Source organism: Dryobates pubescens, chromosome 4 (genome assembly GCF_014839835.1).
Source record: "Dryobates pubescens isolate bDryPub1 chromosome 4, bDryPub1.pri, whole genome shotgun sequence".
Taxonomy (NCBI): domain Eukaryota; kingdom Metazoa; phylum Chordata; class Aves; order Piciformes; family Picidae; genus Dryobates; species Dryobates pubescens.
In genome coordinates this window covers 16,938,640-17,045,565 of record NC_071615.1, presented here as the reverse complement: position 1 = coordinate 17,045,565, position 106,926 = coordinate 16,938,640, and the positions used below count along the sequence as shown (strand labels likewise).

Genomic DNA, 106,926 nt, shown 5'->3' with positions numbered 1-106,926 from the left:
ATGGAAGAGGCTTGGCTGTCTCTGGGGTTTGGTTGATGGCCCCTGGGACCTGTAAGCCACCAGGGACCTCCCTCCCCCCAAGCAGGGTGTAAGGCTGTGGCAGCTGCCACCCCTCCCAGCTGCCCCCTGGGGACCATGGGGGAGCTGGCTGCTGGGCCACCATGGGGACAGAGAGAGGTGCCACCATGGGAGATGAGGTGCCACCATGGGAGATGAGGTGCCACCCACATGGGAGTGTTCTGGGGAGGTGCAGGCACCCACCCCCCACCCCAGCCCCGTGGCCAAGGGATCGCTGTGGCTTCTGCTCCAGGCCTCTGTGGCATGGCCCCAGCCTGCCTGGCAGGAAGCAGAGGCGCTCCTGAGGGCCTGGCAGAGCTGCATCCTTGGCACTGTGCTGGCCATGGGCTCCCGGAGCAGGGTGGTGATGTGGTGGCTCCCCGGTGCCAGCGAGCCAGAAGCTCTCTGACGTCCTCCTGGCTTTGGGCTCCCAGGGAGCTGCTCTGCTGCTCCCTGCTCTGCTCTGCCCTGTAGCACAGAGGGTTCAACCCAGGCGGCCGGGGCAGGCTCTCCCTCCAGGCCCGCAGCTATCACGGGCAGAGCCCTGCTCCAGCTGGCAGTGGCACTGGTGGCTGTCCCCAGGGACCCCGGGGTGCGGGGTGGGGATCTCAGGCGGCCCCGCTGCCGCTCGTCGCCACGCTGGGCTCGGGGCTGGGGCTGCAGCGAAGCGGCAGAGTCCCTGCGGGCTGGACAGCTCCGTGCGCCCGCAGCGGCGGCCCCGGGGGACCGCAGCCCCCGGAGCCGGCCCGGCTCAGGCACCCACAGCCCCGCTGGCAGCCACAAACACCACGGCGTGCCGGGGAGCGAGCCAGGACAGCACAACTAAGGAGGCAGGCGGCAAAGTGTGTCCCCGGGGCGGCTGCTGCCCTGCCCCTCGCTGCCAGGCCGGGCAGCCGGCCTGCCCTGCACCCCCAGCAGCAGGCAGCGGCTGTGCCAGCTGAGGACCTCTGCAGCGAGCTCAGAATGCCAAAACAGCGACCAACAAAGCACAACCCAAACCCAAACCCTGGCCGAGGCCAGGCCTCTGTCCCTGCCAGCCCTGCCCCAGGGAGTTGTGTGTCAGGGACACTTTGGCAAAGCAGGTACTGGGCAGGGCAGATTCCTTCTCCATCCCTTAGCCTGCAGTTTGGAGACCACCCCCCCAGCTTCTCTTCAGAGCCCCCCTGAGGCGGCAAGCTCCTGCTCCCAGCCCAGCAGGGGCCGGAGGAGCCGCCGGGACAGCTCCCAGCCCAGCAGGGGCCGGAGGAGCCGCCGGGACAGCTCCCAGCCCAGCAGGGGCCGGAGGAGCCGCCGGGACAGCTCCCCGCCGCAGGGGCAGCCTCCTCCCGCCGCCGGCTGCTGCCTTTCTCTCTCCAGGTTCCCTTCCAGCCCTGGCAGCCAGGAGGGCTTCGAAACAAGAGTCAGGCAGCAGAGCCTGGCTGCTGGTCGCCAGAGGGACCCCCTGGGGGGGCCTTGCTGCAGCCCCTGGAGTGCCGAGATGCTTCCTTGTGCCTTCATCAAGAGCAAAGACGTTTCCAGGCCCTCTTCATCCTCTCAGACACCAAACCCGCACGGGTGGGCGGCTCCGGGCCGCCCCTGCCCCCTACTTGACCTCCAGGATGGAGGGGTTGGTCTCCATGATGGCCACGATGATCCTGTCGATGTAGTCCTGCAGGCGGTAGTTGATCTCCTCCTGCTTCTGGATGGCTTCCATCAGCTGCACCACAGAGCACACAGGCACTGAGACACCCCTGCCCAGGGACACCGGGGGGACTGCCTCCCCCCCGGGCTGCCTCCCACCCTGACTGCCACCCACCCGGGCTGCCTCCCACCCGGGCTGCCTCCCACCCTGACTGCCACCCACCCGGGCTGCCTCCCCCCCGGGCTGCCTCCCACCCGGGCTGCCTCCCCCCCGGGCTGCCTCCCCCCCGGGCTGCCACCCACCCGGGCTGCCTCCCACCCGGGCAGCCTCCCACCCGGGCTGCCTCCCCCCCGGGCTGCCTCCCACCCGGGCTGCCTCCCCCCCGGGCTGCCTCCCCCCCGGGCTGCCACCCACCCGGGCTGCCTCCCACCCGGGCAGCCTCCCACCCGGGCTGCCTCCCACCCTGACTGCCACCCACCCGGGCAGCCTCCCACCCGGGCTGCCTCCCACCCTGGCTGCCTCCCCCCCGGGCTGCCTCCCCCCCGGGCTGCCTCCCACCCTGACTGCCTCCCCCCCGGGCTGCCTCCCATCCGGGCTGCCTTCCACCCGGGCTGCCTCCCACCCTGACTGCCACCCACCCGGGCAGCCTCCCACCCGGGCTGCCTCCCACCCTGACTGCCTCCCACCCTGACTGCCACCCACCCGGGCTGCCTCCCACCCGGGCTGACTGCCACCCACCCGGGCTGACTGCCACCCACCCGGGCTGCCTCCCCCCCCGGGCTGCCTCCCCTGCTTCACAGCATCATTTTGGTTGGAAAAGACCTTTCAGAGCATGGAGTCCACTCCAACCAGGCTGCTGCTCAGGGATGGCTGGGGGCAGCTCAGGGATGGCTGGGGGCAGCTCAGGGAAGGCTGGGGGCAGCTCAGGGATGGCTGGGGGCAGCTCAGGGAAGGCTGGGGGCAGCTCAGGGATGGCTGGGGGCAGCTCAGGGAAGGCTGGGGGCAGCTCAGGGAAGGCTGGGGGCAGCTCAGGGAAGGCTGGGGGCAGCTCAGGGATGGCTGGGGGCAGCTCAGGGATGTTTCAGAGTTGGCCAGAGGAGGGTGGAGCAGTTTGGAATCATTTGGGGTGTTTCAGGGAGCTCAGGGTGTGTTAGAGGCGCTTCCCAGCACGGCCCTCAGCACATCTCTGTGTCTTTTAAACCCCTCCAGGGCTGGGAATCCAAGCACCTCCCTGGGCAGCCTGGGCCAGGCTTTCAGAACCCTTTCAGTGAAGGAGTTTCTTCTCATGCCCAACCTGAACCTCCCCTGGGGCAACCTGAGGCCATTTCACTCTGGCCTGGGATGATCCTGGCCAAGGGAAATGGCCAGAGCTGCTGGCTCTGCTCCTTCCTGCCCTCCCCCAAGTCCTCAAGCAGATGGGACCCTGGAGAAGGCAAGGAGCAGCACACCTCCCCTTGGTGTTTCCCCACTCCTTGGCCTCTGAAAGGTTTAGTCCTGATGCTTAGGTGGAGCCAGGGAGCAGGGAGATGCCAACATCTCCAGGGGTGATGTCCTCCCAGCAACCTGGGGTTTGAAGTCAGCTCCAGACAGAAGACAGACCACCCCCCCATGCTGGCTGTGGGGAGAGAGCTGCACCACAGCCAGGGCCAGGGGAGCTCTTCCCAGGCCCTCACCTGGGGGAGAAGGGAGAGGAGGAAAGGGGGAGAGAAGGAGAGGAGAGAGGGGAGGGGAGGAGAGGGGAAGAGGTTTGGAGAGGTTAAGGAGAGGAGAGGTTCAGAGAGGAGAGGGTCAGAGAGGAGAGGAGAGGTTCAGAGAGGAGAGGGTCAGAGAGGAGAGGAGAGGTTCAGAGAGGAGAGGAGAGGGTCAGAGAGGAGAGGAGAGGGTCAGAGAGGAGAGGAGAGGTTCGGAGAGGAGAGGGTCAGAGAGGAGAGGAGAGGTTCGGAGAGGAGAGGGTCAGAGAGGAGAGGAGAGGTTCAGAGAGGAGAGGGTCAGAGAGGTTCAGAGAGGTTCAGAGAGGAGAGGAGAGGGTCAGAGAGGAGAGGAGAGGTTCGGAGAGGAGAGGTTCAGAGAGGAGAGGTTCGGAGAGGAGAGGTTCGGAGAGGAGAGGTTCGGAGAGGTTCGGAGAGGAGAGGTTCGGAGAGGAGAGGTTCGGAGAGGTTCGGAGAGGAGAGGTTCGGAGAGGAGAGGTTCAGAGAGGTTCAGAGAGGAGAGGTTCAGAGAGGAGAGGTTCGGAGAGGAGAGGTTCAGAGAGGAGAGGTTCAGAGAGGAGAGGTTCGGAGAGGAGAGGTTCGGAGAGGAGAGGTTCGGAGAGGAGAGGTTCGGAGAGGAGAGGAGAGGTTCAGAGAGGAGAGGAGAGGTTCAGAGAGGAGAGGTTCAGAGAGGAGAGGTTCAGAGAGGAGAGGTTCGGAGAGGAGAGGTTCAGAGAGGAGAGGTTCGGAGAGGAGAGGTTCGGAGAGGAGAGGTTCGGAGAGGTTCGGAGAGGAGAGGTTCGGAGAGGAGAGGTTCGGAGAGGAGAGGTTCAGAGGAGAGGAGAGGTTTGGAGAGGAGAGGAGAGGAGAGGTTTGGAGAGGAGAGGAGAGGAGAGGTTCGGAGAGGAGAGGTTCGGAGAGGAGAGGTTCAGAGAGGAGAGGTTCGGAGAGGAGAGGTTCGGAGAGGAGAGGTTCGGAGAGGAGAGGAGAGGTTTGGAGAGGAGAGGAGAGGAGAGGTTCGGAGAGGAGAGGTTCGGAGAGGTTCGGAGAGGAGAGGTTCAGAGAGGAGAGGTTCGGAGAGGAGAGGTTCGGAGAGGAGAGGTTCGGAGAGGAGAGGTTCGGAGAGGAGAGGTTCGGAGAGGAGAGGTTCAGAGGAGAGGAGAGGTTCAGAGAGGAGAGGTTCGGAGAGGAGAGGTTCGGAGAGGAGAGGTTCGGAGAGGAGAGGTTCAGAGGAGAGGAGAGGTTTGGAGAGGTTCGGAGAGGAGAGGTTCGGAGAGGAGAGGTTCAGAGAGGAGAGGTTCAGAGAGGAGAGGTTCAGAGAGGTTCAGAGGAGAGGAGAGGTTCAGAGAGGAGAGGTTCGGAGAGGTTCGGAGAGGAGAGGAAAGGAGAGGTTCAGAGAGGTTCGGTTCGGAGAGGCACCCTGGGCAGAGGTGCTCTGAGGTGAGGAGCTGCCATGGCACTCACCTCGTCTCTGGAGACTGAGCTGATCTCTGCTGCCAGGGACTCGGAGAAGGAGGCTGAGAAGAGGTTCTTGGCTCCCTGGATGCTGAGGTTGATGATCTGCCCATTCAGTTCATCGTTCTGCTCCTTCAGGGTCCTGTTGTCCTGTTGGCAACAGACAGGCTGAAGCAGGTGGTGCCCCAGAGCAGAGCCACGGGGGCGGCGCAGGGCACTCTGCCTCCCCCAGCAGCTCACAGTGCTGGGAGCTGCACGGGGGCTCCTGAGCCTGGAGACAGGTGGGATGTGAGTCTGTGAAGGGGTGTGCTGGGGAGACCCAGGGACACACAGAGAGGGGCTCTGGGGTGCTCCTGCTGCCCTGCAGGAGGAGCCAAGCTCTCCTGTCCCAGCAGAGGTGTAAGCACCGGGCCGCTGGCTCAGCCCCCTGGCACGGGGCCCCCAGGGAGCGCTGCTGGCTGGCAGATGGAGCAGGCAGACCACCTCCCTCCCTGCCCAGCCCTTCCTACCTGCTTGAGCTGCTTGATCTCCTGCTCCAGCTCCGTCTCCCGCGTCCTGCTGTGGTACTCCTGCAGCCCCAGGCTGCTGCTCCTGCCCCGGCGCTGCTCAGCCTCCAGCTTGAAGAGCTGCAGGTGCTCCAGCTGCTTCCTCAGGTCCTCGATGAGCTGCAGCAGGAGGCAGGAGCACAGCTGGGTGCCACACGCCCTGGCAGCCCCAGCTGCTGTGACAGATGGGGGACAAGCCCTGCTGCAGCCTCCAGCCAAGGGGAGAGGGGCAGCTGCTCACACTCAGGAGAGCAGCCCTGGAGGCCAAGGTCTTTTGCCCCAGCTGAGGCCACAGCAGGAGTCCTGGGGCCACTTCTGGGCCCCTCACTGCAAGAAGGACACTGAGAAGCTGTGCCAGGGCCAGAGAAGGGCAACAAAGCTGGGGAAGGGTCTGGAGAACAGGGCTGGGGAGAATCCCACCCCAGCCTTGACTTGGCTCTGGGGCTGCTGCAGCATCAGCCCCCCCAGCAAGGTGAGTAACTCCCTCCTGCCTCAGTGCTGGGAGTGCCTGGATCAGCCCAGTGCTCCCAGCACCCAGTGACAGCCATGCCCACCTTGAGGCTCCTTCCCCACCACAGCACTGAGCCTGGCTCAAGCTTCCAGCTGGGATCTCCAGTCACTGATGCCTGGTGGGGGCTAGGAGGGGGCTGGGGGCTGTGTTTCTGCCCCCAGGCACACAGGAGCTGGCAGCTCCCACCCAAACAACCTCTGCTCCCTCTCCTCCTGCCTGCTGGTCCCATGTGCCATTGTCACCAGGCTTCTGCCACCTTTCCTCTGCTGCAGAGGTAGAAGCAGCCCTGTGGGCAGGCCCGGGTTTGCAGCTGCAGAAGAGCTCAGGTGAGTTTTCATGCAGGTGTTACACAGTGAAGCTTCTGTGCAGCCCTCACACAATCACAGGCTGGCAGGGCTTGGAAGGGACCCCTGGAGACCATCCAGCCCAACCCCCTGCCAGAGCAGGGCCACCCAGAGCAGGTCACTCAGGAACCATCCAGGGGGGGCTGGAAGCTCTCCAGAGACTCCAGCACCTCCCTGGGCAGCCTGCTCCAGGCCTCCAGCACCCTTCAGTTACAGCAGTTCCTCCCCATGCTCAGATGGACCTTCTGCTGTGCCAGTTTGTGCCCAGTGCCCCTTGTCCTGTCTCTGGGCACTGCTGACAGTAGCCTGGTGCCACCCTCCTGACAGCCACCCTTGAAGCATTGATCAGATCCCCTCAGGCTGCTCTTCTGCAGACCAAGCAGCCCCAGGGCTCTCAGCCCTTCCCCATCACAGAGGTGCTCAGTCCCTAAGCCCTGTGCCAGGCAGGCCCAGGTGCTGCAGCTCCAGCTGCACCTGGAGAGCACTGAAGGCAGCAGCCCCACACAGCCCCAGCCTGGGCAGCAGGCCTCTGCTCACCTCCTGGGTCGACTCCTTCTCCTTCTGGAACTGGTGCCTCTCCTGGCTCAGCTTGTCCCCCATCCTCCTCCTCTTCTCCTGCTCCTCCCTCAGCTGCACACTGAGCTCCTCCATCTCATCCAGCAGCTTCTGCTTCTCCTGCAGGGAGAGGACACAGGAGGCTCACAGGGGCTGCCAGGGCCCCTCCTGCTCATGTGCTGGCACAGCAGTGTGGAAGGCTCCTGGGGGTGGGGAGGAAGGCTCCTGGGGGTGGGGAGGAAGGCTCATCTTCAAGAGGAAGGGTCCTCTCAAGGAGGAAGACTCCTGTCAGTGTGGGGAGGAAGGCTCCTCTGGAGGAGGGAGGCCCCTCTGGCATGGCCCTGGCTGCATGGAGCCTGCAGGGCTGTGGCAGGGGTGAGAGGAGCCCCAGACCAAAGCAGTGCTGCCAGCAGGGAGGGGCCAGGAGGGGACTCAGCTGCCTCCCCCTCTCTGGGCAGGTGGTGCTGGCATGGGGCATGGCTGGGAGGCACAGGGCCAGCAGTGGGGCTGCAGGCCAAGGACAGGCACTGGAGCAGAAGGCTGCCCAGGACCGAGTGCTGCAGCAGCCAGGAGTCCAAGGTCTTTGGCCCCTGCTGAGGCCACAGCTGGAGTCCTGGGCCCACTTCTGGGCCCCTCACTGCAAGAAGGACACTGAGAGGCTGTGCCAGGGCCAGCTGGGGAAGGGTCTGGAGAACAGGGCTGGGGAGAATCCCACCCCAGCCTTGACTCCTGAGCAAGGGGAGAGGGCAGAGCATCTGGGAGCCCCCACGGTGCTTTGAAGACTCAGCTCAGATCCCAGCAAGGCCTTATCTGCCCAGGCAGGACTTGCAGATGAAGCAGGGCTGCTCCTCTTCCTCCCCTGCAGTGCTGTCCCTGCAGGGATGGGGACAAGCTTCCACAAGAGGGCAGAGTGCCCTCCTGAGCCAGCACAGGGCTGGCACTGCTGCTGCTGGGGCTTCCTGCAGCCTGCACTGTCACAGCCTGATGTGGGATGGGTGAGAATCATGGACTGGGCTGGAAGGCACCTTCCAAGCTCACCCAGAGCAAGCCCTGCAGCCAGCAGGGACAGCTGCAGCCACAGCAGGCTGCTCCCAGCCCCAACCAACCTGCCCTGCACTGCTGCCAGCCATGGGGCAGCTCCCAGCTCTCTGGGCAGCCTGGCACAGGCTCTCCCCACCCTCAGCACCAAACCTTTCTCCCTTCTCTCCACTCTCAGTCTCCCTCTTGCAGTTCCAACCATCCCCCCTTGGCCTGTCCCAACAGGCCCTGCTCAGCAGTCTGTCCCCAGCTCTCTTCTGTCCCCTTGAAGGCCACCAGGAGGTCTCCCTGGAGCCTTCTCCTCTCCAGGCTGCACAACTCCAACCCTCCCAGCCTGGTCCCACAGCAATGACCATTTCTGTGGCTTCCTCTGGAGCTGAGTTTCTTAATCTCAGCTTCCAGAGACTGGGAACCTGCCTGACCAGGGGTATGTGCCAGCTGTGGTGCCAGGTGAGGTGTGCAGGGCCTGGCAGGCAGTGCTTTGAGCCCTGAGGAGCTGAACTGCAGGCAGGGGAGCAGGGGGCAGGGGGCAGCAGGCAGGGGGGCAGGGGGGCAGGGGAGCAGGGGGCAGGGGGGCAGAGGAGCAGGGGGGCAGAGGAGCAGGGGGGCAGAGGAGCAGGGGGCGGGGGGCAGGGGGGCAGGGGAGCAGGGGAGCAAGGGGGCAGGGGAGCAAGGGGAGCAGGGGAGCAAGGGGAGCAGGGGAGCAAGGGGGCAGGGGGCAGGGGAGCAGGGGGACAGGGGGAGGGGCAGCAGGGGCAGGGGCAGCAGGGGCAGCAGGGGGCAGGGAGCAGGGGGCAGGGAGCAGGGGCAGCAGGGGGCAGGGGCAGCAGGGGGCAGGGGGCAGGGGCAGCAGGGGGCAGGGGCAGCAGGGGGCAGGGGCAGCAGGGGCAGCAGGGGGCAGGGGGCAGGGGCAGCAGGGGGCAGGGGCAGGGGCAGCAGGGGCAGGGGCAGCAGGGGGCAGGGAGCAGGGGGCAGGGGCAGCAGGGGGCAGGGAGCAGGGGGCAGGGGCAGCAGGGGGCAGGGGCAGCAGGGGCAGCAGGGGGCAGGGGGCAGGGGCAGCAGGGGCAGCAGGGGCAGCAGGGGCAGCAGGGGCAGGGGCAGCAGGGGCAGGGGCAGCAGGGGCAGCAGGGGCAGCAGGGGCAGCAGGGGGCAGGGAGCAGGGGCAGCAGGGGGCAGGGGCAGCAGGGGCAGGGGCAGCAGGGGGCAGGGGCAGCAGGGCCTGGCAGTGCTCACCTCCTCCAGCCGCTCGATGCTGGCCCTCAGGCAGGGCACGCAGGACCTCAGCTCCCCGTTCTCATCATCCAGCTGCTGCAGCCTGCAGGCACACACAGCCCATCAGCAGCTCTCCCAGCTCAGCACCCTGGGCTGCAGCACCACCAGCAGGGCCCAGCCAGCAGCTGCTGCAGGCAAGCCAGCAGGGACTGAACCTTCACCTCCGGTGTGCTGCAAGGGCTGAGCCAAGCAGAACCCAGGCCGCAGAGGCAGCACCCAAACCATGGCAGGCAGGAGAAACCTCTCCCACATCTCCCTCTGGAAGCCAACAGGAAGCTCCCTGCCTGGGCCACTGCCTGGGCCTCTGCCTTTGGACAGCTCTTCCTTCCAGGCCTCTTTCATGAATCACAGAATGGGCTGGGAAGGACCTTAAAGGTCATCCACGGGCAGCTGGAGCACATCTGAACAGCAACCGCACTCCCATGGGCCAGGTGTGGGCACCAGGGGTGCCAAGCCAGCTGCCCACTGACAGGTGGGGCAGGGCATGGGCAGCAGGGGAAGGCAGAGTCTGAGCCTGGCATCCCTCAGGGGGCTGGCCTGGGAGTGAAGGCTGGAGCTGCAGCCAGGCTCAGGGTTGCTCATCACCTTGGTCACCTTCAGCCACGTTCAGCCTCCACACCTTGTGTGCCCCAAGGCTGGAGCTGCACAGCAGCAGCCTGTGCTGGGGCCCAGCTGCTGTGGGTGGCTCCAGCAGCCCTGCTGCCAGCCAGCCCTGCCCCAGCCCCACCTGGCCTGCAGGTTCTCTATCTCAATGCTCTTCTCCCTTTCCATTTTGCTCAGCAGCTCCCTCTGCTTCTTGATCTCCTCCAGGAGCGTTTGGTCAGCCCTCAGCTCCTGCTCCTTCAGCTGTTCCTCGAGAGCATTTGCCCTGGGGAGAGGAAAGAGAGAGGATTAACCCATCCTGATGGCTCACCCTGCACGATGCCCCCCCGGCAGGGATCAGACTCCTCCCAGCTCCCCTCCCACCACCGGAGAGCTGGGAGAAGACTGCACCAGAGCAAGCTTTGAGGGGAAGCTCCTCCAGCAGCAGCAGCACAGGGGCTCACTCCAGCCCCGTGGGAGAGGGACACGGCCCAGGGAACCCCCAGGACACTACTGGGGCCCAACAGGCAGCCAAAGAAAGTGCCCAGGTGGCAGCTAGTGAGCAAGCTGGGCTGGAGGGAGGTGTCCCTGCCCAGGGCAGGGGGTTGGAACTGGCTGATCTTGAAGGTCCCTTCCAGCCCAGCCCATTCTGTGGCTCTAGGGCATTGTCCCTGTACAGTTCTAAGGCTCCAAGCAACATCAAACTCCTTCAGGGGGAGACCAACAAGGGACTGAGGTAAAGGCACAGCAATCATTTTGTAAACCACAGCCTGTGGGGCACAGAGTGCCAGCATGTGGGGAAGGGAGCTCTGGAGCTCCCCCAGCCCAAGCCCTGCCCCAGCAGGGCACCCACAGCACCCTGCCCAGCACAGTGCCCAGGGGGGGTTGGAAGCTCTCCACACCAGGACACTCCACAACCTCTCTGGGCAGCCTGCTCCAGGCCTCCAGCAGCCTCACCCCAAACAACTTTCTCCTCCTGCTCAGCTCCAACCTCCTGCCTGACACTTGCTGCCCCTTGCCCCTTGTGCTGGCCCTGGGCAGCACTCAGCAGAGCCTGGCCCCAGCCTCTTGCCCCCCACAGCTCCTTTAGCTCTTGCTGAGCATTGCTCAGCTGCCCTCTGGGGCTGCTCTTCTGCAGGCTCTCAGCCCCAGGGCTCTCAGCCTTTGCTGCTCCCAGAGCTGCTCCAGGCCCCTCAGCAGCTCTGCAGCCTGCCCTGGACTCTCTCCAGCAGTTCCCTGACTCTCCTGACCTGGGGAGCCCAGAGCTGGACCCTGGACTCCACATATCAGAGCCTCCCCCAGAACAAGCTCCTTCATCAGCATCTCACAGAATCTTCTAGGTTGGAGAAGACTTCTGAGAGCATTGAATCCAATGATAACCCCCAGGGCTGTGCTTTCACTGCTAGTGGCCATGGCAGGGAAATTCTCCTTCAGCCTCTTCTAGCATTTTGGGTTCTTTTCTCTGCCCTTACCCAGACCTGCTGCCCAGGGGCAGGAAGCTCACAGCCCCAACCTCTCAATCTCACATCCCCTGGATAAAATCATCACAGAGTCACAGGATGGCTCAGGCTGGAAGGGACCTCAGAGCTCATCTACCCTAACCCCCTGCCATGCCCAGGGGCAGCTCTCAGCTAGACTCAGCTGCTCAGGGCCTCATCCAGCCTGGCCTTCAGCACCCCCAGGCAGGAGGCAGCCACAGCCTCCCTGGGCAGCCTGGGCCAGAGGCTCCCCAGCCTCACACTCAACAACTTCTTCCTCAGCTCCACTCTAACCCTGCTCTGCCTCAGCTCCAAACCCTTCCCCCTTGGCCTGGCTCAGACCCCCTCAGCCAAAGTTCCTCTGCAGCCTTCCTGCAGGATCCCTTCAGGTGCTGGCAGCAGCTCTGAGGAGCCCCTGGAGCCTTCTCCTCTGCAGGCTGCACAGCCCCAGCTCCCTCAGCCTGTGCTCCCAGCAGAGCTGCTCCAGCCCTGGCAGCATCTCTGTGGCCTCCTCTGGCCTCTCTGCAGCAGCTCTGTGTCCTTCTGCTGCTGGGGCCAGCAGAGCTGGAGGCAGGGTTGGAGGTGAGGTCTGAGCAGAGCAGAGCCCAGGGGCAGAATCCCCTCTCTCTGGCAGAGGCAGGTGAGGGAGGCTCTTGCCAGCTGAAGCTATTCTTCACCCAGCAAGGAGAAGACTCAGGGCTTTACCTGCTTAGGAGCTGAGTGATGCCTCTGTGCCAAGCTGCTCAAGTGAAACCATTTCCCTGGCTGCAGAGGTCAGCAGGGCTGTGTTGGAAGGGCTCTGTCCCCTGCCCTGCCTGTTACCTAACAGCCTTACAGCCCTAAAGATAAACTCTGCTGCCTTTATCTGCAGGGCAAGCACTCTGCTGGCAGATTAGTGGAGACACTGATCACATCAAACAGGAGCCAAAGGGCTGCCACAGGACCAGGGCTGGTCACAGGGAGGGTGGAGGTGGGCAGCAGGGACCCTGCTGCAGCTTCCAGCTACAGCTGACAGGGAAAGGAGAGCCAGAGAGAGCCCAGGCAGAGCGAGCACCAAGGGCACAGAATCATGAGATCACAGGGTGTCAGGAGCTGGAAGGGACCTCCAGAGACCATGCAGCCCAGGATGTGGAGGGGAGAGGGCAAGCAGGGAGGTGCAGCTCTTGCCGCAGCACTGGGCCCCACCTGTGCACCAGCTGCAGGTTCTCCTGGCGCAGGCGGCTGTGCTGCTCGCCGTTGGCAGCTGTGTCCTTCTCCAGCTCTGTCACTCTCTGCTCCAGGAACACCACCTGGGGATGCCACAGGGCACATCAGCACCACCCCCCCTGCCAGCACCCAGCCCAGCCACACAGCCGCAGCTCACCCCCCAGCACCGCTGCTCGGCCGCCGCCACCCAAGCGGCACTCAGCACCGCTGCCAGGTGGCTTTGAACCCCTCCAGGGCTGGGGACTCCACCAAATGTCCTTTTGCTCCTTGGTTCCCAGGTTTTCATGTGCCCCAGGTACCTACAGGGGCCCAGCTCCCTCCTTTCTTCGTGCCCTTCATGATGCTATTGCAGAATGGAATCACTGAGCAGGCTGGGTAGGAAGGGACCTTCCAAGCTCACCCAGAGCAAGCCCTGCAGCCAGCAGGGACAGCTGCAGCCACAGCAGGCTGCTCCCAGCCCCAACCAACCTGCCCTGCACTGCTGCCAGCCATGGGGCAGCTCCCAGCTCTCTGGGCAGCCTGGCACAGGCTCTCCCCACCCTCAGCACCAAACCTTTCTCCCTTCTCTCCACTCTCAGTCTCCCTCTTGCAGTTCCAACCATCCCCCCTTGGCCTGCCCCAACAGGCCCTGCTCAGCAGTCTGTCCCCAGCTCTCTCCTGGCCTCTTGAAGCCCTGCAAGGCCACCAGGAGGTCTCCCTGGAGCCTGCCCTGGTGTGCCCCGTGGGAGCTGTGCAGGACCCCAGGCTGAGGCTGTCAGGCAGCCCGGCACAGCCTGGCACAGTGCAGCCCGGCGCAGCCCGGCACAGCGCAGCCCGGCACAGCCTGGCACAGCCTGGCACAGTGCAGCCCAGCACAGCCTGGCACAGTGCAGCCTGGCACAGCCCGGCACAGCCTGGCACAGTGCAGCCCGGCACAGCCTGGCACAGTGCAGCCCGGCGCAGCCTGGCACAGCCTGGCACAGTGCAGCCCGGCACAGCCTGGCGCAGCCCAGCCCGGCATAGCCCGGCGCAGCCCGGCGCAGCCTGGCACACCGCAGCCCGGCACAGCCTGGCACAGTGCAGCCCGGCACAGCCCGGCGCAGCCTGGCACACCGCAGCCCGGCACAGCCTGGCACAGTGCAGCCCGGCACAGCCCGGCGCAGCCTGGCACACCGCAGCCCGGCACAGCCTGGCACAGTGCAGCCCGGCACAGCCCAGCCCGGCATAGCCCGGCGCAGCCCGGCGCAGCCCGGCACAGCCTGGTACACCGCAGCCCGGCACAGCCTGGCACAGTGCAGCCCGGCACAGCCCGGCACAGCCCGGCGCAGCCCGGCGCAGCCCGGCCCGGCACAGCCCGGCACAGCCCGGCACAGCCTGGCACAGCCTGGCACAGCCCGGCGCGGCCCGGCGCGGCCCGGCGCCGCTCTCACCTTGTCGGTGATGTCCTCCTCGGCGCAGTCCAGGGCCCCGCGGTAGGCGTCCTCCATGGCGGCCAGCGCGCTGGTCTGGTGCAGCTGCCTGTAGCAGAGACAGCCCACCCCCAGCCACAGCAGCCCCAGGGTCAGCGACACGGCCATGGCGCACTGGGACTCGGGCGCACAGCAGCTCTGCCCGGCTCCGCCGCCCGCCCTCCCCTCCTCGGCCGCCAGCTCCTTCTGCAGGGGGCTGAGGAGCACTGCCCACTGCCGGGCTGCCAGGTTTGCGGCCGAGGCCAGCGCGGGCAGGGGCCCCGGCGCAGCAGCGCTCATCGCCGCCGAGCTCTGCTCCTCACCGGCAGGCTCCCCAGCGCGCAGCGCCGAGCCCAGGCGCCCGGCACGGACACTGCGCTCCTGCTCTTTGGAAGGGGCAGAGATAAGAGCCTGCTCTTCTCACTTTCCATCTTTAGGAGCCTCCCAAGGCCAGGCGTTATCCAGCCAGGGACAGAGTACTCTGCTCGAGCTGCTGATAAGGTCCCTAAGAAGCGGGAGGCAGCCGGAGGAAGGGTTGGGAGGGGAGAACGGCTCCTGGGGCTGTTGTGAAACAGCTCAGGACACCTCCCTGCGCTGCTGGGGCAGCCAAGGCCGAGCTAATCATCAGCCAGGCCTCAGCACGGCGGTGCGCACAGCCTGCTGCTGAGCCAAAGGACCTGCACGGGGCCTGAGCTGTGCTCCAGCCCCCTGCCATGGGCAGGGACACCTCCCACCAGCACAGGTTGCCCAAGGCCTCATCCAGCCTGGCCCTGAACACCTCCAGGGAAGTGGCATCCACAGCCTCCCTTAGCTCCATCATGCTGCACCCCGGGAAACCACCACTGCCACGTGGAGGGCTGGTGATCAGCTGTGTGCCACGCACTGCCAGAAGGACACTGAGGAGCTGGAGCAGGGCCAGGGAAGGGCAATAAAACTGGGGAAGGGTCTGGAGAAGAGGGCTGGGGAGGAGCAGCTGAGGGAGCTGGGGGGGTTGAGGCTGGAGAAGAGGAGGCTGAGGGAGACCTCCTTGCTCTCTGCAGCTCCCTGAGAGGAGGCTGCAGCCAGCTGGGGCTTGGGCTCTGCTCCCTAGGAACAAGGGACAGGACAAGAGGCAATGGCCTCAAGCTGCCCCAGGGCAGGTTTAGGTTGGCCATGAGGAACAATTTCTTCCCCTTGAGGGTTGTCCAGGCCTGGCCCAGGCTGCCCAGGGAGGTGGCTGAATCCACATCCCAGGAGGGGTTTCAGAGAGGCAGAGCTGATTGGTTAGCCCCAGCCCTGGGGCAGGGTGGTTGGAATCAGTGCCCTCAGAGGGCTTCAAGAACCCAACCAATTCTATGACTCTATTGCAGATGCTGCCTGCAGACAAACCACTCTGCCCTGGCACCTAACCCAGACAAGGAGCAGCCTCAGCTACCTCTGCAGCCACTGCTGCTCCCAGCAGGGGATGAGCAGGAAGTCCACAGCTCTCCTTGAACCTCTCCTGGTGTTCTCCTGGAATCTGTGACATGGGCTCTCAGATCCTCCCTGACTCACAATATGCTCTTGCAAGTATTCATGAAGCACCACTGGCTCCACCAAAGGCACCACAGCCTGCTTTCCAGCCTCACCTTCAGCCTGTGCTTAGATGCTCAAGCCCTGGGCACACCTAGATATCATCCAGAGGGATCTTGACAGGCCTGAGAAGTGAGCCAGGGCCAGCTGCAGGAGGTGCAGCAAGACCCAGGGCAAGGTCCTGCAGCTGGACCAGGCCAACCCCAGGCACAAGTCCAGGCTGGGTGCAGAGTGGGTTGAGAGCAGCCCTGAAGAAAGAGCCTTGGGGGTGCTGGGTGCTGAGCAGCTCCCCAGGAGCCAGCAGTGCCTCCTGCAGCCCTCAGGCAGCTGTGTGCTGGCTGCAGCCACAGCAGGGTGGGCAGAGGGCAGCAGAGGGGATCCTGCCCCTGGGCTCTGCTCTGCTCAGACCTCACCTCCAACCCTGCCTCCAGCTCTGCTGTCCCCAGCAGCAGAAGGACACAGAGCTGCTGCAGAGAGGCCAGAGGAGGCCACAGAGATGCTGCCAGGGCTGGAGCAGCTCTGCTGGGAGCACAGGCTGAGGGAGCTGGGGCTGTGCAGCCTGCAGAGGAGAAGGCTCCAGGGGCTCCTCAGAGCTGCTGCCAGCACCTGAAGGGATCCTGCAGGAAGGCTGCAGAGGAACTTTTGCTGAGGGGGTCTGAGCCAGGCCAAGGGGGAAGGGTTTGGAGCTGAGGCAGAGCAGGGTTAGAGTGGAGCTGAGGAAGAAGTTGTTGAGTGTGAGGCTGGGGAGCCTCTGGCCCAGGCTGCCCAGGGAGGCTGTGGCTGCCTCCTGCCTGGGGGTGCTGAAGGCCAGGCTGGATGAGGCCTTGAGCAGCTGAGTCCAGCTGAGAGCTGCCCCTGGGCATGGCAGGGGGTTAGGGTAGATGAACTCTGAGGTCCCTTCCATGCTGGGGTTCTATAACTGGCTCCACACCCTGGGGTTCCCATCCTCACCCCTCAGCCTACACTGAGCTGCCCAGGCCTTGGGCACATTTGTCACTGAAATGCTGCCAAGCACATCAGGGCCTCAGCAGCTGAGGTTCTGGGCAGGAGCAGAACCTGCAGAACCAAGAAAGAAACCCGAGGGAAGAGCCCTCAGCACCCTCAGCTCCACTGGCTGAAGGCAAAGGTTTGGGTGACCACAGCCTGAGGCACACAGGGCTTCCCCCAGGCTGTGCTGAGGGTCCTGCTCAGCTCTCAGCAGACCCTGTTCTCTCTCTCTTGTTATCACAGACTCAACTGGATTGCTCCCAAATGAACCAGTGTTTGCCTAACCCCACGAGGCCTGCTCTGCCAAAAGCATCTCCTCAAAGCCAGGGGCCAGAAGGATCAATCCCCCACGGGACAGGGCAGCTCCAGCCCCACACGGACTCAGAGTCTCTCTAAACTGGCTTTGACAGACTCAGGACCAAAGGCAGTGGTGAAACAGGAAGCTGGGGCCAGGCTGCTCCCTCCAACCTCCTTTCCTGTTGGTGTTTGGGACACAGCTCTGGAAGGCAGAAGGCTGGAAGCAGGAAATGTACTATCAAGGAGCTGCTTCCTCGCCAGGAGGGGACATGGTGCCAGGGCAGATCTGCTGAGCACAGGGAAAGATCTGAGAGCAGAGCCAGGAGCTGCTGGGGTCACTGCAGGCAGCAGCAGCAAGTGCCAGGGCACAGGGCTGCCAGCAACACCCAGAGCCAGCTGCCTGCTGCCCTGCTCAGCTACCAGCAGGGAGCAAACCAACCACTGAGAGGGCAACAGGGGCAGCAGGGTGGAGGTCAGGCTGGGTATGGAGTCAGGGAATTGCTTAGGTTGGAAAAGGCCTTTGAGCTCATGGAGTCCAAGCCTTACCCCAGCACTGCCAGGGCAGCACTGAGCCCTGGCCCTCAGCACCACAGCCACACAGCTCTGAAACCCCTCCAGGCATGGGGACCGCACCACTGCCCTGGGCCAGGCCTGGACAACCCTGAAGGGGAAGGAATTGTTCCTCATGGCCAACCCAAACCTGCCCTGGGGTAGCTTGAGGCCATTGCCTCTTGTCCTGTCCCTTGTTCCTTGGGAGCAGAGCCCAAGCCCCAGCTGGCTGCAGCCTCCTCTCAGGGAGCTGCAGAGAGCAAGGAGGTCTCCCTCAGCCTCCTCTTCTCCAGGCTCAACCCCCCCAGCTCCCTCAGCTGCTCCTCCCCAGCCCTCTTCCCCAGACCCTTCCCCAGCTCTCTTGCCCTTCTCTGGCCCTGCTCCAGCTCCCCAAGGTCCTTCTGGCAGTGAGGAGCCCAGAGCTGAACCCAGCACTCAAGCTGTGGCCTCCCCAGTGCCCAGCCCAGGGGCACCATCCCTGCCCTGCTCCTGCTGCCACCCCAGTGCTGCTCCAGGCCAGGCTGCTGCTGCCCTTCTTGCCCCCCTGGGCACCCCCTGGCTCATATCCTTACAAGCCTGGTGGCAGGAGGGCATGGAATGGAATAATGAGCACCAGGGCTGTGGGAAGGGGCTGGACCCTCCACCCCAACAGCTCAGACCAAACTCTGCAGCTCTCCCTGTGCAGCCCCCAGGGGAGGGTGCCTGGAACCCCAGGACCATCCCATGGGACAGAAGCAGCACAGCGCCCCCCGGAGGGGCTTAGCTGCAGCCAGCCCTCAGGAGCTCCCCACAGCTGTGATGGAGCAGGGAGAGCTGCAAGGCCAGGGGCTGAGGGTGGCACTGAGCAATGCCAAACACAACCCAGAGAGATGCCTGAGGTTGCTGGGGTGCTGCAGAAGTCCCTCTGAGTGGCTGTGCTGTCATCTAAAACCCTCCACAGGGACAGCAGGGAGGGGACAGCCTGGCCAAGCAGGACAGAGGGACATGGCCTCCTGGAGACTCCTGCCCCACTCCACATGCCCTCTGCTGGGGCACTGGCAGGAAGGAGGGCAGAAGCAGCCCTGGTCTTACCCTGGCAGCAGTCAGGGTGAGAGCCTGTGAGAACATCCCCACCTCAGAGGAGCAGCCCCTGCAGCCCTGCTCTTCCCAGCACCTCCAGAAGGACAACCCTGGACTTCTTCTGCCAGCCCTCCTCCCCTGGGCACAGCAGCTGGCACAGGCACCCCCCTGCCCAAGCAGCCCCAGAGCATGAGCTTACCTTGCTACCTTCTTGCTGGACAGCCTCTTGTTTGGACTGCAAAAAATGAAGGAAAAACAGGAAAGAGTTAGGAGAGCTGAGAGTGGGGAGAGGGAGAGAGGAAACTGGGAGCAGCCCGGGGCACGTCCTCTGCCATGGCAGCGCCCCTGGCATGCAGAGCCCAGGGCAAAGGCAGGGGTGAGGAAGCCCCTGCTGCCCTGAGCCTCCAGGAACCCCTCCTGCCCTGAGCCTCCAGGAATCCTCTTCCAGCCCTGCCCCAGCAGGAACCCCTCCTGCCCTGCCCCACAGGGTGAGAATGAAGCCAGGGGAGGAAGCCCACAGCTCACCACCTCTGCTGTCTGCTCCCTGGCCTGAAAGCTGAGCCCCAAGGAGAAGTGCTAATAATAACCTCATGGGCCACAGCCTGGCACTGCTGAGCTACAGCTCCTGCACCCCACAGCACCCAGGCCTCCCCCCCTGCCCTGCCAGCCCCACAGCACCCCTGCCCAGGGGCTGGGGCACTGGGAGCTCCTCCAGCCCTCTTTGTGCTTCTCACGAGGGTTGTTTGGCTCCGGATGGGCAGAGAGCTGCTGCTGACTTGTGGCCTGGAGACCGGAGGGGCTGCTGCTGGTGTCCTGCCTGGCTGTGAGGCAGGGGAGGGCTGGGAGCCCTGCACAGCCAACACCAAGCTCAGCCCTGGCTCTGAGCCAGCTGCCACCATGCCACAGCGGTCAGGGCTGAGCTCCTGCTCAGCCTGAGCCATGGCACAACTGCCAAGGGCTGAGCTACCCTGGCACTGCCCCTCCTGGGTGAGGGGTGCAGGCTCTACCTGCAGGGATGGCTTCTGGGCTGCCCCTGCCAGCCCTGTGGGTGGTGACTGTGGCAGTGCAGCCAGCAGGGCTGGGGCCTCACTCCTCACTTCCCACCCAAGGAGATGCCACCAGGGGACTCCTCTCTGACACTCGACCACCACCGGAGGGTGGAAGCAAACCCAGCTCCAGCCCAAGCTGAGGGGCAGCAGCTGCATTCCCCAGGGCTTAGCTCAGCCTGAAGAGAAAGCCAACAAACAAAGGCCCCAGGAGCCCACTCCTGCCTCAGGCTCCAAGAGCAGTTCTTAGAAGGAGGAATCAAAAATAGCTGAGCAGCGTTTCCCTTCCCAAAGAACAATGCCCAGCCAGGGGCTCCTCTGTCCAAAGGGCAGCCTGACCCCCAGCCTCCTGCTGAGGAGCCCAGGGGCTGCTGCTGGCCATGCTTCAAGGCCACTCAGCACCACCCCAGGGCAGCAGGTCAGGGCTCATGCTCCCAGCAGCACTCAGCATGTCCTCAGCAGCTGAGGAGGACAAATATTGTTCCTGGGCACACAGCCTGCTGCAGGGCCTCAGGAGGGGCTGGGCCCCCCCACTGCTGCTTCAAGGGCACCAAAACAGAGCCTGCTGGCCCCAAACAGGCTCATCCCAAGCTCCTGGTGGATTTCTTCCTGCTCTCCTGTGCTGTGGGCTCCAGCAGCAGTGCCCTGGTGCCAGGATTAGGCTCCTCCTGTTCCTCCAAGCACAAAGCACCAGACCTACACCCACAGCCCTTAAGAGCCAGGCTGTGGTGGCCTGGGCTTCACCCCAGCTGCTGGCACCTTCTGCAGTGGTGTCTTCAGCCTTCCCCTCCCAGGCACAGGCTCAGGCTGCTTGGCCCAGATTGGGTCCAGCTGCTGCTGCTCTCTTCAGCTGCACTCCAGGTCTCAGCCCCTGCACCGAGGGCCTCACACTGCTGGTGGTGCTGGGAGCACACAGGCCCTGCCAGGTCCCCCCTGCTGCCTGGCACACCTCACACTGCCACTGCACACAGGGGCTGGGGGGATGGCCCTTCCAGCAGGACCCCTGGCACAGATTCCCAGCAGGTTTGTGCATGGGAAGCCCCAGACAGCAGTGGAGGAACCTGAAGAACTGCCCCTGAGCCCAAGCAGTCCCTGTTCAACCACAGCCCATGGACCTCCCAGCAGGGAAGCCTCCTCTGGCAATCCCACCCACCCCAGGGGGCTCTGAGATGTTGGCTCAGCTCTGCAGGTAGCACTGGTGGAGGAAGCCTCAAAGGCAGAGGGGCTGCTGCTGTGTGCAGAGCTGTCCAGAGTGCTCCTCACTGACTGCACAGCCTGAGAGCCACCCCTCACACCTAGCCCTGACCCCCAGAGCACCACTGACCACCAAGGCCTCCCACAGCCATTGAGCCAGGGAGGAGAGAGGGAGGGGAGGGCTTGGCCTAGTTAAAAGCTCAAGGGCAGGTTCCTCTCTGCTTTGCAGTTCTCTTCCCACCAGCCCAGCAGAGCTCCCAGGGCACACTGCCCTGGAGAGGCCATGAGCTGGGCTTGAAGAAGCACAGCAGGCAGAAGAACAATCACCAGAGGCACCAGCCCTGAGGCCAGGGGGCTGGGAAGAGGGCTGGGACAAGCAAGGGGCTGCTAGGAGTCCCTCCCCACTGCCAAAGCCACAAGGCCAGCTGCTGGCTGGAGGGTCTCAGCTGCTGCCTTTGGATCTCAGGAGATCCAAAGCTCCTGCAGCTCCTATGCCAAGGCCCTGGCACCCATCACATCTCCCCAGCTGGTGGTGGCACCTGGCTGGGCAGGCAGCTGGGGAAGCTGGGTGGAAGCAGATTTTGTTGCTGCAAAGCAAGAGAGTTGAGAAGAGAGGTGGCAGGGCACAGAGAGGAGCAAGCTGCTGTGTCCAGGGCACTGCTGCAGCAGGACAGGCTGGGGCTGCCCTGCCAGGCTGGCCCAGCAGGGAGGAGTGCTCCTGGCCAGAGGAGCTGGCAGCCTGCTCCTTGGGGACAGAGGTGCTGTACACAGTCAGCTGAAGGCTCCCAGGACAAGGAGTGTGGAGGAGCACTCAGCAGGACATGCAAAGAGGCTGCCCAGAGCAGCAGGGAAGGCTCTCACTGTCTGCCAGGCTTCATGGAAACCTCCAGAACATCAGCACAGCCTTCAGCACCTGGAGTGGCTCAGCTGGCTGCTGGGATGCAGCAAAGAACCCCAGCATGGGTTGGGTTGGAAAGGACCTTCAACACCATCTAGCTCCAGCCCCCTGCCCTGGGCAGGGACCCCTCCCACCAGCACAGGCTGCTCAGGGCCTCATCCAGCCTGGTCCTCAACACCTCCAGGCAGGAGGCAGCCACAGCCTCCCTGGGCAGCCTGTGCCAGAGTCTCCCCAGCCTCACTGCAAACAATTCCTTCCTCCTCTCCACTCTCAGTCTCCTCTCTCCCAGCTCAAAGCCATTGGCCCTGGGCCTGGCACTCCCAGCCCTTGTCCCAAGTCCCTCCCCAGCTCTCCTGGAGCCCCTTCAGGTACTGGGAGGCTGCTCTGAGGCCTGCCTGGAGCCTCTTCTTCTCCAGCAGCCCCAACTCTCCCAGCCTGTGCCCACAGTGGAGGCTCTGCAGCCCTCTGGGAAGACCCCAACCAAAGCAAAGGTGAGGCAGCCAAGGGGAGCCTTGCCCTGCAGAGCACGGCTCCAGCAGCGAAGCAGGCAGGGCAGGAGCCCCCCTGGCAGGGCAGGAGCCCCCCTGGCAGGGCAGGAGCCCCTCTCATCATTACCTATTCATCTCAAGGTCAGAGAGGCGAGCAGAGAGGTCCTCCAGGCGGTTGATCTGTTTGTGGCACTGGCTACAGTAAAACTCAACAGCTTCGTCTGCCAGCACGCTGCGCAGCCTGGCAGCCAGAGGGTTGCAGCTGGAGAGATCAGAAGGGTCAGTTGGAGAGGACAGAACAAGACAGGGCTGCTGCTCAGCTGTGGCTTCCACATGGGATCATAGCATCCTGCAACTGGCTGGAAAAGCCCTCTGAGATCACCCAGCCCAAGCGGCGGCCCAGCACCTGCATGGTGCTGAACCCCTGGGGGAGGGCAGCTTTTGGGGGGCAGCCATGGGGGTGGACTGGGTGAGCTCCCCCCCCTTGATTGCAGAAGCCCAATCACAGCCAGTGTGGAGCTGCTGTAAATCAGCACCACTCATCCCCCTCTGCCCACAGACCTTGGCCAACCCCACCTGAGCCAGGCCCTGCCAGGGGGCAGTGCCTCCTGCTTTGCCCAGGGCTGGGAACACCTCAGAAGCTTCCTTCCCATGGCAGCAGCCAGCAGTGAAGTGCTCACAGAAATCACAGAGTGCTCTGGGCTGGGAGGGAGCTCCAGAGCTCACCCAGCCCAACCCCCTGCACTCAGCAGGGACAGCCTCCACCAGCTCAGGCTGCCCAGAGCCCTCTCCAGCCTCACCTGGAACCTCTCCAGGCATGGAGCCTCAGCCCCCTCCCTGGGCAGCCTGCTGCAGTGCTCCAGCAGCCTCCTGCTGCACAACTTGCTCCTCACATCCAATCTGCTCTGCTCTCATCTCAAACCATTGCCTCTGGTCCTCTCCCTGCAGGCCTTTGGGAACAGTCCCTCTGCAGCCTGCTTGGAGCCCTTCAGGTACTGGAGGCTGCTCTGAGGTCTCTCTGGAGCCTTCTCTTCTCCAGGCTGCACAGCCCCAGCTCCCTCACCTGTCCTCCTTTCCAGACAAGCAGACCTCACACCCAGAAACTTCACCTGAGTTGTGACACAGGATAAAATACTCCTGCCAAGAGATGCTGATGGGACCCAGGGTGTTGGTGGGACCCAAGGTGTTGGTGGGACCCAGGGTGTTGATGGGACCCAAGGTGTTGATGGGACCCAAGGTGTTGATGGGACTCAAGGTGTTGGTGGGACCCAGGGTGTTGGTGGGACCCAGGGTGTTGGTGGGACCCAAGGTGTTGGTGGGACCCAGGGTGTTGGTGGGACCCAGGGTGTTGGTGGGACCCAGGGTGTTGGTGGGGCCTAAGCTCATCTATATCTCCATGGCCTATGTTTCCATGCCTGCAGAAGACCCCCAAGAGCCTGGGGCAGCCTTCTGGGATGGTTTAAGCCACAGACCTCAACAAGAGCTATGGCACAGCTCACATCTGACTAAGAAGAATCTTTGCTTTCCTTTTTACCCCAGCTGTAGCTCCTGGCTGGAAGGCAGAGCCCCAACTGTCACACCCTCCCCAAACCTGCATGGCTACCAAGTTCATTTTGCACCACCACTGGCACAGATGCATGCAATGGGTTGGGTGGGAGGGGACCCCAAAGCTCAGCCAGTTCCAAGCCCCTGCCATGGGCAGGGACACCTCCCACCAGCACAGCTTGCTCAAGGCCTCATCCAGCCTGGCCTGGCCATCCACAACCTCTCTGAGCAACCTGTCTGAGAGGCCCTGGGAATGGTCCTGGTGTGCCTCAGTGCAGACCCTGGGCTGGGCACCCTGAGCCTGCTCCTTGCCTGGGTCCCAGTGAGATGCTTTAGGAAGAGAGCAGCTGTGGTGCTGTGAGGCACAGGGTCAGATCTTCACTGCAGAGAGCTCTGAAGCTGAGCTCACAAAGGTGCTTGGGATTCCTCCTCTGCCTCCTACCAAGCAGAGCACAGAGAGGTGGAAGCAGCAGCTCTGTCTCCAGGGAACCTCCCCTGGCAAGGGGCCATGGGGGTCTCCAGGACACTCAGCAGCCTGGGGAGCTCCTGAGGCCTATCCACACTTCATTGTTGGCTGCTGCCATGGAAAGCAAACTTCTGAGGCACTCACCCACGCCCAGCAAAGCAGGGAGCCTGCCCCCTGGCCACCTGACAGGGCCTGGGCAGGATGGAGTTTGGCCAAGGGGGGCTGACCAGCAGGGCCTGGGTTCCTTTAGGGTCCTGCAGAAGAGCCACACACCTGGAAGCCACAGCCTGCAGTGCAAGAAAGGTTCAGAGTGAGAAACCAGAGCAGGTCAGGAGAGACAGGTCAGCTGTGAGCAAGGACAGGCAAGCTGAACCCCAGCTGGCAGCTGGCAGGGCCACCCAGCCCCATGGCACAGGCACACAGGTGAGGCCTGGCCCGGGAGGTGCTGCCTCAGAGGTGCCTTTGCTGAACCCCTCAGTGATGGTCTTGGGGGCAGAGGGGTGCCAGCAGCCCATCACCCCCAGGGCCAGCAGCCCATCACCCTTGGAGGCTGTGCTGTCTGTGCAGCATTTCCCAGCCCCCTCAGGACAGGCAGCTGGCAATGCCCAGAACTGTTCAATTCTTCCCATTCCTGGAAAAGGAAAACCTAACTGGAGCTCATCCTCCCTGCCCTCTGGGGCAGGCTTGGACCCAGGCTCATCATCCTTCAGCAGCAGCCAGGCTCTGAGCAGGGGGAGAGGAGCTCTGTGGCAGCTGCAGAAGTGCTGTGGCCCCTGCTGGGCTCTGTGCCTGGCTGAGCAGGAGCCCTGTCTGGAGGGTCCCACAGGCAGAACCACCTCACCCTGCTCCTGGGCTCCCCTGGGTGAGCTACCCAGAACCCAAGGCAGCAGGAAGGCAAATGGCAGCTGAAGCATGCAGAAGCCAGGGCCAGGCTGTGTGGAAGATAGGTGGCCCCTGGCTGTGTTGGTTGGTTGCCCACTGAGTGGGTGAGAGCCCAACCACACTGCAGCCTGGGGCACCCCCACCTACCCCCGTGGCAAGCTGCCATCCCCTGCAGCCTTCCTGCCTGCTCACTCCAGCTCAGGACAGCACAGCCCTGCAGCCATCCACTGCTGCCTCTGTGCTGCTCTGAGCCAGAGCACAGCTGATCTGCTCAGTGCTGTCCCTGCCCACCTCAGCCCCTGCTCACTGAGGCTCCTGCAGCTCAGGGCAGCTTGGCACAGCCAGGGGCTGCTGCCAGCAGGGAGGAGCCGATGGGCAGAGCTCCTGCCAAGGGCTGGGGGGCAGAAGGGCTCTGCCTGAGACTTGCTCCTGGCACACCAAGGGCACTGCCACAGCTTGTGCCACACCTTGGGGGGCAGGAGGTGGCAGCTGTGGGGAGGAGCAGGCAGCACAGGGGACCCTCAGCTGCCCACCAAGGGACTGCAGCCTGTGGAGGGCATCTTCAGGAGAGAGCTGAGGGATCCCCAGGGCCAAGCCTCTTCTTCAGTGATCAGTGTCCCAGGAGGGCTCTGAATCTTCTGCCCAACCCATGAGCTCCTGAGTCTGGTTCCCCTCTGGTGCTGGATCCATTCTGGGACTTGCCCAGTGCCTGCCCCCAGCATCAGTGGTGCCAGTGGTGCCATCAGGGCTTGGGTTCTGTACTGGTTTGTGTCTCTGTCTCTATCCCATGGCATTGTTCTTCTTCCCATCCCAGCTGCTCCAGTTTCTTTCCCACCCCCCCAGTCTCATTCCCTTTCTCTTCCCTTTGGGAAGGCAGAGGGCTTCATGGAGAGCCTCTGGCAGCCCCTTGGTGCCCAGCCCAGCCCCAAGCCATGGCAGCTCACTGCCACAGCAGCTGGCAGCAGAGGCAGGGGGTGTGAGGAGCTCTTCTTTCATCTCCCACCGAGTGCTGCAGGAAGGCTTCTCCTGCCAGGTGGCTGTGCAGGGAGGGGATGGAAAGCCAGGAGAAGGGGCCACAAGCACCCCTGGTGGCCTTGCACTGCTGGGCTGAAGGTTGGGCTGTGTGGGGCTTGCACCAGTCCTCTGGTGAAGGTCTGGAGCTGTGAGGAAATCCTCCTTCCAGACACAGCCACGGTCCTTGCTCAGGGGCCTTGGTCTGCAGCCAGCCCCAGCAGTGAGTGTCCAGCACAGACCACCAGGAGCTGCATGGCCAAGTGCTCAGCAAGCTGCTCCTGGCAGAGGGAAGCTGCTGCAGGACAGCAGCTCCTGGGAGAGATGCAGACAGAGCAGTGCTGGGGACAGGGTGCCCTGAGAGAGCAGGAGCTGGAGATGGGGAGAGCAGAGGAGCGAGGAGCTGCAGCCTGGGGGCAGAGGAGATGCTGAGCTGAGCACAGAGCCCCATCAGCTGAAGACTCTCCTTGCCAGGTGCCTGCTGGGCCAGCTTGGAGGCCACCCCTCAGAGAGCAGCTCCACAGGAACACCAAGGCTGGCTCTTCATCGTAGGGCACCTCCCTCACTGCAGCACCAGGGCCCCCAGCAGCACTGGGCACCCCTGGGCAGTGCCAGCAGGCATGGATGAGCACCATGGCCCTCACTGCAGGGAACCAGCACAGTGCCCATCACACCCAGCTGCCAGCAGTGAGCCCACAGTGCCCATCACACCCAGCTGTGAGCACTGAGCCCACAGTGCCCATCACACCCAGCTGCCAGCAGTGAGCCCACAGTGCCCATCACACCCAGCTGCCAGCAGTGAGCCCACAGTGCCCATCACACCCAGCTGTCAGCACTGGGCACCCCTGGGCAGTGCCAGCAGGCATGGATGAGCACCATGGCCCTCACTGCAGGGAACCAGCACAGTGCCCATCACACCCAGCTGTCAGCACTGGGCCCCCAGTGCCCATCACACCCAGCTGTCAGCACTGAGCCCACAGTGCCCATCACACCCAGCTGTCAGCAGTGAGCCCACAGTGCCCATCACACCCAGCTGTCAGCACTGAGCACCCAGTGCCCATCACACCCAGCTGTGAGCAGTGAGCCCACAGTGCCCATCACACCCAGCTGTCAGCACTGGGCCCCCAGTGCCCATCACACCCAGCTGCCAGCAGTGAGCCCACAGTGCCCATCACACCCAGCTGTCAGCACTGAACCCACAGTGCCCATCACACCCAGCTGTCAGCACTGAGCACCCAGTGCCCATCACACCCAGCTGTGAGCACTGGGCCCCCAGTGCCCATCACACCCAGCTGTCAGCACTGGGCCCCCAGTGCCCATCACACCCAGCTGTCAGTACTGGGCCCCCAGTGCCCATCACACCCAGCTGTCAGCATTGAGCCCCCAGTGCCCATCACACCCAGCTTTGGGTCACTGCTCTCCTGAAGCCACAGCTTGGTGATGCTGAGTGGCAGCACCAAGCCCAGAGTGATGCCTGAGCTGCCCCAAGCCCACGTGTGGAGGTCTGAGAGCAGCTCTTCCCCATCAGCCCTGAGCAGCCAGAACTGCCCAACTCCAGGCAGGGCTTTGGGAAGCTGGTGGGAAACCCACAGCCAGCAGAAGGAAGTGGTGCCAAGGTGGCACTGCTCAGGAATCTGAGCTGTGGGATCACCCCATGGGGAGAAGGCAGCTCTTGGCTTCTCCACCACGAGTGGCTGGCAGGGACACTCTGCCTGGCATGAAGCTGCACTGCTTGGTGCAGGACCTTGTCCCTGCCACTGTCCTGTCCTTCAGAGAGCTCTGTGTGCTGCAGCAGAGGGGCATCACTCCAGCCTGGCCTTCTCTTCCTTAGGCAGCTGGTGGTGGCTGGCTTTGGGCTGTCACAGCAGCTCCTTCCTCCACCCAGCCTCTGCCTGCTCTCAGGCCCCAGTGCAAGGAGGGCAGCAAATGCCACAACCTGCTCCTTGCTCCACAGGTCCCTGGGGCTTCACAGGAGCCGTGGCAGCCACCCAGGAGCCGTGGCAGCCACGCAGGAGCCGTGGCAGCCACCCAGGAGCCGTGGCAGCCACCCAGGCGTCCCAGCAAAGCCAGAGATACAGCAGGAGAGGGACCAGACTCAGGCAAGCAGTCACCAGCTGCAGAGGGGAAAGCTGGACAAGGGCTTCCCCAGCAGAGGGGAGCAGGGCTGGGATGCACCTCCCCAGAGAGGCCAGGCTCTGGGGCCCTGGCGGGGAGGACGGGCACCGCGCCGGGGAAGGAAGGAGCGAGGGAGGCAGCTCCCCGTCCGCCCCCGAGCTGCTCACCCCACTGCACCCAAGGGAAACAGCCTGCAGGGAGGCCACTCAGCAGCTCAGAGGCCGTGTGGGCATTACCTGGGCGAGAGGAAGGAGCTGCCAAAGCTGCTTTCCCCGTTGCACAGCCCCTCTGGGAAGAGCTCTGCCTCGTGGCCTTCGCCATAGTCCTCGAAGTGCTCCTCGCCGCGCAGCGCCGTCACCAGCGGGCCCAGCGCCGAGCCCAGCGCCAGCTCCTGCCCGTGGGACCTGGGGGGACACAGGGGGAGGGCTCAGAGGGACACCACTGCAGCAAACCAGGCCATGGGGACATCACAGGAGCACAGCATTGTCCTGCTTGGAAGAGAACTCAAAGCTCATCCAGTCCGACACCAACCCAACCCCACCGTGGACACCGAACCCTGGCCCCAGCTGCCATGGCCACAGGGCTCTGGGACACCTCCAGGCATGGGGACTCCACCACCTCCATGGGCAGCCTGTGCCAGGCCCTGACCACTCCTGCAGCAAAGACATTTTGCCTCCTCTCCAACCTAACCCTCCCCTGGCACAGTTTCAGGCCATTGCCTCTCCTTCTGTCCCCTGAGCCTAGGGAGCAGAGCCCAAGCCCCAGCTGGCTGCAGCCTCCTCTCAGGGAGCTGCAGAGAGCAAGGAGGTCTCCCTCAGCCTCCTCTTCTCCAGCCTCAACCCCCCCAGCTCCCTCAGCTGCTCCTCCCCAGCCCTCTTCCCCAGCCCCTTCCCCAGCTTTATGGTGACACCAGAGGGGGTTCAGTGGCCATGATGGGGTTAGGCTGATGGTTGGACTCAAAGATCTTGGAGGTCTTTCCCAACCAAAACTCTTCTATGACTCTAACTGCACCCAGCACATCCACTTCCCAAGTCATGTCTCCCACCTGTGCAGAGCAGTTCTGCCTCCCAGCACAGCCCACCCTGTGCCCTGAGTGCTGAAGGTGCAGCCCAGGCTCCTCTCTCACTTTGCAGCAGGTTTTCTTCAGGACACCTCAAGGCTTTGCCACATGAGCTCCCCTGGGCAGCTGCAACAGCCTGGGGAGGAGAAGGCTCCAGGCAGACCTTAGGGGCAGCCTCCCAGTACCTGAAGGGCTCCAGGAGAGCTGGGGAGGGACTCTGGACAAGGGCTGGGAGTGCCAGGCCCAGGGACAATGGCTTTGAGCTGGGAGAGAGGAGACTGAGAGTGGAGAGGAGGAAGAAATCCTTTGCAGTGAGGCTGGGGAGACTCTGGCACAGGCTGCCCAGGGAGGCTGTGGCTGCCTCCTGCCTGGAGGTGCTGAAGGCCAGGCTGGATGAGGCCTTGAGCAGCCTGTGCTGGTGGGAGGGGTCCCTGCCCATGGCAGGGGCCTGGAGCTGGATGGTCTTGGAGGTCCCTTCCAACCTAAGCCAGCCTGGGGCTCTCTGCAAGGGCTATGCAAGGAGCAGGCTGTGGCAGCAGCCCCCACGTCTGTGAGCCACAGCTAAGTGCCTGGGGGTGGGGGGTGGGGGGGACTGGCACCATTCTTGCCTCCAAAAGTCAGTGTTAACCCCCTCCCCCCCAGCCCTGCTGCCTGAGGCTGGGGCCCATCCTGCTGCTGAGGCTTGACTGCTCTAAGGCAGGCAGCAAAAGAGCTTGCAGAGAAGCCTTTTGTGCCCCAAACCTGAAGGATCTGCCCTGCTGCTGCCCCTCCACAAGGCCTGTCAGCCCTGCCAGCCAAGCCAGCAGCCCAGCCAGCCCCACTGCAGCCTGGGGGCACCTGCAGGTCCTGCAGGAGGAGCAGGAGCCAGCAGCCTCCCACCCAGCCTGCCGGCAGTGAGTCACAGCCCCCAGCAGCAGGAAGCTCTCCAGGAATAGCAGGCAGGGGGTGGGATTGGCAACTCACAGCCAAACACCAACCCCCCCCCAGCTCTCTAAATCTGGGGCTGTGCTTTGACAAGCACCATCCAGAAGCAGATCTGGTGAGGCACCTGGAAGCCCCCAGCCAGGGATGCTTCAGGCAATCAATGCTGAGAGTACTTCATAGAAGCACAGCAGGGGGGGGTTGGAAGGGACCTCCAGAGGTCATCCAGCCAGGGCAGGGCACAGAGGAATGCATCCAGGTGGCTCTGGGAGCTCTCCAGAGAAGGAGACTCCACAACCTCTCTGGGCAGCCTGCTCCTGGCCTCCAGCAGCCTCACAGTGAAAAGGTTTTCCTCATGTGGAGGTGGAACCTCCTGGGCCCCAGCTTGTGGCCACTGCCCCTCACTGGGCACCAGCAAACAGAGCCTGGACCCTTCACCTTGCCCCCCACCCCTCAGATGTTTATAGATACTGATCAGATCCCCTCTCAGCCTTCCTTTCTCCACACAAAACAGCCCCAGGGCTGGTGGGGCTCTTGTGGTTTCAGGATCCAGGATCACAGCTCACAGGGTGTCAGGGGTTGGAAGGGACCCAAAGAGACCATCGAGTCCAGCCCCTGCCAGAGCAGGAGCACAGAACCCAGCTCAGGTCACACAGAGCACATCCAGACAGGGCTGGGAAGGCCCCAGAGAAGGAGACTCTAAAACCCTTCTGGGCAGCCTGCTCCAGGGCTCTGGGAGCCTCACACTGCAGAAGTTCCTCCTCCTGTTGAGGTGGAACCTCCTGGGCTGCAGCCTCCATCCATTGCTCCTTGGCCTATCCCAGGCTGCAACTGAGCAGAGCCTGGCCCTGTCCCCTGCCTCCTGACCCCCAGCCCTCAGCTATTGATAGACATTGATCAGATCCCTCTTAGTCTTCTCCTCTCCAGACTGAACAGCCCCAGGGCCCTCAGCCTCTCCTCCCCAGGCAGTGCTGCAGTCCTCTAATCATCCTCATAGCCCTCCCTTGGACTCTTTCCAGCAGATCCCTGTCCCTCCTGAACTGGGGAGCCCAGCACTGAGCACAGTACTCAAGATGAGGTCTCAGCAGGGCAGAGGAGAGGGGGAGGAGAACCTCCCTGGCTGTGCTGGACACCCTGCTCTGAATGCAGCCCAGGGCCCCCTTGGCCTTCTTGGCCCCCAGGGCACATTGCTGCCCCATGCAGAACTTCTTGTCCACCAGCACTCCCAGAACCCCTCTGGTCCTTACTGCACACAGGCTCAAGAACCACTGAGCCCCAACCACTGAGCCCCAACCACTGAACCCCAACCACTGAACCCCAACCACTGAGCCACTGAGCCCCAACCACTCAGCCCCAACCACTGAGCCCCAACCACTGAGCCCCAACCACTGAACCCCAACCACTGAGCCACTGAGCCCCAACCACTGAGCCCCAACCACTGAACCCCAACCACTGAGCCCCAACCACTGAGCCCCAACCACTGAACCCCAACCACTGAGCCCCAACTTCTGAACCCCAACCACTGAGCCCCAACCACTCAGCCCCAACCACTGAGCCCCAACCACTGAACCCCAACCACTGAGCCCCAACCACTGAGCCCCAACTTCTGAACCCCAACCACTCAGCCCCAACCACTCAGCCCCAACCACTGAACCCCAACCACTGAACCCCAACCACTGACCTCCAATTTCTGAACCCCAACCACTGAGCCCCAACCACTCAGCCCCAACCACTGAGCCCCAACCACTGAGCCCCAACCACTGAACCCCAACCACTGAGCCACTGAGCCCCAACCACTGAGCCCCAACCACTGAACCCCAACCACTGAGCCCCAACCACTGAGCCCCAACCACTGAACCCCAACCACTGAGCCCCAACTTCTGAACCCCAACCACTGAGCCCCAACCACTCAGCCCCAACCACTGAGCCCCAACCACTGAACCCCAACCACTGAGCCCCAACCACTGAGCCCCAACTTCTGAACCCCAACCACTCAGCCCCAACCACTCAGCCCCAACCACTGAACCCCAACCACTGAACCCCAACCACTGACCTCCAATTTCTGAACCCCAACCACTGAGCCCCAACCACTCAGCCCCAACCACTGAGCCCCAACCACTGAACCCCAACCACTGAGCCCCAACCACTGAGCCCCAACTTCTGAACCCCAACCACTGAGCCCCAACCACTGAGCTCCAACCACTGAGCCCCAACCACTGACCTCCAGCCACCTACTGCATGCTGATCCTGGAGAGCTCCTGAGGAGCAGGCTTGGTGCTGTGAGGCAGCCTCCAGCCACACTGCTTGGCTGCCACCACTGTCCCCTGCCAGGGCTCTGAGTCCTGCTGGGCTCCGGTAGCTCCCAGCCCGGACACCGACAGCTTGGCAGGAGAGTTCCAGATGCTTCCAGCCCAAGCTTTCCAAACCTCTAAGCCCAATGAACTATTTTTCCCCCTTGCTTCTTTTCCTTTTACAGCTTGGGCAGGCAATGTGAGGAGCTTGCATCCCACACTTCCCAGACCTTGGAGGCCAATCAACCTCTTCCCTTCTGCTCTTTCCTTTTGTTTTCCTTTCCTGCAGCTTGGGAAGGCAATTCCAGAGGCTTCCATCCCAACCTTTTGAAACCTTTGGGCCAAAGGAAGACTTTTCCTTGATATTTTGCAGCCTGGGAAGGGAATCCCAGATGTTTCCATCCCAAAGCCTCCCAATCCTGAGGCCAGGTCAGCCCTGTCCCTGCCCTGCTGCCCTGCCGGGCCGGGCTCCGTGCAAGCGGCAGCGCAGCCGGCAGGCTCCGCAGCCCAAAGGCCCCCAGAGCACCTGCCCAACCCCCCCTGGCAGCAGCAGGCATGCCAGGAGCCCCCTCCCCAAGCAGAGCTGATACCTACAGGCAGGTGAGTGGGAGGCAGGGCACGGTGGGCAGCAGGTGGGCAGGCAGGCAGGCGGCCATGGCCCCAGGCAGGCGCCTGGGCAGCGGCCCCGCGGCTCAGCGCCGATTAGCTCCGGAGCCCAGGGTCACTGGGCACAGGCTGCCTGGGCCAGCACAGCACAGCCACCTAAGCTCATTTCTCCCCTAATCCACAGCACCCTTTCAGCCCCAGAGCTGAGCAGCCAGCAGTGTGCCTACAGGCACAGAACCAGGGAGCGGTTGGGGGTGGCAAAGCCCTCCCAGAGCACCCAGTCCGACCCAACCCCACCATGGGCACCAACCCCTGGCCCCAGCTGCCATGGCCACACTGTCTGGAACCCCTCCAGGCATGGGGACTGCACCACCTCCCTGGGCTGTCTCTTCCAATCCCTGACCACTGGCAGCAAAGACATTTTTCCTTATGTCCAACCCAAACCTGCCCTGGGGCAGCTTGAGGCCATTGCCTCTTGTCCTGTCCCTTGTTCCTTGGGAGAGAGCCCAAGCCCCAGCTGGCTGCAGCCTCCTCTCAGGGAGCTGCAGAGAGCAAGGAGGTCTCCCTCAGCCTCCTCTTCTCCAGGCTCAGCACCCCCAGCTCCCTCACTGCTCCTCATAAGCACTGCTGATCACTCACTGCATCTCTGATGTCCCAGGTGTGCCTCTGGGCTGGAGCTGACCCCTGGTGCTTTCCAGAGGCACAGGGCTGTGAGTGCTCACCTGAGCACCAGGCCTGGGGGTGCTCATGGCCCAGGGCAGTGTGTGTGACATGGAACAATGATGGCTGCAGAGGCTTTACAGCAGATTGGTGCTCATGGCTCACACACTCACAGAATGGGTTGGGAGACACCTTCAAGATCCCCCAGGGCACAGGGGCTCAGGGCCTCATCCAGCCTGGTCCTCAACACCTCCAGGCAGGAGGCAGCCACAGCCTCCCTGGGCAGCCTGTGCCAGAGTCTCCCCAGCCTCACTGCAAGGAATTTCTTCCTCCTCTCCACTCTCAGTCTCCTCTCTCCCAGCTCAAAGCCATTGGCCCTGGGCCTGGCACTCCCAGCCCTTGTCCCAGGTCCCTCCCCAGCTCTCCTGGAGCCCTTCAGGTACTGGGAGGCTGCTCTGAGGTCTGCCTGCAGCCTTCTCTTCTGCAGGCTGCACAGCCCCAGCTCTCCCAGCCTGTCCATCTTGGTGGCCCTCCTCTGCTCCTCTCTCACAGAGCCATGTCCTTCCCCTGCTGGGTCACTGTTACAGGAGCTGTTCTCCCCTCTCTTGCCTCCCAACATCCCAGCTTCACCTTGAGGACACAAAAGCACACAGCTCAGGAAGCGAGGTGCAGGAGCAGTTTTGCCAGCAGCAGTTCAGAGATGGGGACAAAGAGCTTAGCTCACACTTGAGTGCTCCAGGCAGCGTTTTCAAACCAGTTCTCACAGGAGGTGGTTGCACATCAAAGGCTGCAGCCTTGTTTAGCCAAAACAAGCTCAGGGGGAGCTCCCCTCCCCGGTGGCAAATTGCCTGGTGTGTGTGCTGGCTGAGACACTGGGAGCAGCCCTGGGCGTGAGGCTCGTCCCAGAGCTGAGCTGGGAGGGGAGGGATGCTGATGAGGGTACAGAAGTTCTCCCAAGGCAAGGAAAGATTAACTCAAAGAGATTGCCAGGCCCAGCTCCAGGGGCAGCCCACGTGTGGTGCAGGCTAATTATCATCATTACAAAGAAGCTATTTTGGTCCTGCGTGGAGCTACCACCACACACAACAAAGCAACCAGTCCCAGCAAGACACTCAGCCCACTGCAGCTGGGCTGCTCAGCCTCTGGCTCCCTCACTCCCAGGTTGCTCCCAGTTTGCCCTGCAAATTGGGTTATGCTCCTGAATTCTGAGGGTAGGCTCTGCAGGGGCCCCTGGCCAGGCTGCAGCCTTGGCTGAGGCCAAGGGGATGAGGATCAACCAGGCCAAGGGCTGGGTCCTGCCCTTGGGGCACAACCACCCCAGGAAGGCTCCAGGGTGGGGGCAGAGGGGCTGCAAAGTGCCCAGCAGAGAAGGCCCTGGGGGTGCTGGGTGCCAGCAGCTGGAGAGGAGCCAGGGGGTGCCCAGGGGGGCAAGAAGGGCAGCAGCAGCCTGGGCTGCAGCAGCACTGGGGTGGCAGCAGGAGCAGGGCAGGGATGGTGCCCCTGGGCTGGGCACTGGGGAGGCCACAGCTTGAGTGCTGGGTTCAGCTCTGGGCTCCTCACTGCCAGAAGGACCTTGAGGAGCTGGAGCAGGGCCAGAGAAGGGCAGCAGAGCTGGGGAAGGGTCTGGGGAAGAGGGCTGGGGAGGAGCAGCTGAGGGAGCTGGGGGGGTTGAGGCTGGAGAAGAGGAGGCTGAGGGAGACCTCCTTGCTCTCTGCAGCTCCCTGAGAGGAGGCTGCAGCCAGCTGGGGCTTGGGCTCTGCTCCCTAGGCTCAGGGGATAGGAGGAGAGGCAATGGCCTGAAACTGTGCCAGGGGAGGGTTAGGTTGGAGAGGAGGCAAAATGTCTTTGGTGGCAGAGTGGTCAGGGCCTGGCAGAGGCTGCCCAGGGGAGGTTTGGGTTGGACATGAGAAGAAGCTTCTTCCCTGGAGGGGTTCTCAAGCCCTGGCCCAGGCTGCCAGGGAGCTGGCTGCATCCTCACCCCTGCAGGTGCTTCAGAGGGGCAGAGCCGTGGTGCTGAGGGCCATGGCTCAGCCCCAGCCTGGGCAGAGCTGCAGCAGGGCTGGGCTGGAGGGTGCTGAGGGCTGTGCCAGGCAGGGCAGCTGGGAGCCCATCCCCACTCACCCCTGCTCGGGCTCCTCGCCGGGGTCGGTGAGCTCGGAGGGCACGGCCGAGTCGATGGCGCTGTCGGTCTCCACCTCGTCCTGCAGCTCCTGCTGCACCAGGGTGCTGCTGTCCTCGTCTGTGAAGGTCTCACACTCGCTGTAGGTGCTCTCCGAGCCCATGTAGGCACTGTCTGTCACCTCATTGGCCTGGGGACACAGGGAGCACAGCAGGTCAGCCCCAGGGCTCAGGGTCGGCTCCAGGGCTCAGGGAGAGCTCCGGGGCTCAGGGTTGGCTCCAGGGCTCAGGGTTGGCTCCGGGGCTCAGGGTTGGCTCCATGGCTCAGGGAGAGCTCCAGGGCTCAGGGTTGGCTCCGGGGCTCAGGGTCGGCTCCAGGGCTCAGGGTCGGCTCCGGGGCTCAGGGAGAGCTCCAGGGCTCAGGGAGAGCTCCAGGGCTCAGGGTTGGCTCCGGGGCTCAGGGTTGGCTCCACGGCTCAGGGAGAGCTCCTGGGCTCAGGGTTGGCTCCAGGACTCAGGGTCAGCTCCAGGGCTCAGGGTCAGCTCCAGGGCTCAGGGAGAGCTCCAGGGCTCAGGGTCGGCTCCAGGGCTCAGGGTCGGCTCCAGGGCTCAGGGTCAGCTCCAGGGCTCAGGGTTGGCTCCAGGGCTCAGGGAGAGCTCCAGGGCTCAGGGAGAGCTCCAGGGCTCAGGGTCAGCTCCAGGGCTCAGGGTTGGCTCCGGGGCTCAGGGAGAGTTCCAGGGCTCAGGGTTGGCTCCAGGGCTTACCTCCCAGCAGCAGCAAATGCTTTGGGGCAGCTATTGATGCCTGTGGGCAGAAATCCAACTCCTCAGAGCAGGGAGAGCTGCACCACACAGCTGGGTGCTGCTTTGACCACAGGCCCAAGGCCTCACCACTACAAGAGGGACAGAGAACTACTGCATAGAGTTCAGTGGACAGCTGTGAGGGTGGTGAGGGGCCTGGAGCAGCTCTGGGAGCAGCAAAGGCTGAGAGCCCTGGGGCTGAGAGCCTGCAGAAGAGCAGCCCCAGAGGGCAGCTGAGCAATGCTCAGCAAGAGCTAAAGGAGCTGTGGGGGGCAAGAGGCTGGGGCCAGGCTCTGCTGAGTGCTGCCCAGGGCCAGCACAAGGGGCAAGGGGCAGCAAGTGTCAGGCAGGAGGTTGGAGCTGAGCAGGAGGAGAAAGTTGTTTGGGGTGAGGCTGCTGGAGGCCTGGAGCAGGCTGCCCAGAGAGGTTGTGGAGTGTCCTGGTGTGGAGAGCTTCCAACCCCATGTGGCCACGTTCCTGTGTGACCTGCCCTAAGGGGTCCTGCTTTGCTGGGGGGCTGGACTCAATGACCTGTGGAGGCCCTTCCAACCCCTAATATTCTGTGATTCTATGACCACAGAATGATAGAAATGAAACAGTTGGAAGAGACATCCAAGCTCACCCAGTCCAACACCAGCCCAGCCCCACCATGGCCACCAAACCCTGGCCCCAGGTGCCATGGCCACAGGGTTCTGCAACCCCTCCAGGCATGGGGACTCCACCACCTCCCTGGGCAGCCTCTGCCAGGCCCTGACCACTCCTGCAGCAAAGACATTTTGCCTCCTCTCCAACCTGAACCTCCCCTGGGGCAGCTTGAGGCCATTGCCTCTTGTCCTGTCCCTTGTTCCCTGGGAGCAGAGCCCAAGCCCCAGCTGGCTGCAGCCTCCTCTCAGGGAGCTGCAGAGAGCAAGGAGGTCTCCCTCAGCCTCCTCTTCTCCAGGCTCCCCACCCCCAGCTCCCTCACTGCTCCTGCCCAGCCCTCTTCTCCAGACCCTTCCCCAGCTCTGTGGCCCTTCCCTGGCCCTGCTCCAGCCTCTCAATGCTCTTCTCAGAGTCAGCACTTCTGTATAATTTCTCAGCCCCTCATTTTGTTTCACCCATGGCTGCCTCCACACACCTGAGACCAGAGGAGATTGCAAGACTCTGGGCAGAAGCTCTGAAAGCCTTGGAGGGAGGGATGGAGAAGTGGTTTCTAAGCTACCTCAGTGCTGGGGAGCAGAGCAAGCAGTCAGCAGCTTGGCTTTGCTCCCAGCCAGGAGCTCTCATCAATTGCCCCCAGCACAGGAAGGACATGGAACTGTTGGAGAGGGTCTAGAGATCAGAGGGCTGCAGAACCTCCCCTGTGGGGACAGGCTGGGAGAGCTGGGGCTGCACAAAAGAATGCTCCAGGGAGACCTCAGAGCAGCCTCCCAGTGCCTGAAGGGCTCCAGGAGAGCTGGGGAGGGACTTGGGACCAGGGCTGGGAGTGCCAGGCCCAGGGACAATGGCTTTGAGCTGGGAGATTGAGACTGGGGAGGAAGGTCCCTTCCAACCTAAACCACTCTGTGAATCTATGAATAAAGCCCTGGCCCAGGGCAGTGGTGCAGTCCCCATCCCTGGAGGGGTTCCAGAGCTGTGTGGCTATGGTGCTGAGGGCCAGGGCTCAGTGGTGCTGAGGGCCAGGGCTCAGTGGTGCTGAGGGCCAGGGCTCAGTGGTGCTGAGGACCAGGGCTCAGGGGTGCTGAGGGCCAGGGCTCAGGGGTGCCCTGGCAGTGCTGGGGTAAGGCTTGGACTCTGCCATCTTAAAGGTCCTTTCCATCCCAAACCATTCCATGATGCCAAGGAGCACACAGTGAACACAACTGCTGCCAAGAGCCCAAAGAGATAACCCCAAAGCACTCCAGGCATCATGATGAAGCCCCTGCTGTGGCTGCCTTTGCTGAGGGGAGCACTGCCAGGAGCAGCACAGCTCAGGGCACCAGTGGGATGAGGCAGCTGAGTGCTGGGCTGCAGCCAGAGCAGGGTGGGCAGAGGGCAGCAGAGGGGATTCTGCCCCTGGGCTCTGCTCTGCTCAGACCTCACCTCCAACCCTGCCTCCAGCTCTGCTGGCCCCAGCAGCAGAAGGACACAGAGCTGCTGCAGAGAGGCCAGAGGAGGCCCCAGAGATGCTGCCAGGGCTGGAGCAGCTCTGCTGGGAGCACAGGCTGAGGGAGCTGGGGCTGTGCAGCCTGCAGAGGAGAAGGCTCCAGGGGCTCCTCAGAGCTGCTGCCAGCACCTGAAGGGATCCTGCAGGAAGGCTGCAGAGGAACTTTTGCTGAGGGGGTCTGAGCCAGGCCAAGGGGGAAGGGTTTGGAGCTGAGGCAGAGCAGGGTTAGAGTGGAGCTGAGGAAGAAGTTGTGGAGTGTGAGGCTGGGGAGCCTCTGGCCCAGGCTGCCCAGGGAGGCTGTGGCTGCCTCCTGCCTGGGGGTGCTGAAGGCCAGGCCGGATGAGGCCCTGAGCAGCTGAGTCCAGCTGAGAGCTGCCCCTGGGCATGGCAGGGGTTTAGGGTAGATGAGCTCTGAGGTCCCTTCCAAGCTGAGCCACTCCAGGATTTATCCATCTAATGCTTACCAAGCAGTTTATGGAGGGGCATGACCTGGTGTGGAGAGGTTGGCTGAGCCTTCCCCAGGCAGCTGCTGTGCTGAGGCTCTAGCCAAGGGACCAGGCTTCAGCTGCTGACCCTCCAGCCAGCTTTGCCCACGGGCTTGTCTCACATGCACAGCCCAAAGCCATCCAGCCATGGCAGCAGGCAGCCCTGCTCATAGTCTTGGACCTACTGACCCTGTCCATGCACCTCCAGAGGTAGGGGTGGCTGTCACAGGGTGGGTTGGGCTGGCTTTGAACCCTCTGCCTTTGGCTGTGGCTCTGAGCCTGTGCCTGCAGCCAGCAAACATGGAATCAGCCCCCAGGGGCAGTGGTGGATGGCACTTTGAAGCCTCAGCTTGGCAGGCTGCTGGGCCAGCTCATTTCAACTCCATCACCTAGAAAGCTTGCACCAGATGAGCCCTGGGGTCCCCTCCAAGCTGTGATCAGCCCTTCAGAGCCTGAAGCAGGCAGCAGAGGAGCCCAGGAGCCACCCTCCTGCAGGCACAGCAGGCATGGGCTGGGATTTGCTTCTGGTCTGGAGCACAGATGGCAAAACTTTCCTGGTGTCCAGCGAAGGAAACCAGTTCCTCTCCTGCCAAAGCAGCCTGGGCTGAGAGCTGCCCCAGCAGAGCCCAATGAACTTCAGCCCCTCTGGTCAGTGAGTGCAGAGGCAGCTGAAGCTGCAAACAAAGGCCTCCTCCTGAGCAGCAGCCTGGAGACCTTTGCTTTGCATTTCAGCACAGGTTAAGCAACCAAAGCCCGAGGGAAGGTGCAAGGAGGACGGAGGCACAAGAAGGGGACTGCAGGGAGGGAGCAAGGCCAAGCTCCTGTGCAAAGGAGCAGCCACAAACCCTCTCTGCTGGCCTCAGGAGCAGGTGGTTTGTGCTCTGACCCTCTCCCCCCCTCTGCCTCCTCTCCCCAGGTTTGCTGCTCTGTGCCACTTCTTCCAGGTGGAAGCCCTCCAGGAACACTTCAGGCCACTGGGGGGCTTGGGCACAGCTGCCCCAGAGGCCTTGCCAGGAACACAGAGCCACAGAGTGGCAGTGGTTGGAAGGGACCTCTAGAGCCCATCCAGCCCAATGCCCCTGCCAGAGCAGGGCAGCCAGGGCAGGGCACACAGCAACCATCCAGGGGGGGTTGGAATGGCTCAGATGGAGACTCCAGCACCGCTCTGGGCAGCCTGCTCCAGGCCTCCAGCACCCTTCAGTTCCTCCCCATGCTCAGATGGACCTTCTGCTGTGCCAGTTTGTGCCCAGTGCCCCTTGTCCTGTCTCTGGGCACCGCTGACAGCAGCCTGGTGCCACCCTCCTGCCACCCACCCTTGAAGCATTGATCAGCTCTGATCAGCTCTGATCAGCTCCTCTCAGGCTGCTCTTCTCCAGGCTCAGCAGCCCCAGGGCTCTCAGCCTCTCCTCACAGGAGAGGAAGGTTCAGAGTGGGGTTGGTGGCAGCAGCAGCCAAACAAAACAGCCCCTGAGATGCTTCAGGCAAACTTCAGACCTTAAAAGGGGGACACAGACAGAGCCTGAACTGAACCCAGGTCATGGCTTGACTGAAGACTCCAAGCCCCCACAAAGCCTCTCCCCCAGGACCAGGCCTGCTGGCCCTCCTGGGCAGGATGTTGCCCACCTCAGCCTGCCCTGAGGTGCCCAGGGATTTGGAGCCCACCCCATGCCCTTCTTCCTCCACAAGGAGATGAGTGGATGAAAGCAACAGAGAGGTGACACAAAGTGCCCTGATGGAGCAGGGGTGGTGGTGGAGCACTTCTGGGAGACTTCAGCAGCAGCTCCTCTGCCCTGGGATTGCTCCACACTGCAGCAGGGACCAAGGGAGTGAATGTCCTCAGTGCTGTAAAGCCCAAACTGATCCACAGGCTCACAGCTGCTCAGCATGCTCTGGGCTGGAAGGGACCTTCAAGCTCCTCCAGCTCCAGCCCCTGCCATGGGCAGGGACCCCTCCCACCAGCACAGGCTGCTCAAGGCCTCATCGAGCCTGGTTCTCAGCACCTCCAGGCAGGAGGCAGCCACAGCCTCCCTGGGCAGCCTGTGCCAGAGTCTCCCCAGCCTCACTGCAAGGAATTTCTTCCTCCTCTCCACTCTCAGTCTCCTCTCTCCCAGCTCAAAGCCATTGGCCCTGGGCCTGGCACTCCCAGCCCTTGTCCCAAGTCCCTCCCCAGCTCTCCTGGAGCCCTTCAGGTCCTGGGAGGCTGCTCTGAGGTCTGCCTGCAGCCTTCTCTTCTGCAGGCTGCACAGCCCCAGCTCTGCCAGCCTGCCCCCACAGGAGAGGATCTCCAGATCACCTTGGTGGCCTCCTCTGGCCCCTCTCCAGCAGCTCCAGGTCCTTCCTGTGCTGGGGGCCCCAGAGCTGGAGGCAGTGCTGCAGGTGGGGTCTCAGCAGAGCAGAGCAGAGGGGCAGAATCCCCTCCCTGTGCTGCTGCTCACAACCCACTTGAGTATGAGCAGAGGGCAGAAGACTGCTGAGGTCCAGGCAGGGACAAGCTAAACTTTGACCTGTGATGGTCAGAAGCTTCTCAGCCCAAGCTCTGGTGAGCTGTTGCCTTGGAGAGAAGAGCAAAGTCTGGCTCCAGAGAAGGGGTTTATTTTGTACAGGGCTGGTCCCCAGCTCATGCCCAGAGCTGTCCCAGCTTCCTGCAGCTCTGCTGTCCTTGGCCCCAAATGCTTGGAAGCTCAGGAAGGGAAGTGGGAGGGGAGGGAAAAGGAAGAGCAGCTCTGCTTTCCCAGCAAGCAGGACAGCCCTGGGGGTGCACACAGCACAGGCAGGGGACAGGAGCTGGGGACAGCAGCCCTGCCCCAGGGACAGCCTGGCAGCACTGCCCTGCCCATGCCCTGCACAGGCAGGGGACAGGAGCTGGGGACAGCAGCCCTGCCCCAGGGACAGCCTGGCAGCACTGCCCTGCCCATGCCCTGCACAGGCAGGGGACAGGAGCTGGGGACAGCAGCCCTGCCCCAGGGACAGCCTGGCAGCACTGCCCTGCCCATGCCCTGCACAGGCAGGGGACAGGAGCTGGGGACAGCAGCCCTGCCCCAGGGACAGCCTGGCAGTGCTGCCCTGGCCATGCCCAGGGAGCTGCACAGGCTCCATGCAGAGCAGAAGGGATGAGGAGCAGCCCCCCCAACCTGCTGGGGCAGCATCCCCCTCCCTGGGGCTGTTCAAGGCCAGGCTGGATGAGGCCCTGAGCAGCCTGGGCTGGGGGGAGGGGTCCCTGCCCACGGCAGGGGGGTGGCACTGGGGGATCTTGAAGCTCCCTTCCAACCCAAACCACTGCAGGATTCCCTGATCCTGGCTCAGAGAGGCAGCCCAGCCAGAGGCACCGGCCCAGCACAGCTCTGGTGCCATCAGGTGCTGGGGACACCTGCCTGAGAGGCTCTGTGCTCTAAAGTGGCTTTAGCCCCCTTGGAAGCCCAGGAGAAGGCAGCTGGGTTGTGTTCCTGGTGCCACCTGAGTCTGCTCTAACACACCCACCCCCAAAGCTCTGCAACCAGAGGGAGCTCTGGAGCTCCCCCAGCCCAAGCCCTGCCCCAGCAGGGCACCCACAGCACCCTGCCCAGCAGCACAGTGCCCAGGGGGGTTGGAAGCTCTCCACACCAGGACACTCCACAACCTCTCTGGGCAGCCTGCTCCAGGCCTCCAGCAGCCTCACCCCAAACAACTTTCTCCTCCTGCTCAGCTCCAACCTCCTGCCTGACACTTGCTGCCCCTTGCCCCTTGTGCTGGCCCTGGGCAGCACTCAGCAGAGCCTGGCCCCAGCCCCTTGCCCCCCACAGCTCCTTTAGCTCTTGCTGAGCATTGCTCAGCTCCCTTGGGGCTGCTCTTCTGCAGGCTCAGCAGTGCCCCATGGCAGCTCAGCCACTGGGTGCCAGCAGCAATCCCCCCCTGGGGCTCATCACCAGCACAAGGCTCTGGCTTCTCAGCTGCTGTATTTGCCTCATGCCTCTGTCAGTGCTCTGTTCACCTCTCAGAGAAGCCAGGAGCCTGTGCTGGGCCTCAGCTGAAGGCAACTTTGACAACACAGTTCCCAAAGCTGGGCTTAGAGGCCTTGATCTAGAATCACAGGATGGTTTGGGTGGGAAGAGGCCATTGAGTCCAACCTTCAGCCTGAGGCCACCATGGCCATGAGACCATGTCCCAGAGTGCTAACATCCCTCCCATCTGGGTAGGAGAAATGTGCTGCAGACATCCACTCCCCCCAGGAAAAGCAAACCAACAGCCAGCTCTCTGGACACCAGAGCTGGCAGACTGTCCTCACCACCCCAAAAGCTGGCAGCCACCACTCCTTCCAGTGCAGCTCCCTCAGGAAGAGCCAGGCAGGGAGGATGATGAAGTTCCCATGGGCTACAGGGGGGGAAGGTTGTTCCTAAGTGAGCTGCACAACATCAACCCAGCAGGGAAACAGCAAGTGGCTGTTTGGGTGGATCCCACCCTGCCCCTTCCCAGCACCTCCAGACCTGAGAGCCCCCCTGGGAGCATGGATCTGCCACCCTCCACAAGCCCAACCACAGCATGGCTCAGAGCTCAGCCCCTGCCATGCCCAGGGGCAGCTCTCAGCTGGACTCAGCTGCCCAGGGCCTCATCCAGCCTGGCCTTCAGCACCCCCAGGCAGGAGGCAGCCACAGCCTCCCTGGGCAGCCTGGGCCAGAGGCTCCCCAGCCTCACACTCAACAACTTCTTCCTCAGCTCCACTCTAACCCTGCTCTGCCTCAGCTCCAAACCCTTCCCCCTTGGCCTGGCTCAGACCCCCTCAGCAAAAGTTCCTCTGCAGCCTTCCTGCAGGATCCCTTCAGGTGCTGGCAGCAGCTCTGAGGAGCCCCTGGAGCCTTCTCCTCTGCAGGCTGCACAGCCCCAGCTCCCTCAGCCTGTGCTCCCAGCAGAGCTGCTCCAGCCCTGTTTCCCCCTGCTGTGCCCTCAGACCCACCTGTGGGCACACTGCCCCTAGCTGGGCACTGCAGCTCCAGGAGCAGCTCCTGCAGGCAGCAGGGAAGCAAAGTCCAGGGCAGGCTCCCAACACAGCTCCTTTTGTCCCGTGATAAGGAGAGGGGAGAGCCAGGCTGGCAGCATGGCCCTCCCTGCCAGGCCACTGCCTGCAGAGCTCCACCCAGTGCCAGCCCTGCTCCTTGGAGCTGTTGTGGCTGGGCAAGACCTTGAAGATCATCAGGTTCAGCCCTTCTGCAGCTCTGCAAGGCTGGGGCTGAGCCCTGGCCCTCAGCACCACAGCTCTGCCTCTGGGAGACACCTCCAGGGCTGGGCGCTCAGCCACCCCCCTGGCAGCCTGGGCCAGGCACTGAGAACCCTTCCAGGGAAGAAGTTTCTTCTCCTGTCCAACCTGAGCCTCCCTGGGTGCAAGCTGTGCAGATGTCTCCAGGGCTTACCTCACCCTCCTGGTAGCTCTGGTGAATATTCAAGCACCACCTGACAAGCCTCTTCCTTATGGGCACAGAGAGGAAGCTGAATTCCCCTCGCCTCACCCCCCAGGGATCACCCCCAGGGGCCACAGCCAGCAGTGGGTGGCTCAGGCAGCAGCCTGGGGAGGGCAGGGTGCTGGCTGAGCAGCCCCAGCTCCTGCCTGCCAGCACAGGACCCTGTCCCAGCCAGCACCAGGGACTGGCCCTTCCCCGCGGCAGCCCTCGCAGGGCTCAGACCCGCAGCTCTGCAGGGCTGTGGCTGCTTTCCTGTTGCTCCTGCAGGAACCCCCCACCCTGTGAGGCTCCCTCCTTCCCTTACCTTCACAGTCCCATCTTCTGCAGCTTCTCCTTGCTCCCTCTGCCCTGGGCCACATCCCTGCTGCAGCAGAGTGCTCTGAGCAGGAACTGCGGCGGCAGCGCTGCCTGCAGGCCTCCTGCAGCCTGATAAGCAGCTGCCCTTCCGTGCTGAGCCCAGCAGAAGCAGGCTCTGCTCACCAGTTATGCTTTAACCTCTCCTCCTGGCTCTGCCCTGAGCCAGCACAGCAGGTCACAGCTCTTGGGCTCCCCCAGCTCCTCTGCTTGCCCTCCCTCTGGGGATGGCTAGCACCGCTGTGAGGAGGCTAAAAGCAAAGCCCCTAAAGCCAGGGAGGAAACCCTGAGCACTGCCAGCTGTGCCCCCCAGAGCCTTCCTGAGAGGCCTCAGCTGCAGCCCTGCCTGGCTGCTGGCAGCCCCCTGCTGAGCCTTGCCCCCACGTTGCCTGGGCCCACACTGTGCTTGCAGCTCCAGATAAGGCTTCAAGGTCTTTGCTTTCCAAACCCCTTCCAAGCCCTCCCTGTGCAAGGCAAAGGCTCCAGGAGGCTTTTTCCTGACTGGAAAATGAATGTCTTACTGCAACCCTGAGCTGCAGTGCTGCCTTTGCACTTTGCACCATGGCTTCTCCCATCCCTGGGGAGCTGAAGCCTTCCAGGGCCCAGCAGCCCAGGGCATGAGGGCTGAGATGGGAGCTCAGTGCTGAGCTGCAGGAGAGCCTGCAGAACCCAGGCACCCCAGGCTCTGATGAATTGTCACACTGGTGGCACTCAGCCTGAGGCTCTCTCTCCATCATGTGCTGAACCTCTGTGAGATCCTGGCAGGCTGGGAATGCTTTGGAATCGTCTCCAAGACAACCCAGGGGATTCTGCCTCAGCAGTTAGACACCAGCTGAGCTGCAGGAGATTACCCTGGGCTCAGTGTGAGAACCCAGAGACTGCACTGGGCTGGGAGGGAGCCTCCAAGGGCCTCCTGTCCCAGCCCCCCTGCAGGCAGCAGGGACAGCTCCAGCCACAGCAGGCTGCCCAGGGACACAGCCAGGCTGAGCTTCAATGGCTCCAGGGATGAGGCCTCAAGCACCTCCCTGGGGAGCCTGTGCCAGAGTCTCCCCAGCCTCCCCCTGCAGAACTCCCTCCTGGTGTCCAACCTAACTCTGCCCTGCTCCAGCTCCAAGCCATTGCCTCTGGTCCTATCCCCACAGCCCCTTCTGAGCAGTCCCTCCCAGCCTGCCTGCAGCTGCCCTGCAGATACTGAACTGCAGCTCTGAGGTCTCCCTGCAGCCTTCTCTCCTCCAGGCTGCACAGCCCCAGCTCTCCCAGCCTGGCCCCACAGGGGAGGTTCTGCAGCCTCTGCTCATCTCTGTGGCCTCCTCTGGCCCCTCTCCAGCAGCTCCAGGTCTCTCTTGTGCTGGGGGTCCCATACCTGGCCCCAGCCCTGCAGGTGAGGTCTCCCCAGAGCAGAGCAGAGGGCAGGATCCTCTCTCCAGCTCTGGCCACCCTGCTGTGGCTGCAGCCCAGGCTGCCCTTGGCCTCCTGTGCTGCCAGTGCCCATTGCTGGCTCCTGCCCAGCTCCTCCCCCCCAGCACCCCCAAGGCCTTCCCTGCAGGGCTGCTCTCAGTCTCATCCCCCCCAGCCTGGGTTGATGTCAAGGACTGCAGGACCTTGCAGTTGGCCTTGCTGAACCTCCTGAGGCTCTCCTCAGCCACCCCTGCAGCCTGTCCAGGTCCCTCTGGCTGCCTTCCCCTCCTTCAGCCTTACCAACCCCACTCAGCCTGCTGTGCCCTGCAGACTGGAGGGAGGCACTGATGAAGCTCTTGGACACCACTGCTCCCAGGACAGACTCTCTCCTTCCATTTCATTTGCATCTTGCTCAAAAGGAGCTCCTGGGGTCCATCTCCTTTTCCAGCTGGCTGCCCTTGCTGCCCAGGCAGCAGCAGCAGCAGCAGTCCTTGATGCCAGCAGGGCACACACAGAGGTGTTGGTACTGCTGCCCAGCAGCCCTGGCAGAGCTCTTCTCTGCTCAATGAGCCCTCTGACCACAGCCCTGCTCTGGGGCTCAGGGGACTGTCCCTGGGCACAGGGCTGAGGAGGAGGCTGCTTGCCTGCACCAGCAGCTCCCAGCAGCTCTCCCAGCCTCCAGAGCACTCAGTCCAGCCATGCCAGAGCACCTTCAGAATGAATCCCACACTGCCTTACCTTGGAAGGGACCTTTGAGACCATCCAGCTCCAGCCCCTGCCAGGGGCAGGGACCCCTCCCACCAGCACAGGCTGCTCAGGGCCTCATCCAGCCTGGCCCTCAACACCTCCAGGCAGGAGGCAGCCACAGCCTCCCTGGGCAGCCTGTGCCAGAGTCTCCCCAGCCTCACTGCAGAGAATTTCTTCCTCCTCTCCACTCTCAGTCTGCCCTCTCCCAGCTCAAAGCCATTGCCTCTCATCCTGGCACTGCTCTCACTTCTGTTTGTGACCTTCTACCAGATAAAGAATATGCAACCCCCCCTCCCTGCCTGTCCCTCCCATGCAGCCATCTCTGCCCTGGTAACCTCCTTCACAAAGCAAACCCAACCTAGGCACAGCATCCTGGAAAGGCTCTCTGAGCTCAACCAGCAACCCAGCACCACCATGGCCACCAAACCCTGGCCCCAGCTGCCATGGCCACAGGGTTCTGGAACCCCTCCAGGCAGGGGGACTCCACCACCTCCCTGGGCAGCCTCTGCCAGGCCCTGACCACTCTGGCACCAAAGACATTTTCACCTCCAACCTGAGCCTCCCCTGGCACAACCTGAGGACATGTCAAGGCCATGTTCAACTTGGCCTTGCACAGCTTCTGCAGGAGGAACCCAGCTCTTAGGGCTGTGCTCATCTGGGCAGGGGAGCAGGGGACTGCCCAGGGGGAGAGTGCAGGTCTGTTGGCTTGATGGGAGCCACAGGAGGCTGGGTCAAGAGAGAACCCCTCCCTGGCTGGGAACTGGGCTGATGCCCAGGCCAGCTCCCAAGCAGCAGAGTGAGAGCTTCAAGCCAGCTGGAGTGGCTAACTCACTGAACAGCAGAAGAGCAGCTCCCAGCAGCCAGCAAACCCAACAGAGCAGCTGGAGCCTGTCTGCAAGAGGCCACCAGGCCAAAGTCCCATCCTGCAGGCTGCAGAGAGCAGAGAGCCTGCCTGCAGCTCAGGAGGCTGAGAGCCTTGGCAGTGACACCCTGTGAGATGCAAAGACCCAGGCTGCCCAGGCACAGCAGGCAGAAACCTGAGGGCCAAAGCCTGGAGAAGGAGAGGCAGAAGGAAGTTATTCAGTTTCCAGCTGGGATGAGGGAGCCAGCCCCAGCCCTTTGCTCTTCCAGCCTGGAAAGCATGAGGCAGGAGCAGGGAGAACCCACCAAACACAGCCCAAAAGCCCAGCAGCAGGGCCAGCAGCCTCCTGCCCAGCTGAGAGCAGGCACAGGGCATCACTGCAACACAGAACCACAGAGCCAGCAGGTGAGGCTGGAAGAGACCTTGGGGATCACCAAGTGCAAGCACACAGCCCAGCACTGCTGCTGAGCCACTGCCACCAAACACCTCCCTCAGCACCACAGCCAGCTGGCTTTGAACCCCTCCAGGGCTGGGGACTCCACCACCTCCCTGGGCAGCCTGGGCCAGGGCCTGAGATCCCTTGCTGGGAAGAGATTGTTCCTCCTGTCCAACCTGAACCTGCCCTGGCACAGCTTGAGGCCCTGTGCTGAGGAACAGTCACAGAATGCACTGGGTTGGAAGGCACCCTCCAAGGGCACCTTGCCCAGCCCCCTGCAGTCAGCAGGGACCCCTGCAGCCAGAGCAGGCTGCCCAGGGACACAGCCCACAGGAGGGAACTGAAGGCTCCAAAGGACAAACCCCATGGCAGCTTCCCTGCTCCAGCCCAAGAACTGGCACAGAAAGCCACATTTCCCACCTCTGCTCTGCCCTTTTCTGGCCAAACAGCCCCAAATGCCACTGCCCAAGCACTCCCCAGTGCCTCCTGGCTGCTGCCCCCCAAAGCCAGACTCAGAAGCTCCAGCAGGATGCCAAGCACAAGGGCAGCAGGCAGCACTCCTGCACCCCTAACGCTTCGCCCCCCCGGGCGCCCCTCTCTCGCCCAGGGCTCTGCCAGTGCCCAAGCTAAGCCAGCACCAGCTGTGGGCTGGCACTTCGAGACCAGTTTTAACTGGAGCAGTCCAAATGCTCACTGCAAATCCTCTGAGCCTCTCACCCACAGACCAAAGGATTTGCTTTTGGCACCCACGGGGAGCTGGGGTGGAAAGGACCTCCAGAATCAGCCAGCTCCAAGCCCCTGCCGGGGACCCCTCCCACCAGCACAGCCTGCTCAAGGCCTCATCCAGCCTGCAACACCCCCAGGGAGGAGGCAGCCCTGAAGCAGCCCTGGCACAGCAAATGCCCCCACCCCCAGCACCCCCCCCCAGGGGGGGCCTGGTGCCCATCCTCACCTCAAATGTGACGAAGTCATCAAAGTCATCAGGGCAGGCCGGGGGCTCCTCCTCGGGGGTGTAGCCCATATCATACAGCTGGCTGTCAGGGTCTGCAGAGGGGAAGGCAGGCAGGAGAGCATCAGCACAAGGCACAGCCTAAGCCAGGGACAGCTCTGGGAGACACAGCACAAGGACAACCACCTCCTGTGGCACAGCCCTCAGCTGTCAGCAGGGCTCTCTGCTCCTCTGCTCCCAGGCATCCCAGCAGCTCCTCAGCTGAAGGCTCCCCGGCGGGGCTGGCGCCTGCAGCTCCCCCTACCCCACCATGGCCTCCCTTCCTCTCCCTGCCTTTTTCCCTCTCCCTGTTTCCTGCAGCCTCCCCTGCTTCTCCCAGCAGGCTCTGATCCTGCTGTGGGCAGGGAAAGCAGCTCGGTGTGTGACAGCCAAGTGCCATGGGAACCGCAGCGCCGGCAGCCTGCACCCAGCCTCTCCTCCTCTCCTGCTCCTCCCGGGGCCAGCCCCAGCAGCAGCCATCCTCACAGGAGCTTTGCAGGGGTACTGGCCTGGAAAATCCCACCAGTGCCTGCCCCCAGCCCCAGAATGCCTGAGCAGAGCAGAGGGCATCTCCCCCAGCAGCGAGGGAGCCAGCATCAGCTCCCCCTGCTCCCTCCAGCCAGACCCAGCCCCCAGCCTGGAAGCACCAAACCAGGAGCAGCTGCTGCAGTCCTCAGCAGGCTCCCAAGGCTTGGAGCTGGCAATGCTGCAGCACTGGGCTCAGCTGAGGGTGAGCAGGTGGGGCAGGCAGGAGTCAGGGACTGCCCTCTGTGTCCCTCAGCATGCTGGGGGCCCCCCCGAGGGCTGGCAGAGCAGGCAGGCTCCAGGCCATGCAAGGGGCATGCAAGTGGTGTGACCCCTGCTGCAGCCACCCAGGATGGGATGGGACACAGCTCCCTGAGGGGCATGGATCATGGAGTCACAGGCAGAGAGCTGCAGACTGGGCTGGGTTGGAAAGGACCTTCAAGACCACCCAGCTCCAGCCCCCTGCCATGGGCAGGGACCCCTCCCACAGCACAGGCGGCTCAGGGCCTCATCCAGCCTGGCCCTCAGCACCTCCAGGCAGGAGGCAGCCACAGCCTCCCTGGGCAGCCTGTGCCAGGCCCTCCCCAGCCTCACTGCAGAGAATTTCTTCCTCCTCTCCACTCTCAGTCTCCTCTCTCCCAGCTTCAGCTCTGGGATGATTCAGACTGGAAGACATTTCACATCATCCAGTCCAGGCCTTACCCCAGCACTGCCAGGGCCCCACTGAGCCACAGCCCTCAGCACCACAGCCACACACCTCTGAACCCCATTGTCCTGGGCAGCCTGTTCCAGGGCTTGACAACTCTTCTGGGGGAGGAATTATTCCTCATTCCTCATATCAACCTTAGCCATATCCCCTGAGGCAGCTTGAGGCCATTGCCTCTTGTCCTTGGGAGCAGAGCCCAAGCCCCAGCTGGCTGCAGCCTCCTCTCAGGGAGCTGCAGAGAGCAAGGAGGTCTCCCTCAGCCTCCTCTTCTCCAGGCTCAACCCCCCCAGCTCCCTCAGCTGCTCCTCCCCAGCCCTCTTCCCCAGACCCTTCCCCAGCTCTCTTGCCCTTCTCTGGCCCTGCTCCAGCTCCTCAAGGTCCTTCTGGCAGTGAGGAGCCCAGAGCTGAACCCAGCACTCAAGCTGTGGCCTCCCCAGTGCCCAGCCCAGGGGCACCATCCCTGCCCTGCTCCTGCTGCCACCCCAGTGCTGCTCCAGGCCAGGCTGCTGCTGCCCTTCTTGCCCACCTGCATGGTCCCTGCTTGGTCCCAGACAGGGCTCCCCCTCTGAGTCCACCTGCAGCTGCCAGCAAAGGTCAGCTTTGATCACGGGATCCCACCCCCAGCAGGCACCCAAGGGATTAAGGCACAGCACAAAGTCAGGCTGGCAGCAAGCCCCCTCCTGCTCCACCACCTCCCCAGTGCCTTCCAGCTGCCCACCAAATGCAGGCACTGCCACCACCCCAGGAGATGCTGGAGCCACCAAGCCAGGGGTACCAGTGGGCCGTGGAGGGGGGAGAAGGAATGTGGCAGGGAGGCAGGAGCCCTCCCCTGGGCTGGGGCTCCCAGGGCTTAGATGGGAAACCAGAACCAGGAGGAGCCAAAACTGCTCTTGCAGGCAGCAGCAGGCAGGCTGATGGCTTCAGGGGATGAAGGCTGCTCCTCTTCACCGTTTATGACTTCAGTCTCCCCACTGCACTCCCTGCTCCTGCCACTGTGCTGCTGTGAGCTGTGCCTCCAGCTGCTGGGGCTGCTGCCTGTGAGCCAGAGCAAGGCAGTGAGGTGCAGGTGGTGCAGCCACAGTGCTGCTGCCTGAGGATGTTCCTCAAGCAAGGCAGCCTCTGGCCAGCTCTGACTGAGCAGCTGAGCACTGAAGGGTCCATGGGAGGCATTCTCCCTCTCCTCCAACCTTACCCTGACCCACCCTGCACAGCCCCACCTGTGGCCTGAGCCTCCCTCAGCTTCTCAGCAGGTGACAGCAGGCTGAGCACTGCAGGTGGCACCACAAGGGCAGGGTCCTTCCAGAGGGACCTGGGCAAGCTGGAGAGGGGGCACCATGAGAGCCTCATGAGGATCAACAAGGCCAAGGGCAAGGCCCTGCAGCTGGGTCAGCACAGCCCCCAGTACCAAGCCAGGCTGGGGGTGAAGGGCTGGGAGCAGCCCTGTGGGGAAGGCCTTGGGGGTGCTGGGGGTGCAGAGCTGGGCAGGAGCTGGCACTGAGTGCTGCCAGCCCAGCCCCATCCTGGCCTGGGCTGAGCCCCAGCAGGGTGGGCAGCAGGGGCAGGGAGGGGATTCTGCCCCTCTGCTGTGCCTGCTGAGACCTCCCCTGCAGGGCTGGGGCAGCTCTGGAGCCCTCAGCACAGCCAGGGAGCTGCTGGAGCAGGGCCAGAGGAGGCCACAGCAGTGCTGGGAGGCTGGAAGCCCTCTGCTGGGAGGCCAGGCTGGGAGGGTTGGGGCTGTGCAGCCTGCAGAGGAGAAGGCTCCAGGGAGACCTCCTGGTGGCCTTGCAGCGCTTCAAGGGGACAGAAGAGAGCTGGGGACAGACTGCTGAGCAGGGCCTGTTGGGGCAGGCCAAGGGGGGATGGTTGGAACTGCAAGAGGGAGACTGAGAGTGGAGAGAAGGGAGAAAGGTTTGGTGCTGAGGGTGGGGAGAGCCTGTGCCAGGCTGCCCAGAGAGCTGGGAGCTGCCCCATGGCTGGCAGCAGTGCAGGGCAGGTTGGTTGGGGCTGGGAGCAGCCTGCTGTGGCTGCAGCTGTCCCTGCTGGCTGCAGGCTTGCACTGGGTGAGCTTGGAAGGTCCCTTCCAGCCCAAAGCAGTCTGAGAGTCTATGAGAAGAGGAAGGACCAAGGGGATGTGGACAGTGACAGTGGCTGCAAAGCCATGGGGCACCTGCAAGCAAATCTTACCAGGAGGAGCCTCTGCCCTCTTCTGGGCAAGCCAAGCAGTGCTCCTGGGAGGCAGCCCAGGTCCCAGCCCTGAGGGGACAGCCAGCCCCAGCCCCTGCCAGCTGCAGGCTGCAGCAGCAGCCCAGGGCCAGCTGCAGAGAAGTGTCGATGCTGTGCATGGCAGCAAGCAGGGACCCAGCTCAGCTCACTGGCACACTGCTGCTGTGCCCAGGCAGGGCTCTGCCCTGTGGCATCTGCCACCCAGGAGGAGCCCTGCTGCCAGCTCTGCTCTCCACGTGCCCCAGCAGAGCTCCCAGCTGGGAGCCCAGAGCCTGCAGCAGCAGGACTCCAACCACACAGCTGGGTCCTGGGCCCCTGCCAGGGCTTCCAGCTGCCTGATCCAAAGCCTCTGCCCAGCATGGCCAGCTAGCCCAGCTGGCCTCACTGGTGTCCACCCTGCCAGGCCATCTCCAGCGCTGCTGGGGGCACCCCAGAGGAGTGCAGAGCATCCCAAAGGCAGCAGAGCCAGGCACAGGCTGCTCCTTCCAGCCTGTTCCCATCTCAGGTCTTCTCCTCCCCCTTCAAGCAGACTCACCCAGGCTCCTGCTTCCTACAGACACCCATAGGGATGTTCACTGCTCTGCTGGAGCTCCTCTCCTGTGAGAGAGTTGGGGTTGTGCAGGCTGGAGAGGAGAAGGCTACCAGGAGACCTCATTGTGGCCTTCCAGGATCTGCAGAGGGCTCCAGGAAAGCTGGGGAGGGACTTTGGAGGGTGTCAGGGAGGGATAGGACTGGGGGGGATGGAGCAAAACCAGGAGTGGGGAGGTTGAGATTGGCTGTGAGGAAGAAGTTGTTGCCCAGGAGGGTGGTGAGAGCCTGGCACAGGCTGCCCAGGGAGGTGGTGGAAGCCTCCTGCCTGGAGGTGTTTGCAGCCAGGCTGGAGGTGGCTGTGAGCAACCTGCTGCAGTGTGAGGTGTCCCTGGCCATGGCAGGGGGTTGGGGCTGGCTGAGCCTTGAGGTCCCCTCCAGCCCTGACAGTGCTGTGATTCCCTCCAAAGGCACTTGCAGAGGGAGGGTTTAGAGCCAAGTGAAGGCTTCCAGCTCCCTCCAGAAGCAGATTACAAGGCGTGGGCAGACCACACACAAACAGCTCCCTGACACCAGCTGCCTCCTGCCAGCTCCTGCCCAAACCCAGCCCTGCAGCCTCCCCAGCCCCTGGGCTGTTTCTTGGGGCAGGGGTGAGCATCAGACTGGCTGCTCCACCTGCCTGCAGAGGGTTTCACCCACAGCATCACACACAGAGCCCTAGGGGTTGGAGGGACCTCCAGAGATCCAACCCTGCCAGGGCAGGGCACCCAGGGCAGGGCACCCAGCACACATCCAAGAGGGGCTGGAAGCTCTCCACACCAGGAGACTCCACAGCCTCTCTGGGCAGCCTGCTCCAGGACTCAGCACCCTCACAGGGACAAAGTTTTCCCTCCTGTTCCCCTGGCAGCTCCTCTGCTCCAGCTTGCCCCCACTGCCCCCTGTGCTGTGCTTGGCCAGCCCTGAGCAGAGCCTGGCTCCAGCCCTGCACATCTTTAGCCCCAGCAAGGAGGGCAGCCCTCAGGCTGCTCTGCTCCCAGCCCCAGCTGCCTCAGCCTGGCCTCACAGGAGATGTTCCACTGCCCTTTTTGGGGCTGCACTGTAACAAGCAAGGAGAAGCCCATCTGAAAGGTCAGCTGCACCTCTGCTGGTGGAGTGGCCATCAGAAGCCACGGGCAGGGGCCAGCCCTCCATGCTCCCACCTCCTCATGCCCCACATTAGAGAGCAGAGGCAAACAGCACTACCAGCACAGGTTGACTCCTCTGCTCCACTGGCTGCCTCCCCCTCCAAAGCAGCCATATGGTGCTCTGTGTATGGGGAGAGTTGCCATGGAGAGCTTGCCTGCAAGCCTCCCAGCACCACAGGCTGCAGCAAGCTTCCAGAGGAGCCAAAAAAAGCCCCACGAGACTTGCAGAGCCCAGCTGGAGCTCCCCATGTGAGCAGCACCAAGCCCCAGGCTCAGGGGTGGGAGAGGGCAGGCTCTGCTGGCCCTCACCCCACCCCCTCCCCGTGATGGTTGTGGCCACAAGGCTGCTCAAGCACCCATGGGCAGCACAGATGCCGAAGTCCTCTCTCCCCTGTGGGCTCCCCAGCACAGGAAGGACCTGGAGCTGCTGGAGAGGGGCCAGAGGAGGCCACAGAGATGAACAGAGGCTGCAGAACCTCCCCTGTGGGGCCAGGCTGGGAGAGCTGGGGCTGTGCAGCCTGGAGAAGAGAAGGCTCCAGGCAGACCTCAGAGCAGCCTCCCAGGACCTGAAGGGCTCCAGGAGAGCTGGGGAGGGACTTGGGACAAGGGCTGGGAGTGCCAGGCCCAGGGCCAATGGCTTTGAGCTGGGAGAGAGGAGACTGAGAGTGGAGAGGAGGAAGGAATTCTTTGCAGTGAGGCTGGGGAGACTCTGGCACAGGCTGCCCAGGGAGGCTGTGGCTGCCTCCTGCCTGGGGGTGCTCAGGGCCAGGCTGGATGAGGCCCTGAGCAGCCTGTGCTGGTGAGAGGGGTCCCTGCCCAGGGCAGGGGGTGGCACTGGGTGGTCTGTGAGGTACCTCCCAACTCAAACCAGGTCACCTCCTTGCAAGCTCATGGCACTGACCTCACCACTCCCCTGGCAGATGGAGCTTCACCAACACAGCAGCTTTGACTTGAGTCCAGCTCTGACCAGTCAGCCACAGCCCTTAACCTCTCTCTCTTCTGTTTCCCAGCCCCTGCTTTGTTTCCTGCTGGTTATCCTTCTGCACAAAATCCTGCAGCTCCCTCTAGCCCTCAGATGTCCTCATTCTTCCCAGGGCTTTGAAGAGTCCTTGACCAAACACTGCTATGGAAAGCTTCTGGAAGGATCCCCTCTGCCCCAGCACATCTGCATGAACTCCCACTGCTGCACTGCTACCAGATCCCAGCAGCCTGGGGCTGGAAGGGAGCTCTGGAGCTCCCCCAGCCCAAGCCCTGCCCCAACAGGCACCCACAGCACCCTGCCCAGCAGCACAGTGCCCAGGGGGGGTTGGAAGCTCTCCACACCAGGACACTCCACAACCTCTCTGGGCAGCCTGCTCCAGGCCTCCAGCAGCCTCACCCCAAACAACTTTCTCCTCCTGCTCAGCTCCAACCTCCTGCCTGACACTTGCTGCCCCTTGCCCCTTGTGCTGGCCCTGGGCAGCACTCAGCAGAGCCTGGCCCCAGCCTCTTGCCCCCCACAGCTCCTTTAGCTCTTGTTGAGCATTGCTCAGCTGCCCTCTGGGGCTGCTCTTCTGCAGGCTCTCAGCCCCAGGGCTCTCAGCCTTTGCTCCAGGCCCCTCAGCAGCCTCCCCTGGACTCTTTCCAGCAGGTCTCTGTCTCTCTGGAACTGAGGATCCCAGCACTGGATCCAGGGCTCCAGCTGTGGCCTCCACAGGACAGCATAGAGGAGGAGCAGAAGTCCCAGGGGGCAGGAAGCTCCCAAAAGAGCTTCGAGAAGCTGCCTCCAGGAGAGAGGGTCTCAGAGCCAAGGCACCTTGAGCAGAGAGCTGTGGGGACACAGTGACACCCAGGTCACACACAGCCACTTCTGTTGCCTTCCCAGAGGAGTGACCTGGAAAAGCTGAGTCCCTCCCAGGGACTTCAGACATCTGCCTGCACCCCCACGAGCCCAGGCAGGCTCCTGGGGCAGGGAGCAGAGCAGGCTGGGGCAGGGCAGGGCCACCCTGTCAGCTGTGTGCATGGCACAGAGCAGCCCCAGAATGGCCAAGATGAAGCTCTGACTGGCTGGGGAGAGGACAGCCTGGGGAAACCAAACTCCCTCACTGGGCAGCTGCTGGAAAGCAAGGAGCCAGGCAGGGGATCCAAAGTGCCAGGAGTTTAGAAAGGCAGAGTCATGGTCACAGAATCATTTGGGCTGCCAAAGCCCTTCCAGCTCCTCCACTCCAACCATCCTCTGCCCCTGCCCAGGCTGGGGCTGAGCCATGGCCCTCAGCACCACAGGCTGCCTCAGGGAAACACCTCCAGGGCTGGAGCCTCAGCCCCCTCCCTGGGCAGCCTGCTGCAGTGCTCCAGCAGCCTCCTGCTGCACAACTTGCTCCTCACATCCCATCTCCATCTGCTCTGCTCTCATCTCAAACCATTGCCCCTGGGGCTGTCCCTGCAGGCCTTTAGGAACAGTCCCTCCCCAGCTCTCCTGGAGCCCTTCAGGTACTGGGAGGCTGCTCTGAGGTCTCCCTGCAGCCTTCTCTTCTGCAGGCTGCACAGCCCCAGCTCTCCCAGCCTGGCCCCACGGAGGAGGTTCTGCAGCCTCTGCTCATCTTGGTGGCCTCCTCTGGCCCCTCTCCAGCAGCTCCAGGTCTCTCCTGTGCTGGGGGCACAGCACTGGCTGCCCAGCTGCAGTGAGGTCTCAGCAAGCTACCTGCTTCCATCTTCCTCAGCTTGGGAGGCCAACCCTGCCTGCTCTGTGGTGAGGATGGAGAAGACATTCCCCAGCTTCCTGAGCTGAGCTGAGCACTAACAATCCTCAGTGCACAGCTAACCTCCAAAGCTGGAGAAAGGAGCAGGCAGGACCCCAGGCAGGGCCAGCACCCATCTGCAGCCTGCCCCCAGGCACAGCCCAGCCCCCAGCCCAGGCAGCACTGCCAGCTGCAGGTGTGGCACCAAGCAGCACACAGCAGGAACTGAGGCAGCAGATGGACAGTGATGGTTGTGACCACAATGCTGCCCAAGCACCCATGGGGAGCACAGATGTCAAAGTCCTCTCTCCCCTATGGGCTCCCCAGCACAGGAAGGACCTGGAGCTGCTGGAGAGGGGCCAGAGGAGGCCACAGAGATGAGCAGAGGCTGCAGAACCTCCCCTGTGGGGCCAGGCTGGGAGAGCTGGGGCTGTGCAGCCTGCAGAAGAGAAGGCTCCAGGCAGACCTCAGAGCAGCCTCCCAGGACCTGAAGGGCTCCAGGAGAGCTGGGGAGGGACTTGGGACAAGGGCTGGGAGTGCCAGGCCCAGGGCCAATGGCTTTGAGCTGGGAGAGAGGAGACTGAGAGTGGAGAGGAGGAAGGAATTGTTTGCTGTGGTGGTGGGAGGGGTCCCTGCAGGGACTTGCCGGGCTGCAGACGCGCTGCAGGGATGCGCCGGGCTGCAGACGGGCTGCAGGGACGTGCCGGGCTGCAGGGACGCGCCGGGCTGCAGGGACGCGCCGGGCTGCAGACGGGCTGCAGGGACGCGCCGGGCTGCAGGGACGCGCTGCAGGGACGCGCCAGGCTGCAGACGGGCTGCAGGGACGCGCCGGGCTGCAGGGACGCTGCAGGGACGCGCCGGGCTGCAGGGACGCTGCAGGGACGCGCCGGGCTGCAGGGACGCTGCAGGGACGCGCCGGGATGCAGACGGGCTGCAGGGACGTGCCGGGCTGCAGGGACGCGCCGGGCTGCAGGGACGCGCCGGGCAGCAGACGCGCTGCAGGGACGCGCCGGGCTGCAGACGCGCTGCAGGGACGCGCCGGGCTGCAGGGACGCGCTGCAGGGACGCGCCGGGCTGCAGGGACGCGCTGCAGGGACGCTGCAGGGACGCGCCGGGATGCAGACGGGCTGCAGGGACGTGCCGGGCTGCAGGGACGTGCCGGGCTGCAGGGACGCGCCGGGCTGCAGGGACGCGCCGGGCTGCAGACGCGCTGCAGGGACGCGCCGGGCTGCAGGGACGCTGCAGGGACGCGCCGGGCTGCAGACGGGCTGCAGGGACGCGCCGGGCTGCAGGGACGCGCCGGGCTGCAGACGGGCTGCAGGGACGCGCCGGGCTGCAGACGGGCTGCAGGGACGCGCCGGGCTGCAGGGACGCGCCGGGCTGCAGGGACGCGCCGGGCTGCAGACGGGCTGCAGGGATGCGCCGGGCTGCAGACAGGCTGCAGGGACGCGCCGGGCTGCAGGGACGTGCCGGGCTGCAGACGCACTGCAGGGACGCGCCAGGCTGCAGACGGGCTGCAGGAACGCGCCGGGCTGCAGACGCGCTGCAGGGACGCTGCAGGGACGCGCCGGGCTGCAGATGGGCTGCAGGGACGCGCCGGGCTGCAGGGACGCGCCGGGCTGCAGGGACGCGCCGGGCTGCAGGGACGCGCCGGGCTGCAGACGGGCTGCAGGGACGCGCCGGGCTGCAGACGGGCTGCAGGGACGCGACGGGCTGCAGACGGGCTGCAGGGACGCGCCGGGCTGCAGGGACGCGCCGGGCTGCAGGGACGCGCCGGGCTGCATTTATTCATCATCTCAGGCTCTCTTTCAAACCGAACCAGTGTGAACACTTGCCCTCTGCTCTCAAAGCACGCCACCCGTCCTGCACCCTGAACGCTGCATTTGGTACCACACATTCCAACCCACTGCTGCATTTCTAACAGACCCGCTCCAGAATGCAAGCATTAAACAGCAGAGCCTGAAGGTGGTGCTGCACAGCAGGGCCTGAAACTGGTACTCCACAGCAGGGCCTAAAGCTGCAGCTCCTCAGCAGCACACAGCTGCAGCTCCTCAGCAACAGTCAGAGGTTCTGCTCTCACCTTCCATCTCTCCTCTGCTCATGGAGTCAGCAAAGCTGCCCAGGAGCATCCTGAGCCTGCAGCCCCCAGCCCCCATGTGCTCAGAGCTGGGCACACAGCTGGGTATGACCAACAAGGTGGCATTTGGAGAGGTCCTGTGGCTGTGCCCTTGGCTCAGGAGGTGTGACAGAGGCTGTGTCTGATGGGCACCTGAGCAGCAGCCCCTTTGGGGCAGGGCTTGCAGCTGTGCAGCACTCTGGGCCCCTGGGGCAGGATTGAGCTTTCCTCTGCAGGCTGTGGGATGGAGGATGAGAGCAAAGCCCCAGTGCCACCTGCCCAGTGCCACCTGCCCAGAGCAGCCTGCTGTGGAAGGGCAGCAGGGGAACACAGGAGGTCCCCAGCAGGAAGGCACAGAGTGGGGAAGGTCTGAGCTGCCGTGGGCCCCCTGTTACAGATGCCTCTGCAGCAGAGGGCTGGAGGGGAGCTCAGCCCCCACCACAGCAGCTCTCCTCCATCCCAGCCCAGTGCATGCAGCCCTCACTGCCCATCCCCTGCGGGCAGGGAGGCTTCCACACGCTCAGCAGACAACCCCCCCAGAGTCACAGACTGCCCCGGGCTGGAAGGGACCCCCTGAGGGCATCTTGCCCAAGCCCCCTGCAGGCAGCAGGGACTCCCGGGCTGCAGGGCCAGGGGCTCCAGGGGCAGGCCCAGCGCTTCCCGAGCCTCTCAGCAGCAGCCAGGCAAGAGACAAAGCAAGCCCAGCGCCTCCCCGGGAGGCTCAGCTGCCCCTGTGCCCGGCAGAAGGGGCCAGGGCCGAGGAGCAGGTGGGCTCCGCACCGAAGCAGCAGAGCCATGGTGCTGCCGGCTCCCCCCTGCACCCCCAGGGCCAAGGAGCTGCCAGCAGCAGCACTCCAAAGGACAAGTGGGGGAGGGAGTCTCTTTTTTTTTCCTCTTTTTTCAGGTCTATCTAAATTTGAAATGGAGATTTAAGTCCTCCCTGGTTCCAGGGGCTGGAGGAACACTCATCCTCCTAAATCCCTTATCCCCACGAGCAGCACACACGGAGCTGTGCCAGGGCTGAGCAAGGAGCAATGCAGAAGACATAATCAGAGCAATTCTGCTGCTATTCCTGCTGGTGACTCAACCTCGAGTCCCCATCCAGGGCAGCCCCCATCCCCCGTGGCAGCTGTCCAGAGGCAGCTGTCCTACCTTCAGCCATCAAAGGAGCTGAGGGGCTGGAGCCAGGGCCAGGAGGAGGCAGGAGCAGCAGGGAAGCCCTCACTGCAGCGATGCTGCACGGAGAAAGAGCTCAGCAGAGCTGGGGAGAACGTAGGAAGTGCTCCCAGCAGTGCCAGATAGTCCTGAGCCGAGCAAACGTGCCCAGGGAGCTGCTCCTTCCATCTGCTGAGCTCCAGCAGGGGCCTGCCTCGTGAAAAGCAAATGCCCTGAGTACGAGGCTGGCTCTGGGTCACCCCTGACAAGCTGTGCTTAGATGTCACCAGCAGCCTGCTGCAAACAGCCCCAGGGTCCCACAGCAGGTAGGGAGACAGTGAAGGTGCACACACACAGCTCCCAAACTCACACAGTCCCCAGCCAGGGCCCAGGCTTTGGGCTTCTGGAAAGATCCCTGCAAGGGAAGCTTTCCTTCAGCACAGCTAAAGCCTTCTGCAATGCAGAGCCCATGCTCTGCAGACCCCCAGCCAGACCCACCCCTGGTTTATGTTCCCAGGCAGAGCCAGCCCCCAGCACAGCCTGGGCTCTCCAACAGGGCCAGCAGGGATCTGTGCCACCAGGGCACGGCCAGCCTGGTGACAGAGACGAGCTGGGAGCCAGCAGCAGCTCCCCACAGGCTCAGCCAGGCACTGAGCAGCTGATGGCTCCTGAGCTATGATCTCAGAGCTGTCACCTCAGCACTAGCAGAGCCAGAGGCAGCACAGCCCTGGAGCAGGGGAAGGCTGAGCCGGGCTGGGAGCACAGCCTGCATGTGCTGAGCACCAGGACAGCAGCATGGACCTGAGCTCACTGCCCTGCCCTGGGCTGCAGCAAGCAGTGTGGCCAGCAGGGCAAGGCAGCTTCCCCTCCCCCTCTACTCTGCCCTGCCTTAAGAAGGCCACAGCTGGAGTCCTGGGTCCAGCTCTGGGCTCCCCAGTTCAGGAGGGACAGAGAACTGCTGGAGAGAGTCCAGGGCAGGCTGCAGAGCTGAGGGTCCTGGAGCAGCTCTGGGAGCAGCAAAGGCTGAGAGCCCTGGGGCTGAGAGCCTGCAGAAGAGCAGCCCCAGAGGGCAGCTGAGCAATGCTCAGCAGGAGCTAAAGGAGCTGTGGGGGGCAAGAGGCTGGGGCCAGGCTCTGCTGAGTGCTGCCCAGGGCCAGCACAAGGGGCAAGGGGCAGCAAGTGTCAGGCAGGAGGTTGGAGCTGAGCAGGAGGAGAAAGTTGTTTGGGGTGAGGCTGCTGGAGGCCTGGAGCAGGCTGCCCAGAGAGGTTGTGGAGTGTCCTGGTGTGGAGAGCTTCCAACCCCCCCTGGGCACTGTGCTGCTGGGCAGGGTGCTGGGGGTGCCCTGCTGGGGCAGGGCTTGGGTGGGTGATGCCCAGAGGTCCCTGGCACTGTGTGGCTGTGAGCTGGTAGGATGCACTGCTCCCAGCCCCCATACCAGGGCAGCCCTGCCCCCAGCCAGTCCTTGCTGTGCTGCTCCACACCCTGCACCCACCCCAGCTCCACACTTCTGCCCTCAGCCTGTCCTCTGGGAGCCCCTCAGACACCTTTGGGAGGCTGACTGTGCTCCTCCTGCTCCAGGCCTCTTCCCAGCCCCACAGGGGCATCTCCACTCAGCTTGGCCTTTGGGCAGGGTGCCTGGCTCCTGAGCTGCCCACCCTCCAACACTGGCACTGCCAGGGGCTCCCCCAGCCCTGCCCCCCACACACTGCAGCCAGCTGCTGCTGCCCCTGCAGGCAGGAACTCTTCCAGCCTCAGGTCTGGGGGCTGGCCCTGCAGCTGGGTTTCCCTGCTCCCAGATGCAAGGACCTCTGAGCTGAGGCATCTGAACAAAGCTTTGACTCTTCCCACCCTCGGGCCCTGCCCTGAGCTCCTGACCACATCCCAGTGCGGGCACTGTCTGTCCCAGCACACAGGGGCCCTTTGTTCAGGGATCAGAAGCTCAGGCAGAAGGGATGGATGAGGCCAGGAGCTCCAGGAATGCAGCTTCCCCTGCCTGGCACGGCCCTGCCTGGCCAGCAGCACTCCCTCTGGCAGCAGGGGGGACCTGCAGAGGGCCATTCCCAGGGGGTTGCCCTTTGGAAGGCAGCTGTGCCAGATGTTGCAGCCCAGAGCATGGCTGGGTCACGACTGGGGGGAGCCTGAGGGCAGGCAGGGGGCTGCAAGGCAGGAGAGCAAACCTGCCCTGCTGAATGCAGAGAGGCTGCTGGGGAGCAAGCAGGGGCTGAGGCTCCAAGGGCTTTAAGCCTGCAAAGGACATCCCAGGGGTGGGCACAGCCCTGGCCAGCAGCCAGCTCGGGGCAGCACTGCCCACACTTTGTGTTTGCCACCCAAAGCCCTCCAGCAGCTCCTGCAGCACCCACAGCAGGCATGGTGCAGGCCCCTGGGGTCAGGCTGAAGGCCATGGAGATGAGCAGAGGCTGCAGAGCCTCCCCTGTGGGGCCAGGCTGGGAGAGCTGGGGCTGTGCAGCCTGCAGAAGAGAAGGCTCCAGGCAGACCTCAGAGCAGCCTCCCAGGACCTGAAGGGCTCCAGGAGAGCTGGGGAGGGACTTGGGACAAGGGCTGGGAGTGCCAGGCCCAGGGCCAATGGCTTTGAGCTGGGAGAGAGGAGACTGAGAGTGGAGAGGAGGAAGAAATTCCTTGCAGTGAGGCTGGGGAGACTCTGGCACAGGCTGCCCAGGGAGGCTGTGGCTGCCTCCTGCCTGGAGGTGCTCAGGACCAGGCTGGATGAGGCCTTGAGCAGCCTGTGCTGGTGGGAGGTGTCCCTGCCCATGGCAGGGGCTGGCACTGGGGGATCTCTGAGGTCCCTTCCAACCTAAGCCATTCTCTCACTCTGTGCCTCTCACCAGCCCCTGTCCCTCAGTCAGGTCCTCACCAAACAGAGACTCCTGCTCCTGCCCTGAGCTCCCCAAGTGCTTGAGCAGAACCCCTCCAACCATGCTGCTCACAGGACCTGCAGGTTGCAGGCATGCAGCAGTCACTGGCTGTCCCCAGTTCTCTGCCCCTTGCCCCTTGCCCTGTCCCTGGGCACCACTGACAGGAGCCTGGCCCCAGCTCCTGCCCCCCACCCCTCAGACATTGCTCAGATCCCCTCTCAGCCTTCTCCTCCAACAGCCCCAAGGCTCTCAGCCTTTCCCCACAGCAGAGATGTTGCAGTCCCTTCATCCCAAGGCCAAGGGGCAGAAAGTGTCAGGCAGGAGGTTGGAGCTGAGCAGGAGGAGAAAGTTGTTTGGGGTGAGGCTGCTGGAGGCCTGGAGCAGGCTGCCCAGAGAGGCTGTGGAGTGTCCTGGTGTGGAGAGCTTCCAACCCCCCCTGGGCACTGTGCTGCTGGGCAGGGTGCTGGGGGTGCCCTGCTGGAGCTCCAGAGCTCCCTTCCAGCCCCTGCCAGGCTGCTGGGCTCTGGGATTTACAGAGATACTGCTTAGCTGCCTTCACAAGAGAGAATCTTCCACCAGGCCTCCCCTCAGTGGCTGCAGGGAGCTGCAGAGTCGCAGGGAATGCAGCAGAACTCTTCTAAGAATAGGCCCCAGCTAATTAAGCAAACCTCATTAAGAGGGACAGGCAGCAGCAAGCACAGCCTCTCCCTTCCTCACACAGGGCTGAGCCATGCAGCCTGGCACAGCAGCTGCCACCCCTGAGAACTGCTGAGCCCTGAGACTCCCAGAAGCTCTCTCTGTGCCCTGCCCTGGCTCTGTCCAGGGCAGCACAGGAGAGCTCTGCCTCTCCTGACCACCCTGCCAAACACCAACCAACCTCCTCCCAGCTCCAGAAAGGAGGCCTTGGCTGGAGCTGCTGTTTCCATCCAGGTAACACCACACCACTGAATTATTGAGGAGAAACACAAGCCAGAGCTCTCCTCCACCAGCCAGGGATTAGTAATCAATAGTCTGCTGCACCTCCTCCTGCTCCAGGAGAGCTGGGAGTCAGCAACAGCCACCAAGGCTGGGAGTGCCACCAACCACCACAGTCCTCAGCAGCAAGAAGCTGCTGTGGGGAGTGGGGAGCACCAGGAGGGACAACTGGCAGCAAGGCAGGAGCCACTTGGAGGCTTTTCCACTCATGAGCCAACAGACTTGGTGTAGGAGTCACCAGCTCCTGCCCTTGGGGCACAACCACCCCAGGAAGGCTCCAGGATGGGGGCAGAGGGGCTGCAAAGTGCCCAGCAGAGAAGGCCCTGGGGGTGCTGGGTGCCAGCAGCTGGAGAGGAGCCAGGGGGTGCCCAGGGGGGCAAGAAGGGCAGCAGCAGCCTGGCCTGGAGCAGCACTGGGGTGGCAGCAGGAGCAGGGCAGGGATGGTGCCCCTGGGCTGGGCACTGGGGAGGCCACAGCTTGAGTGCTGGGTTCAGCTCTGGGCTCTCACTGCCAGAAGGACCTTGGGGAGCTGGAGCAGGGCCAGAGAAGGGCAAGAAAGCTGGGGAAGGGTCTGGGGAAGAGGGCTGGGGAGGAGCAGCTGAGGGAGCTGGGGGGGTTGAGGCTGGAAGAGGGCTGGGGAGGAGCAGCTGAGGGAGCTGGGGGGGTTGAGGCTGGAGCAGAGGAGGCTGAGGGAGACCTCCTTGCTCTCTGCAGCTCCCTGAGAGGAGGCTGCAGCCAGCTGGGGCTTGGGCTCTGCTCCCAAGGAGCAAGGGACAGGACAAGAGGCAATGGCCTCAAGCTGCCCCAGGGCAGGTTTGGGTTGGCCATGAGGAACAATTTCTTCCCTTGAGGCTTGTCCAGGCCTGGCCCAGGCTGCCCAGGGCAGTGGTGCAGTCCCCATGCCTGGAGGGGTTCAGAGCTATGTGGCTGTGGTGCTGAGGGCCAGGGCTCAGGGGTGCTGAGGGCCAGGGCTCAGGGGTCTGGGAGGTCTCTTCCAGCCTAAAGCATTGCCAGACTCCAGAAGCAGCCAGGGGAGGGCTGCAGGCTCCCTGCTGCAAACTGCTCACTAGCCTGGGGGTGAGCACTGCTGGCTGCACACTCAGCACTGCCAAGACTCTCAGAGCCTGCCCTAGAGTGACCCTCTCAGGTTAAAGATGAATCCTGACCTGACCAAGCAGCAGCTTTTCCTCAGCCAGGGCATCCAAAGCCAGCCAGAAGCAGAGCTCACCCTGCAGCCAGCTGCTGCTCTGGCTGTGCTCACAAGACCCTGGAGAGCAGCAGGGTGTGCAGACTCTGGCACAGGCTGCCCAGGCCTGGGGCTGGATGATCCTGAAGGTCCCTTCCATCCCAAACCATTCTGTGCATCAGAGATGGGGATGGCCACAGGGCTGTTCCAAGGGCTGCAGCCAGCAGGGAGCTCCAGGCTCTTGCTGAATGTGCTGCTTGAGAGCAACCATTTGAGTGAGGTGATCCAAAGAGCTGGAGGCACAGAACTGGAGTGAGGGCCCCAGGAAAGCTCTGAGGCTGGAAGCCCTCTGCTGGGAGGCCAGGCTGGGAGGGTTGGGGTTGTGCAGCCTGGAGAGGAGAAGGCTCCAGGGAGACCTCCTGGTGGCCTTGCAGCGCTTCAAGGGGACAGAAGAGAGCTGGGGACAGACTGCTGAGCAGGGCCTGTTGGGGCAGGCCAAGGGGGGATGGTTGGAACTGCAAGAGGGAGACTGAGAGTGGAGAGAAGGGAGAAAGGTTTGGTGCTGAGGGTGGGGAGAGCCTGTGCCAGGCTGCCCAGAGAGCTGGGAGCTGCCCCATGGCTGGCAGCAGTGCAGGGCAGGTTGGTTGGGGCTGGGAGCAGCCTGCTGTGGCTGCAGCTGTCCCTGCTGGCTGCAGGGCTTGCTCTGGGTGAGCTTGGAAGGTGCCTTCCAGCCCAAAGCAGTCCATGAGCCTGTGACAAATGCCCAGCATTCAGAAGATCTCTCCACTCAGACAGACAGACAGACAGACAGACAGACAGCTCCAGCAGGGTGTCAGGCAAGAGTCACTGCTCTGCCAGCACAGCAGAGCTCCACAGAGCAGGGGTGAGAGCAGAGCAGACCAGAAGGGGCTGTCCCTCAGGGGCTTCTGCACTTCCAGCACACATGCTGGGCCACCTCTGGGCCCTGGAAAGGTTGGAGCAGATGATCCTTGGGGCTCCAGCCTGGCATTCTGGGATATGCTCAGGATGGAGAGCACACAACCACCTCCACAGCTGCTGTCCCACCCTGCTGAGCTCCACACTTCCACCAGCTGCCCCTCCTGCCCAGCAGAGCCTTCCAGCCCCCCCCAGCCAGCCTGCTCTCACCTAGCAGCTTCCACTGCACAGCAGCAAACTCACCTCCATTCCTGATAGCTCTGATCCCTCGATGGAAATCTTCAAAGCTGATGACTCCAAGCCCACTGGGATCCAGGTACTTTGTTAGGTCCTTCACCTGCAACCACCAGAGAGCCACATTACTGCCAGAGACCTGCCAGCAGAGAAACACCTGGGGGTGCCCAGCCAGAACCCCTGGGCTGCAGACAGTCAGTCTGCTTACACCAAGCTGGGTGGCAGTGATGGGTGCCAGAGTTGATCAGCTGCAGGGCAGGAGGCTGTGCAGAGGGCCCTGGCCAGGCTGCAGCCATGGCTGAGGCCAAGGGGATGAGGTTCAACCAGGCCAAGGGCTGGGTCCTGCCCTTGGGGCACAACCACCCCAGGAAGGCTCCAGGCTGGGGGCAGAGTGGCTGCAAAGTGCCCAGCAGAGAAGGCCCTGGGGGTGCTGGGTGCCAGCAGCTGGAGAGGAGCCAGGGGGTGCCCAGGGGGGCAAGAAGGGCAGCAGCAGCCTGGGCTGGAGCAGCACTGGGGTGGCAGCAGGAGTAGAGAGTTGATGGTCCTATTGCACTGGGCAGGCTGCAGCTTCAGTACTGGGTTCAGCTTTGGGCCTCTCAATCCAAGGAGGACATTGAGGAGCTGGAGCAGGGCAAGAGAGCTGGGGAAGGGTCTGGAGAAGAGCAGCTGAGGGAGCTGGGGGGGTTGAGGCTGGAGCAGAGGAGGCTGAGGGAGACCTCCTTGCTCTCTGCAGCTCCCTGAGAGGAGGCTGCAGCCAGCTGGGGCTTAGGCTCTGCTCCCTAGGCTCAGGGCATAGAAGGAGAGGAGCTGACCTGAAACAGTGCCAGGGGACAGGAGAAGAAACTTCTTCCCTGGAAAGGTTCTCAGTGCCTGGCCCAGGCTGCCCAGGGGGGTGGCTGCATCCCCAGCCCTGGAGGTGTCTCCCAGGGGCAGAGCTGTGGTGCTGAGGGCCATGGCTCAGCCCCAGCCTGGGCAGAGCTAGAGAAGGGTTGGGCTGGAGGAGCTGGAAGGGCTTTGGCAGCCAAAACAATCTGTGAGAGGAGGGAAATTTTCTTTGGTGGCAGAGTGGTCAGGGCCTGGCAGAGGCTGCCCAGGCTGCCCAGGCTGGTGGAGTCCCCATGCCTGGAGGTCCCAGAACCCTGTGGCCATGGCAGCTGGGGCCATGGACTGTGCCCGTGGTGGGGTTGGGTTGGTGTTGGGCTGGATGCTCTGGGAGGGCTTTGCCAAACCAAACCATTCCATGAAGCTGACACCAAACTGTGGCTGTGCTGCAGGGAGGGAACAAAAGCAACCAGAGGGGCAGGGAGGGCTGTGCTGGAACTCAGACCACTGCTCCCCTGGGAAGCTGAGGTCAGGGCAGCACTGCCTGCAGCTCCCTCTCTGGCAGGGTTTGTGGTCCTGCCTTAGTTGGGAGGACTCAGGAAGAGGCTGCCCAGTAGGAGGGCCCAATTAAGAGGGTTCAGAGCTAATGAGCTTCTCCAGCCCAGCAATTGAGGCCAACTAACTGAAACATTTTCACCACGAGATGATGCCCAGGGGAGGGATCACATCAGCCTGCTAGGAGCAGCCTGTGGGGCCTGAGCTGGCACAGGTGGGGAGTAAGGGGCACTTGGCAGACCTGGCCAGGCTGGTCTGGGCTCTCCAAGCACAACAGGCAAAACAGTCAGGGTGCACACCAGTCAGGGTGCACACCAGTCTGAGGCTTTCCAGTACCTGAAGGTGCTCCAGAAAGCTGGGGACAAGGGCTGGGAGTGCCAGGCCCAGGGCCAAAGGCTTGGAGCTGGGAGAGAGGAGACTGAGAGTGGAGAGGAGGAAGAAATTGTTTGCAGTGAGGCTGGGGAGACTCTGGCACAGGCTGCCCAGGGAGGCTGTGGTTGCCTCCTGCCTGGGGCTGCTCAGAACCAGGCTGGATGAGGCCTTGGGCAGCCTGTGCTGTGGGAGGGGTCCCTGCCCATGGCAGGAGGGTGGCACTGGGTGATGTTGAAGCTCCCTTCCAACCCAACCCATCCCAGGAATCCAGTCACTCCTCATGGCCCACAAAGAGCCTTCAAAGAGGGTTGGTTTGTTCCTTACAGGCTGCCAGAAGCCTGCCCCTCAGGAACCCCCTGTGCAGCAGGGATGCTTCTCCAGCTGAGCTGATCCGAGCGTCCTCTGCTGCAAGGCAGACAGCCCCTGGCTGATATGAGACATGAGAGCTACAGCATGGGAGGCCTTGGAAGGGACCTCCTGAGACCACCCAGCCCAACTCCCCTGCCAGAGCAGGGCACCCAGGAACACAGCCAGGGGGGCTGGAAGCTCTGCAGAGCAGGAGACTCCACAGGCTCTGTGGGCAGCCTGCTCCAGGGCTCAGCAGCCTCCCAGAGCAAACGTTCTGTCCCATGGGGAGACACTGAGGCAGCTGGGTCTGCTTTAGGGCCACGAGACACAGACCCAGGAGGCAGCAGGGTGGCAGAAGCAGAAGAAGGAATTGCAGAAAGGAGATTGAGAGGAGGTATCAGGCTGAAATTCTTCACTGTGAGGATGGGGAGAGCCTGTGCCAGGCTGCCCAGGGAGCTGGGAGCTGCCCCATGGCTGGCAGCAGTGCAGGGCAGGTTGGTTGGGGCTGGGGGCAGCCTGCTGTGGCTGCAGCTGTCCCTGCTGGCTGCAGGGCTTGCACTGGATGAGCTGAAAGGTCCCTTCCAGCCCAAAGCAGCCTGGGATTCTATAATTAGCTCTGTACTCCAAGCTGGCCACAGCACTGCCCTGCCAAACACCATCAGCCTCTGCTCCTCCTCCTGCCCCGGCGCTGACGCACAGGAGGAAGGCCCAGGCAGGGTGCTGGGCTGGCCCTGCTCAGCTCTCAGGAGCACAGCCACGAGCCTTGACTCACTCTGGCAAGCTCCTGCTTTTGGTCTCTTCTCAGGGAAGAGGCTGGTGAATCACCAGAGCTCCCCTGGCAGGGCAGGAAGCCTCCTCTCTGAGAGGAGGCTGAAGGCTGAGGAGGGAAGCAGAGCCCAGGCGAGGTGCTGAGCACCTCCTGCCTCACCACAGCACCAGCCCTGGGGCTGCTGCTTTGTGTTGTGTTTCTCCCAGCCCCAGCTCTGTGTTGACACAGGGAAACCCCATCTGCAGCGTGGCACAGCCAGCCACCTGCATCTCTGAGCATGGGAGGGCAGACTGGGAACAGAGATCACAGTCTCACAGGATAACCAAGGTTGGGAGAGACCCCAAGGGTCATCCAGTCCAACCTGTCCCAACAGACCTCACAACTAGACCATGGCACCAAGTGCCACATCCAATCTCCCCTTGAACACCTCCAGGGATGGGGACTCCACCACCTCCCTGGGCAGCACATCCCAATGGCTAACGACTCGCTCAGTGAAGAACTTTCTCCTCACCTCCAGCCTAAACCTCCCCTGGCACAGCTTGAGACTGTGTCCTCTTGTTCTGGTGCTGGGTGCCTGGGAGCAGAGCCCAACCCCTACCTGGCTCCAACCTCCCTGCAGGGAGTTGCAGAGAGCAAGAAGGTCTCCCCTGAGCCTCCTCTTCTGCAGGCTAAGCAACCCCAGCTCCCTCAGCCTCTCCTCCCAGGGCTGTGCCCCAGACCCCTCCCCAGCTTTGTTGCCCTTCTCTGGACACCTTCAAGTCTCTCAATGTCCTTCTTGAGCTGAGGAGCCCAGAGCTGGACACAGGACTCAAGGGGTGGCCTAACCAATGCAGAGTACAGGGGCACAATGACCTCCCTGCTCCTGCTGGCCACACTGTTCCTGCTGCAGGCCAGGATGCCCTTGGCCCTCTTGGCCCCCTGGGCACACTGCTGGCTCATGTTCAGCCAGCTGTCCACCACCACCCCCAGGTCCCTCTCTGTTTGGCAGCTCTCAGCCCCTCTGCCCCCAGCCTGTAGCTCTGCATGGGGTTGCTGTGGCCGAAGTGCAGCCCCTGGCACTGGGACTTGTTGAATGCCATCCTGTTGGCCTCTGCCCATCTGTCCAGCCTGGCAAGGTCCCTCTGCAGAGCCCTTCTGCCCTCTAACTGACCAACCTCTGCTCCCAGCTTGCTGTCAGCTGCAAATTTGCTGATGCCTGACTCAATGCCCTCCTCCAGATCACCAATGAAGATATTGAACAGGCTGGGGCCCAGCACTGCTCCCTGGGGCACACCACTGGTGCCTGGCTGCCAGCTGGCTGTGGCACCATTCACCACCACTCTCTGGGCTCAGCCTCCAGCCAGTTCCTAACCCAGCTCAGAGAGCTGCTGGCCAAGCCAGGGACTGACAGCTTGGCCTGGGGTTTGCTGTGGGGGATGGTGTCCAAGGCCTTGCTGAGGTCCAGGCAGAGCACATCCACAGCCTGCCCCACAGCCACCAGGCAGTCCCCTGGGCATGGAAGGAGATCAGGCTGGAGAGGCAGGACCTGCCCTTCCTAACTCCATGCTGGCTGGATGGGGAAGAAACTCTTAGCAGTGAGGCTGGGGAGACTCTGGCACAGGCTGCCCAGGGGGCTGTGGGTGTCCCTCCCTGCAGGTGTTCAAGACCAGCCTGGCTGAAGCCTTGAGCAGCCTGTGCTGCTGGGAGGGGTCCCTGCCCATGGCAGGGGAAGGTGGAGCTGGGGGACCTTGGAGGTCCCTCCCAACCCATCCTGTGAAGCTGTGAACCTGCAGGTGGCTTCCAGCTCCATGTGGGGGAGCAGGAGATGTCTCTGCTTCTGCCAGCCCCACAGCATGGAGCAAACCATGGCTCAGGGCTAGGCTGGATGGGGCCTTGAGCCACCTGGGCTAGTGAGAGGTATCCCTGCCCATGGCAGGGGCTTGGAGATGGATGAGCCTGAAGGTCCCTTCCAACCCAAGCCCCTCTGTGAAACCAGAGCTGAGACCATAACCAGCACTGGGCTGAGCCTCTCTGGGTCTGCCATGACAGGAACCCCCAGGTCCAGCCTGGCACTGACTTTGCCAACCTGCTGCCTTACTCCACTGTGGCAGAGGAGGAGGCAACCCAAGCAGCTCCCCCAGCCCCGGGGGGGGTTTGTTTTGGCAGCCAGGTAACACAAGGGCAGGACTCAGCCAGCACACCTGGCCTTGGCTGGGTCAGGCTCCTGTGTGCTAACAAAGGGCTCTCAGAGCATGAAAAGCAGCTCTCAGGAGCCTGTGGGCTTCAGTTACCTCATCTGGCAGCTTCCCCAGCTCAGAGGCTGCAGCTTCATTGTTCTCTGCCTGCAGAGCTCAAGTGCCCTCTCATCAGCCCCTGAGTGCAAGCTCTCCAGCCCTGCTGATGAGCATGAGGCACAGGCCAGGCAGGGCTGGGGGCAGCCTCCCAGCTCCATGCAGGGTGGGAAACCCTCCTGGCACAGAACCACAGCACTGCTGAGTTTGGAAGAGACCTCTGAGATCAGCAAGTCCAAACACTCACCCAGAGTCAGTGTCAGCACTGCTGCTCAGACCTCACCTCCAACCCTGCCTCCAGCTCTGCTGTCCCCAGCAGCAGAAGGACACAGAGCTGCTGGAGAGAGGCCAGAGGAGGCCACAGAGATGCTGCCAGGGCTGGAGCAGCTCTGCTGGGAGCACAGGCTGAGGGAGCTGGGGCTGTGCAGCCTGCAGAGGAGAAGGCTCCAGGGGCTCCTCAGAGCTGCTGCCAGCACCTGAAGGGATCCTGCAGGAAGGCTGCAGAGGAACTTTTGCTGAGGGGGTCTGAGCCAGGCCAAGGGGGAAGGGTTTGGAGCTGAGGCAGAGCAGGGTTAGAGTGGAGCTGAGGCAGAAGTTGTTGAGTGGGAGGCTGGGGAGCCTCTGGCCCAGGCTGCCCAGGGAGGCTGTGGCTGCCTCCTGCCTGGGGGTGCTGAAGGCCAGGCTGGATGAGGCCTTGAGCAGCTGAGTCCAGCTGAGAGCTGCCCCTGCCCAGGGCAGGGGTTGGAGGTCCCTTCCAGCCCAAGTGGTGGTTCTGTGATGCTGCTGAGCCACTGCCCCCAAACCACCTCCCTCAGCACCACAGCCAGCTGGCTTTGAACCCCTCCAGGGCTGGGGACTCCACCACCTCCCTGGGCAGCCTGGGCCAGGGCCTGAGATCCCTTGCTGGGGAGAAACTGTTCCTCATGGCCAACCTGAACCTGCCCTGGGGCAACCTGAGGCCATTGCCTCTGGTCCTCTCAATACCCCCAAGGCACCTGTCCCACACCAGGAAGGAGCAGCTGCAGCAGTGTTCTGTTGACACTGAAGAACCCCCTGGGGGTTAAACTGAGCTGCAGGCAAGGGGAAGGCAGAGGAAAGGCTTCTTCAGATCACACAACCCTGACCTGATTGAAGCAAGCAAACCAAAGCCATGCAGCTGAGCACAGAAGCCCAGGTTGGAAGGGACCTCAGGGATCCTCTGGTCCAGCTCTTCTTTAGAGAAGCTTAGAAAACCCTCTCTGAAGCTCAGGGCCCTGACAGCGTGGCTGAGCCCACCCAAACCTGCCTGCATTGGCTGCTCCAGGCCAAAAAGGGACCCTAACCAACTGAGACACCATCACCAGCCTCAGGCAGTGGCCACTGACACTCTGAGGAGCTCAGCACACACAGACATAAAGATCAGAGAATGGTTTGGGTTGAAAGAGCCCTTAAGGTCATCACCCCAACCCCACCATGGCCACCAAACCCTGGCCCCAGCTGCCATGGCCACAGGGTTCTGGAGCCCCTCCAGGCATGGGGACTCCACCACCTCCCTGGGCAGCCTCTGCCAGGCCCTGACCACTCTGCCACCAAAGACATTTTGCCTCCTCTCCAACCTAACCCTCCCCTGGCACAGTTTCAGGCCATTGCCTCTTGTCCTGTCCCTTGTTCCTAGGGAGCAGAGCCCAAGCCCCAGCTGGCTGCAGCCTCCTCTCAGGGAGCTGCAGAGAGCAGTGAGGTCTCCCTCAGCCTCCTCCAGGAGAGAGAAACCACCAGCAGTGCCTCCCCTCAGCCACAGTGAGAAGCTGCCCAGGGACAGCAGCAGCTCTCTCCTGTGTGCCAGCATCTCCCAGCAGCCACAGGAGACCTGGGCTGCTGCAGGGACATCCCTGCCCCAGCCTCTGGCTGCCCACAAGCTCCTCAACCTGCTGCCACCTGTGAGGCCAGGCTGGATGAGGCCCTGAGCAGCCTGTGCTGGTGGGAGGTGTCCCTGCCCATGGCAGGGGGCTGGAACTGGATGAGCTTTAGGGTCCCTTCCAATCCCAAGCATTCTGGGATTCCCAAAGCCCTTCCCAGCACTCCACCTTGGCAGCTCCATCCCCACAGCCGAGCAGGATGGGAGCTTGGGTTGCACTTGGCTGCAGCAGCGTCTGGAGGGGGGCAGAGTGAAGGTGCTGCAGTGCAGCAGGCAGGCAGCACCTCTCAGCAGGCTTCTGTGCTGCTGCAATTACACCTCATTAAGTAACCTTTAAAATGCCCTCCAGGGCCAGGGCTCCCCTGGTCACTTCTGCCTTACTGATCTCCCAGGAGGTGGCACTTAGCCAGGGCTGCTGTGAGCCTCCTCAGAAGCTCCAGGAGGAGATCCCAGGCAGATGGGGTCTGCTCCAGCCTCTCTTTCAAGGTCCACCACAGCTGGCACTCAGAGAGGCTGCTCTCTGCACCTACCCTTGAGCAGGCACCAGCTCAAGTGCCCTTGCTGTCACCTCAGCCCCAGAGGCTCTCTGCCATCAGTCCACAACTTGGAGCCAAGAGCCCAGGCAGCTTTCAGAGCCAGGGAACAGCTCCACTCTGCTTCATCTGCATCACTCCAGGAGGAGGCAAAGCTGCTGCTGAAGGCAAAAAGGCAATAAGCCTCCCATGGTGCTTCACCAGCCTGCAAGTGTTCCAGGAGCTGGAGAGGAATCCCCCAAAGGAGAGACCCTCCAGCAGCAGAAGGTTTCCTTGGAGCAACCTGAGCAAGCTGCCCACTGAGCAGGAGCTTCCCTCCTCTCCTACCTGCCCAGGAAGCCAACATCCTCCCCCCTCCAAACACCTGCCCAACAAACCTTCCTTCCACCCTCTGCAGCCCAGCCCCAGCCTGGCCTGGGCTGAGCCCCAGCAGTGTGGGCAGCAGGGGCAGGGAGGGGATTCTGCCCCTCTGCTGTGCCTGCTGAGACCTCCCCTGCAGGGCTGGGGCAGCTCTGGAGCCCTCAGCACAGCCAGGGAGCTGCTGGAGCAGGGCCAGGGGAGGCCACAGCAGTGCTGGGAGGCTGGAAGCCCTCTGCTGGGAGGCCAGGCTGGGAGGGTTGGGGTTGTGCAGCCTGCAGAGGAGAAGGCTCCAGGGAGACCTTAGAGCAATCCTCCAGTATTTGATGAGGGCTCCAGGAGAGCTGGGGAGGGACTTTGGACCTGGGCTGAGAGTGACAGCCTGAGGCTGATGGCTCAGAGTGGAAGAAGATGGATTTAAGATCAGACATTGGGAAGAAATTGCTCCCCAGGAGGGTGGAGAGGCACTGGGACAGGCTGCCCACAGCAGCTGTGCAGGCTCCAAGCCTCAAAGCCAGGTTGGGCAAGGCCTGGAGCAAGCTGGCTGGAGGTGTCCTGTCCATGGCAGGGGCTTGGATGATCCTGAAGGTCCCTTCCAAGCCAGTCTGTGACTGTTACTCCAGGAGGAGAGCTGCTTGGCATGCCCCCAGCTGCTGGTGGCTGTCACCTGCCTGGGGCAGCTCCTGGCCTGAGCTCTGGGCACTGCTGCTCAGCAGCCTCTCCTTCTGCAGGCACAGGAAATTCCAGGAGAGGGATGTGGACCCAGAGCAACCAGGAGAGAATTCCCTCCCCAGGCAAACACTGCTTTCCCTTTTTTGGAAGGTTTGGAATCTACCACAGCAGCTCCAAGGCAGCTGTGAGCCAAGAACAAGCCCAAAGCTGCTGCAGGGAAGGAAGCCTCCTGTGCTCCCCTGCCAAGGCCACTGAGATGATCAGAAGTGTCCAAAGCAAAATCCTCTCCTTCCAACACTCCAAATTCCAGGAGGGAAAGGAAAGGGAAGCCAGAGGATGCTGGAGAGAGCTGGCAGCCAAAAGAAGCCTGAGGACCTGGATCCTTCCTGCCCACCCTTCACAAGAAAGCAGGACAAATCAGTGCACCCAGCCAGGCCCCTGGCATGGAGCTGAGCAGCAGCAGCTCTGCAGCAGCCCAGGCTGCCCATGGCCAGCAGCTGGGGGTTTTCCTGCTGGCAGGAATTGCCCTGGGCTGCAAGAGGCAACCAGCCTGATCACAGCAACTTCAGGGACTCACCCTGCCAGCTCCAAGGCTTCTCTGCACTCACCACAGCTTCAGGAGCTCCACCTCGTTGTGTTCATGGATGCACAGCATGGTTGGGTTGGAAGGGACCTCAGAGATCCCCCAGTGCCACCCCCTGCCCTGGGCAGGGACACCTCCCACCAGCACAGGCTGCTCAAGGCCTCATCCAGCCTGGTCCTCAGCACCTCCAGGCAGGAGGCAGCCACAGCCTCCCTGGGCAGCCTGTGCCAGAGTCTCCCCAGCCTCACTGCAAAGGATTTCTTCCTCCTCTCCACTCTCAGTCTCCTCTCTCCCAGTCAAAGCCATTGGCCCTGGGCCTGGCACTCCCAGCCCTTGTCCCAAGTCCCTCCCCAGCTCTCCTGGAGCCCTTCAGGTCCTGGGAGGCTGCTCTGAGGTCTCCCTGCAGCCTTCTCTTCTGCAGGCTGCACAGCCCCAGCTCTCCCAGCCTGGCCCCACAGGGGAGGTTCTGCAGCCTCTGATCATCTCTGTGGCCTCCTCTGGTCCCTCTCCAGCAGCTCCAGGTCCTTCCTGTGCTGGGGGCCCCAGAGCTGGAGGCAGTGCTGCAGGTGGGGGCTGAGCAGAGCAGAGCAGAGGGGCAGAATCCCCTCCCTGTGCTGCTGCTCTCCCTGCTCTGGCTGCAGCTCAGCACTCAGCTGCCTCTGGGCTGCCAGGGCCCAGTGCTGGCTCCTGGGGACTGTGTCACCAGCTGACCCCCCCAAGGCCTCCTCCTCCAAAGGGACCTCTCCCCACCAGGCAGGGCTGCTTCCAACAACCCAGCCACTGCTGCCACTGAGGAGGTGAAGCTCATTTTCAGGAGCAGCTTCAAGGTTTGAAAAGGTTCCCAGGAGCATTAAGTGACTCTGAAACAGTTTCATCCCAGGTCAGCTGTGCCTGCCTGAAGGGCTGCAGATTCCCTGCCCAACAGCTTCCCAAGAGCTGCTCCTCCACAAGCATCTTCACCTGCCCAATGAAGCTCAAGAGCCTGCTGCCCCCACCCTGCAGAACATCACAGAGCTTTGTCCCCAGCTTTTGTTGCTCTGATGACAGAGGGAATCTTGTTCTCACCCTTGCACACGGCCAGCTCAGAGGCAGAGAACTGGAGCAGGAGGTTCAGTGCTAGGTTACTCCTCAGATGAACCACAGGTAGGCTGGAGCCACCCTTGGGGGACAGCCAGGTGCCACAGCTGAAGTCACCTCGGGGCTCAGGAGGGCAGCATCCTGCTGGGGGACAGCAGTGGGGGCACAAAACCCAGGCAGCAGCTCAGCTGACCAGCAAAGGCAGCTCCAAGCAAACATGCCAGGAGCTCCCCCACTGAGGGGGGGATATTTTAAGGTGCTGAACACTCTGTGGTGCCTGCTGGAGCTTCAGGGACACAGACCTCTGGTTTGCTGTGGAGCAGTTCCCATACAGCTACAGCAGGGAGGTGGAGCTCCACTCAACACATTCTTGTGCTGGGGTTTGCAGCTCCAGCTCTGGGCTCCCCAGGTGAGGAGGGACAGAGAGCTGCTGGGGAGAGTCCAGGGCAGGCTGCAGAGCTGCTGGGGGGCCTGGAGCAGCTCTGGGAGCAGCAAAGGCTGAGAGCCCTGGGGCTGAGAGCCTGCAGCAGAGCAGCCCCAGAGGGCAGCTGAGCAATGCTCAGCAAGAGACAAAGGAGCTGGGGTTTGGTTTCTTCCTCTTCCCTCCTACTCCACAACCCACCAGTCTGTTAAGATACTCTTTACCCTGTACCAGCTCCAAGAGACTCTGAAGGAGAAACCTCCTTACAAGCCAAAGGTTGGGAAGAAGAGCCATCCCCTGCCCCCCTCAGAGCAGTGCCAAAGCCCAGCCTGGCACTGCCACTGCCCCATTAGAGCCTTGGGTTACTCCTTGGCAGTGTTGGGTGCCCCAACCAAGGTTCATACCAAGCACCCCTGAGAGGAACTGTGAGCCCTCCCCAGGCAGAGGGATGGGGAGGCTCTCTTTGGGACCTCTGCTGCCAAGTGCCAACAGCCAATGGTTAATGCTACCAGGAAGCAGTGAGTTTCACTCCTCAGCAACCCCCTGATGTCCTCCTCCCTGTGCCTGGCTACATCCTGTCTGCTCTGGGATGCTCCAGACCTGGACCTTCAGCTCAGCAGCACCAGGGGCAAGCACCACAGAACCACAGCATGGGAGGGGTTGGAAGGGACCCCCAGAGATCACCCAGCCCAAGCCCCCTGCCAGAGCAGGGCACCCAGGGCAGGGCACACAGGAACACAGCTGGGGGGGGTTTGAAAGGCTTCAGAGGAGGAGCACAGTGCCCAGGGGGGGTTGGAAGCTCTCCACAACCTCTCTGGGCAGCCTGCTCCAGGCCTCCAGCAGCCTCACCCCAAACAACTTTCTCCTCCTGCTCAGCTCCAACCTCCTGCCTGACACTTGCTGCCCCTTGGCCTGTCCCTGGGCACCACTGACAAGAGCCTGGCACCTTCATCCTGCCCCCCACCCCTCTTGCTGATAGACATTGATCAGATCCCTCTCAGCCCTTCTCCTCTCCAGGCTCAACAGCCCCAGGGCTCTCAGCCTTTCTTCAAGTCCTGCCATCACTCTTGTCACCTCTGCTGGACTCTCCCCAGCAGTTCCCTGTCCCTCTTGCCCTGGGAAGCCCACAGCAGGACAGAGCACTGCAGGGGTGGTCTCACCAGGACAGAGCAGAGGGGCAGGAGAGCCTCAGCAATGCCCCAGGTGTGCTCCATCATCACACAACCTGGCCACACAGGGACCTGGCTCCAGCAGCACTGCACAGGACACCACAGCCCTGCTGCTTCAGGGGGAAAAGCCCTGGCAGAGCATCCAGCCCAGCCAGCAACCCAACCCCATGGCCACATGGCTCTGGAACCCCTCCAGGCATGGGGACTGCACCACCTCCCTGGGCAGCCTCTGCCAGGCCCTGACCACTCTGGCACAACAGAGCTCAGCAGGGAGCTCCCCCAGGCAGGAGCATCCTCTTCAAAGCTCATACTGGAAAGGGAATGGAAGATGCAAAGCTTTTCAAGTGAAGGTGAAGGCTGAGAGGAGCTCTGGGGGCTCTGCTGGCCTCCAGCAGCTGGAGGAGCTGAGTGCCTTGCAGGCTTGGTGTGGCTGGCAAAGCAAGCAGCTGTGCTGCAGCTGCCAGGGGAAAGCCTCCCCAGCAGGGACTCCAGCACAGCAGCACACAGCTGGGTGTCCCAGAGGGAGTCACGGAGAGTGCAAAACACAGAGCCCCACCAGGACAGCCTGGCTGTGCCAGCAGGGCCATGGCACACCCTGAGCACAGCAGCAAGGTCTCAGACCCTGCCTCAGCCCAGCCAGCCCTGGGCACCTGCCTGCTGCCCAGCCATGGCCTCAGGCCCAGCACTCAGATGGCTTTTGCAGCTTCAGGCTGCTGGAGCTGGCCTGCTGCTGGGTCCTTCAGTGGTGTCCCACCCCCCTGAGCAGCAGACACCAGCTCCACTCTGCCATGCCATGGGAGAAGCACTGCTGCCTCCGAGGAGAAGCTCAGCAGGAGCAGTCTGGCAGCACCAGCCCCACATTTCCTATGGGGGTTTGAACTTCAGCAGCAGCCCTCACCCCAGGAAGGACACTGAGGAGCTGGGGCAGGGCCAGAGAAGGGCAAGAGAGCTGGGGAAGGGTCTGGGGAAGAGGGCTGGTGAGGAGCAGCTGAGGGAGCTGGGGGGGTTGAGCCTGGAGAAGAGGAGGCTGAGGGAGACCTCCTTGCTCTCTGCAGCTCCCTGAGAGGAGGCTGCAGCCAGCTGGGGCTTGGGCTCTGCTCCCTAGGCTCAGGGGACAGGACAAGAGGCAATGGCCTCAAGCTGCCCCAAGGCAGGGTTGAGTTGGCCATGAGGAACAATTTCTTCCTCTTGAGGGTTGCCCAGACCTGGCCCAGGCTGCCCAGGGCAGTGGTGCAGTCCCCATGCCTGGAGGGGTTCCAGAGCTGTGTAGCTGTGGTGCTGAGGGCCAGGGCTCAGGGGTGCTGAGGGCCAGGGCTCAGGGGTGCTGAGAATCAGAAATCCTAAAGGTCTTCTACAAGCAAAACCATTCCAGGACTCCCTAAGCAAACAAGCAGAGCAGAGGCAGCTGCTGCTCACCCCAGGCTCAGAGGGAGGAATTAGGTCTGTGCCCTGCACCAGGAACCCTGCAGCACTGTGAAAGGATGGAACCAAGCAGCAGCAATAGGGAAGAACCACCTCTGGCATCCTACTGCCTGGAACAGGCCCAGAGCAGCAGCTCCCCAGCACTGGGCCCACACTGTGCCCCCAGAGAGGGAGGCCCTGCAGCAGGTCTCACTGTGCAGGCAGGGCTGGAGGCTGTGGCTAGTGGGCAGCCTCAGGCTGGGCTGCAGGTGCATCCCCTCTGACAAGAAGCAGCAAACAGCAGCCCAAGCAGCAGTGCAATGGAGGGGACTCTGCAGGGGCACAGCCACCAGCAACTGCTTGTGCTGAGCTACAGGAAGCACAGAACCATGGAGTGCTTGGGCTGGAAGGGACCTCAGAGACCAGCCAGCTCCAGCCCCCGCCCTGGGCAGGGACACCTCCCACCAGCACAGCTTGCTCAGGGACTCATCCAGCCTGGCCCTCAGCACCTCCAGGCAGGAGGCAGCCACAGCCTCCCTGGGCAGCCTGTGCCAGAGTCTCCCCAGCCTCACTGCAAGGAATTTCTTCCTCCTCCCCACTCTGTCTCCCCTCTCCCAGCTCGAAGCCATTGTCCCCACAGGGGAGGTTCTGCAGCCTCTGATCACCTTCATGGCCCCACAATCACAGTCTCACAGTATCACTAAGGTTGGAAGAGACCCCAAGGGTCATCAAGTCCTGAGGTGCTGAGCACCTCCTGCCTCACCACAGCACCAGCCCTGGGGCTGCTGCTTTGTGTTGTGTTTCTCCCAGCCCCAGCTCTGTGTTGACACAGGGAAACCCCATCTGCAGCGTGGCACAGCCAGCCACCTGCATCTCTGAGCATGGGAGGGCAGACTGGGAACAGAGATCACAGTCTCACAGGATAACCAAGGTTGGGAGAGACCCCAAGGGTCATCCAGTCCAACCTGTCCCAACAGACCTCACAACTAGACCATGGCACCAAGTGCCACATCCAATCTCCCCTTGAACACCTCCAGGGATGGGGACTCCACCACCTCCCTGGGCAGCACAGCCCAATGGCCAATGACTCGCTCGGTGAAGAACTTTCTCCTCACCTCGAGTCTAAACCTCCCCTGGCACAGCTTGAGACTGTGTCCTCTTGTTCTGGTGCTGGGTGCCTGGGAGAAGAGACCAACCCCTTCCTGGCTAAAACCTCCCTTCAGGGAGTTGTAGAGGGCAATGAGGTCTCCCCTGAGCCTCCTCTTCTGCAGGCTAAGCAACCCCAGCTCCCTCAGCCTCTCCTCCCAGGGCTGTGCCCCAGACCCCTCCCCAGCTTTGTTGCCCTTCTCTGGACACCTTCAAGTCTCTCAATGTCCTTCTTGAGCTGAGGAGCCCAGAGCTGGACACAGGACTCAAGGTGTGGCCTAACCAATGCAGAGTACAGGGGCACAATGACCTCCCTGCTCCTGCTGGCTACACTCTTCCTGCTGCAGGCCAGGATGCCCTTGGCCTTCTTGGCCCCCTGGGCACACTGCTGGCTCATGTTCAGGCAGCTGTCAATCAGCACCCCCAGGTCCCTCTCTGCCTGGCTGCTCTCAGCCACTCTGCCCCCAGCCTGTAGCTCTGCCTGGGGTTGCTGTGGCCAAAGTGCAGCCCCTGGCACTGGGACTTGTTGAATGCCATCCTGTTGGCCTCTGCCCATCTGCCCAGCCTGGCAAGGTCCCTCTGCAGAGCCCTTCTGCCCTCTAACCGACCAACATCTGCTACCAGCTTGGTGTCAGCTGCAAATTTGCTGATGCCTGACTCAATGCCCTCCTCCAGATCATCAATGAAGATATTGATCAGGCTGGGGCCCAGCACTGCTCCCTGGGGCACAGCACTGGTGCCTGGCTGCCAGCTGGCTGTGGCACCATTCACCACCACTCTCTGGGCTCAGCCTCCAGCCAGTTCCTCACCCAGCTCAGAGAGCTGCTGGCCAAGCCAGGGGCTGACAGCTGAGGCAGCAGTTTGCTGTGGGGGATGGTGTCCAAGGCCTTGCTGAGGTCCAGGCAGAGCACATCCACAGCCTGCCCCACGTCAATTCCACAATGGTGGAAGCAACTCTGCCATGCTCTGGGAGTGCTCAGCTCTAAGCAGTATCAGGCAGAAAAGACTCTAAAAGGCCCAGACCATCAGGCTGTGCTGCAGAACTTCATTCCAGCCAGTTAATTATGGTGACCCCAATCCAGTTTCCATTAGTCAGAACCTTAGAAAACCTCCTGCTCCTGAGAAAGGAGAACACCTCCTGGGCCCCACCTCTCCCTGCAAAGAGCAAAGCTTGAGGAGAGTTTTTTATTGCATAAAAATCCAAACTCAGAAGAGGCTCAACACTGGAAAGCTCTTGAGGAGATCCCTTTTCCCTGGCAGGGCTCCTGCCCCAGCCTTCAGCAGTGCTCCCCCAGTGCCCTCCAGCCCCCAAGCTGGGGATCACTGGGTGCTGCACCACAGCACACTTCCACACTGCCAGCAGCCTGGCAGGGGCTGGAAGGGAGCTCTGGAGCTCCCCAAGCCCTGCTCCAGCAGGGCACCCCCAGCACCCTGCCCAGCAGCACAGTGCCCAGGGGGGGTTGGAAGCTCTCCACACCAGGACACTCCACAACCTCTCTGGGCAGCCTGCTCCAGGCCTCCAGCAGCCTCACCCCAAACAACTTTCTCCTCCTGCTCAGCTCCAACCTCCTGCCTGACACTTGCTGCCCCTTGCCCCTTGTGCTGGCCCTGGGCAGCACTCAGCAGAGCCTGGCCCCAGCCTCTTGCCCCCCACAGCTCCTTTAGCTCTTGCTGAGCATTGCTCAGCTGCCCTCTGGGGCTGCTCTTCTGCAGGCTCTCAGCCCCAGGGCTCTCAGCCTTTGCTGCTCCCAGAGCTGCTCCAGGCCCCTCAGCAGCTCTGCAGCCTGCCCTGGACTCTCTCCAGCAGTTCCCTGACTCTCCTGACCTGGGGAGCCCAGAGCTGGACCCAGGGCTCCAGCTGTGGGGCAGAGTAGAGGAGGAGGGGAACCTCCCTTGCCCTGCTGGCCACACTCCTCCTGCTGCACTCCAGGAGACCATTTGCCTTCTTGGTCAGAAGGCCACACTGCTGCCTGGATCCCACATTTGCTCCCCTTGCCCACAGCCAGCTCCACCAAGGCAGCCCTGAATCTTTCTCTTTCTCTTGGAGGGAAGAAGGTTTCTTTCTGTGCAGTCCCAGAGGAACACTTCCAGCTGGTAACCAAAACAAACCCAGCCCCTGCTCAGCAATGGCTGCATTCTCAACCAGGAGAGAGGCTCCTTAAAGCAGTGGCTGGGATGAAGTTGCCACAGCAGCCTCCTCCCAGCCCCTGCAGACAATCCAGGCCTTTGAGCATTCACACTGCTGCCAGACTGAGCCCTCAGTCTGACTCCAGCTCACATCCAGCTGTGAGCCCCAGCCTGTGCCCTGAGAGGCTCCCAACCCTCCCCAGCCAGGCTCAGAAGGGAGGCCTACGAGACACTTCAAGCCAAAACTCAGCAGGAGAAGCCCAGGAGCTCAGCAGCCATCCTGGCTGGGAGCCTCTGGGCCAGCTGCAGGGGACCCAAGCTCTGTGCAGACTCAGCTGCAGCCCAGAATGCAGCAAATGTGTTGGTTTGGAAGAGGTTTGCTCTCAGAGGGAGGAAAGGAAGCCTCCCAGCTCTGAGCTGCTGTGGAACACTGCTGCTGTGTTATTGGAGCATGAGGAAAGCTCCTTTGTGGAGGGAGGTGGCCAAGGCAGCCCTGCTTGGGGTGAGGCTCACCTCCCAGTGCCAAGGGGATCATTGCCACCGACTGCTGTGGGGACAGCCAGCCCCTAGGTGATGCCAAGCCACAGAGTTCAGGTGTGCTCCCCTTCCAACACACAGAGGGATGGCCACAGGCATGCCCAGAGCCATGCAAGAGTGGTTTAGCCACTGCCTTACAAGCAAAGCCAGGATGAGGGAGGGGATTCTGCCCCTCTGCTCTGCTCTGCTCAGCCCCCACCTGCAGCACTGCCTCCAGCTCTGGGGCCCCCAGCACAGGAAGGACCTGGAGCTGCTGGAGAGGGGCCAGAGGAGGCCACAGAGATGAGCAGAGGCTGCAGAACCTCCCCTGTGGGGCCAGGCTGGGAGAGCTGGGGCTGTGCAGCCTGCAGAAGAGAAGGCTGCAGGCAGACCTCAGAGCAGCCTCCCAGTGCCTGAAGGGGAGCTGGGGAGATTGCCCAGGGAAGCTGTGGATGTTCCCTCCCTGGAGGTGCTGAAGGCCAGGCTGGATGAGGCCCTGAGCGGCCTGTGCTGGTGGGAGGGGTCCCTGCCCATGGCAGGGGGCTGGAGCTGGATGATCTCCGAGGTTCCTTCCAACCCAAAGCAGTCTGTGCAGCTGAGAGTCCATTTCCTTGACTCCAAGGGCAGCAAGAACCCTCCCAAAATGTACAGTAAAAATAACTGAGGTTTCCTCCTGAGAGTGATCCAAACTATTTGATTTCACAGGGAAGTGGGAGAAGGCCAAGGGGAGTCAGGAGGATATCCAAAACCAGCTGCAGCATCATCAGCTCCAAGAGAGGGCTGGGCTGGTGGTAAGGAGCATTTGATGCAGGGTCTGTGTGCAATTCCCAAGGGATCCATCAGAGATGAGCAGGAAAAGCAAGCCTGGATTCAGCAAGCCACTGAAGAGCTGCAGTTTGCCACCCTGCAGCCCTCATTCCAGGAGGCAGCTGCCAAATCTTGCAGACTGTCCTGTGTGGAAATAAACCTGAAGGCCTTGACCGTCCCCAGCCACTGCCTGGAGTGACAGCTGCCACCCCCAAACCTGCCCTGCTCCTGCAGCTCGGGCTGGGCACCTCAGGACAACAAAGCTGAAGAGGTGGTGAGAGGTCAGGAAAGCACAACAAGGTCGATGAAAAGCCTCAGAAGCCACCAGAGAAGGGGCAGTTAAAGGCTGAGTATGGAGGGCTGAGGTGAGGAGCAGCTGGCGTGGGGGCAGAGCAAGGCTGGCAGGCAGGGGCAGATACCTGAAGGATGCAAATGGGAACGAAAGTGAACCAAAGGCCAGGGAAATGAAGCTGGGATGGATCAGCAGGAGGCTGAGACAGAGAGGCTGAAGCTGTGTCAGGAGCACAGAGGTGCTGCAGAGCTTGGGGTGTTTGGAAACAGGTTCCACAAACTGTGGGACTCGTAAGGAGCAGAGGCAGCGAGCTCAGGGGTGCAAGGAGTTCCTGACCTCCAACTGACTTCTGGATCAAAGCAACAAAGGGAAGGAGAGAAAAGTCAAGGCAGCAGCAGGATGGCTTCTGAAGGCTTCCAGCCACTTGGTTCTGCTGCATTTCCAGCCAGTAACAAATGCAGTGGGGAGAGCCTTGTCCCCTGGGCACAGCCAGTGCCAGGGTAGCAGCGGCAGGAGCAAGAAGCCATCTGCTGCTTTGAGAGCACTGCACCCCACAGCCCCCCAGACACAGCCCTGCCTGCTCCACAAGGGGACAGCAGCATCATGTGAAGCTGCCTTGCTGCCTCACACAGCCTCACTCCAGCCTCTGCCACCAGCAGCAGGATTCCCTTTTGCTGCTACAGCAGCACCAAGGGAGGATCAGACCCTGGGGAGGTGCAGCAGGAAAGGAGACGACAACACAGCACTGCTAGGAACTGCCTCCCACTGCCTGTGACAGCTCCAGGTCCTGCAGGAAAAGACAAATTGTCCTCAAGAACCCTCCCCACACACCTCAAGGGGCAGGAAGTGGCAGGCAGGAGGTTGGAGCTGAGCAGGAGGAGAAAGTTGTTTGGGGTGAGGCTGCTGGAGGCCTGGAGCAGGCTGCCCAGAGAGGTTGTGGAGTGTCCTGGTGTGGAGAGCTTCCAACCCCCCCTGGGCACTGTGCTGCTGGGCAAGCTGCTGAGGGTGCCCTGCTGGAGCAGGGCTTGGGCTGGGGGAGCTCCAGAGCTCCCTTCCAGCCCCTGCCAGGCTGTGACCTTGTTTAGAAGCCCATGGAGCACACAACTGGTCCTAGAAAGCTTTTCAAGGGTCTCCACAGTCTGTGCTGCACAAACATCCAGCCAGCTGGAGCAACATCACAGGGCTGCATCTCCTCTGCTCAAGGCCACCCCCATCTTGGAGTGTCCCAGCTGCTGGGACCTCAGCATCATCCTCTCCAAACACCTTTCTGTGGGAGGGGACTGGCAAAGCCTCACTCTTTACCCACCTTTATCATACCAGATGAGAACAGACTGCCTGTGAATGTCCATGGCCTGACCTCATCTATGGCACACCGACAGTCACTGCCAACACCACAGCCATGAAGCTCCTTCAGAGAGCCTTTGGACAACCACAGGATCACAGGCTGGCAGGGCTTGGAAGGCACCTCTGGAGATTCAGCCCACCCCCCTGCCAAGGCAGGGCCACCCAGAGCAGGTCACTCAGGAACCATCCAGTGGGGGCTGGAAGCTCTCCAGAGATGGAGACTCCAGCACCCCCCTGGGCAGCCTGCTCCAGGCCTCCAGCACCCTTCAGTTACAGCAGTTCCTCCCCATGTTCAGATGGACCTTCTGATGTGCCAGTTTGTGCCCAGTGCCCCTTGTCCTGTCTCTGGGCACCACTGACAGAGGTGCCACCCTCCTGCCACCCACCCTTGAAGTATTGATCAACATTGATCAGATCCTCTCAGCCTCTCCTCAGAAGGGAGATGTTCAGTCTCCTGAACTAGCACCCAAGCTGCCCAAGCAGCAATGCAGAGCAGCTCCCCAGCCCCCTCTTTACCTGCCCCTGGTTTTCATCACACAGAGATCAACCCCTTCAGACTGGAAGCTCAGAGCTGTGTCACTTGCCTGGAAGCTCAGAGCCCTGTCCCAGCTGCCAGCTGGGCTCCTCTGACATTCAGCTAACCACCACTTCAGCCAACTGCTCCACCAGGCTAAGCTCAGGAGCCCATAACTGCCTCTGGTGTTTCACTGAGGGCAACACTTGCTGCTCTCCAGCTCCCCACAACTCCTTAGCCTCCCTCTGAGCCAGCTGGCTCCCAGGACTGAACTGAGAGGTTTGTTCCACCACCTCCCTATGCAGACCTTGCCAGGAGCAAGGAGGAAGAGAGGAGTAGGAAGCAGGTTCCTCTTCCTCTTGCTAAGGAGGGGGGCAGTAAGAGGAGTGGAATTTGCCCCTCCTTAGCTCCCTGCTGCCCAATGCCTTCATGAGCCATCACACCCTCACCTCCCTTGCAGGCTTCCCAGTTTCACTCACAGTACAACCTTGGCTTACATCATCAAATGTCCTTTTGGTGTCCTAACACCACTTCACCTCCCCTCCCTCAGAGGGCACAGAACCATGGTGCTGGCAAAGCCCTCTCAAGATCACCCAGCCCAACCCTTCCCTACCTCTGCCAAGGCTGGGGCTGAGCCCTCAGCACCACAGCTCTGCCTCTCTGAAACACCTCCTAGGACAGGCATTCAAGCACCTCCCTGGGCAGCCTGGGCCAGGCTTTGGGAACCCTTTCAGGGAAGAAATTTCTTCTGATGTCCAACCTAAACCTCCCCTGGGGCAATGCTGCTGTCCTGAGATGGATTTCCATTTTTCAAGAGCCCCCCACATCACATCTGTTAAAATAGGTCAAGGAAGTCCCCCTGAACTCCTGCTGCTGGCAGCTTACACCACCAACAACCCCTTCCCCTTCACACTCAGTGTGGCTTCTTGCTTCTCTGAGCTGCAGGCTTGCCACAAGGCAGGCAGAGCCACCCCAAGCAGGACCTTCCCTCTCTGGTAAGCCTCTGCAGGAGGTACCAGGCTGTGCTCCTGGGGTGCCCATTACCTGCTGGCACACCAGCCTCCCAAGGGTGTTCAGCACTTGGCGTACCCTGGAAGCGCTGCTCTGCAGCTACAGAAGCCTCTTGCTGAAGATGAATGGATCTGAGCAGCAGAGTGTACTTCAGCATGGACAGCACTGCTGGGAGCTGTGCTCAGCAGGAAGAGCTTTAAAGGCACAGCCCAGGCCAGAAGCCTGCAGACAACCACTTCTCAGCTGGGTCTGTCCAAACAGCTTCCAGTGGCACAAACCTGCCCTGGACAGTCACAGGATGGTTTAGGTTGGAAAGGGTCTGAGAGATCATCCAATGCCAGCCCCTGCCATGGGCAGGGACACCTTCCACCAGCACAGCTTGCTCAAGGCCTCATCCAGCCTGGCCTGCAACACCTCCAGGCAGGAGGCAGCCACAGCCTCCCTGGGCAGCCTGTGCCAGAGTCTCCCCAGCCTCACTGCCAACAATTTCCTCCTCCTCTCCACTCTCAGTCTCCCCTGCTTCACTAAATCACCCTTCGTGCTCCACCTTAGGAGAGACCTCAACAGCTGACAGCCCCTCCTGAGGCCAAGATCTCGGAGCACTCTGCAGGCTTGTGTCACACCTTCGACTCCCTGGCACCGTTCCCGTGCCAGAATGAAGGCAGGAGGCGCTGCAGGAGGTGCTGCAGGAGGCACTGCAGGAGGTGCTGCCCGGGCTGGAGCGGCAGGCCTGGGCTGAGCCACGCACGCTGCCAGCACTAGCAGCCACCTGCCACGTCCCCTGCCACGCACACACCCTCTGCCTGCCCTCGTTTCCCACGGACTCGGGCTGCTCCACAGCAAACGCCTAGGGAGAGGCTTGGGAAAGCAAATGGTTCCCTGGCAGGCTCCTGCTGCACCCCAGAGCGACGGCCACGGTGCACAGCATCTGTGACCTCCACCGGGCGGCTCGGAGGCCTCTGCTGGCTGCAGCAACGAGGGGGCACGGCAGTGGGAACAGAGGGCCCAGCCCACAGTGGGAAGATGCAGAGCGCTGACCGAGGTTTGGTGCAGCAGCTGGTGCTGGCAGTGCCCCCCGGCGCCGTGCCGCTGCCTGGCTAACCGCGCCGGGAGCAGTAAGTGCTGCCCGCTGCACCGCTGCGCCCGTTGCCCCCAGCTGACAGCGCCGGGACCCAGCGCCGCTTCCCAGAGGTGCGTTCCAAAAGCACTCCCTCTGCTGCTTCCCGGAGAGGTGTTTGTCCCGGCAGGAGGAGAAGCCTTCCTCCCCCAGCACACCCTCCACACCCGAGGATTTGCTTTGTCATGCCACTTGAAGCCACACACAGCAGCTACAGCTGGAGAACCGAGGCAGGGGTCCTGGCTGAGCACACGCAAACTTCACCTCCACGCCTTCAAAACAAAACCAAACCCAAATCAACCTTTGGTCCTGAGCCCAACATACGAAACAGCCCCAAACCGACTGCCGTGCCCCGGCAGGCTGCTGGGGCTCTCTCCATTTTGGGTCATACCAGGCAGCTTCAAATTACATCGCATCTGATCTGCTGCAGGGAAACACAAGCTCTCCAGGGGGCAAAGCAGGGGACACGAGCAAGAAGAGAGTATTTAAGGGTGTCCAGACTGCGCTAAGCAAGGTGCTCCTCGCTCAGCACCGTGCCAGCCAGGCTGTGCAGGGACCCGCAGCAATGATGGGGACAAGGAGCAGCAGCAGATCCCGGGATCTTGCTCAGGCACGGGAGCTGCTCAGACAAACCTTAAATGTGCTACGGATGGAGAACAAAGAGAGGGGAGGCAGGCTCCCAGCGGCACCGCCGAGATGCTCCGTGCCCAGCGGGCTGGGACCCGGCAAAGGGAACACCGGCTGCCGGCGGCACTGCAGAGCGGGGCAGGGAAAGGTGAGCTCCGGCTCCTGCAGCCACCGAGCTCATCCATGTCCTTCACCCGCCGTGACCCAGAGGCCACCGATGCAGACACTGCCCTTGCCCGTGCTAGACACCCCCAGAGGCTGCTGCCAGCCACACCAGGCACCTTTGCTCAGCACCCCTTTGGTGGGCAAGGGTCCGTGGCCAGCCCAGCACGGTGCCGCCCCCCGGGGTGACACAACCGCAGTGCTCCATGGCAGGGAGCCACCACCTCGCCGCACACGCAGCGCCCACAGCTCTCTCTCGGGGGGGCACCCAGGACCCCAGCACAGGGCAGGTGTCAGGGGAGGCCCCGGCCCGCTAGGGTGGGCCCAGGCCCCGCTGCCCTCCGGCCTCACCTGCTCGGCACCGTAGGCCGTGGCAAACTGGACGAACTCCTCCACACGCACGAAGCCATCACCGTCGCGGTCCAGGGCGTCGAAAACAGGCCGGAGACGAGGTTCCTCCTCCTCCGTCCGGGCCGGGGTCTCGGCGGAACCCTCCAGGGCCGGGCAGTCCCCATGCTCCGGAGCGGACCACGGCGGCGGCCCCGGGACGGGCTCAGCGGCCTCAAGGAGCCAGAGGCCCGGCTCCAGCTCCGGCTCCAGCCCCGTCCCGTCCCGCTGCGGCCCCGGGGGGAGCGGGAGCTCGGGCACGGCCGCCGGCGGTGGCGGCTCCATTTTCACCGGCGGCGCTCAGCGCCGGCCGCCGCCGCCCGCCCCGCCGCTGCCCGGCGGCCATGCCCCGCGCCCATCACCCCTTCACATCGCGGCCACCCGGCACCAGGGGCAGCGACACTGGGACCGGGGCGGTGGTGGTGGCAACGCAGCGATGCCGGTAAGGTCCCAGCGGTAGCTCCGCCCGCACCCGGGCACACACGGCTTTGTGCGAGGCGGCGCCGACCCCGCCCCGCCCGCCCGGGAACGGCAGCTCCGAGCGCCGCAGGGTACGCGGAGCCTCGCAGGGCCCGGGGGTGCGGGGAGAAGGGGAGGGCACCGAGAGGCAGCTCCGGCACCTGCCGGCCGCCGCTCCGGGGCAGCCCGCGGCGAGACACCAGACCGCCGCGCGGCCGCCGCGGGAGCCGGGGCGCTGACGTCACTCCCCTGGCCGCGCGGCCCCACCCACCGCGAGGAGGGGCAAGGAGGCCACGCCCCTGGCCGGACGCCGCTTCGTGCGCGGCGCGGACGGGGCAGGAGGAGAGGGGCGGGGCCTGGCGGCGCGCGAGCACGTGCAGGCCGCGCGCTCTCTGAGGGGCGGGGTCAGCGGGAACCGGGAGCGCGCGGCCCTGAGAATCGGGGGCACCGCGAGCCTGGGGTGGGGGCACAGCGCACGAGGAGGTGACACCGTGCGCGGGGGGGCTGGGCACCACGCACCGTGTGCCCGGGGGGGCTGGACACCACGCACCGTGTGCCCGGGGGGGATGAACACCACGCACCGTGTGCCCGGGGGGGCTGGACACCACGCACCGTGTGCCCGGGGGGGCTGGGCACCACGCACCGTGTGCCCGGGGGGGATGGACACCACGCACCGTGTGCCCGGGGGGATGGACACCACGCACCGTGTGCCCGGGGGGATGGACACCACGCACCGTGTGCCCGGGGGGGATGGACACCACGCACCGTGTGCCCGGGAGGCATGGACACCACGCACCGTGTGCCCTGGGGGGATGGACACCACGCACCGTGTGCCCGGGACGGATGGACACCACGCACCGTGTGCCCGGGGGGGATGGACACCACGCACCGTGTGCCCGGGAGGCATGGACACCACGCACCGTGTGCCCGGGAGGGATGGACACCACGCACCGTGTGCCCTGGGGGGATGGACACCACGCACCGTGTGCCCGGGATGGATAGACACCACGCACCGTGCGCCCGGGATGGATAGACACCACACACCGTGTGCCCGGGAGGCATGGACACCACGCACCGGCAGCGCGCCACCCTCAGGACCCGTGGGGGTGTACTGTACACCGGCACTGCGTGCCACGCCGGACAGAATGATGCACCGCGTGGGGGGCTGATGGGCTCCGTTCACCGGCACCGAGATCCGCTCCCTCCGGGTGTGCCGACACTGCACAGCTCTCCCCGGGGCAAGGTGGGTACTGTACCCCTGCGCCGTTCACCACTCGGGGGGGGCAGCGTGTACTCGGGGGCGATGGGCACCACACCAAGGGGTAACTGTGCCAGGGGACCACCAGCCATAGACCAGTTCGCCTGCCCCCTGCCGCCTCCCCTGTGCCCCACACACCTCCCCCGTGGCCAGCACAGCCACTGGTAGGAGGCACAAAGCCACCCCCGGTTTGGCCAGCGTTGTGGGGGCAGCGCTGGGCTCATGGTTGGCCTTGATGGTCTGAAAGGTCTTTTCCAACCAACACAATTCCAGGATCCAAACCTCCGGGAGGGACCACAGCGCTGACTGTGCTCAGGGACAGTGCCCAGCACCCTTGGGCCCAACACAAGCTCCTTCAGGAGAAAACCCTTGTCCTGTTGTCAGGGAAGAGGGAGACTGTGGCTGGAATCAAAGCCCAGACCTGAGCAAGCATGATGCCCAGGCTCCACACCCTCATCCCCTGTGAAGGGGTGATGGGGGTGGAGGTTCTCTCCCCAGGGTGCTCAGCACCTCTGCTGATGGACCCAGCAGCTGCTGGGATCACGTCCTCAGGGCCAGCTGGGCCCAAGGAGGTGGCAGTCCTCAAGCGTCACGGGCCTGGGGCTCTGGGACACCACAGCCACCAAGTACTGGGGCTGCACTGGGCTCTGGGCAGTTGGTTTTCCCTGCTCCCTCGGGGCCCCATTCAGTGCACTGCAGGACAGAGGCTGACCTGGCCAGATGTGGCCTCCTAAAGCTCCTGCAGGAGAGGACAGGGCACAGCAAGCACGCCTGAGGTGCCAACACTCAGAGCCTGCAGGACCAACACCCTGCATGGGCCAAATGTCACAGGTGGGTGTGGAAGGTCTTTATTGGTAGCCTGGAGGAAGGAACAAAGCCTGGCAAGTCTCAGTCGAGTGCAGGATGTGCAGCCAAGGAGGAGAGCAAGCTCCAGGGAACACAGAAGCCCCAGAAGTGTGTCAGCAGCAAGAGGTGGCTGCACAGGAGCGGTGTGGCCCCTGAGGACATGGCACTGGGGACATGTTTGGCTCCAGCACAGCCCTGAGCAGCCCCTGCAGCTCACCAGCTCCACATCCTGCCTGGAGAGGACCAAACTCCTGCTTGTCCTACATCCACCCTCAGCTGTAGTGTCTTTGGAGAAAGGGGACAGCAGGAGACCAGAGCGACAGACGAGGGGACAGCTCAGGCTCCCAACAGACACAAGTGTAACAGCAGAGAGCTCTGGGGGGAGCTGCCCTCGCCTCAGCTCCGCTCCTGGGAAAGGGACATCCCAGCTGCATCTGCACCACCCTCCAGGGACCACTGCCCCAGCCAGGACCCCACCACAGGGCCAATTCCCCCTGTGCAGGGCCAGCTTCCCCTCCAAGAGGTCCTGCTGCCAAGCCAGGGCTGCCCTCAGCACCAAGCTTGATGTCAACCCTAGACAGGCTGAGCTGCTCCCTCCCAAAAGCAGCTGCTGGGGGTCCTGGGAAGCCCCAGGGCTAGAGAGGGGAGGCAGAGGATGGATACCCACAGGCAGCACCGCCTGCGATGCGGGAGGGGCCAGGGGAGCAACTTGTAGGGGGGCACAAAGGGATGGTGACCATCACAGCCCCCACCCTGGCAGCGTCCCGCAGCAGCGGTGGCACAGGAGGGGGGTGGGCTGCCCCCCCCAGCCCCGCAGGGCCCCTCCCCCCGGCGGAGGCGGGACCGGGGGGTCGGCAGCAGCTGCCGGCGGTGGCGGCCGCGGCCGGCGGTGTCCCTGCGCAGCAGCCTCCGCTCGCAGCCCGTCCGGCAGGCAGGCCCCGGCTGTCCCTCACGGGGCTGTGCTGGCTCCTGCAGCCCAGACATCTGCAAGACAGCGTGGAGGTGGGCACAGAGCCCTGCCCTGCTCACCGAGCTGGCCGGGCAGGACCCGAGCATGGGGAGAAGGGAGGGAAGGAGATCCTTGCCCCACAGAGTGCTGGGGGCCAGCTCCCTCCCTTCACAGCCATCTGCAGCCAGCACGGGGCCTGAGCTCAGCTCCCATACAATGCTGAAGCTGGCAGGAATCTCTGTGCCAGCTCCTGCTGGCTGGGCACAGCAAAGGGACAGCACCCCGCTCCAGGGGACAGGCAGAGGTGTCCAGCAGAGTGTCTCCCAGCAGCAGTGACAGGAGAAACCACATCAGCTGCTGCAGGCTCCCAGGAGAAACCCAGCACGTTCTCCTGCCCTTCCAAAGGTGACCCCAGGGCTATCCATGATGACCTGAAAGACCTTCTCTGTGTTCCTCTGACAAAAGCACAGGGCAGGGGGAGGCTGCTCTATCTTCCCCTTCCATGAGCCAGCAATGTGCTCTCATGGCCAGAAAGGCCAATGGTGTGTCCTAGGGGGCACTGAAAAGAATGGCCAGCAGGGCAAGGGAGGTTCTGCTCCCCCTCTACTCTGCCCTAGGGAGGCCACAGCTGGAGTCCTGGATCCAGTTCTGGGCTCCCCAGTTCCAGAGCCAGGGAACTGCTGGAGAGAGTCCAGGGGAGGCTGCAGAGCTGCTGAGGGGCCTGGAGCAGCTCTGGGAGCAGCAAAGGCTGAGAGCCCTGGGGCTGAGAGCCTGCAGAAGAGCAGCCCCAGAGGGCAGCTGAGCAATGCTCAGCAAGAGCTAAAGGAGCTGTGGGGGGCAAGAGGCTGGGGCCAGGCTCTGCTGAGTGCTGCCCAGGGACAGGGCAAGGGGCAGCAAGTGTCAGGCAGGAGGTTGGAGCTAAGCAGGAGGAGAAAGTTGTTTGGGGTGAGGCTGTGGAGTGTCCTGGTGTGGAGAGCTTCCAACCCCCCCGGGCACTGTGCTGTGGGTGCCCTGATGGAGCTGGGCTTGAGCTGGGGGAGCTCCAGAGCTCCCTTCCCACCCCACCAAGCTGGGACTCTGCAGAGGAAGGTTTGAGAACCAATGCTGCCAAGTTGACACCTGGGCTGTTTTCCCTCACCTAGAGACTCTGACACCCAGAATCTGCTCCCTATTCCCCAACAAGCCTATGGCACACAGCCCCCTCAGCATGGTCAGGGCCTGGTGGAGTGGCAGTCACTGGTGTGGCAGCCAGGCCCTTACCCCAGGGGACAAGAGGGTTTGTGAGGCGACCCCTGCTCTAACCCCAGGAGGGGGAAATGCACATCACCTAGAGTTTAGCAGAGGATGAAGCAATACCCAGCAAGGCAGGGAAGCTGTTGGCAGAGGTCAGCCAGCTGCCTCCATCCACGACCAGGGTGGTGCCAGTGACGTAGGAGGAGAGGGGGCTGGCCAGGTAGAGCGCGCTGTGGGCGATCTCCGTCTTGGTGCCGGCGCGCTGCAGGGGGATGCCGTCAAACAGGCTGCCTTGCTCCGCCCACTTCCCACCTGAGAGGGTACCAGAGAGGTCAGCTGGGCCTGGGGGACCACCTGCCCACCCCCACTGCCCAGCAGGCACTCAGCACCCCGCGCCTGGGGCTCGCCGAGAGCTCTGCGGACAGCCCACAGACAAACTCCCAAGGAGAGATGCAGGAAGGGGCTCAAGGGCAGCAGTGGATTCGTGCTGCAGCGGTGAGGCCCAAGCCAGCAGCTCAGAGGGTTCCTAAGCCTGCAGGCCTCAACTGGCACTGCACCAAGAGGCTGCCAGAGCTGAAGCAGCAGGCGAGGCTGAGCTCTGGGAGAGGCACAGCACCTGGTGGGGTCAGGGAGCTCACAGAGCTGCCACTCAGCGGAGAAACATCGGTGCCCTGCAAGGTACTGTGCCAGCTCAGCCACAGGCCCTGAACACATCTCATGCCCCACGAGCTGCATGGCACTGGAGGTCTCTGTGCCCTCCCAGAGGGACACCAGCAAGGCAGAGGCAGAGGCAGGAGCCCCCGGGGGCCTTACCCAGGCGCCGGTAGCCCTCGGTGCCCGCGACGGGGCCCGGTGCCAGGCTGTTCACACGGATCTTGCTGGGGCCCCACTCCACGGCCAGGTGACGAGTCATGGCATCTGGGGAGGGATTGCAGCACCAAGGAGAGATGCACAGCACAGCCAGCACACAGCGGGGCAAAAACCCACATAGGACTCTGGCCAAGAGCAAAGAGCCCTGGGGGAGGGAAGAGCCTCAACCCAAACCCAGGCTCACGGTATCCACATGGATTCACATTCCCCTCTGCCAAGGATTTCTCCCCATCCCAGCATCTGGGAGGAAGAGGCTTCCTTAGTGCCCACACACAGCCCAGGGAGCCCCTTGGGGAGTGGTGAGGTACCTATGGCAGCCTTAGCAGCACCAGCGTGCACCTGCAGGGCCTGGCCGCGGTAGCTCAGGGTTGCTGTGATGTTAACGATGACCCCACCGTGGTCCTGGGGAGCACAAGGGGACACAGAGTAAGGCAGAGGGCAGGGGATGTGCAGAGGAGTGGTTGCTGACCCATCCCCAGTTGGAAGAGACCTTTAAGATAAGAGTCCAAGCCTCACCCCAGCACTGCCAGGGCACCACTGAGCCCTGGCCCTCAGCACCACAGCCACACAGCTTTGAAACCCCCCCCAGGCATGGGGACTGCACCACTGCCCTGGGCAGCCTGGGCCAGGCCTGGACAAGCCTCAAGGGGAAGAAATTGTTCCTCATGGCCAACCTAAAACCCCTTCCTTGTCCCTTGGGAGCAGAGCCCAAGCCCCAGCTGGCTGCAGCCTCCTCTCAGGGAGCTGCAGAGAGCAAGGAAGTCTCCCTCAGCCTCCTCTTCTCCAGGCTCAACCCCCCCAGCTCCCTCAGCTGCTCCTCCCCAGCCCTCTTCTCCAGACCCTTCCCAGGACCTGCTCCAGCTCCTCTCTGTCCTTCTTGGAGTGAAGGGCCCACAACTGACCCCAGTACTTGAGCTGTGGCCTCCCCAGTGCTGAGCACAGGGGCACAACCCCTGCCCTGCTCCTGCTGGCCACCAAGCTCCAGTCAAGTCCCAGGGCTGGGGACAGGCAGGGTTCCCATTTCCTGCAGAGGAACTGCCATCCAAGGGAGGGACCAGGCTGGATCTCAGCAAGGTGAGTGGCAGAGGCCTGGCAGCACAGCCCCTGTGCTCCCTTCCTCCCTCCAAACTCCCCAGAGCACAGTGTGGTCAGGTGGGCACTAAGCCCCTGCTCGCCAGCACCTCTCCAGCAAGGGTGGTTCTGCTTACCCGGAAGTACTTCTCAAAGAGGACTTTGGAGGCGTTGAAGGTGCCCATGGTGTCAATGTCTAGCACTGTCCTGAAGGCATTGAAGGACAAGGCACTGGCTGGGCACAGGAAGTTTCCTGCTGCATCTGAAGAACAAGCAGCCAGGGGCAGAGTCAAGGCTGGGCCAGGAGAGATCAGGCACGTTCAGGGCACTTCTGTGAGGGGACAGTGAGTGGGAGTGTCTGGGCAGACTGGAGAGCACATGGGACAAGCCCTGGTAAGAGCATGGACAGCTTGTGGCTGTGCTGCCCACCAGCATGGCCAGGCTGGGGGCAGGAGGCTGTGGTGCAGTGGGAGCAGAGATGATCCCCACCTGGGCAAGCCCAGGAGGCCACAGATCACAAAGGGACCTCTGCCTGTTCTGAGCCCAGGGGCTGCCAGGGGACTGCAGCATCAGCCAGGCACTGGGCAAGCACAGCCCCTGGGCAGGAGCAGGTCCCTGCAGGCAGTGGGCACCCCCTGCCCAGCCCAGCTGCTCACTGTTCACCAGGATGTCGATCCTCTGGAACTGCCTCAGTGCCTCCTCCACCGCTGCCGCCAGCGCCTGGGGCTGCCGGACGTCCGTGCACAGCGGCAGGCACTGCTGCCCCGTGGCTGCCACCAGCTTCTTGGAGGCCTGCAGGGAAAAGAGACCTGAGATTCCTCCTGGGACTGGCCATCAGCAAGGGTTAGACCCAGACCTCTGAACAGGCAGGAGGTCAGGCAGGAGCCAGTCCCTGTCAGCACCCAGCAAGCACTGCGGGGGTGGGGGGCACCTGCCCGAGCACAGCCACAGTGCTTGGAGAAGACCTTTAAGGTCATCGAGGCCAACCAGGGACACTACTGCCCCACATCCCTGAGCACCACATCTGGACAGCTAGACAGACCCAGGGATGGGGATTCAAGCACTGGGCCAGCCTTTGAGAACCCTTTCAGTGAGGAAGTTTTTCCTCATGTCCAACTTAAACCTCCCCTGCCACAACTTGAAGCCATTGCCTCTTGCCCTGTCCCTTGCTCCCTGGGAGCAGAGCCCAAGCCCCAGCTGGCTGCAGCCTCCTCTCAGGGAGCTGCAGAGAGCAAGGAGGTCTCCCTCAGCCTCCTCTGCTCCAGGCTCAACCCCCCCAGCTCCCTCAGCTGCTCCTCCCCAGCCCTCTTCTCCAGCCCCTTCCCCAGCTCTCTTGCCCTTCTCTGGCCCTGCTCCAGCTCCTCAGTGTCCTTCTGGGAGTGAGAGGCCCAAAGCTGAACCCAGTACTGAAGCTGCAGCCTCCCCAGTGCCCAGTGCAATAGGACCATCAACTCTCTACTCCTGCTGCCACCCCAGTGCTGCTCCAGGCCAGGCTGCTGCTGCCCTTCTTGCCCCCCTGGGCACCCCCTGGCTCCTCTCCAGCTGCTGGCACCCAGCACCCCCAGGGCCTTCTCTGCTGGGCACTTTGCAGCCACTCTGCCCCCACCCTGGAGCCTTCCTGGGGTGGTTGTGCCCCAAGGGCAGGACCCAGCCCTTGGCCTGGTTGAACCTCATCCCCTTGGCCTCAGCCATGGCTCCAGCCTGGCCAGGGCCCCCTGCACAGCCTCCAAGCCTCCTGCAGATCAGCACTGCCACCTAACTTGGTGTCATCTGCAAAGTGCCTGAGGCTGCTCTCAATCTCCTCATCAAGACCATGGAGAAAGATGTTAAAGAGAACTGGCACAGCACTGAGCCCTGGGGAACACCACTGGTGATCAGCCAGCACTCTCTGTGCCAGCAGTGTTTGATCCAGCAGGGTGAGCCCAGGCAGGCCCAGGGCAGCCAGCTTTGTCAGGAGGATGCTGTGGGGAACAGTGTCAAGGCTTTACTGAGGTCCAGGCCAGCAACATCCACAGCTTTCCCTCATCCACCCACAGGCTCAGCTTGTCATAGAAGGAGATGAGGTTCCTTAAGCAGGACCTGCTCCCAGCAGCAGCCTGCAGCTCCAGCCCTGGGGCAGCCAAAGGAAGCTCCTGCACCTTGAGCCCCAACAGAGCTCCAGGCTGGCCCTGAGGCCACAACCCACTAAGCCCTTCTGGGTGGCCTGGCATCGACACAGCACAGTGCAAGCAGCATCTCTGCAGGGCAAGTACAAAGGTTGGAGCTCAACAAGGCACTGCTGGCACAAGACCAGACACAATTCACCTTTAGACCCCAGCACTGTCAGCAGGCAGAAGGGCACACACAGGGCAGCAGCTGGCAGGCCCTGCCTGCCAGGCACAGCAGCTGGTTCTGCAGCCCTGTGCCTGCCACAAACCACCCCAGGCACTCATGAAGGCTTTGCTGGGTGCTGTGCAGGGCTGCTGCCGAGTTTGCACATCCCCTGTACTGAATTTGTCTTGCAAAGCTCCACTCTCAGGCTCGTGGGGCCCTGCTGGGAGCAGCTCTGAGCCCCAGCCAAACTGAGAGCTTGAGCAAGCTGTCCCTGGAGGGAGGCTTCACTCCCCCAGGACTGAAATGTTCCTGAGTTTGCTTGCTGGCATGGGAGCTCAAGGGAACATGACAAGACAGCACTAAGCACCTCTGGGAGGTAGCTGGGCCATGCCAGCTCGCGCTCACACACTGGTTTTGATGGGGCCCACACACAGCTACACAAAGCTCTCATGGCTGCGTTCAGCACAAGCCATGGGTGAGGAATGGAAACTGCAGCAGCCAGACTCCAGCCTGGGGTGAGACTCAGAGGGGTGGGAGGTTGTTCTACCCACTCCTAGGGTAGCTTGTCTAACACAGCTTCACCAGTCACTGCTTTCCAGACCTGCCTCCTACCCTCCAAGGTTTGGGGGCTCGGTGTTCCCCACAGACGATCCCCTATGGAATTCTCAGGACCTTTCTGCACACCCTCAAACCCCTTCCAGACATCCTCAAACCCTTTGGACCCAGACTGGACCCACCTCAGCCCACAGAACCCTTGGATAAGAGGTTTTGTCCCCCTTCAAGTTGAGATGACTTCAGCCTGACCTTGGGCTCTGCCATTCCCCTGCACACAAACCTTCACCAGTGTGCTTCTCTCTGTCCCATTACCGTGGCGTCTGAAGCTGGTGGGGGAAAGCAGCAAGTTCCACACTGAACTGAGCTCCACCGTGAGGTGCAGCCCACCCTGACCTCACACCCAGACCGCTGCCTGCTGGTGCTGAGAGCCAGAAGACCTTAGGAGCCATGTCTCCTCTTGCACCACTGCCAGCTCTGCCCCCAGGGCAGAGGATTCCGAGGTGTTTTCAGCTCCCCTTTCTGTCTGCCTGTCCCTCCAGAGCCCACACTCACCTCTGACACTCGCTGCAGGTTCCGGCTGGCAATCACCGTCCGGCAGCCGTGCCTGCAGGGAAGGGGCTGGTGAGAAGGACCAGAGCCGGCTCCTCACGGGATCGCCAGGGCTCGGCTGGCGGCGGGTTGCACAACCCCGCTGCAGGGCAGCAACTGCTGCAACTCCAGGCTCGCAGACCCGGAGAGCGGCAGGGTCATCGCTCACTGCAGACCCAGCCCAGGACAGCGCCAGTCCCTGCCTCTCGCTCCCCGAGCCCCCAGAGCCTGCAGCAGGCATCTCCTGCCCGCAGCTCCCACGACAGCTCTGTCGATCCAGGCTTCGCGCTCCACCTCCGCCATGCTCCCACAGGGGAAGGGAGGCTGCCGGTGCCCAGCGAGGCCGCCGGTACCCAGCGAGGCCGGGCAAGACCTCCCCGGACACTGCCAGCACCGCCGCGGCCGCAGCCTTGCCGGGCTCCCGCACCTCATGAAGATCTCGGCGATGCGGAAGCCGATGCCCGAGCCGCCGCCGGTGATGAAGGCGACCTGGCCCCTGGGGGAACAGAGCAGAGTCAGAGCCGAGCGCGGGGCACGGCCGGGGACAGGCGGCCCCGGTCAGCCCGCGGGCAGGGGAAGCCATCTCCCGCAGCGCCGCGGCACTCACGCCAGGATGTCGGGGCTGAAGAGGTGGCGGTAGTCCCGGAGACAGTCATCGCTGTCCACGTCCGGCGGCGGCGCGCAGGCGGCACCGGCGACCTCCGCCATGGCCGCGGCCCGGCTCGGGGCACGCCGGGAGCCGCGGGCGGGGCCGGGCGGGGCGGGGCCGGGCGGGGCGGGGCGCCGCGGGCGGGGCGGGGCGCCGCGGGCGGGGCGGGGCGCCGCGGGCGGGGCGGGGCGCCGCGGGCGGGGCGGGGCGCCGCGGGCGGGGCCGGGCGCGCTGCGCATGCGCGGGCGTGAAGCGCGGCGCCTGGCAACGGCGCACGGCCAGGGAGGCGTCCCACAGCGCCCCCTCGTGTCCCCCGCTGGCGGCACAGGGACGGCACAGTGCCACCCAGAGCTTCCCAGCACTGCTCCAGTGCCCTCCAGGGACAGCCCAGCAGGAGAGGGAAAAGTGGCAAACAGTGGGACAGGGATGGGAACAGGGATGGGGACAGGGATGGGGATAGGGATGGGGACAGGGTCCCCCACAGACAGGGCAAGGATAAGGACAAAATTCCCCCAGGGACAGGACAAGGATGGAGACAGAATGCCAGAGGCAGGACAGGGAAGGAACTGAAGGCACTATGGGGACAGGGGTAGGGTCCTCTGGGGCAGGACAGGGATAGGGACTGGGTCCCCAGGACAGGAGGAGGATGGGGACAGGGAAGGTGCTGAGCAGTGATGGGAACTGGCTGAGGATGGGGACCAGGTCCCCCGGGTCGAGATCAGGATGGGGACAGGGTCCCCAAGGGCAGGATAGAGACGGGACCAGGGCAGAGAGGGGATGGGGACAGAATCCCCCCAGGGGCAGGAGCAGAGCCTGCACCAACCCCTGAGTGACCCAGGGGCATGGGAAGGGTGCAGACACTGCCAAAACTCAGACCTGCTGCTGGCCCAGGCAAGGAGAGAGCCCAGGTTAGCCTGTGCCAGCTCCAGCCCACCAGAAAGGTCACAGCAGGGAGCACCCAGGCCGCTGCCCTCACTTTGACCCTTGGGGCTGTCCTGGGCATGCAGTGGGTGCTGGGAGAGGAGTGAGAGGAGCTGCCCCTGCCCTGCCTGCCCACAGCACTGTCCGGGCTGGAGCTCTGCTTCGAGGCATTGCTGAGGTCTGTGGGAAAACCACTGCCAAAACACAGCAAGGTTAGAGGATAGTGAGGGGAGACCCCTGTGCAGGAGAGAGGGGTGAGCCTCAGCAGAGTGATGCTCCTCAGGGGACAGAGATGCTCCTCAGGACAGAGATGCTCCTCAAGGGACAGAGATGCTCCTCAGGGGACAGAGATGCTCTTCAGGACTGAGATGCTCCTCAGGGGACAGAGATGCTCCTCAGGACTGAGATGCTCCTCAGGACAGAGATGCTCCTCAGGGGACAGAGATGCTCCTCAGGACAGAGATGCTCCTCAGGGGACAGAGATGCTCCTCAGGACTGAGATGTTCCTCAGGGGACAGAGATGCTCCTCAGGACAGAGATGCTCCTCAGGGGACAGAGATGCTCCTCAGGACTGAGATGCTCCTCAGGGGACAGAGATGCTCCTCAGGACAGAGATGCTCCTCAGGGGACAGAGATGCTCCTCAGGGGACAGAGATGCTCCTCAGGACAGAGATGCTCCTCAGGGGACAGAGATGCTCCTCAGGACTGAGATGTTCCTCAGGGGACAGAGATGCTCCTCAGGACAGAGATGCTCCTCAGGACAGAGATGCTCCTCAGGACTGAGATGTTCCTCAGGGGACAGAGATGCTCCTCAGGGGACAGAGATGCTCCTCAGGACAGAGATGCTCCTCAGGACAGAGATGTTCCTCAGGGGACAGAGATGCTCCTCAGGGCACAGAGATGCTCCTCAGGACAGAGATGCTCCTCAGGGGACAGAGATGCTCCTCAGGGCACAGAGATGCTCCTCAGGACAGAGATGCTCCTCAGGACAGAGATGCTCCTCAGGGCACAGAGATGCTCCTCAGGGCACAGAGATGCTCCTCAGGACAGAGATGCTCCTCAGGGGACAGAGATGCTCCTCAGGACAGAGATGCTCCTCAGGGGACAGAGATGCTCCTCAGGACTGAGATGTTCCTCAGGGGACAGAGATGCTCCTCAGGACAGAGATGCTCCTCAGGACTGAGATGTTCCTCAGGGGACAGAGATGCTCCTCAGGACAGAGATGCTCCTCAGGACTGAGATGTTCCTCAGGGGACAGAGATGCTCCTCAGGACAGAGATGCTCCTCAGGACTGAGATGTTCCTCAGGGGACAAAGATGCTCCTCAGGACAGAGATGCTCCTCAGGACAGAGATGCTCCTCAGGACAGAGATGCTCCTCAGGACTGAGATGTTCCTCAGGGGACAGAGATGCTCCTCAGGACAGAGATGCTCCTCAGGGGACAGAGATGCTCCTCAGGACAGAGATGCTCCTCAGGACTGAGATGTTCCTCAGGGCACAGAGATGCTCCTCAGGACAGAGATGTTCCTCATCACAGCATACTCCAGCTCAGGTCCAGCTTTTCCTTCAGGTTGTGTTAAAGAGCTGTGGGAGCTCTGCCTGCTCCTGAGGGGCTGGGGCAGCTCTGCAGGGAGTCTGGGGGGGCTCAGTTTTCCAGGCTCTGGTTGGTGCAGACAGCTTCATCCCAGGGGGTTTGTGTCCAGCAGGAGCAGGGCAGGAATTGTTCTCCTGTGCTCAGCACTGGGGAGGCCACAGCTCAAATCCTGGGATGGGTTTTGGGCCCTGACTCCCAGAACAGCATTGAGAGGCTGGAGCAGGTCCAGAGAAGGGCAAGAGAGCTGGGGAAGGGGCTGGGGAAGAGGGCTGGGGAGGAGCAGCTGAGGGAGCTGGGGGGGTTGAGCCTGGAGAAGAGGAGGCTGAGGGAGACCTCCTTGCTCTCTGCAGCTCCCTGAGAGGAGGCTGCAGCCAGCTGGGGCTTGGGCTCTGCTCCCAAGGAGCAAGGGACAGGACAAGAGGCAATGGCCTCAAGCTGCCCCAGGGGAGGTTTAGGTTGGCCATGAGGAACAATTTCTTCCCCTTGAGGGCTGTCCAGGCCTGGCCCAGGCTGCCCAGGGCAGTGGCGCAGTCCCCATCCCTGGGGGGGTTCCAGAGCTGTCTGGCTGTGGTGCTGAGGGCCATGGCTCAGTGCTGCCCTGGCAGTGCTGGCTGAACTCCATGGTCTTAAAAGGTCTTTCCCATCCCAAACAATTCCATGAGTCCATGATCCCAGTCTGCATGCTGGGAAGTTACCCTTCACTGAGCTTCCCACCCATCCCAAGCTCCTGTGGCAGCTCTCAGGAGAGCAGCTGGGCAACAGGAGACATCTGCAAGCTGATGGCAGGTCCTGGTCACCTCCATCGCCTTTGCCCAAGGCAGCAAAACCTCCCTGAGCCCTCAGGCTGAGAGGGGCCTGGTGAGAGCCACCCAAAGGGCCCTCTGCAGTGTCTGCTGCAGCAGGGAAGGTGGTCCAGAGGAAGGGCTGCCCTGGGTGAGGTGACAGCAATGCTGAGCCCACCTGTGCTCAGGGAGCTGCAGCCAGCCCCGTGCCAAGGAGGGGCTCTCAGCACACGGGGTGGTTGCTTGCACCCTGCCTTTGGCCACCTTCCAGCTGCTGCCCTTGGCCAAGGGTTCAAAGGTGAAGTTTCATCATCTGTCAGCCAAAGGTTCTGCAGACAACAGAGGAGGCTCCAGCCCCGAGGCCCCACGGCAGTGTCTGGAGGAAGCCACAGGCAGGATGCCTGCTGCAGGATGCCTGCTGCAGGATGCCTGCTGCAGGATGCCTGCTGCAGGATGCCTGCTGCAGGATGCCTGCTGCAGGACTCCACAGCATGAAGCTCTCCACAGTCTGCCACTGCTCAGCACTGCAGCTTGCAGCAGAACTGCTGAGAGCTCAGGGTGGGAGCTGAGGAGGAGGGAGAGGTTCTGGGGGCAGGTGTGGGCCCTGCAGCACTTGGCACCAGAAGGAGCTCAAGTTCCAAGTGCAGACAGTGACACCAAGTTACTCCAAGAGCTGGCTGCCTTGGACCTCACACTGCTGGTGCAGGTTCTGCTCAGCAGGACCTGGGAGTGCTGGGGACAACCTCATCAAGAGCCAAAATGTGCCCTTGGGGACAAGAAGGCCAAAGATGTCCTGGGGGGCATGAGAAAGAGTATGGCCAGCAGGGCAAAGGAGGGTCTCCTGCCCCTCTATGCCCTAGGGAGGCCACAGCTGGAGTCCTCGGTCCCATCCTGGGCTCCCCAGGTCAGGAGAGTCAGGGAACTGCTGGAGAGAGTCCAGGGCAGGCTGCAGAGCTGCTGAGGGGCCTGGAGCAGCTCTGGGAGCAGCAAAGGCTGAGAGCCCTGGGGCTGAGAGCCTGCAGAAGAGCAGCCCCAGAGGGCAGCTGAGCAATGCTCAGCAAGAGCTAAAGGAGCTGTGGGGGGCAAGAGGCTGGGGCCAGGCTCTGCTGAGTGCTGCCCAGGGCCAGCACAAGGGGCAAGGGGCAGCAAGTGTCAGGCAGGAGGTTGGAGCTGAGCAGGAGGAGAAAGTTGTTTGGGGTGAGGCTGCTGGAGGCCTGGAGCAGGCTGCCCAGAGAGGTTGTGGAGTGTCCTGGTGTGGAGAGCTTCCAACCCCCCCTGGGCACTGTGCTGCTGGGCAGGGTGCTGAGGGTGCCCTGCTGGAGCAGGGCTTGGGCTGGGGGAGCTCCAGAGCTCCCTTCCAGCCCCTGCCAGGCTGCTGGCACTCTGTGTAACTCTGTTCTGGCTGTCAGGGAGCTCAGCACCTTCCCCTCTCAGGGCAGGTCAGAGCTCTGCAGGCCCATGGCAGACCCTCACCCACCCCTGAGCTCTGCAGCCAGCAGCTCACAGCTGTTTGCAGGACTAGCTGCTGAGACTTGTCCTTGGCAGGCTGCACTCTGCTCCACAGAACTTGCACCGCAGGCTGCAGGCTCTGAAGCCCAGGCATCAGCCTGGTGCCAGCTGGGAGGCAGGCAGCAGGGCTCTGCACACAGGGCAGGCAGACAGCTTCCCTTACCTGCCAGCAAACACAGCAGGGGCTTTGTCACACAGGGCCCAAGGGGCAGCTGCTCCTCCACCCCAGCTGGCCACCTGCAGCCACCTCTCTCATGACACCCACAGAGCTCTGTGGGGGAACATCTCCAGGCTGGCTCCCTTCAGGGCTGCTCCCACTCCCACAGCTGCCCCTGAGCCCACAGAGCGTGGTCTGGGGGTCACGGAGGTGTGGGGCAGGTTGGACATGATGGTCTCGGGGCTCTCTTCCAACCTTAATGACTCTGGGACTGAGTCCTGCTTTAATGCTGTACACCAGCTGAGTGCAGACCTCTGCTCATCCTCCCCAGCTGCATGAGCAGAGGTGGACAAACCCCACAGAGCCTGCTCCTGACTGGCCTGGGGCTGGGATTCTAACCTCCTCCTCAGCTGTCACCATTCAGCCCAGGCCTCCTGTGATGCAGCACCAAGAATCTGAGGCCTCTTCCTGCAGGCAGCTCTGGGTCCAGGCAACATCCCAGCAGGGATCTGGTCAATGTCCATTGCTATCTGAGGGGCAAGAAGGTGCCAGGCTCTTGTCAGTGGTGCCCAGTGAACACAAGGGGCAAGGGGCACTAACTGGAACCCAGGAGGTTCCACCTGAGCAGGAGGAGAAAGTTGTTTGTTGTGAGGGTGCTGGAGGCCTGGAGCAGGCTGCCCAGAGAGGTTGTGGAGTCTCCTTCCAACCCCCCCGGGCATTGTGCTCCTCCTCTGGAGACTTTGCAGACCCACCTGGACGTGCTCCTGTGCGAGCTGCCCTGGCTGCTGCTGCTCTGGCAGGGGGTAGGATTCAACCTCCAGAGGTCCTTTCCAACCCCTCCCATTCTATGACTGCACAGCCAGGGCACAGGCCAGGCAGAGCAGGAATCTGCTGCTCAACCCCAGGATCCCTGAAGTGTTTCAGAGGCCCTTTTGGAGCTGTGTCTTTGGGGCCCCACTCCAGCTCTGCCGCTCCCTGTGGCTGCAGGGGGGGCCAGGTGCAGCAGGCTGGCTGGGGGGCAGCAGAGGCAGCTGGCAGCTGTTTAAAACAACCAGTAAGCACTTTTATTTCCATGAAGCAATGTTGGTTTAGTATCACAATGGAATGATGAGAAAACATCTAAAAAACCAACCCCCAAAGAAGTCTCTGAGCCCCCCCCCCACCACGGGGAGGCTTTTCAAGGCAATTTGAAACCAACAGGGAGTGACAGAAGTGCCAAGAGGAGTCCCAGGAGTCCCCCAGGAGGCTGCTCCCCAGGGTGCTGGGCAGGGCAGGAGGTGGAATGAGTCGAAGGTAAGAATGTCTGAAGTGGTCTTTGGGCTTCTGCCTCACAGTCGCGACCAGGAGAGCCCTGCGGAGCCCCGCGGGCGCCG

The 106,926-nt window shown here is 62.9% G+C and overlaps 2 protein-coding genes across 2 annotated transcripts; both read right to left on the bottom strand.

The window, feature by feature from the left end:
- Positions 1–1,366: 1,366 nt before the first annotated feature.
- Positions 1,367–90,216, bottom strand: RAB11FIP3 (RAB11 family interacting protein 3). The gene is made up of 15 exons (XM_054180698.1): positions 89,765–90,216; positions 66,517–66,610; positions 49,113–49,204; positions 35,527–35,714; positions 28,104–28,271; positions 21,976–22,110; positions 18,422–18,457; positions 13,762–13,849; positions 12,332–12,435; positions 9,814–9,954; positions 9,048–9,129; positions 6,759–6,896; positions 5,331–5,486; positions 4,831–4,971; positions 1,367–1,753 (listed from the first exon to the last, which is right to left on the bottom strand). The coding sequence occupies exons 1-15, from the start codon at positions 90,083–90,085 to the stop codon at positions 1,640–1,642; spliced, it is 1,998 nt and encodes a 665-aa protein (XP_054036673.1). The 5' UTR covers positions 90,086–90,216; the 3' UTR covers positions 1,367–1,639.
- Positions 90,217–93,245: 3,029 nt separating this feature from the next.
- On the bottom strand, positions 93,246–100,653 carry DECR2 (2,4-dienoyl-CoA reductase 2). The gene is made up of 9 exons (XM_054180700.1): positions 100,550–100,653; positions 100,370–100,438; positions 99,907–99,958; positions 97,143–97,278; positions 96,624–96,748; positions 95,724–95,817; positions 95,359–95,463; positions 94,669–94,857; positions 93,246–93,347 (listed from the first exon to the last, which is right to left on the bottom strand). The coding sequence occupies exons 1-9, from the start codon at positions 100,648–100,650 to the stop codon at positions 93,313–93,315; spliced, it is 906 nt and encodes a 301-aa protein (XP_054036675.1). The 5' UTR covers positions 100,651–100,653; the 3' UTR covers positions 93,246–93,312.
- Positions 100,654–106,926: the final 6,273 nt, after the last annotated feature.

Bases quoted from the DNA above. Each gene is read 5' to 3' on its own strand.
- DECR2 (XM_054180700.1), bottom strand. From the start codon at position 100,650: ATGGCGGAGGTCGCCGGTGCCGCCTGCGCGCCGCCGCCGGACGTGGAC. The intron at 96,749-97,142 runs GTGAGCAGCTGG...CTTGTTCTTCAG, and splicing joins GATCGACATCCTGGTGAACA to ATGCAGCAGGAAACTTCCTG. The intron at 95,464-95,723 runs GTACCTCACCAC...ATCCCTCCCCAG, and splicing joins TGCTGCTAAGGCTGCCATAG to ATGCCATGACTCGTCACCTG.
- RAB11FIP3 (XM_054180698.1), bottom strand. From the start codon at position 90,085: ATGGAGCCGCCACCGCCGGCGGCCGTGCCCGAGCTCCCGCTCCCCCCG. The intron at 13,850-18,421 runs GTAAGCTCATGC...TCTCTGCTACAG, and splicing joins TCCAGCAAGAAGGTAGCAAG to GCAGCTGCACCAGACCAGCG. The intron at 6,897-9,047 runs GTGAGCACTGCC...CTCTCCCTGCAG, and splicing joins GCATCGAGCGGCTGGAGGAG to GAGAAGCAGAAGCTGCTGGA.